This window comes from Rhipicephalus sanguineus, chromosome 4 (genome assembly GCF_013339695.2).
Source record: "Rhipicephalus sanguineus isolate Rsan-2018 chromosome 4, BIME_Rsan_1.4, whole genome shotgun sequence".
Taxonomy (NCBI): domain Eukaryota; kingdom Metazoa; phylum Arthropoda; class Arachnida; order Ixodida; family Ixodidae; genus Rhipicephalus; species Rhipicephalus sanguineus.
In genome coordinates, this window is record NC_051179.1 from 6,791,601 (window position 1) to 6,935,779 (window position 144,179).

A 144,179-nucleotide genomic window follows, 5' to 3' on the forward strand; every position below is an offset into this window, starting at 1 on the left:
TTCCCAAATGTAAGCCCCGGAACCATCACACCCTTCCACAGCCCTCGAAGCACCTCGTACCTATTGTATCCCCATAAAACTCTGTGCTTCATAATTGCAGCATTCCTCTTTCCCTTTGCTACCGATGCTTTCTCTTGTACCACCATATATCTATCCCCCTCATTTACCCATACTCCGAGGTACTTGTACTCGCTTACCCTCGGTATTTTTTGGCCCTGTATTAAGACCGTATGGTCTCCGTGATCATTGAATACCATCAATCCACATTTTGTTGCACTAAATCCTAGTCCTAGAGCCTCACACTCCCTTCCGCATATATCTGCCAGTCGCTGTATATCATCTTGACTGTCCGCAAATAAGACAATATCATCAGCATAAAATAGAGCTGGAAGCTTCTGCTCAACCATCGCTCCGACCTGTTTGTGTGACAAATTAAATCCAATGTTGCTACCTTCTAGCGCTTTTTCCATCCTCGCCATGTACAGCATGAATAACAGCGGGGACAAAGGACATCCCTGTCTCAGCCCCTTGCTAATTTCAACGCTGTCCTTGCTACTTATTCCTTCCCATTCCGCAGCTGTGTTCGTTCTTGATCACTCCGCGTCGGAATGCCACAGTTCGACTTTGATCGAGCTGTCACTGGCGATAAAAGCCGTCGTTGCGTGATTTTCTAGTAGGCTGTGGCTAGGGTTACGTCCAGACGTAACTGTAGTCACCGCTATCTTTACGTCCGGATTAAAGTCCCTAAAGAAAAATCTAGGGACTTTAGTCCAGATGTAGTTTTCTACAAACGTGAGTACATTATTTTCCTGTTGCTCAGTGAAGGCCCTCTGCGCCCTTCGGGCGCGGAAAACTAATCGTGGCTTCGCCCTCGCTTCGCGAGTGCGGCCATTTCGCTGACGCTCAATGGCCGGTTGGCAGGGTCTCCGTCACGCGCTGTTTAGCCCGCGCGCCTGCCTGCCTTCGGGGCAGGCGCCCGTCCGTGCCAGCGTCCGTGGTGTGCCCGTGTCACTGGGGCGCACGTAACCCACGAGCCGCTTCGCGCTTCTCAGTCTGGTAACAGACTAATGCAACACCAAACAATACCCTGCCGGAAAAAAAAAAGAAAAAAAAAACGGGACAGCAGCAATGTTCGAACCAACGTCCTCGCAGTTTCGAGCACGACACGTTAACCGCTGCGCCACTAGGGCCAATCGGTTCGGTAGGTTTAACCCCGTACAAAAATGCATGTAGAAGGTCTATAGACTGTCTAAAAATGGATTCAGACAGTCTATTGACTGTCTAAACCCATTTTTGTAAGGGACGGGCTGCATTTGTATTAACGCCAGACACTGCCTTGACAGAAAAGGCTGGGGACGAGGCCGAGGAATCGTCGGATCGTTCCCTAGCTACAGTAGTACCTGTCTAGGGGCAGGGAGTAGCTCCCTACGTTCACGTCATATCCGGTTTCGAGCCAAACCGGTGAGAGCCAGACTCCGGCGATGCGCTTTCAATGCGCTGGCGGAGCCGTTTACAACCGCGCTCTCGCGTTTGCTTACCTTTTCACGTCGAAGGTCTGCGGTGTTTGTTTTTGTAGCGTTAGCTACACTTGCCTAGCCGGAGCCGATTTCGCGTGGATCCTCATGAGCCGTGCTGCGCATGCGCGAGGATCAGTGATGTCAGACAGCTGGCTCACCAGAGCCGGCATCTCACGCGCTCTCCGCCACCGCCGCGCGCGACTCGCCGCTGCTGGTCTGCGCGTTCGGGAGGAGTGGCGTCGTAGCCGCGGCAGACACACTGGCGCCGGCGCGCGCGCAGCTATTCGCCTTCGCTGTGCAGTCGCCGTCTGACACTGCGCTGGAGCCGCTTGATAGCGCCTCTGACTGGCGTTTGCAGGTGAGTAACGCCATGGAGAAGGGGAGCGCAAATGCTGCTCAACGGCGCAGAAGAGCCGAGAAGCTTATCTCATCGGATCCCGAAGTAGTTGCCTGGCAATTAGTGGTTCAGCGTACGAAGAATGAACAGAAGAAGGCTAATAATCCTAGACAATCTAGAAAGCTAAGAATCATCAGCTGAACCTTTCCTTACGCTACGCATATCCTGGCATAGCCGAGCTAAGCCACTGGAAATTTTTATTACAAAACGTGACATCGAATACAAATAAGTAAGGGATACCTTAGCGCTAGTTAAAGTTGCAGAAGAGCACGAAGTCTGGCGTCACACAACTTTCGCAGTGATGACCACCAGTGGCATAGCCAGGGGGTGGCTGACGGGGCTACAGCGCCCCCCCCCCCGAAATTTTTTCGTACTGTCGTGTATCGCCGACCAAAACAGCCACCTGCGCCTGAAGTCACCCTGGATTTTTCTAGAATTGCTTTCGACGGTCTAAAAGACATTTTGGTACGAACAATGCTGATTTGACTGGCTGTCCTCGCTGCGCCGATGGCGGCGCTGTAACTGGCTGCGCAGCGTATGACTGTCAGAAATGCCCTGCAGACAGACGCGTAGTGCCATGGATTGCCACGTTCACGAGAGTTGCTTGTTGGGCAAGTTGGTACATACTTAGTTAACTACAAAAGAAGCCACAAAACGTCGAAAAACGGAAAAAGCAGAGCGGCAGAAAACAGAGACAGAGCGCAGAGACGTGGCTTTTTTTCGAAATCCTCTTCCAATGGCCCTCCGAAGGAGGGAGGGAACCAAAAAATTGGCCGCGTATCTGCGTGCTTCGCTGCAAACGTCGTCTAAAGACGCTAGAAGAGGCGCTGCGTGAGATATGGACGCCATCTGGCAATACGTCGGGAAACACGAGTGCTGTGTTGCGGGCTGGTAGTCCCGGCGCAGCGGCAGGCGAAGACCGGCGGTGACCAACGCGACCGGTGGGGACGCCGGCCAGCCCGAACACGCTGTTTGGCGCGATGCGCCGAAGGAGAATAAACGTCCGCACTCAACGAGTACTCTCCACAAACTCTCTTACTTACACGTCGCCTGGGTAAACAGGAATGCCAGAGCGGCGCCCCCTGTCATTCGTACAGTGCAATACTGAACCGAAACCGAAACACAACATGAGCTTGTGCAGAGGGCACGGAGGAAGACAAGTTTCAGCGCCCCTTAAGAAACTAGGGTTGTAACACTGTAGGGCGAGTAGGGCCAGAAGGACCGTCACGACGAAAACCTGCCTCCTCAGTCGTATTCGCCTGGAACGTTGGTGTGGCTTCGCGTTCCCTCCTCCGCTCCTGGCCTTTCCACAAAGCTACTGCCTAAGTACGAAGGCCCCCACCGCGTCCTACGTCAAGCATCCCCAGTTAACTATATGATTGAGCCTGTTCAATCATCTACGGACCGCCGTCGTCGCGGCCGCGAGACTGTTCACGTCGATCGACTGAAGCCGCATTATGACCCACCAGTTGTACCTGTTCCTTAGGTCGCCAGGATGGCTCCTTTTCCGCGGGGGAGTGATTTGTAACATGGTAGGGCGCAGACAAGAACGCCTGCGAGAGAAGACGACGAAGACGGTTGTTGTTGGCGCTCGCGCTTGCTCGGCTTGGACCGCTGATCGCTTCAGCTGTGGCAATCTTTTAATAAACGCGTTACTGTCTCAACGTTAAACGCATACCATCAAGGTCTTTAAAATTGCGTATCTATGTATTTTCTGTTAAAGGAACACACCGCCTAATACTTACCTAGTGATGTTGCGCCTCAGATATGCGTAATGTTTGCTTTTTGATCAACAATGTACACAAGTATGAACCTAGTCAGCCGTTCACGATGCCTGGCCCTTGGGCAAGTGGTTCAACTTTGGCCGGGTGGCTGAATCGAGGGACGTGCCGACAAACAGAAAGACAGACAGAAGGACAGACAGAAAGACAGACCAAAATTTCTGCGTTTAAGTTCCCCAAGAAAGACTATCGTCTTTAAAAAGGCAACGACATCACCTGGAGGAACACCATTCTTGACGCACTTGGAAAGGTAGCGTGCCTTGAGGATGTGGTAAACGATGCCATCCACGCACACATTCGAACGGACCGTGGAAGAAAACTTATTTGGGAAAGAGCCCAAGGTACTAGAAAACACGTTCAGGAGAGTTGCTTGTTCGGCAAGTTGGTACATGCTTAACTACAAAAGAAGCCACAAAACGTCGAAATACGGAAAAGCAGAGCGGCAGAAAACAGAGAGCGCAGAGACGTGGTCACGTCTCTGCGCTCTGGCGCTCTGCTTTTTCCGTTTTTCGACGTTTTGTGGCTTCTTTTGTAGTTAACTAAGCATGGATTGCCAGTTTGCGACGCAGCGACACAACGGGCTCTCCTCTCCCACGCTGAGCTGTGCTACCGCGAAGGAGTAACCATTGTAGACAAGCCGGAACCTCCGGTGTTTTGCGTACTTTTGCAGTTCTTAAAGCATCTGATGACATCAGCTTTATGGGGCGTTCATTCTTAACTCGATAAAGCTATCAAGGTGCCTTTCCTACGTTGAAGAATTGCAGGAAAAGGCCCATTCCCAGATTCCGAATGGGCTTAGTTTTTTCATTCCAAGAAATTAAAAGGAATGGAATTGCGGCAAGTTCTAATTCCCCGGAATGGAATTGTAGTGGAATGGTGGCGCCCATTCCGCAACACTGCTTCCCACCCACTGCAAAGTGCCCAGCCGCAATTCTTTATCATCATCAGCCACAGCACAAAGTGCACATAATGCCTTACAGATGTCTAGCGGGTACCACGATTCTCCGAAGAAAGACAAAAATGGCAGAGTGGGAACTTCGCTGCTTCAGAAAAATTGCGATGATTTATGGCGTATTAGTTGCCCCAAGAGACTCTACAATGGGCTCTACAAATCCGCTCTTCCAGCTTTCGCTGTGACTGTGCTGCGTGTTCCGCGCAGGCCTGGCGATCTTTTAGGGGCGAAGCTCCTTAGGGTGTGGGTCTGTCCCTCCTCTGTAGTATGTAGTAGTAGTAGGTAGCCACCTCTAGTTCTTGGAGTGTTCACTAGATGGCGCAGTCGTAGCCACCTCTAGTTCTCAGAAAGATCCCTAGATAGCGCGGAGGCGCTCGCTGCGTTGCAGATGCGTGCTCTAGCCCCCCCCCCCTCCTCTCTCGCCTCTCGAAGCCGACACTCCGCGCTCGCTCGTATATATAGGCACCCCGTATATATAGGCACTGGATTTTGACCTCCAAGGTAGTGCCTTGGAGGAGGGTTGAACTTTACTAAAGAGTTGCCTCAGAATAATGGAATGCAATTTCTATACATTTCCTTGACGTTTCTGAAGAACCACGTGTGCTGGCAGTATGTTCCTAGATCTTCAAAACCACTGTTAAATGTTTCGTCGAAGCACTGGAAGGTTTAAAAAACGGCATCGCCATGTCTTGCCTTAAGTCTGCCCTCACCAAGTCGTGTAAGCACAAAATGAGTGATAGCTTTAACGCACAGCTTACGCGTCTTTTAGATGTAGGTTATCCCCGTGATGCAGTGGCCACTGTCGCTGAGCGTTTAAAGAAGTCCATTAAGTCCGAGCATGGTTGCAGAAAGCGATAGGAAGAAACGTGTCGTAGCTTGTGGGAATTCAGGCGTCCGCGCCAGTGGCTCGACGCCATCTTTCCTTGGAGAATTCTCGTGTCCCTCTCCTCTCGACCGGACGGGTGGCAGCTAGTCATAAATCGCCGTCACTTTGCTGCCACCCCGCCCTCGAAGGTTAAACACGGTGGCCGATTGGCCCAATTTTGGCGGGATTTGGACCTGGCTCGCGCTCGCCTCGGCGGGCGCGCGACCAGGTTCGGGGGAGACCACTTGGGGACCTCGAAGGGTGCGTACGCGTTTTGGCCGCTCCGGTCGGCGGCGATCCTTTGTTCTTTGTTCTTCGCCGCCGGCCGGCGGTTACATCGTTTTGCCGGGGCTCCGGCCTCAGCGGGCGCGCGCTACCCTCCGCGGTCTCGGAAGTCCCGAGGCAGCGCCTCGCGATCGTGCACCGTGTGTTTCTTTCAAGTGTCCGTATGTCTGTTCCGTTTCTTAGGAGTGCGAGATCGCGGGAGCGCTGGCCGAAGGGTAGGTCGGCTCTCCAAACCGGGTTCTTTGTTTGTTCGTTTTGTGGGTGTGCCACTCGCGGCCACATTTGGTAACAATTGTATTAGCTAATTGGTATCCTGTGTAATTATGTTACGTACGATTGGCTGTGTCGAATTATTGTTCTCTTGTATTAAAATCCCCCGTAATAAATCACTAATTTGGAGAGTGTCGCCTAGGGTCTCCCTCGCTGCGCGCGATGGCTCGCCGTCCCTTCGCGGTGATGGGCCGAGTTCTCGCGCGCAGCAGTTCGAACAGTACACGGCGCGGGACGAACGAGGACGCGGCAGCCTGCATGAAGCTCCCAGTGCTCGAACCCGCGGTGGTGTTTGGCGCGTACGGCGCCGGGAGCGACGACGACACCACATTCTGGCGTAGCTATACCGTACATTCATTGCGTATCTCACAGGCTAAAGAAAGTAGGAAGTAGATACGGCGTTAATGTTGTTTTCACTGCTGCCAATAAGCTAGGTAAGATATGTGCCGCTGTGCAGAGGAAGAATGAGCAAGTAAAAGACAAGAAGCGGACCGATATTTGTTTCGTAAAACACATAAACAAATTCACTGATTGCCGTACAAGTGTGGTGTATAAGGTTCCTTTCAGCTGCGGCCGCTTCTACGTAGGACAGACGGGCCGCTGCATTGACCAGAGATTCATCATCATCAGCCTGTCTACGCCCACTGCAGGGCAAAGGCCTCTCCCATGTTCCGCCAATCAACCCGGTCTTGTGCTTTCTGTTGCCACGTTATACCTACAAACTTTTTAATCTCATCTACCCACCTAATTTTCTGTCTTCCCCTCACGCGTTTGCCCTCTCCTGGAATCCAGTCAGTTACCCTTAATGACCACCGGTTATCCTGCCGACGTGCTACGTACCCGGCCCATATCCATTTCTTCTTCTTAATTTCAACTACGATATCCTTGACCCCCGTTTGTTCCCTGACCCACTCTGCCCTCTTCCTGTCTCTTAAGGTTACACCTGTCATTTTCCTCTCCATCGCTCGCTGCGTCGTCCTCAATTTACGTTGAACCCTCTTTGTAAGTCTCCAGGTTTCTGCTCCGTAGGTAAGTACCGGTAAGATGCAGCTGTTATATACCTCAGCTGCATCTTACCGGAACTTACCTACGGAGCAGAAACCTGGAGACCAGAGATTATTAGAACATAAAAGATCACTAATGGTGCATCCAGACGACGGGCCAAACCGCTCTTTTCGCCCGCGGCTTCGCCGTCACGTGACCCTCCGCTTCCGGTTGGGAGAGGCCGCGGGCGGCCCGGGGAGGGAGGACGCGAGAAATGCCGAAAACATTTTCACGGGCCGCCCGTACCGGCCCTCGACGGCGGCCCGCGCGCTCGCGGGAGTGGTGTGTCAACAAAACCGGGTTTTTATCATCTTTTTTTGGCAGCTGGGCACGCCGGCGGCTATTCGAACATGTGTTTCTGTTTAAAAACAAGCACGCGGGATCATTCGCGTCGTTTTTGCGGCCCAGTACGCGTTCTACCGTGCTTGTGTAAAGATGGCTACGTGGAGCGACGTGCTACGTAATACTTTCTCCCATTGGTGGAGCAGTTCCCGACAATTGTGAACGAATATATCTGCAGATCCTCGTCGTCCTCAACCGATAGCGCGAGAGCCATAGCTGCCAGGGATTTCTTTCGCGCAACCTCCATGTTCAAACTGAGAACTTCCGTAGCGGTACGTTCTTTCCTCAGCTTTCGTGTTGTCACCTGGTATCAATTAGGTCTTTCGCGCGTCTCGCGCGGTTCTTCTCAGTGCATTTCTTTCCGTCACGGCATTTTTTTCTTGTTCGCATGCGAAGCGCTCCCGACTTTCGCCTGTGGGCAGTGCCTTTTCCAATTTTCCGGCGCTTCCTATCCTCTTTTGTCTAGCTCCGTAGCCTTCGCTGCTCTCCCCTCCCCCTATTGTGACCTCTGTCAGCGACTAACCACACGCCAACCCTTTGACTGACGCCACCAACCTCTTGGGAAGCCACACACCGTGCTCTGCCCGCTTTTACACGCGTTTGTTGATGTTGTTCGTTTCCTTAGTTTGTCAATTTTTTTTGTACCATCACTCCTGGCTTTATTTGTTTGTTTCTTTCGAAAAATAGGCTTTCTGTTTCTGCCAGCTCTCTATGTACTGCGCGAATAGACAGACGGCTGAGCGGAGCCTGGGGTCTTGAGGCGTGTGAGAGGCACGCGCACCGCGTCTGAAAGTCACTGTCGCAGCGTCGCCCACCAAGCTGCGGCGAGAGTACGGCGAGAGGCTTGAACTAGCCTGGCCCACGCATCTCCCTCTCGCTTTGGTCCTCGCGTGTGTACGGCGCAAGCGGCCGGGCCCCTCGCGGCCCCGGCGTCACGTGACTCAGCCGCCCGCGGCGGGCGGCAGTTTGGCCCGTCGTCTGGATGCACCATAACCGGAGGCTCACCTTCTAATCTGTCGTTACACTGTCGAGATTGTAAGTGCATGCCAAAATTCAATGAATGCACAGTTCTGCATAGGAATGAAGAAACGCGTCTGATGATTGAGGCATGGCATATCGAGAATAGTGGTAGCGCATGCGTGAGCCAACCGTCGATTAACTTGCATAAAGATGAAATCAAATGCCTTAACAGTTATCTTTCGCGTAGGCCCCCACGCGTGCGCGATTGATAGGTTCGCCTATTGCATGGGCATGCGTAGATAAGTTTTCGTGCCTTCTTTCTTTTCCGCCGTTGTGCATCGATTCAGTTGTTAGTCGGCGTTTGTGGTGTCCCGACTTCTTTCTTGTGTCCGTGTTTGCGCGCCCTGTCTTTTTCGAAGGAAAACCAATACAGCTACAAAAGGCGACACTAAGAATAAAAACCCACCATCTGCAGCTGCGATTCGAAGCCGGGCCTTTTGCGTGGGAAGCGGGCATTCTACTCCTGCACCATTTCGGCGGAGCCGCGCGCATCTCTTAAACGACGACATATTGCAGACTACCGATCGCAGCGCTCCAAGCGGATTCACTCTGTTTGGGCTTCACTTTTCGAAGCTCGTTCCGGGCACTCCCCTGTAGAGCACTGCACGGGCTCGGGCCTACCCGAAAACCCGGGCCCGGCCCGGCCCGTGGGCCGGGCCGGGCCGGGTAACGTAGCTTTCACGGCGGGCCCGGGCCGGGCTCGGGCCTGAAGCTCCGGGCTTAGGGCCGGGCCCGGGTTTGAGGTGGCGGGCTCGGGTCGGGCCGGGCTTGGACTTTGTTCGGTTCTCAAATGGACTCTGTAGTGAAGCACTGAATCGTTTTAGACTGATAAAGTGTACTCTAAGAAGTCGTATATGTCTAATTTTGCCGTCATATCTTTATCAGACGAGAAAATGAAGGTCAAAATTTCATTCTTTTTTATTTTCGCGCCGAAACTCCGAGCGCGACGTCACGGATTTCAAACTGTATTTGTCGTATTTGGGGGATATTGGCGTACAAAATTTCCTGACACTGGGTATGTTAAGTCAATGGCCCCCTCAGAGGTCAATGTACTTCATTTCTAGTGATTAGGAACTACGTAGGCCTCATTAGACGCCGTCAGAATCTAAGATGTCACGGCGTCTGCTGCGCGAATTTTGGGGGGGCGTCGCCACACGCATTTATTTTTTTGCGCGTTTTCTCGCTTACCAAGAGTCTTGTCCCGGCGAGCGTGGTGGTTTAGAAACTGCACAATAGTAATTTACTGATAACAGAAAAATTGTTTTTCTTTCTAGTGCCCCTTGTTCTACATACGTTGCGCATACATATATGTTTCACATTTTCTCTCGAAAAAAAAAAGAAACGCTTTTTTTTTTATGTGGGGCAAGCTATTTCGAGAAATTTTATTAGGAAAAAGTGCTGAACTTGTTTTGCCCCTTGCATATGGGGCTACTTGATTTATCTTAAACGGGTGAGCTAAAAGTAGGTATACCAGGTGCTTATATAGTTAACATGCCGTTATTCTGTGTTTTATTTGCATTTGTTATCATTTTATATCCAAAATGCTAATGGGGGGAGGGGCTAGGTCGTATCAAATGTCAGTTAACGTTGCCATTTAAAAGAAGAGCTTTCCGATATATCACATATGAGTCGTTTCTGAAGGGCATTTGGAGGCAGGATTCCAACAACATATCGATACCTATCTTCAACATGACTAAAATCTGGACGCCGATTTTGAAATCTAGAGTTTTGTTTCACGGTTAGGTATCAACACATGGTAGCCAAAGCGGATGCCTCACGACAGCAAATCTTTAGACCTGTCATGCCTGTGCAACTTAATGGGGTACTGACACCATTTTTCGAAGGCGAGTTTACTCTGCCATACAAATCTACTGTATGCAGAGACGGCTCTGAGCAAGTGTGAAGCTCAGCAAATGCTGGTAAGATGTTTTATTTTAATATTAAAGTCAATTTTTCCATGGCGCACCTACTCACATCGACAATAGCTCGACGTCAGGCTACAGTACAAATTCTGGTAACTTCACGCAGCAGTCTGGCTAGTTGTGATGACGTTAGGTACCAAATTTCCAAGATGGCCGCTTGTGCGTCATCAAAACTTCCAAAATTGCCGCTTGTGCGTCACCAACGGAGCCACGGTGCGGAGCGGCACTGGAAACGTCACCATATATTGTGCGAACACGTGACGAGAAGCTCATACCGTATTGTCACGTCAGGGTACAGTAGGAACCGAAATTAGCTTTTAAAAACATACTGTAATTAATTTTTCAGGGCGCACTCGCGCTTAGCACTACCTTGTCTAGGCTCTTGAGGGCTTGACCTTCCATTTGACGCAAAAAAAAAAACTACTGAAAATATTCGTGTCAATACCCCTTTAAGAACATACTTATCAAGAAAATGAAAAAAAAAAACGCCAGGCCTGCGCGGAAAGCGCAGCACAGTCACAGCGAAAGCTGGAAGAGCGGCATTTCTAGAGCCCGTTATAAACTCTCCTGTGGCTACTATTACAGGTACATTAGCAACGTACCCACTACGCAACAAAGCGTAATTTTTGGGAAGTTGGGAAGCACCCAGCACGACATTATTCGTTGTTCTGCGGAGAAGCGAGGTACCATATGTAAGCTATTATGTGCAGTTTGTTGATGCGGCGGTTGATGACGATGAATAATTATGGTTGCGCCCTTTGTAATGGGTTGGAAGCTTTAAACGACCCACTAGCTACGTAATGCATATTCTGTGACGCCCGGTCGTTATTTAACTGTCCCATCATGCTTTATAACACACTTTAACCAGAGAAACGTAGAACGAGAAAGAGAGAAAATTGACTTTATTGAGACCCTGAGGAAATGGATCATGGGAGCCTTATGGGCTTCCTTGGCAACCAACAGAAGTGCACTTGCGAGGAACCCACTACGCTATAAATCATTGTAATTTTTGAGAAGTAGGGCAGTAGGCACTGTGCCATTTTTCGTCATTCTACAGACAGCCGTGGTACCTGCTAAACGCATGTAAGGCATTATGCGCACTTTGTTGATGCTGTGCGTGATGACGATGAAGAATTATGGAAGAGCTCTTTGTAATGGGTTGGAAGCATTCAACAACCTACTCGTTGCGCAATTCGCATTGTGTGACGCCTGGTTACAGAATTCGCGTTGTGCGACGCTTGGTGCTTATTCTACTCTTTTACCACGCTATATTGCATATGCTAATGTGGTTCCTTCCCGACATTTTTGCAAAGCAGTCTCAAGCACCGGCATGGCTCAGAGGTTGAATACTGGGCTCCCACGCAGCGGGCCCAGGTTCGAACCTCGTTCCATCCTGGAATTTTTTTCTTATTTATTTTTTTTCTTATTTCGAGCGATACTGGTTACGGACACCGTATCGGTTCCTTCCCGACATTTTTGCAAAGCAGTCTCAAGCACCGGCATGGCTCAGAGGTTGAATACTGGGCTTCCACGCAGCGGGCCCAGGTTCGAACCTCGTTCCATCCTGGAATTTTTTTCTTATTTATTTTTTTTCTTATTTCGAGCGATACTGGTTACGGACACCGGCGGCGGCGGCGGCGGCGGACAACTACGGCACCAAAAACGGCCGGTGAAATGATCTCATAACAGCTTTCGCTGTAAAAATGGGACGAAGACAGTCATGTGCGGGCCGCGGGCCGCGTGTTTGGGTCCCCTGCGCTATACAGGTACAGTGTGCAGAGCTACATGATACTGCCGCAACACCGTTGGAATGTGCAGGAATAGCATAGGTTCAAAGAGCATAAGGCGTCAGGCAAAATATATTCGCTTGACGAAATATCAGGCTTGAAGTAAGGCAATTACGAATTCCGTGCCGGGTGATGTCCCTTTACATCGAAACATATGCATTCAATGAGAAAGCGTCGAGAAGCTTATTCAAGCCTTTATTACCAAACTGTAACGAACACCGAAAATAGATCGAAATCGCGTCGTCCACCTCTTTCCAATCCTACTCGCGTATTCCAGTGATCACCTTCTACCAGTACAACATCGTTAGGAAGGCACAGAGCATTATGACATGGCAAAAAAGAGCGCGGTGCAAGCCGTGCATAACATACACTGCTGAAGACTGCCAGGAGAAGCCCTCAAAGAGGAACTTTATAGGTGGTACTGAATAATGCCACGACGTTCGGGAACGCTAGAAATGAAGGGATCAGCTGCACAGCTACGTTCATTCTGCAGAGGTCCCCAAAGACGTCCTAAATTTGCAAGAAGGTCCACAAAGACGTCCTAAATTCGCAGGGCAGATGTGCGCCCCTTTGGCAAGCGCATGCAGTGCGAGAAATTTTAGCTTGGCAGGATATGTGATGCAACGGTGGATGGCGTGCTTAAAGCCGGAATTTCTAGAAAATTTGATTTTTTGCACAATAACACGTGAAGAAATAAACTTTAAAATAAGCCACAAAAGACTTATGGACTGTATATAGTAGCAGTGGTGTGATATATGAAAAGAATTCTACCACAAATACCTTTACTTTCGTCCTTTCGGCTGCCTATACGTATTTCTGAAAGTACACATGGGGCACGCGGTTCGTTATAATTTTTATCTAGGTTAGTGTATTTACAACAAAGTAATAAACCTGGCTTTCTTCCTGTATCTTGCTGTGGCAAGGTGCTACAATCCTGAAGACAGGCGTTACATACGCAGAAGCCGGGTGCACGATTGCATTTATCGTTGGAGCATGTTTTAAGTTTCATGAAAGAGCGCAATGAAAACAAATTGAAGAGGGCGTTCTGTTCTCTGTCTCCTCTGTTTTTATTCACTGCCTATCGAAACTGAACTCATGCTACAAATCACTTTCCTCGCTGCAATATCTGCTACAAAACGTTCTTGATGATCCCTATTGCATTTGCAAAACTGATCCCTATTGATAATCCCTATTGCATTGCAAAAAAAAAAAAAAAGAAAACTGTTATAGTATACCATTGCCGAGCAAACATTCATTGTACCCTGTATGTCCACTCAACTGTTTCCAACGTGAGCCCCTTATTACCGTAGATTAAAGTATATTTGTTATCGAAACATTCGCCATCAAAGCGTAGATATTTGCTAAACACTTTGCTGTAGATTCTATGTTCTGGCAACACCACCTATATTATTGGATCGGGCCTCGGTCGGGCCTGATCTGCCGTCGGGCCGGGCCGGGCCGGGTAGACGAAATTTTTTCTCGGGTTCGGGCCGGGCCCGGGCCGCGCATTGAATCACCGGGCCGGGCTCGGCCGGGTAAACTTGAGCGAGTTCCGGGCCGGGCCCGGGCCGATAATCACGGCCCGTGCAGTGCTCTACTCCCCTGTTCTAGTACACTCTAACCGTCTCTATCCGTGTGCGGTGCGTGATTTGTTTTGCCGTATTGTTTCATGTATCAGCAACTTTAGCGTTGAGACAGATCAGTCGGCGCGCTTCTGGGACGTTTCGTCCTCCGTTAGAACCATGCTGCTAGGACCGCCGACATGCATACCGCCATTTCGTTAGTTTGCTTCGTCAATTGAGGTCGTCGACCTCAGTTTGGGGCAACCACGGTTAGTGTTATAACTGCAGTTAGGTTTTCGGTCTAACTGGATGTAACCGCGGTTTGCTGCAACTGAGGTTCGTCGTAACTGAGGTTGGCGTGCCCGTCTAAGAACGGTATAATGTCAAGGTCGTGTTCACAGGGCCAAACAGACTATCCAGTCTGTGCAAAGTCAGCTACCGGAAAGCCAAGGAAGCTGGGTGTACGACAGAGAACAGACGTAGCTTTGTTGAGTGCACCACCAATGTGGTGTATGCGCTACCGCTAATGTGCGTGAAAACGTATACAGTCTCAACGGGAAAAAAAAAAAAAAATCACGCCATATCAACGAAGTGAATGACGATTCAGGAGCTGGCTCGGAGATAATCGGGTTTTGCCTACGTTATTATCATCATCAAGGCTCTCAAAGAACAAGAGGAAGAAGACCTCTTTCGCGCGAGCGTGCGCATGCTACAGTTGGCTATGCTATATGTGGTTTTGCCTGCGTTAATATCATCATCAAGGCGCTCAAAGAACATCAGGAAGAAGACTTCTCTGTCGCGCGAGCTGCGCCTGTAGCGGTCGCCTCTGGAACTAAGGTTACGCTTACGGCGCGGGACTTTGCCCCAGCTTTAGAACCTGGCGAGCCAGCTCCTAAAATATTAGCACAAGTGAACGGTGACCGAAGCCGCAAGATTGCGACACGCGGCGCTGTTATTCACGAGCACGCTGATAGCGAGATTGCCAAGCACATTCCACTTTCCAAAGCAGGGGTGGCAGGCGGACAGCAGCCCATCGTGCTGTTGGCCCATCCGAAACCTCATATCTTAAAGAAACGCTTGTTCATTGCTTAAAGGGACACTAAAGAGAAAGAATGAATTGATTTAGATTGATAAAGTGTGCACGGATAACTCTTGTGTAGTTTATTTCACCACCATAGGTTTATTATTAGGGAGAAAACCAAGTTCAAAGTTTCATTTTTAAATTTCGCGCCGAACTTTGTAATTCGTGACGTAAAACATTTCAAAGAGCATTTAACGTATTTTGGCCCCACTGGCCCGTCGAAATTTCCACAAACTCGTTATGTCAAGTCTCTGGCCCCCTCAGAGGACAATGTACTTTGATTTAACCAGTTAGGAACTACGTATAGGCCCAAGCAGGCACCGTCAAAAATATGTGACGTCACGGCAAATGGTGCGGGAATTCCAAGGTGGCGTCGCCACCTGCATTTTCTTTTTGCGCGTTTTCTCGCTTATTAAGCGTCTTCTCGCAGCAAGTGTGGTGTTTTTGGTATCGTGGAAGACTACTTTACTAATGCGAGAAAAATCGTTTTGCTCTTTGGTGTCCCTTTAAGATGTGGCTACGCACACGATATCACTTTTGTTTTTTTTTTCTCGCTGAAGTTGCGAGCAACCATATCTTTATCGCAGTTGCCCAGAAAAAGCCGCTGGTTGGAGTGCTTTCCGCCGGCCACCCCTGCTTTGGAAAATGGAATGTGCTTGGCACTCTCGATATCGGCGCGCTCGGGAGAAACTCAGCGCCGCGTGTCGCAGTCTTGCAGCTCCGGCAACCAGTCACTTGTGCTAATCTTGTTCCGTTGATACTGTACATCGGCCAGACAGGTCAATATATGAACGACAGGTTGCGGGAGCACGCCAGCAATGCGCGCAACGGCGGTGCGGGCCATCTTAGCCTCCACTGCAGAAACTGTGGGTGCAAGACCCAGTACTCGCAATGTTACGTCGTAGCAAGAAGCGCCAAGAAAATGACACGTGAGATAAAACAAGCGGCGAATATCGCTAAATGGGGGACGCGTACGTAAGTGCACCATCGGTTGACCTAACAAAAAAGAAATCAATGATCTTAATCACAGTCCATGAATGGCATGCGGAAAGGGCAGTAAATATCTTCTCTTAGTTTTTTAGCCGGCTTTCACTTTGCAGTGTTCATCGTTTCCTATGTAAAATGTGACAACTGTGATCGCGCGGGCCTTTCATCATTTCCATATATATGAGTGTGACCATAGGCGTACGCACAGGGGGGGGGGGGGGGGGGGGCGCGAAATCTGCCCCATACGTTGACTTAGTAGATGGAGGGGGCGCTGCAATGAACCTTCGCCCCCCCCCCCCCCCCTGATGGGGAACCCTGCGCACGCTTGAGTGTGACGCTTTGAAAATAAATCTCTTAAAAGATAGCGCCTGTATTCGTCGGTGTTACTTGTTTTTGTCTCGTACATGCGCTAGAAACAGCAATGGAACACCAACATGCACAAACCTACGTGATTCCACTAACCATCAAGCTAACATGGCAAAGATTTTGGACGCGCTTTTGGATTTCGGGTTTCCCTGTCGGCGGTCCATGCCGTACTGGTTGTCTGTAGCTGGCGATCCACTCATGCGTATCGCCATCCGTGCACAGATCGGCGCGGATGCACTTCAACCACGTTGCTCATCGAAACTATCGCCCTATAGGCTTCCCAAGCAACGCTTAGCGGCGCTGCTGCTCTTGACAGGCAGCGCCATCTCTGGCAGAAAAAGAGAAACTGGGGCGTGATCAGCGAGCGCTTTCCCTTCTCGCCACCGCGTTGCCGCTCGCTTCCGTGCACGTGCAGAGCTCTCGCGGTGCACTTGCGGTGCTTGCGGCGTCTCACAATGTACCGCGTGCAGTGCGGCTTCAAAAGGATCTTCAAGCTTGACTGGCACTTCCGCAAAGCGAACTTGATAAAATGAGGAAAGCTTGTCAATCACGTTAACGGTGAAGAGCAGACGATCGACGACAACCACGCCCGACTCAAAGCGAAATGCATTTCCCAAGTCGCGATTACACCGTGTAGGACGTATACCTCGAGGTAAGTCTCATTCTGTCACGTTAAAGATGAATAATGGTCCACATGCACTCCGAAATGAAGCCGTACACGCTATCGATGTTCTGCGGCGTGGACTACGAATCATATGATTGTTGTTTTGATATGGCATGCTTACAGTAGCAGCCGTGTACTTTCGTGAACAAACGTTTGCGGCGTGCGAAAAAAAGATTATACGGCCATGGCACTGCTTCCTGAGAAGGTTAGAGTCAAGTCCTCCGTGCCGCTGGAGAATCACCCGCCGATTAATACGCGAGGCAGCTAGCTGAGCTTCAACCACTGTGAAGCAAGATGAACTGCTCGCCTCGTTTTTTCGGCTCTCGCGTCATGCTTGCAGTCTCTTTTTATGATACCGACTTGACAGGCGTATAAAACCTGTTGCGTGAACGCGGCTAGAAAATCGCACAAAGTCAGAAGGTGGTTACTTCAAGGTTGCAATTGCAAAGCATGTATTAAGTGCCAGTTATATTTAGCGGCTTAAATATATATCACCCCAATAAAGTGACAAAAACAAAGCAAACCTGCAGAACGATGTCAAAGCTTGCTGAAAATGCACAGACGTCCGTTCCGGCGTGATAAAGCAGCCTTCCCGACGCGTGAAATGCAGGCGCCGAACTTCTGACAATGTGCGGAGTTCAGTTGAATTCAACCAACCGCGCAACGCTAACGGTATAACGCGAATGTGAACGTTCAACAACGACGGGTAGGTCTCACGAGCACGGGGAATCAAAACACAAAGTTGCTTCACCTACAACCGTAACTGGACTTTAACAATGCGAGAAGACAGCGAGTAATCATTACTGTAGTCGCTGCGTGCACGCGCCCCGTTACTTACCGATTCAGGTAGTCGGAACGAACGAAAGCGATGAACTCAGACAGCCAAAATAGAAGGCGAGACAGCGCTGTCAGCTATCCACGCTTGCCGCCTTTATTTCTCGTGCGACACGCCCGGGAACCGATACAGTTTAACACGTGAATCGTGTGCCTTGTCTGCACTGTTGTGGCTGGCCACTAAACCGCAATACTTCGGACCACGCTTGCGCTTCCGCGGGGTCGCTTCTGCCATCGTGGAAATGCGCAGCTTCGCACAGCAAGCCTCTCGGTTCAACGTGCCGAGCTGACGGCCCCACAGTTACCCGCACCGAGAGAAGAACGCGAGCGCACGCGCGCTACCGCTACCGTGAAAGGGGCTGAGTCGGCCGCGCGACGGTTCAGAGTTTTCCGACAGAGCCGCAGCGCGGCTGGCGCGGCGCTGTCGTCGCGCCGCAAACTTGAGCTTGGGTTCCCTATAGAGACCTCCCGCTCACGTTTGCGCGCCGACGCCAGCGCTTGCCATTCCCCTGCCGGAAAAAGTGTACAACTGTAGAGCGCTACGACCCTTCCGCTCCCTTTGGCTCCCACGCATTTGCGAAGCGCGCGCTGCACGTGAAACCCCCCTCGTTCCGCGATGTCACCCCGACAGAAAGGGGGGAACTACTGCTATACTACTGCTGCGTCGTCAATTGTCACAATGGCCATGCAAACACGAAGGGGTCGGCTCCAACAGTGAAATTCTACCGATTCCCAAACACATGGCACGAAAAAAGCAGACGACAGGCATGGATGCGAAGCTCACGCTTGAGTGGGCACGACCACGACAACTACGAAAATAGAAAAAAAAATCATTAGCTGTTGTTGCACGCCCATTAGTTTTTTTTTTTGGCAGATACAGTGAACTAGTTACTGAGTGTGCAGGTACAGCCCGTACAACACGTTGCACATTCGACAGGGACCAAGATAAATGTCTTGACAGCAATTGGCTCTTCCCCCGCAGATTGCACACACAAAAAAGTTTTTCTGAAAGCTGGGGGCTCGTCATTTCCCTTTTAGTAATGCTATGTCACGTTGATGGTACGCACGCTGTTCGTGAACTTGGAGTACAGGCTATGAGAACGGCGATAATGCAAGGAAAGACACGCGAGATAGATGTCAATTTTTGTTGCGGGAAAGAAAGAAGCCCAAAAGAGACCATTTGTTTTTGGAGTGTTGCGTACCGCACGATAACTCGAATGGTTGCTAGTAAATTAAGGTATCCCAACTAATAATAGCAGTCACAGCGCCAGGGCCGCTTAACCTAAAGCACGAGAAGCTGCCTTACCCATGCATCCAGTAACAAACATAGGGAGTTCGTAGTACACGCAGCAAACCAAATAAAACAGGTATATAATTATGAACGTACAGAACATTGTGCTAACTCCCCGTCGTAAACAGCGTCGTCCTTCACTTGCGAAATGCACTTCGCTCTGACGAGGGCGGCATCGTCTGCTATCACTTGCTCCGCATCTGCTACATGGCTGAGCAGCTATTGCTGCCACGCGGACAGAAGCGTGTACATCCTAACCGCGCGCGACGCGAAATTCTCAAAAACACGTGCAGAACGCGTGCAGCGTGCGAGCAAAGCAACGCGTTTTCAAGGCAGCTTGAAGGGGACAGCGCAGGGGTCTACACTCGAGTAACCAGTTTTCTCCCCACATTGACTGACAGCGCCCAGCACCGCAGCGCCACTCGCACGCGCCCTCGGCGCGCGGATCTGTGGCGTGGCGGGGAGCTAGCGTGCGTTCGAAAACGCGCGCGTGGTCAGTCACGTGACCTCAAGAGAAGAACCACGAGTGCCGCTCGCTCCTTCCGGCCGAACACGCGGTGGAGAGAGAGATAGTGGTGAAAATGCGCCGGTTCGAGGCTACGCTAAGTGAGGAGGACGCAAATGGGAAGAGGGTAAAGCAAAGCAAAACTATGTGTCGTACAGCAAGGAGTGGGAAAGGGGGAGGGCGGGTATACTATAGTTTAGCGCAGGCAAGTTGAGAAAGGAGGCGAGTTGGAAGTTACAGACACGCAGCTGGTCAAGCGGAGAGGAGGAGCAGCAGTGCCAGTGGTAGGGCGTGGGAGAAGGCAATGCGCAGTCATGCCAAGCGCAAGTGGCGCGGAAAATGTAGAAAGAGAAAGCCGGGTACACCAGCTCCGCCGTTTCCTCAGCCCAAATTTCTTGGGCTACTTTCCGGTTCCCTCGATTCGAGCCAATACCCTGCGACGATGCAGCCGCTCGCATTCAAATATGCAGTGTCAAATTATGGCGACCACAGCATGCTTTCATCTCCCAAAATTGAATTTGGCATTTGCTTTATACAAAAGAAAATACTTTTCGATATGTGGCCAGGACTCTGGGAAAAACTGTTGCATGGGGCCTCCTTTACATACCACATATTGCTGAACTGGAACAGGTCAGTCTAAAGCACTCTGAACCTGACATTGGAAATTGGATGTCCAACTACTTGGGTATGGACTGCTACTCGGTAATATTAACTGCTTAAACATCGTCATCAGGCGAGAAACGATTCAGAAGGTGACTACTATTTATGCTTCAATCCCAGCAACTCTGATTTTCAGCATACTCCTGCAGTACTCGTTTTTATTGTTGCCACAAGGCTGGTAGTTGCAATTCTTTTTAAGAAAAGTCACGCAAGACTTGTGTCATATCTGCAACAGTGCAAGAACCTTGGTCAACCTGCTCGAAGTGATTGCTGAAGTCAACTAGTTATGCTTTCATCTAAGCAATTTTTATCTTGAAGGGTTCTTGCTTACAATTCCACCAAAATGATATTGCATTTAGTCATTTAAATAAGAACTTCAGAGTTGTTTTCACACACGCATGGCCATTTTTGGCTAGATTTTTTTTCTTTAAATTTCATGGCTACTTTCTGTCTTTTTGACCTACCAACCTTGTTTGGTAGTCTGTCAGAGCCAGTTTTATTCAGACATTTGTGTGAACGTGACTTTGACGATGTGCACTGTAATCTTGCTTAGAGTCCATGCATTTGTAATTCATGCGAGCTTGAATCAACTGATAAAATCAAACTTCAGAAGTGAATGTAATTGTTTGTGTCAATGAAAGTATTGGTGCATTTTCGCACCTCCTATTCTGGGGAGTGAAGCTGCCTTAATCTGGCCTTGGCAAATAGTATGGGCGAGCTTGGCAAGTCCGAGTCTGAATGAGACTAGGCAAAACATTTTGTCAGCAAGTCTTGGGAAGTCATCTGTTTTGCCCATTCAAGCATCAGCTTAACCACCACAGTTCCTTTCCACATGCTCTTTGTGTGCTGCACAGTCAAATGACAAGAAGCAGGTGCAAAGAGTGTCCAAGAACTCTCAGGTGCCAAAGTGCTTGCAGATGAAGGCAGTGCCAAAATAAGGTCCTGTAAGCTTTGACAACTGGTTATGAAATTCTATTTGGTGGCTGCCTTTCATTCTGAATTTCAAACATACATTCATAATATTTTTGTTATGACCAATGGGAAGCCCAGACAAAGGCTTTTTACTTCAGCAGTTCAAGAATTGCTGCTGTGAAATGCTTGAGGCACCATTCCAAGAATATAGCCGCAAGCCGTGAGAGGTGCCAATTTTATTTGGCATAAGAGCCAACAGCTTTAGTCGATAATACTAAGATGGCAAAACACAATGGAGACATCATACTGAAGTTAAGCTCTAAGACTGTTTGCTAGCAACTTTTGGCTTCAGGTACCATTTGAATTTCGATAAGAACATAAAACAGGTCCCTCAATATTTCAAGTTTTTCGAGAGAAATACATGTATATAAAAATAAAAGATGTGCACAATTATGTTACAACAGATCTCTCTAGTTTATGAAATGCATCAGAAAAGAAATGTTGGCTACGCTGCATTTATCCAGAGTGGCGGTGCAATTTGTTCGATCAATATGAGCACTTCTCGACACCTCTGCGTCATAGAACATCATTTTCCGAAATGGCTTCTTGGAAAAGCCTGAACGAGTTTGCAACTTTCGATTGCTATATCCACTTGCAAAAACAGCTGAAAAGTCTGCCTGATTCCCATTGTTTCAATAATAATGGAGAGGCTGCAAGGACAATAAAATACTGTACAAAAATAAATATCAGGTGCAACAAAATAAAGTGGTGTCGTCATGTCAATTCCTATTCAACTCCTGCACTAGCTCATCAAAGCTGTAGACAAACCACGAAGCTGCCTTCTTGACTTTCTCACGAACTTGGTTTCCACCGTATCCGACAAATGCATCCTGTAAACAAAGCAGGAGAGAAGGCATCAGAAGAAGGGCGTACACACATTCACACAGACAGTTGTAAGCCACACTCACATTAACAGACAGTTCTAAAATCCACAAAATGGGCCATTCAGGTTCCCATAGTGAAAGCGTAATGATAGCTACGCACACAAGCAGGCACATCAACTACACAGTGAGGCATAACTTTCATGAATTTATTTTTTGTTTGTACCAAGGTCACACTAAAATAAAGATTGTCATATGAAGTCCCATTTTTTACTTTCGAGGAATTAGGTCGCACATTTCAAAGCTCATTTTTCCTGTCAGGCTGTGAAATAGGCTGCCAAAAGATGTTGTAAATACTGACATCAAAAGAGACTGTCAGAAGTGCCAAATCTAAGTTGCAGTTATTCGCAGAAAAAAAATGTTTTTATGGCTCTCCTGTAAAATGCTGCAAAAATACAGACCCCTACATTTTTATTACGATGTTTATATCTTATGCAGTAAGCTGCTCCAAACAAGGAAGATTGAAGAGATGTAAAATTGTTAACAGGGAATGTGGCTGGAAGCAATGTTTGGACTAGAAGACTAAGCTTTTTAATTACGCTGTTTATATCTTATGCAATAAGCTGCTCCAAACAAAGAAGATTGAAGAGATGTAAAGTAAAATCGTTAACAGGGAATGTGGCTGGAAGCAATGTTTGGACTAGAAGACCAAGCTTTTTCATTACGATGTTTATATCTTATGCAATAAGCTGCTCCAAACGAAGATTGAAGAGATGTAAAATCGTTAACAGGAAATGTGGCTGGAAGCAATGTTTGCACTAGAGGACCAAACTGCTTTTTCATTACGATGCTTATATCTTATGCAATAAGCTGCTCTAAACAAAGAAGATTAGTAGTAGTAGTAGTAGTAGTAGTAGTATAAAACTTTATTGTGTACAGAAACCAGACAGGCTAGAACCCCAGTGCCCCACAGGGAATATGGGGGTGAAAAGCGTAGCCTGTATGGCAGGGTGGTGCCCCTATTCCAAGGCCCCACTGGCACAAGCCATCCGTTCAGCTCTTTGGATCAGTCGTAGCTGATCTTTCAGGGCCGGGCTTGACAGCAGCGCCTCCCATTTGTCCCATGTGCCATTTGTGTCGTGTTCTTCTCCATGCTCCACACACTCCATGATGTGAAAAAGTGTTGGTGTTGCTCCACACCACGGACATATGTCTCTATACGCTGTGGGGTAGATCAGGTGGAGAGTGTGCAGATTTATGTAAGTGTTCGTCTGTAATCTTCGTAGCACGGTCGCCTCCGCAGCGCTGAGTTTGCCATGTGGGGGTGGATAGATTTGTCTATTTTCTCTATAGTACCTAAGAATCTTTGCGTACCAAGGGTCTAGGGGGGTAGGTTCCTCTATTGCAGAGTATGGGGTGGCTTCGTGATGTGTAAAGCCTCGAGCCACCTCATCTGCATGCAGGTTCCCAGTCACGCCCTCGTGCCCCTGTGCCCAGGTGACAGTCTGGACGTATTTCACATTGGGGTCCCATCCAGTCCCAACCAATATTCGGAGGGCCTGTTCTCCAATTTTGCCCTTTAGATAGTTTCTGCAAGCCTTTTGTGAGTCACTAATGATGGTTAATGGAGCATTTCGCGTCCATCCCTCTTTTATTGCAAGGGCTATGGCGACCTCTTCCGCTTCGGTTGTCGAGGGTCGATCTATTGATGCACAGACTGTAATTCTCCCTCTACGGTCTGCGGCTACAGACACAGCCTTCCTTGCATAGGTCTGATAAGGTGCAGCGTCAGTGAATCTCGCTGTGTTCATATGTTTTGTCATTTTGCCAATGTTGTTCACCCTGGCCTTTCTTTTCCCAGCATGCAGAGTAGGATCCATGTTCTTTGGTATTGGCGATACCGTGTACCATTCTCTAAGTTCGTTTGGTACCTCTCTAGTTTCTTGATGCTTTTGTATTAATGCATCGCACCCTAGTTTTGTTAAGACTGCTCTGCCAGTTGGAGTCTGGAGAAGGTGATTTTCTTATGCTTGTAGCTGTGCCTCAATTAATTCGTCAATTGTGTTATGAAGACCAAGCGCCAATAGCTTGTCGTTTGAAGTATTCCGCGGTAATCTTAGGGCGGTCTTGTAGGCCATTCCTATTTGGTTTGCTTTTTCTTTCTCTTCCCTGTTCATATTATGATACAGAAGTGAGTATGTAATACAATTGATGACGAGACTTTTGACCAGATGGAGGGTATCTTGTTCTCTCATGCCCTAACGGCTGTATGTTATGCGCGAGATCATGTGTGAGATCTGCTGTATGGCTGTTTTGAGTTTATGTAGTGTGTGCAGACATCTCTGATTAGCTTGCAGCCACATACCTAGTATTCTGATGGTATCTTTCTCCGGAATGATATTCCCTTCTAGCCTTTGCGTTTTTGTCTTTGTGAAGCGAATAAGTTCAGACTTTTCCGCTTAGCACTGAAGTACCCGTATCCTTGTGTACTCTTCTATGGTTCTAGCTGCCTGTTGTAATCTATCTTCTTTCTCCGCTAGGCTGCCTGTAGTTGTCCATACTGTGATATCGTCTGCATATATTGCATGTTGTAGGCCGGCAATGTCCGAGTTCTCTTGCAAGGCCTATCATGGCAACGTTGAAAAGTGTGGGTGAGATGACCTCCCCTTGGGGTGTTCCTTTGTTTGGAGGACGAATGGTGTCTGATTCATAATACCCTAGTTTGATTATTGCAATCCTGTGAATAAGGAAACTTTTGACGTATTGGAATATTCGCTCTCCACAGTTAGCTTCCTTCAGACCTTGAAGTATTGCTTCGTGACTGATGTTATCAAAGGCACCCTTTATGTCAACGGCCATAATGATGTTTTCCCCAACCTTAGAGATGTCCATTAGTACTTGTTCTTTTAAGAGTAGTAGGATATCTTGCGTTGAGAGGTGTGGACAAAAGCCAAACACGGTGTTGGGCATTAGTTTGTTGTTCTCGAGATGACTTAGGAGCCTGGTGTTGACCAGTTTTTCAAAGATTTTTCCTAAGCAGGACGTGAGCGAGATTGGTCTCATGTGCTCGATGCCTAGTTTTTTTCCTGGTTTGGGCCCCATGATCACAATCGCATGTTTCCATTGTCGTGGAACAGTTGCTGCAAGCCAATGTTTGTGTATTTTGTGAGAGCTTCAACGGCTTCGTCATTTAGGTTCCTGATCATACCATAGGCGATTTTATCTGCACTCGCCGCCGTGTTCTTTTTTTGTACTAAATATGGCTGCACTGATTTCTGCGTCTGTAAAAGGCTTGTCTAGATCTGGTTGCGGTGATCCTTTATACCTTCCTTCGTATGAAAGTGTCGTTCCGTTTCCCCCAAAGTATTTTTCATGCATGGCTTGAATGAGATCCTCTTTTGTACCAGGGTATGAGTGTATTAATCTGTCTATGGCTTTACTGTTTTCACTTTTCGTCTTCGTTGGGTCTATCATGGCTTTAAGTAGGTTCCATGTTTTGGCCGTACTCAGTGTTCCGTTGAGTGAATCGCAGAAATTGGCCCAATTGGTTCCAGCTAGTTGATTGGCGCATTCCTCTGCACGCTGGGTGATATCTCTGATTTTCGCCTTTAATTTAGTGTTGTGTTTCTGTCTTCTCCACCTTTTTGTAAGGCTTCTCCTTGCTTCCCAGAGATGTAGTAGGTGCGAGTCAACCTCATGGGCGTTGCTTGTTCACATTTCCTTGGTGTACCTTTCTTTTTGACGTCTCATTTCGTCGCACCATTCACTTAAGTTTGCTATGTCTGAGGCGGTTAACTTTTCTCACAGCAATTTTCTAAATGCATGCCAATCCGTTGTTTTGGCTGCGCCAATCTTTTTAAGTATCCGGTTCGTGTGTATGGTGCTGCATATTATATAATGGTCACTGCCTAGATTTTCTAGAGTGTTGTGCCATTCCACACCTTGACAGTTTTTGCACATCGTTAGATACGGACTCGTATCACTGGATTTACTGTTTCCTAGTCTTGTTGGTATTGCTGGATCCGTTAGGAGTGCCATGCTAGTAATTTCTATTTGATTGGCTATGTTCTTTCCTTTGGCATCCTGCGTTAGGTATCCCCAGCTTGGGTCTTTTGCATTGAAGTCACCCATCACTATGAGTGAGTTATGTTTCGCTAGTTTCACTGCATCCCCGAAGAGTTTGTCAAAGGTTATCTTCCTCTGTCTAGGTGGGCTATAAATGTTTAAGATGAAGGCACTTTTCTGTTTATTGCCTCTATATACACCAGAGCACGCCTGTCTCGCACCCAGGCTGCTGGCGAGCGGAGTGGTTACTCTCGCACCCAGACGCCGGGCTGCCAAGGCGCGCATGGTTTGCACGAAGTAAACCGGGCAAGCTGCAGTTCTGAGGCTTTAAAGTGCGAAAAACTACCCGTTCACGCCGCTTCCGCGTATAAGAGCTCGTCTGGGCACTACTGTGTAGTCTTTGGATGCCAAACAAGCAGCGCAACAGGAGGATATTAGCGCTGTCTGCGATGACCACGATGCGCCACGCGAATAGTGCCGGTGCGGTGTTTTGAGCTTCGCCGTGAGTGGATAACTGTGATTCAAGCAGAAAAACTACGAGCCGAGTGAAAATGCGCGAGTAAGTACACTAACCGTGTATTCTGCAGTGTGATACCCACCTATTTCATTTTGCGAACCTAATTTGCGTGACGCGCAGCTGGGTTGAAGGCAGGCGTGAGCTTTGTGTGGGGGTGCACTTCATACCTTTGAGCATTTCCTTTGACGAAAATGTAGTGCTAGGTAGTGCTTTCAAGCACAAGCCATCAGCATGCTTTGCCACTTTCAACGTAGTATTAAGCTTTCGTGCTTTTGATGGCATCCACGCCTTCAAGATTTCGTCTTCAAAAGGTAGTAAATGGTACAGTGTTCCTCAACAGCTGGCCAGAATTTCGTGCTTTCATTTCAGTGTTTGATGTCCCCAAATTTATTTGGACACGAGGCATCCAGCTGCACATAATACATATATTGGCACGTAAGTAAAAAGTACTCGCGCCAGTGTCCTTTACGTCGCAGGCGTAGCGCTAGCTCAAGCAGCTAAATTTTTAGCTTATTTACACAGCACACATTTAATAAAAGACAGCTGGATTCCGCCCATTTCAATATCGGCTTAACTAAGAGTAGCACAGTTTAGCTTGTAAAGCATCATCGTTACAAGATTAAAATAGCGAAGATAGCTTCCAAAAGGGATCGATGAACGATACTGCACGCGACACTGTCCGATAGCACGCTTTCGTGAGCAAGACGCGTTATTGTAAGAGCGCTCGTGAAACAAAAATTACGTTCCGCGAAACCACCCGTAAAGCGTACTCTAATTATTACGTGATGTATGTTGAAATGATGAGTTTTCAGAAAAGTGTGTGCACAACTTGTAATATGGGGCAACGAAACATCGTTTCACTCTTTCGCAAGCCGCACTGCAATTACTATTCACGCGTACTACAGCGAGGACGTTTTTTTACAAATGTAACAGCATACGCACCTGACGAGGTTGCTTCCGCAGCCTGCTCAGCACGTACTGTATATATGCATTGTGGACTTTCATGAGCAAGGTGTTCTTGATATTCCAATAAAAGCAGCGAAAATGTCCAGTCTAGAAAAGACGCGAAACATGCTCTCCGACGGGCTGAGTTTCGGGAGTTGCGTGTTTGCACTGTGTAGCGTCTGCTGGCATGGCAGCCCGGGCATGTTGTTTCGTGGCGTGTGCGATAGATGGCGCGACGCGCGATGCAAATATGGCACTGTGCGTGGAATTCGCTGTGTTCTGGTCTATAAGATCTCTGTAATGATATGTGGGATTTCGATTCCTTCTGTTGGTTTATGATGTATTGCCGTTATGGATTTGTGGACCAATGTCGCTACTCTCCATTCACTGTTAATATTCCCATCTTCACCATGAGTCTCGTAACCCTGTATGCTTGGCTTGACTCCGACCTCTTGGACACTTACAGCTGGTGGCCTCAGTTGCATGGCCACCAGCTGTGCAAGCTGTCCCTTCTGTCGGAAACCCCGGCAGTTCCACTGCCATATATCGCACTCTTCTGTAGCTTTGGTTAGTCGGTTAGGCATTGTCGGTTGCTTCTTGAGTCATGGTCAGTAGGCCTGGCCTGTTGTATGCCTTATTTGCTTTTTCCCTTGTGTGGCAACCATTGGTATGCTTTCTTAACGCTTTCATGAGTTTGATCTGTTGCGCTTGCATTTTCTTTTCCAGAGCTTCTAGTTTTCTGTCTACCTGCCCCATGACTTGTTCGACGATGGAGGGAACTATTTCTTTTATGGCTTCTTTCAAAATCGCTATCGTGACTACAGTATCGCCGCTCGAAGTTGATGCGTTCTGTTGCTGTTGCTGCTGCTGTCCTGCCAAGGAGGTTTGAGTGTGTTTCTCTTGTGGTTGTTGCTGCTGCTGCTTTTGTTGGCTTTTAAGTTGCCTATCTTCCCTTTCTAGGTCCCCCATCCTTACGTGCATTAACTCTAATTCTCGCTCGAGTCGTGAGAGCTGTGTGTGCGTAGATTGTGCTTCGTGTGGAGGAGGTTGGGAGGGTGCTGCTGCCCAGCTTACCCTGTATTTCTGCTGCTGCTGTCGTTGTCGTTGTTGTTGTTGTTGCTGCTGCTGCGATGTCTTCTTGTATTTCTTGTTTTTTATCTTGTTGCTTTGTACTTGCCAATGCTGGGCTGCGACAGGGTCATGTCCTCGCTGGCCTTCCTTGGAGCTGGAGCGGTACCGGGAGTTTGATCTGGAGCCCGATCTAGAGCGGGAACTGGATCGGGATCCAGAGCGTGATCCCACGTTGGACCCCTCTGATAGATCCATGTCCTCTCGTTCAGTACTGAACCATCAGTGCTTAACACTTTCGTGACCGCACCTATTCCCATCGATAGTATGTTATTGATGACTTCAAGGTCAAGTTTTGGCACTCTCTGAGCGGTTCTGGACAGCTAACGCAATACAAAGGGTAAAATAACATGTTTTTTATCAGTTTTGTTTGAGTTTCTTTTTTCCATCGCGGGGAGATTTTTAAAGCTCATTCACAATTGGGTAGGTGAGCGCTCGCTGTTTCAGACTTCGCGTTGACGTCGCTCGCGGGTGCTCCACAGAAACGGCGAATTTCAACGGATTCCGATTAATCCGAGCGGGAACCTCTGGATGATAGTAGCAGCACAGACACTGAAGAAGACTTCGATTCGCCAAGCTTCAGTACGAACAGCGAAAGTGCGTCAAACCTCCCCGGAACATCAGCAGCTATCCGCCGGTAAGTTTAGTCTTCTCCTCGGGTCGCTTTATCGCCGCCGCGCGTCGATGTCAATGTATCCGATGCGTACTAAATATAAGAGCTCTTATCTGCAAGGTGTTAACATCATTTGGGCGGGAGCATTTGGCGCCGGCTGCAGAAAGAGCGCAGTTCTCTCCGCGAAGACGGCGCGAAGTGGAGTTTGACCCAATGCTCCGGTGTGCTGCGCCGGCGGTGTCTTCGTGTTGTTTTTCACCGCAGAAGTCATCAGAGAGATATGCAACCACACAGATAAGTATGCGTGGATGCATACTTTCAAAAAGCCAACATACAATGAGAGGGGTGGATCCATGGAGGGAGGTTAATGAAGAGAAGATGAGCAAGTTCGTCGCACTCCATGTGTACATGGTAATCGTTGATGTCCCGTGCTTGCATTGGTGTTGGTGTCGACGACACATATTTCCAGGCCTTCGTCCACCATGAGTGATGCCACTGAAAAGGTTGAAGGCTTCTTGAGTGTCTCTGATCTGAAGACGACGACCTTCTCCACGTCCATCCCACGACGACCATCCCACGAGAAGCTTCACCACGTGTCTTCTTTATTGCAACACATGAACAATTCTTCTATGCTATTTTTTAACCCCGTCGGAACCTTTCCAGTGAATGAGAAAATGGTGAAATCTGAAGGTCGGTATGGTATTCGGCAGTATATGAGGGAGAAAGAGGTACACTGTTCATTTCAAAGAATACCCCCACAGGAAAATTGAAAATACAAGAACTGCAAACTATGCTAGGAAAGTGGAACAGAAAAAAAAATTTTTTTTCCGAAACATGTGTAGCCAGCCTTTGTTTCACCACGTCGAGAAACTGCATCGCGCGGTGGCATGATAGGCACTAGTGCCTATATTCTTGTATTTATGTAAATAATCTTTGTACTTACAGAGCTTATATTTCCACTATTATTCTATGAGGGCTTTGCGTTCAAAACGTATATTTCGATTTTTTTTTTAATGTTTACCCTTTGCAGAGTATCATTGATGTTTTTATGAATCTTTTCTTTATTTTGATGCATTTTTGTTTCTTTGATAATTTTTTTATTATATTCGAAATAAATCCTTTGTTTGGAATTAATACTGTTGGAAAGACCAATTCTTCCTCTATCATTTGATACTCTACACTTTAGCATCGATTATTTTCTGTGGCAGGAAAAAAAATATTTCCTGGACTAACCAAAAACAATTGATCTTTCCGCGGTCACGAAAGTATTCCTCGACTGCTGTTGCTGTTGTTTGCCCCATTGGGGGACCCGCTTAAGCCTGTTGGTGCATTCCTTTGCTGCCGTTGGATGAGCCCCGCCGCACAGTGCACACTCGGGAACACACTCGTGGTCTCTTGGTGGGTCTTGGAAGTCTGCAGTCACTGCACACATTCACTATGGGTGTTGGGCAGACGTCTGTCCTGTGTCCCTGGCTTTTACACAACTTGCAGTATCGTCTTGTGGGTTGGTACAGTAGACATGGCATCTCACCACCGTAGTAATAATAATATAATATCTGGGGTTTAACGTCCCAAAACCACGATATGATTATGAGAGACGCCGTAGTGGAGGGCTCCGGAAATTTCGACCACCTGGGGTTCTTTAACGTGCACCTAAATCTAAGCACACGGGCCTCAAACATTTTCGCCTCCATCGAAAATGCAGCCGCCGCGGCCGGGATTCGATCCCGCGACCTTTGGGTCAGCAGTCGAGTGCCATAACCACTAGACCATCGTGGCGGGGCTCACCACCGTAGTAATACACAAAACGCGGCACAATAGGCCCATTGAAGGTTATCACTGCCATCTCAGATTTTCCCAGCATGTGTGCCTGGACGATTGTGACGCCCTGTGTGCGTACTCTCAGGTTGTTGAGAAGTTCTTCTTCCGGGGTTTCACGTTTAAGTCCGTGTACAACTCCCTTGAGGAACCCTTCGGGTGTAGAGATGTAGGTATTCACAGGATGTCTGGTGTTGTTAAGGCCGAGCGCCTTGAATACCAGAATTCTCTCGGCAACTTGCTCGTGCGGAGTACTTGCAATGATAATGTTGGATCCGTGCAGCAGGAATTTGTCACCTCTGCACGTTTCCGGGTCTCCACTTGCACATTTAATCGCTCGTGCCACTTCATATGTTTTTAAGTCTCTCACCATGAGCCCTGGTTTTGGCCGTATAATAATTTTCATGTCATTCTTAGGTAGAGGCGTCGCACGTGAGCGTCGGCAGCCTCTCATGGCACCCGATGCGTCGCGTCTGCTCCCATGTGACAGCCCAGGTGTTCCGTAACTGCCACCGGCGTTCTTCTCGCTGTCTCTGCGGGGTTCATCACCCACCAACACTATGTTATTCATTTTTTTTTTGTTAGGCCTAGTGATCCAGCTTGTTGAAAATCACCAACCTGCCTGGGATCTTCCAGGGTATGCGCTTGCTTCCTTAGTCGTTTACGTTCCCGTAACGATAGAGCAAGCTGCGACTGACCATTTTTCGCCTCGTCGTCGTCACCCTTTGATGCTTCATAGCCTTCGCTCTCGTCGCTGCTGGCTGACTCCACTTGTATCGCCTCGTCAGACGATGGGGAATCCTTGGCGAAGCCTCCCGTAGAGCCAAGTTCCATTTTCGAACCTTGATCGTCCGTGTCCATGGTTCCCTTTGTCGTTTCCTGGTCATTATCCGTTGGATTACTGGCTGCTGCCTGTTAGTCCTAGCCTGGCAGCCGGGCATGCCTGGTCTTCAGTCGCTTCAGAATGGAAGAAATCAGTGTCGTTGAACCGACAGCTCGATGTCAGAACGATCCCGGCATACTTCCGGACGCACTCTACAATTGTGGCAAAGAACCCACGAATTAACAGGGAATGTGGCTGGAAGCAATGTTTGGACTAGAAGACCAAGCTGCTTTTTCATTCGATGTTTATATGTTATGCAATAAGCTGCTTCAAACAAATAAGATTCAAGAGATGTAAAATTGTTAACAGGGAATGCGGCTGGAAGCAATGTTTGGATTAGAAGACCAAGCTGCTTTTTCATTACGATGTTTATATCTTATGCAATCAGCTGCTCCAAACAAGGAAGATTGAAGAGATGTAAAATCGTTAACAGGAAATGTGGCTGGAAGCAATGTTTGGACTAGAGGACCAAGCTGCTTTTTCATTACGATGCTTATATCTTATGCAATCAGCTGCTCCAAACAAGGAAGATTGAAGAGATGTAAAATCGTTAACAGGAAATGTGGCTGGAAGCAATGTTTGGACTAGAGGACCAAGCTGCTTTTTCATTACGATGTTTATATCTTATGCAATCAGCTGCTCCAAACAAGGAAGATTGAAGAGATGTAACATCGTTAACAGGAAATGTGGCTGGAAGCAATGTTTGGACTAGAGGACCAAGCTGCTTTTTCATTACGATGTTTATATCTTATGCAATCAGCTGCTCCAAACAAGGAAGATTGAAGAGATGTAACATCGTTAACAGGAAATGTGGCTGGAAGCAATGTTTGGACTAGAGGACCAAGCTGCTTTTTCATTACGATGTTTATATCTTATGCAATCAGCTGCTCCAAACAAGGAAGATTGAAGAGATGTAAAATCGTTAACAGGAAATGTGGCTGGAAGCAATGTTTGGACTAGAGGACCAAGCTGCTTTTTCATTACGATGTTTATATCTTATGCAATCAGCTGCTCCAAACAAGGAAGATTGAAGAGATGTAAAATCGTTAACGGGAAATGTGGCTGGAAGCAATGTTTGGACTAGAGGACCAAGCTGCTTTTTCACTACGATGTTTATATCTTATGCAATCAGCTGCTCCAAACAAGGAAGATTGAAGAGATGTAAAATCGTTAACAGGAAATGTGGCTGGAAGCAATGTTTGGACTAGAGGACCAAGCTGCTTTTTCATTACGATGTTTATATCTTATGCAATCAGCTGCTCTAAACAAGGAAGATTGAAGAGATGTAAAATCGTTAACAGGGAATGTGTTTGGACTCGAGGACCAAGTTTGCCTTCTTTGGCAGATTTGATGTACCCTTGCTTCTCGAAGCGACTTATGTGTGTAAAGGTGGCAAAACGAGGCTTGGAGTTGCACAGCAAGAGAGACACGGCTCCTAGGTTGTTTTGCTCTCCTTCCCAAGAACCATCACCAACAACTAAAATTGACTACAATATTATGGGTGCAGGCTGGAATATTTGCCGTCACAAAAAATACATTAAAATCGTTAACAGGGAATGTGTTTGGACTCGAGGACCAAGTTTGCCTTCTTTGGCAGATTTGATGTACCCTTGCTTCTCGAAGCGACTTATGTGTGTAAAGGTGGCAAAACGAGGCTTGGAGTTGCACAGCAAGAGAGACACGGCTCCTAGGTTGTTTTGCTCTCCTTCCCAAGAACCATCACCAACAACTAAAATTGACTACAATATTATGGGTGCAGGCTGGAATATTTGCCGTCACAAAAAATACATTGGCTAGGAAACTACGGAAAGCAATGGCACAGCACTTTCATGTGGCAGGTCACAATTTCAACGAGCTTGATGTACTACAGTCAAGGGTCCACCATCCCAGAGACTGAAAATATAGTTAGTTGTACGTTCAAAACTTCAATCCGCTGCAGTCAATAAACGTTTGAAAGAGTGCGGCTGAATCTCTTCAATTTAATAGGCATACTACAATGACCAATCACAATGAAGCTTCTTAAAGGGACACTAAAGGCAAATAATTTGTCAGAGTGAAAGGTAAATGTGTGAGAACGTCTAAAACGTCAACAGTATCAACAGCAGTGCTCTAGCAATCGAGAAATTAAGGTAAATGTAGGACACGATGTGCGCCATGAGTGGGACATTTTGGAAATGATCCCGATGACGTCAAAGAGTATGAAGTACAATTAACCACAACTAATCAAACTAGTTGCAATAAAAAAAGAACCTTCCGTGCATCACAAGACGTAATAAAATGCTGCTTGTTCATTTCCGTTTGATTCATGGAAAAAAGAACCTCTTGGCGCTAGCATGGGGAACAGCGCAAGTGGTTCAAAAGTTGCATTTTCGCCGAGCTGCACGTCTCAGTGGTAGTTTCGGTGTCGCTTTCTGCTGCGGGTATTTGGCTCTCACTATTTTCACCCTGTCGATACTCTACTTCTGCTGCTGCGGGCCAAGCTGAGCTCCGTTACAGTGAACTATGCAGTTTTGGAGTGGCCCGTGGCTGCATCTTGGCAAGGTTGATGGCCGCTGTTGCACAAGAAACCGTAGCGTCGGCGGCCAGGCAGTAAAGGCGGGCAACGTTGGGCACAGCAGCTGCTACGTCAGAAGGTCTGTTCAGTCGGGTGATTTGAAGTGCGCTAATGCAGTGTGGACCACTAAAACGTAATTTTCTTTCAAAATAAGCATTTCCTTGGCACGAAACAAGCACTACAAGGTTTCTGCAACGCTACTGCAACAATCAACGTCGACTTAATATTTGCCTTTAGTGTCCCTTTAAAGTGTTGCGGCCCAATAAATGACAGTCAAGCTGGTCTTTTCATATATTTTAAGACTGACTTAGCTAACTGGCTTCCAATTCTTGTAGTTTGCTTATTTGTTTTTTCACTCGAAGGGAGCAACAGAGCATATATAGCATCGGAATGAAAGTTTCTATACGTTCATCAGTTATTTGAAATGGTTGCAAAGCACTGGATCCACAGAAGCATTTTCGATATATATGTTTCAGGAGGAGGTTCCTGGCTATTCGGATAAACATAGGAATAAAAAACATAACATTTATACTGAGGAAGCGTGATTCGAATGTGCACAGGGCAGGCAAAAAAAATGAATAAAGATGGCAAAGGAAGTGAGAGAGATACGAACGTGATCCCCACGCTAAAAAGAAGCTCCACCAGCTTCGGGATGAAAAGAAAGCATCGCGTCTTATCTTGCAGGGGTGCGTCTAAAGTTGTTAACTGCACGAGCATGTGTTAAAGGGGCCGTCTCGCCTTCAAAAAAAAAAGGTGTCAGTACCCCTTTGGGTACTGACACATTTTTTCGAAGGAGAGCTTACTCTGCCATATAAATCTCCCATATGAGAACTCTGAGCAAGTGTGAAGCTCAGCAAATGCTCATAAAATATTTTATTTTGATATTAAAATGAATTTTTACATGGCACACCTACAGACATCGACACTAGCTTGACGTCAGGCTACAGTACCAATTCTCGTGACTTCATGCAGTAGTCTGTTGTGATGACGTTAGGTACCAAAACTTCCAAGATGGCCGCTTGTGCGTCACCAACAGAGCCACGGTACGGAGCGGCCGTGGAAACGTCATTATATATTGTGCGAGCACGTGACGAGAAACACATACAGTGTTGCGACGTCAGGGTACAGTAGGAACCTAAACTAGTTTTTAAAAACATACTGTAATTACTTTTTCAGGGTGTACTCGTGATTAGCACTACCTTTTCTAGGCTCTTGAGGGCTTGACCTTTCATTTGATGAAAAAAAAACGAGAACTGAAAATTTTCGTGTCAGTACCCCATAAGAGCAAAGGGTAAGCCCTATAAATCCCACGCATTTGTGTCCATTTTGAGGAACCGTTTTTTCAATGACTAAAAGGGGTATGCACATAATTCATATAGTATCATTTTTTACCAAATTTTCCGTTCTTTCAACTGAAGCAGATTTATTTAAATCTCACTAATATTATAATTTTGGTGAATTTTTTTACCTTTAGGACCTAAATTTTGAGTTAATTTAGGGTAAGCCCAATACATCCCATGCATTTTTGACCATTTTGAGGTACTGTTTTCTCAGTGACTAAAAGGGGCATGCACATAATTCATATCATTTTCTTTCCAAATTTTCCGTTCTTTCAAATGAAGCAGATTTATTTAAATCTCACTAGTATTAGAAGTTGTGAATTTTTCACCACTAGGACCTAAATTCTGAGTTAACTTGCATCTTTGAAAATTTGTAACACAAAAACTAAAGTGTATAACTTTCTGCTTCAGTAGTTGTATGCATTTATGTAGAATACAAGAAAAAATAAGGCCATGCTATGACACACCAATTTTGGTATACATCCGATTAACGATTTAACTGAAGCAGATTTATTTAGATCTCACTAATATTAGAATTTTGGTAAATTTTTTACCATTAGGACCTAAATTTTGAGTTAACTTGCATCTTTGAAAATTTGTAACACAAAAACTAAAGTGTATAACTTTCTGCTTCAGTAGTTGTATGCATTTATGTAGAATACAAGAAAAAATAATCAAGTGGTTATCTCGGAACACTACATAGGAAATAATGGTACCTAAGTGATAAAAAATGTGGTTTTGAGATAATCGAGTTTAAAGTTAGAAAACAGCTGAAAAGCGAACATACTTTGCCACAAACACTGTTCAACTATTTCATTGAGTAGCTACACGCTTGGTAATGATTGCCAAAGTCAGTTTTTCACTTTCTAGCCTGTCTTGCGCTTGCCTTGCTTCTTTTGTGAGCTGTCCTGCAGCTCTATCCGTAATGTATCCTCAATTGTGGTTAACTTTTTCCAGCAAAGCGACGGTATTTTGGCCGAGCTTCAATCCTAATTATTTCAGTATTTTAGCTTGTGCAATACTGCCATCATTAAACAAAAGAACATTCAATGTCGCAATCCTTAAGACTCTGAAGCCTAAACAAAGACAGCAAAGACTCTGCGACGCACGTCCCATTAGTTCAACACTTGCAGTGCGCAGTTTGCACGCGCAATTCAGTCTAACTGCATCACAAACAAATTTCATGTATACATTAGATCATACCCGTTGTCACCTTGCACGCGATTCGCCTCAAGTATGCTGAAAAGGCAGAGATGTTCAACGATGAAGGGCTTGCTGGTTCAGCGTTCAGCACCTCGGTACGTCACCAGCATTTATTCGCGTTTACAAGAGAGCTGTATTGGTTGGCATAATATTTACACTTGCTAAAGACCTTCTTTACCCTCAGCATCTCAACTTATCGACAGCCACGACAGACACAAGGCGTAATGAAGCTAGCAGCTGAAAAATGTTCGAACAGACGCGCTCCGAAGCACAAGAATCAATAAAAAGGCGCACAGCGTCTTCGGACTGCCTTAGAAGTTACCTGACAATTGCTTATACACAGCTCACTCCAGACAAGCATTTTGGCTTTCGTACACAAAGTTTTTTTTTAGAAAAAAATGGGCCGTAAGCATGAAGTGCATATGAGGGGCTTGTCCTGGGTTTGTTTCCGGAAAAACTGGTTTTCAGCCACAAAAAATACTTTTTAAGAAAAGCACAAAGGTTCACACTTCCCAAATTGCAAAGAAAAAAAAAGTGTTTTTTTTTTTTTCGAAGTTTGCCTTACCCTGTGCCCTTAACTGCACGAGCAGCCACTGGAGGTCAAGCCTGCATGGCTCTGCTTAGAAGCCATGCAGGTAACGGCGGCAATCATCACAGAAAACATGCAATGTCAAGGATGCTGCTCTCCAGCGCACAGTATTGAGAACAGATTCAAGACAGACAAAACACCAGAAATGCAGGAGTACATGGAACATTTCTCCCAACACTTAAGACTTTTTTTCATAAAAGAAAAACAGATGTTCATGCCAAAGGTGCACTCATTGTTCGAAGGACTATTGGCTCTATCAAATGCACCTCCTGTATGAGCCTGAAGAATGTCGTACAGTGTGCATATATAAATATTTAAGTAACAAACACCCTATTGTGTTCATGCAACCCGCTGGGTATGAAATAACGACGAATGTGCATCTGCCACACAATTTTTGTACTGCATTTACAAGCTGCTCCAGCTAAAATGAGTGTTCTGCATACCGGTACATGCAATCAGAACACGCCATAAAAACTTTGTCAAGAAGCGCGACAAACTTCTGTTGCAATGGAGGAAGAGGCAAAGCGCTCCTGAACATGTGTTTATATTGGTGGGAGGAGAAAAAGCAAGCCTCATTTAAGGCAGCGAAACAGTGGCAACATGCAACAGCATTCAGTGCACGATTTGAATAACCCTGATGACAGATGGTGGCGCATAGCACTAATTATGTCATGTGGCATCAACTACTTCAAGCACCTACCGCAGGAGGGCAAGCTGCCAGGTCGGTTGCCCCATCGCCGACCATGACGACTCGTTGATAGCCATATTTCTGCTTGAGGAAGGATACCACTCGAGCTTTGCCATCTTGGTGAGATGTGGGCTGCTTCTCATCATAGCCTGCATACTCGCCTGCAATGATGAGATGAGTCAGATGCATCTATACTGGATCGCCAATGTTTAAGAAACTTTCGATTTTAACTCGTGTAACCTGCTCCATCGGTGCACGAAAAGAAAGCATGAAATAGATTCTCTCCTCAAAACAGCTTTACGTGGATCTGCAACAGTGTGCAAAATTGGGCTAGTTGGTTTAACTTCATTGTTAAACAGCGCAAAAAGACACGAGAAGGACCACACAGGACGGGCGCTGGACTAGCAACTGTTGGGTTTATTGTGCAGAAAGGAATAAATACACGTAGTCTGACTGCACGCACATCATCGCATTACAGATAATTGTCACTTCTTTCAAGCAGGCTAAATTCGCAATCATTAAGACAGATAGATGGGGTGGAAATGCAAACATCATGGTTGTATTTGTCTTCTCATTGTCGTTCTTGTGGTTGTAAACCATTGTTTAATCGCACGCATGTCATCTTCAGGCACGTTGACCAAAGGTCACGTGTAATCATAGAAGCTTTTCACATTAATGTGACACTAAAGGCTAATATTAAGTCGACGGTGAGTGTTGAAATAACAGCCCAGAAACCTCGTAGTGCTACTTTTGTGCCAAGGAAGTGCTTATTTTGAAATAAAATCACGTTTTTGTGGTCCTCATCGCATTAGCGCACTTCAAATCACCCGCCTGAAAGCGGTGTTTCTCACGTCACTGCTGCCGTGCCCAACGTTGCCCGCCTTTACTGCGCGGCGGCGTGCGTCATGCGGGCATCCGGCAACATCACATGCATGCAGCATTTTGTCGAACTTTCCCTCGGAGCGACTTTCACGAGCGCGCAAAACACGCCGCAGTACGCGATACCAAAACTACCACTGAGATGCGACCATGGGAGCGAAGCAGGGTGTCGGGCAAAGCGCAGTTCGGCGAAAACGGAACCTTTGAACCACGTGCGCCGTTCCCCATGGCAACGCCAAAGCGGTTCTTTTTTCCATGAATGAAACAGAAACGAACAAGCAGCATTTTATTACGTCTCTTGGTGCACTGAAGGTTCTTTTTTTATTGCAGCTAGTTTGATTACGAGTGATTAATTGTAGTCGAACTCTCTCACATCATCGGGATCATTTCCAAAATGTGCCGCTCGTGGCACTCATTGTGTGATATAATTAGCTTAATTTCTCGGTAAGTAGCGCACTGCTGTTGATAATATTGCCGTTTTAGACGTCATACATTGAGCTTTCACTCTGACATAAATTGTTATTTGCCTTCAGTGTCCCTTTAAGTACAACCATGATGTTTGCATTTCCACCCAATCTATCTGTCTTCATGATTGCGAATTTAGCCTGCTTGAAAGAAGTGACAATTATCTATAATGCGATGATTCACGAGCAGTCGGACTACCGTGTATGTATTCCTTTCTGCACAATAAATCCAACAGTTGCTAGTCCAGTGCCTGTCCTCTGTGGTCCTCCTTCTCGTGTCTTCGTCTTTTTGTGCTGTTTAACAATGCAATCATGTGGATCTATTTGGCCCTGAAAACTTTCAGTAGCTCTTAGAAGCACCGCCTTGTTTATAGCATCACAACATTGCACACTGTGCACTCATGTACAACTATGCATACCATTAAAGTAGAACTTTAGCTGATTTGCAAAAATATTCTTGCGAGGAATGCCAATCTCGTCTGCAACTCCCTCGATGATGGACCGGAAACCTCCAGAAACCAGATACACAGCAACTCCACGAGATTGTAATTGAGCCACCAGCTCCCTGCAAGAATAGGTTTATTCCCATTACATTATCAATGCTTAACTGCTAATGCACATTATCCACGAAAATTACTGTTGTTCACGGCTCTAAAAGAAACTTTGGCACAAGTGAATGGGTTTCTAACAATGTATGCTTTAATGTGTAAATGTGCTTAGCAGTAAAAAAGTAAGTACTCTAAAATGAATACCTCCAAGACAACTAAAGGCGATCCAGAAGACACATAAACAAGTTTTTTTTTTTTTAAACAGCCAAATTTACCTTAAGCTAAATTGATGGAAACTCAATATTTTGTCAGTGTATTTAGGATATCAATGTGCCTGCATTACAGTCAAAATGTGAGTAACCTACTTTAGCCAATATTCAGGAGTAAATAGTGGATCTCACGTAGCCACATCATGGCAGTTTTCTCTAGCTGTGGTTCCAGCATCACCACGCATCCATGCACACACAGTGTAAGGCCCAATATGAGAGCTAAAACAATAGCTGACAAAAGAAAAAATGACCAAAATCAAGGCAACAGTCAACTTTTACTTGCTGCCAGCTGAGTGAGGTGCTTCTTGAGATTATGAGAAAAATGGTGCTATTTCCTGCATGCCTGGCAGGTAGTAGCAGGCTTCACCACACATAACATATGCTAGGCTGCTGATAAAAACAAGTTTGCTTGTGGACGCAATACTCCTTGTTTGACAATTTCTCATCACCGCCAAGGTGTGGCAATGCACAAGATGACCATTGCGACTACGCATGTGGTCCTATGTATTTTTTGTGAACCTCACACACAAGGCAACGAGACTGATTTATCACTAAAGATTAAAAAAAAAACATGGAAAAGATTTAGTGATCTAAATGCGGTATACAGTCAGTGTCACTGAGCCACACTGTGTTTGTAAATTAGAGATCTAAAAACCTTTGAGATATTCAGTCACAGTAGTAAAACACATGGCTGACTGGTGCAGCTTTCCCAGCTTGACTGGCTAGAAGAAATGTCCCTTTCCTATTCTGAACGATCGGTGCCCACCCACATCACTTGTGGTCATAGGTCGGCAAACTCACTCATGAGTCGACTCACTCAGACTCAGATCGGGCCGTGAGTCTGAGCGAGTTCAGGTGAGTAATATTTGGGCGAGTTTGAGTACGAGCGAGTGCGGCTGAGGAAAATTTTAGTAAGTCCGAGTCCGAGTGAGCCCTAAGCACAAGATATATTTCTTGAGAGAGTCTGAGTGAGCTCCACCTTCTATTGCCGACCTATTTTCCTATATACTCATCTTCAGGATTACTATCGGTCTTATATCGACTTACGTTTATGCTCAAGTCTATTCACACATTAGTCAACGCACGGGCGTTCATGCGCCACCTCAATATTTATTGATCGAAGGCGTGAATAGGGGGGGGGGGCATGACCTTGCCTTGCAAACTCTTTCACGGGAAGTTCTTGGTGAAATATTTTATGTAAGTCGTGTATTTCATAAAAGGTGTCCTTACTGAATTGAAACTACTGATAACTCATATTTGAAGGTAAAAGAACAAAAGCCGTATCACAGAGCACCGATTATGTGAGATATTAGCGTTAAACAGCACCATGTTCGGAAAAGCTCATTTTACGCTAACGGACTCATGAGTCGACTCACTGAGACTCGCGTCAAGCTGCGAGTCTGAGTCTGAGTGAGTCCGGTTGAGAAAAGTTCAGCGAGCCCGAGTCCGAGTGAGTCCGGCTGAGGAAAATTTCGGTCCGAGTCCAAGTGAGCCCTCAGAGCTAAATATATTTCCCGAGTGAGTCTGAGTGAGCTCCAATTTTTTTGCCGACGTATGCTTGTGGTGCTCAGCTAAAAAGCCAGCCACATTGTTGTTTCAACTGTACCCTTTTGTTAAAGGGACTCACAGCCAATTGTTAAGGCACCTGTTCTATTTAGTGCAGCGTATAGCTTACCACTCAGAGTTGTGTAATTATGGAATGGCAACAAGAACAACACCATGAAACATCAGAGTTTTCTGACCAGTAGTGCCAATGAGCTCATACACGCAACATGTGCTACAAACATGTTGCATTCATCGAGGTGCATCACGCACTGTGACTTCAGATTCCCCTGGTTGCTGCATCAACTCCTTTTAGCAGAGTAAAGTGCCTAATAATATGCAGACTCATTTTAAGCATGCACGAAAACAACAGCAGACTACGTACGGCAATCTGAATGACTCCCTCGTGCTGTACAAAGCCTCGTGCACCAAGACGTGCTGGTCACAATTTTAAATATGCAAGTCCTATCATATTCTCTCACTATAATCGATGGTCTCTCGATTTCTACTGGGTCCACAACTCAGCTCCAGCAGTTGAATCCTCGATTTGGACAACCAGATTACAAAAGCCATTCCACATGACTGGTCTAAGGCAATTCAGTAATATACCTAGAGCTTGAACATTGCAATACACGTATCTTTTGACTTCACACAGCATTCCCAGTAAATGCGTTTATGTATGAATATAATACCTAGACACTGAGGGCTCACTGGCAGTTCATACGTGTATTTGAGCCTTTGGTGATAAAAACAGTGACAACATTATCAATTATGTGGTGATAAATTGTGTGACTTAAGCCTGCAAGTCTAGGTGCACTGCTCAGGAAGGCAATGTTTTGAGAAAAAGAGAGAACATTCTGTGCGAGTTAGCCAAGGTCCTGCAAGGTGCTGACCAGAAGCAAGGAAAAGCTTGAAATGAGAAAAGGTAAAAGAAATGGATGACATGCTCTACCCTTAAGCATAATGGAGCCCTCTGTGACAAATGTGCCTCTAAAGGGGCCACGGCATCCAATTTTCGATCCTAATCTGTGTTGCGAGAGTTAATCCTTGTGCGGTTACAAATAAGCTGGCAAAATTTTGGCGCATTTGGTCGAGCACTTAATTTATTATTGAATATTTTTATAATCACGCGAGCGGTATGAGAGTCGGGCAACACTGGCACACTTGCTAGCCGTGACGTAACAAGTAGCTTGCTTTGCGAGCGTCTGCATTTTGGCGAACGATAATGTTCCGTGGTCAGCTGCACGTTAAGTCGAGATATCTTAACTTTCTTCAGTTTGATGCTGAAATTGAACAATTGGCAGCGGCTGAAACTTTGGTAGAAGACGATGGCTCGACTTGACGCAGCGCATGACACCACAGATGCCATGGCAAAATGGCAGTCGCCGGAGGTGAGCGGTGTTTATAGCCGGTGACTTATTCGGCTTGTTTTGCATGGAAATTTTTTTTACAGTCTACTTTTCATGTGTGTATCGGCATAATAGACCCTCTACTTCTATTTTTCGCTCAAAACCACAAATTGTTGGCTGCTCGTGTCATGGCCCCTTTAAGTGAACAAAGACCGTGTTGCCAAGAGCTCTCCTATTCATGATAAAGTTCAATCTGCTTACATTTGACCACAGAAGACCTCAATTCTTGGATGGTGAACACCATATTTCATGCAGAATTCTTTGGAGTAATGTTCACAATGAAGATGCTCAAAAGCAAATTTGGGCCATAGCATTAAAGAATGGAACTTGCAAAGCCTTGTTCGTTTACAAAAGAATTTTCTCTCATCCTGGCAACACTTTCATTGCACACATGTACACGTGAAAGCTACAAGTCTTACAGTGGTTTTTCCACTCACATAGATCTGAATTTTCCTGATAGGAGTGCTGTTCAGAGCAATTCAATTGAGGGTTGAGGAGATGGATGTATTTATAGTGGCAAGGAAACAATACTAAATACGACAGCAGCTGGGCAGCAATAGAAAATTTCAACAGGAGGGATGTTAATGCAACTCACATATTACCTCTCGGATAAAGCAAGTGCAGGATCGTTTGCAGCAATTTTTTTAGTGTGTATCGACGATATAAATCTGCCCAAGTATTTCAGATTTTTAGGCTCATTGAAGTCTTTTTTTTTTAACCCAGGAAAGGAAAATTTATTGAAAAATACGGTATTAGAGTTTGACCCTGGAAACATGGCAAATGGCATAAAGCCATAATTATTTCTTAATTAACATTCTTCCGACAGCTTCTGGTGGATGAAATAATCTTTTTTTTGCTATATCGTTAAGACTACCCAGGAGAGAAAAAAAAGTAAAAAATGGCCATTGTTTGCATTGCTTTCTGTGTTATCAAATGCTGAAACATCCAATCATTTGAAACAATTCACTATGGTAGTTGGGTGGTAGATGATAGGAACGTAGTTGTAGCATCAGGACAGCATCATTTAGTTTTATAAAAAGGTTGTCCTTTCTTTTTTCACCCGAAAACTGGGAAAAGCTTAAAGGTGCATCACAAGTAGAAAGCATTCACATGCTGTTTCACGTTGTCATAAACTCAGAAACAAAAAGAAATGCTTGGCATTTAAAACAACAGATTGCTCCACCCAAGGTTGCAACTCAATGAGAGAGGACTTACTCAATGCCAACCGAGAGCCGCGGTGGGTTCTGCTCGATGTATTCTTGAAGCATGCGTGCCGTTGGCTGGATGAGTTCTAGCCGCCGTTCCAGAGCCTCCCTGAATGTCATGCCCCCACGCATAGCCTTGTTTGTTCTGCGCACAAAGATTTACGTTGCTGGTGCGAAGCAGTCATCGCTGCTATGTTTCCTGCTGCCAATTGAATGAATTGAGTCTTCGCTAGACTCGCAAATTCAAGGTATTGGGGATGGTTGTATTGGCAGCAAACCAGCCCCCTGAAGTGGTTGTTTAACTGGCAATTTTGTTCTCGCAACGCTACATAACTGAGCAGGATGAAAGTCCATATTTTTCAGTAGCGTATGGGTCCGGCAAGAGCTATTGCCGCCGTAAAGTTCCGCAGTACTCACAGTTCGGCCACCTCCTTGTCCCTGCCTGCAAAGCGGGCCAGTTCGTCGATGGCCTCGTCCATGCAGACCGTCGAGTCGACGTCGAAGCAGACACAGTCGGCCGCTCGCCACATGGCACGCGTTTGGCTCTCGGTTAAGTTACTCTCGGTCACCGATCCAGGCATGGTGCTCGACGTGCTGCTCAGCTTGACTGGACGAGGTGCGAGGAGAGGAAACAGCTGATGCGGCGTGGGAGGGAAGCGACGAGCAGCAGACGACGAGCCGATCAGCTGGTGGTGCTTGGTGCGCTGCGTTTGCACAACGGTTTCGGTAATTGCACTGCTCACTCGGACGGCCTGGAATCTCGAGAAGAGGTTGAGCATGAGCACAGGGTAGCGTAAAATAGACCCGCAGCGGCCAATCAGGGCCCGCCGTGCGCGGGGAGGCGGCAGGCCAGCCACTCTGCGCGCTCGCTTCCCCCTGGCGGCGGCGACCGGCGTTCATCAGGTGATATTTCTTTTTTTTCCTCTTTCCTGCCATACTGTGCAGCTGGAAACTTTCCACTACCCCCGTCGTCTTTGCTGCGTTTGACCTCGTCACTGGTTCCCGCGGTCATTTGCTTTCTTAAACAGGCGAGGTAGGTTCGGTGCGTTGGCTAGCGGGCGCCCTTGGTAACGCGTAGGTTCAAGGGTACGTCGTTTGTTTATCCTCCGCTTGTTGCGGGAAGAAGGCAAACAGGTGTTTGTTACGTAGCAGCTCGTAATCGTTCGTCATCCGTCTTTCGTTGCCGACGTCTCCTTGGCGCAGCCTCAAGGATGGCTGAACAACAGCCGTCGCCTCTCTCAAAAAAACGCGCCTCGTCCATCGACGACGGGCTCATTATTCACCGTGGAAAGGGTTTCGTTCCTCAACTAGACGGCTTCCGGTTGGCACGTGCTGCGCACGTGAACACCACCGTTCGATCCCTCTTGCATTACGCGCGCCGACTGTCAGAATTTCTCGTGTGCACCAGATGTGCGGCGTTCAAATAAAGCGGCATCGCAGATGAATGCAGCCTGCGAAAGGATTGTTTTTGCTGCCGGTATGCAAAAACTTTCCGACCATCTTCGGGCGCCTTTTTTTCGTGGTCGGATTATTTGACAAGGTACGATTTCTCGAGGTCTGTGAGATGGCGTTATCCTCGCCCTGCCCAGTCCCTCAGCTTTTGGGGCAGGTGGGAAGGACTTCCTGTGTTCATCGATTATTCGAAATACCGATCATCTTTCGGATAACGAGCACCGACGGGAAAACCCCAAAGGAACGTGTCGTTGGCAAAGCGATGTGTCGTTTTGCTTGTTTAAGCAGTGAATCACCGAGGTGCGTGCAGCCCTAGATTTTACGGGACTGTTGGCGTTATATGCTAAACACCGCGCCAAGCTGTTTTTGCTCGAGTGCCGCCGAAGCGATCAATCTTGAATATTGCGCACCCTCTTAAAAAGTAGCGTTAATTTCAATGCCCCAATCAACAAGTACGTGATGAAGCAGTAATTGCGGATCTTTACCTTCTTATGATTGTTCCGTACCCTTCTTTGTCAGCATTTCAATGTATTACTTTTCAGTTGTCTTCATCAAAGACTATTTTATGTATCTTTAGTTTTTAAATGCGAAGCATTTCTTAGCGAACTTTTAGCGTATCTATCTCTAGCCGCCTACGACTTCGTGCTATCGTGTCCGTTTCGTTAACGCGGCGTATAACAAATTTGATATGGCATGGCATCACTGTATGGCGAACATAAACGACAGGTCGTAACATGAAAATCATGACATGCGTGTCATGAACGGCATGATTTACATGACACGGTATTGGTGCTCTTGCGGCCGTTTCGTCTACCAAAACTGGTACGGCATGAAAAGAGTGTATGACGAACACAAGTGACAGGTCATATATGTCATGTACGGCATGACTTATATGACATGGTCTTGGGGCGCTCGCGTCCGTTTGATTAAGTGGTTATATACCAAAATTGGTAAGGCGAGACATTTCTGTATGACGAACATAAATTACAGGTGTTAACACAGAGATGATGACATTCATGTCATGATTTACATGTCAAGCTCATGATCATGTGCTCGCGGCCGTTTCGCTAGCTTGACCAAAACTGGTGTGGCGTGACCACTGCTGCTACTCTGTGGGTCCCGTCAAGTTGTCTGCGACAGCTTTTCGGCGGGGGACTTGTGTGTGGGAAATGAAGTGGATTCTGATGGTGCTTTTGTTGGGCGGGCTCTTGCTGGCCATACATGGGAAACACTGGCGTAGCCAGAAGGTGGTGAAACCCAGAGCTGGGCAAAGATACTTTGAAATTGTATCGCGATACGATACAAGATACTCAGGCAAGAGGTGTTTGAGATACAAGATACTACAGCACTTATTGTACCTGATTCGATACTTTCCAACTGTATCTTAAGATGCTTCTATAAATTCGCAAATTACGTATTGTAGACCTACTTTGAGCAGCAAACTCCTATGCACAAAAATGTTCGCTTGAAAATTTCTTAACTGCGAGCAACCTTGTCTCGCTTAAATGAAATGGCTGTTAGTATATCTAAAGCTTTGTATTTCTTGATCAAACGACGAAACACAGGACTGGCGCTTTACTTGCAACTAGACATGTGCGCCGGACCCAAAATCACCGGCGGCGGCGCGGGCATCATCGGACCGGCGGCGGCGAGGGAGGGGGGGGCGAAGCAGTGAATGTGATAAGTGCAAGCCGTAATGTAAAATGAACGAGGGCTAGCTGCTAACTCTTTTTTCTCCGTTCTCACTTAACTCTACAAAACGCTGGTGTATGGCAATACGGCCGCTCCGGGAGAGAAGCAATAGCGCGCGTGCCAGTGCCCTCGACGGCGCCCTTATAGTAAAAGTTCACAGATGCTGCTCGAGTTACGCAGTCCCTCTCCCCAGATATCCCTTCCTGCTCCTTCGCCCAGCAAATGACGGGCGGGGCGTTTCCTTCTGCTTAGGAGCAGTCGACGGCAGGCCTCGCACGCGGGTTGATGTTATTCCGTGTGACGGAGATGGCCAGCTTGTTTCATCTCTGCTTTAGCCATGTTCCTTGCCAACGCTCTCGAGCTTTTTTTACTCGCGGGTAGAACATACTATGCGCGGAGCGATGTTATCGATTTAGAGTTTATACGGAACATGACGGCGACGGTGAAAACCTGTCCTGAGTGTTCATACAATTGCTAACACAATAAAAAATGTACAAAAAACCGTCGAAGCGGGCTCGCCTTTTTCCTGGAAAGCTGCATCGTCTCCGCTGTAAAGAGTGCGTTGGTTAGAAGAATCATATATTCCGGCGCCTTTTCCATTGGTTTCGTTCTCGCCTTCAATACCCTTCTTACAGGGGACATCTCCTCGCCACTTATTTCTTCATAAAGCACGCGTACAATGTCAGCACTAAGCGCATATCCAGCTTTCAGGGACACTTTATGATCAGCGCTCCAAGCGGCCACTGCTGGAAGCTCCCCGTTTTCAATGGGACAGGGTCATTTTTCGGCGACAAAAAATCGTAGAGGCGCAACTTCCAAAAGTTCCCAAGAAGGCACGTTCTAAAAGTTGTACTGTACCTCACAAATGCAGCACTTTTGCCATCGGGGCGTTACATTTTGTTCCCACGACGAGTAAAGTTTAAACAATGGGATCCTATGGAAGCCACCGAAATTTCGCCTTGTTTTTCAAGACAAACGGGTCGTCTGAACAAAATAGACGGAAACCTGCAAAGTTCCCAGAGATTTAAGTAGTATGCGTGAAGACACAGCTTTCATTTGAGCCTGCGATCATGGTTTGGCGTGAATAAAAAAAATCACAGCATATCCACGGGTGAATGATGAAGAGCTTGGGCGAAGCTCCTGAAGCAATCATGGTTACACCGTGAAATCTTCAGTGGTTTCGCCCAGCAGTAATCAAAGCGATAGCCCAGTACATCATCAAAGACGTGACCAACACTATATATATATATATATATATATATATATATATATATATATATATATATATATATATATATATATATATATATATATATATGCTATCTAGTGGCGATTCACACAAGCGCACTATTGCACACACTTCTGTTGGACAAACGCCATCTAGGAAATGAGACGAGAAATGGTGATGACGACACAGATTGTGTACAGCGCCATCTAGAATATCATCACTCAACTGCAGTTTGTATGTACTATGAGACAGCGCCATCTATTATACTGTTCGGGAGATACTGCCGGTTACGCCGAACGCGTGACAAGGTTAGACTAAGAGGAGCTTCGCCCCTAAAACACGTTTCATTTGAGGTTTTCTACAACGCGGTCATGTCTTTGGCTTGCATCTTTCATCGTAGTATCTTGATAAGACCAATTTTATCATCGCTGCCTCGGCTGGCGTTGTGGCGGAATCGGTAAAGCAGTACCATCATGTGTCGCGCGTGGACGACGCGTCGAAGGTTCGAATCCGGGAAATAATTTTTTGTAGCGTTAGCTACACTTGCCTAGCCGGAGCCGATTTCGCGTGGATCCTCATGAGCCGTGCTGCGCATGCGCGAGGATCAGTGATGTCATACAGCTGGCTCGCCGGAGCCGGCATCTCACGCGCTCTCCGCCACCGCCGCGCGCGACTCGCCGCTGCTGGTCTGCGCGTTCGGGAGGAGTGGCGTCGTAGCCGCGGCAGACACACTGGCGCCGGCGCGCACGCAGCCATTCGCCTTCGCTGTGCAGTCGCCGGCTGACACTGCGCTGGAGCCGCTTGATAGCGCCTCTGACTGGCGTTTGCAGGTTGGTAACGCCATGGAGAAGGAGAGCGCAAATGCTGCTCAACGGCGCAGAAGAGCCGGGAAGCTTACCTCATCGGATCCCGAAGTAGCTGCCTGGCAATTAGCGGTTCAGCGTACGAAGAATGAACAGAAGAAGGCTGATAATCCTAGACAATCTGGAAAGCTAATAATCAGCTGAACCTTTGCTAACGCTGGGTATATCGTGGCATAGCCGAGCTAAGCCACTACAATTTTTTTTTTCTTTTTTTTCTTTCTTTTTTTTTTATACAGTATTGCTCCTGTTTGCGTGGGGGTACAGTGGGTTACGGTGCTAGGCTGGTGACCCGAAGGACACGGGTTTTATCCCGGTCACGGCTCTAGCATTTTCGAAGGAGGTCAAAATGCCAGAAGCCCTTGTATTATCCGGAGCCTTCCACCACGGCGTGCCTCATAATGAAGCCGTTGTTTTGTACTGAATCAGAGGCTGGGTCCGAGCTAGTTGGTATAGCGATATAATGAAAACAGTAAGCACACGGTAAGACTGGAACAAGAAGACCGAACAAGAAGAACAAGCGCTCTGTGTGTGTCGTCATCTTGTTCCAGTCTTACCGTGCGCTTACCGTTTTCATTATGCCGTTGCTTTGGCACGATTTGATTGTTGGTACATTCGACTGGTCGTTTTCGAGCGCTCTGGAGACGCGCGTCACGTTCAGCTGGTCGAAATCGAACGCTCTGACTACGTTCGGCTGGTTCTTTCAGAGCACCACGCTGCATCTCTGAGAGCTCTCACTGTACTCGGAGTCCGACCGAGATCTGATCACGTGACTCTCGCGTCTCGTGTGTTTGCTACAGAAGAGACGGTGACGCGTATCCTATTCCGGCCTCCCATTGCTCTGGCGAGTGGCTGCAGGTACCGCTCGGACTCAGTCATATATGAGCACAAATTAGGATAGCTTTAATGGCCAAGTTAGGCGTCTTTTTATCCTCACGATGCAGTAGCCACTGTGCGGAACGTTTAAAGAAGTCCGTTATGTTACGTCCGAGCGTGGTTGCCGAAAGCGATAGGAAGAAATCTGTCGTAGGTATTCCGTACATTCATTGCGTATCTGATAGGCTAACGAAAGTAGGAAGCAGATACGGCGTTAACGTTGTTTTAGGGGCGAAGCTCCTTATAGCGGCACCCGTTCGTCCCTCGTAGCGTAGTATGTAACCAGTCTTACGCTTTGACCTGCAAGGTGGTGCCGGTGGGAGATTTTTCCTGCGCGTTGTTGAACAATAAAAAATTCGCAGCGTTAGCTAAAAGCCGACTTCTTCTGTCTCTAATTCCCATTAGCAGCCATTCTTTACCTCCAAGGTAGTGCCTGGTGAGATTTCTCCTGTGCGTGATTAAACAATAAAAATTTTGTTCAAAACGCCGTTGATTGATGAAATAAACCAACAAAAGACGCCAGATGTTTTGTAAAAGCAAAACGAAAGAACGCCAGATGTTTCTAAAGCAAAACGAAAAGACGCCAGCTGCTTAACGAAAGACGCCAGATGTTTTCTAAGCAATGGTTTTCTAAACAATGAAAATTCACAGCGTACATGTAAAATTAAAGTGCGCTGCAAGTCGTCATAACTCATCGAACCTTTAGTATAAACGCGCCCGATCTCACGTCGGTGATGATGTACTGGGCAGAATTCACGGAAGATTCACGGTTTACCGATGAACCTCCGCAGCTTCGCCCACTCATCATCATTCACTCCGTGGATATGCTGTGATTTTACGGCAGCCAATAAACTAAGTAAGATATAATCGCCGCTATGCAGAGAAAGAATGAGCGAGTGAAAGACAAGGAATTACCGATATTAGAGGCGAAGCTCCTTGGGGCCGAGTCTTGTCGTTGTCCGCGTCCGACACGGTCCACGATACCGAAACCGACAAAAAAACAGAAGCATTTGTGAACCGCAACCGAAAAAAAAAAGAAACATCTGTGAAAGAAAAATACTTGATCGGGCGCTGGAGTGAAAAAGAAAAAACATCTGTGAAAAAAAAAAAATCGGCAGATCCCACGTACCATGGGAGTCGAAGTTATGCGAAGCGCGGGATGGTGACTGGCGTAATTTTTCATACTGAGCGAAACGTTAAGGAATGACGCTAGAGAAATATGAAGTGGTAACGCACACTCATATGCTGATGAGTCGCATATGCATTATATAACCAGTTGTTTACAGTTGCGCAGCGATGCCAACAGCAACATGGGTGTTACCATCACCACACGCGATAAGCTGATATGTAGTGCTTATATTCTTCAACACTGGATAGCGCGAATCCGAACAGCACAAAGACGAAACGCAAATGCACAGGACAGGCGTTACTCGCAACAAAGCTCCGTTTCAGAAATATTATTCTAGATATACACACAGCCAAGTGGCACACGCAGAAGCACTGCGCGTACGCTCCAATCACATGCAGTTGCAGTTCGGTTACCGTTATGTTTATATTTATCTGTTATGACGCGAACGCACGCACGTTTCACCAACCCGTGTGTATGTGTAGAAGGGGTTCTTGACAGTTCTTCAACAAGGTCATCATCACCGTGATCAGTGAGCACCAACAGCTCGACCGGATCCGTTCGTGATCGCAGCTACGAGAGGTCTAAGTGTAGTGAAGTACGAGGTATAGTAGAGCTGGTGGAAATCCTGGATGCCTCTTACGATGAAATGGTCTATGACGCCTCCTGTCCTGCACGTGGCAGCGAGGTCTTTTGATGCCCTGTCCATATTCAAGCCGTGTTTCGCGCAGTATACAGACCACTCGCTGTTCCGTCTTGATAGATCAATGTTTAAGTCATCGATAATGATGAGCGGCCTGGTTTTCTCGGCAGATTTATTGTAGGAAGCATTGACCCCGGTTTTTGCGCAATCGACGTGGTCCACGTTGCGGACCACGTGAACGAGTGCATGGTAGTTGAGCGTCTTCCAGGGGTGTTCTGTTTCCAGCTTCCTCACTTTCCTTGAGTCCGCCCCGGTGGTGTAGCGGTTACGGTGCTCGGCTGCTGACCCGAAGGTCGCGGGTTCGATCCCGGCCGCGGCGGTCGCATGCAAAATGCTAGATGCCCGTGTACTGTGCGATCTCGGTGCACGTTAAAGAATACCAGACAGTCAAAATTAAAGCCCCTGCAATTATTATTATTATCACTTCCCTTGCGTGTCAATGTGTGTGTTCGCGTTTACTGTGTTGGTTGAAAATTTGTATCACCTGTGGCACATACCCGCATAACATAAACTCTGGTATGCGGGTATGTGCCACAGGTGACTGAGAGAAAGGGTTTCATGACGTACGCGACAGGTATTTTGCGTTACTGATGTCATGACCAGCGAATCGCGTTCACCATACACTGATCCCCTGCTATGCCAATTTTGGTACATTAGAAGTTACAGAGACGACCAGGAGAGCGCCCAGACGTAGGCGGCTAGATAGATAGATAGATAGATAGATTGATAGATAGATACGTAGATAGAAACGCCCAAAGTGCCTGAGGTTCGCTAAGAAATGCTTCGCATTTAATACCCGATAAGGTGCTGCAGTGAAAATGCGTTTCTACACATACTCTTTCTGCCATGGACCGTGAACGCGCGCTCGCCCGCGAAAGGCAACGTGGACGCATACAGCGAGCTACCACAGGGGGATGTGCATAGACCTTGACTTTGCCAACTTCAGGCTAGATCCGATTGCAGAACCATTGCCTCTGCATTTCACGGACCACAAAGCAGTAATGAAGGGAAAATGGAATCCACGACTCAACACGACATAAGATTTATGACCAATAAACATTTTATGTAACTGTACACACGCGTTGTCACTCATTTACACGCGCGAGTGGGCGATGTTACAGGAGATTCAGGGTTACCGAGCGGTCCCCAGTGCTTCGCCCACTCATCATCAGTCACTTCGCGGATATGCGTGGATTTGTTTTTTTGTTCAGTAGATCTGGTCACCTATAGTAACTTATCTATCAAGTTAAACCGCACTCCATCATGTCGTCTTAGTATTAATAAATTAGATTCTTTCTTGAACAATTCTAGCTTATCAGCAATTCACTTTAATGCGCGTAGCCTAAAAAGAAATCATGATGAAATCAACGCACTTCTACATTCTTTCAAAAATTCCTTTTCCCTCGTCTGCGTGTCGGAAACATGGCTTTCACCTGAAGATAAAAACTTGTTCGGCTTACACGGATATTGGTCAGAATATTGCAATCGCAAATCGAGTAGACACGGTGGCGCAGCCATCTTTATTTTGCCTACTTTACATTATAAGCGCAGATCTGATCTTCATATTGCTGTCGATAAGTGCGAATCCGTTTGGATAGAACTAGATAAGCCGTCATCAGCTGACAATACTAATAAACTTATTGTTGGCACTATCTATCGTTCACCTTCATCGTCGGGAGTTCATCGTCACCTTCATCGTCGGGAGAATAGTTTTGTTCAAGTTTCAACGTTGTCCTTGAAACTTTATCTCTTGAACGTAAGAATGTAGTTATTTTGGGTGATATGAACATTGATTTACTCCATGATGCTACCAATCGCACTGAGTCCGCAAACTGATTTCAAGGTTTCGGGAATGAATCATTAATCACTCTTCCTACTAGATGTATACCTGGGCGCAGTAGCACACTCATTGATCATGTTCTTTCTAACTTCCTTTCACCTGAAAACTGCGGTGTCCTTAAGGCGAACATTACTGATCATTATCCTGTTTTCTTTTCATATGGAAGTTTCATGCATAATCGTGATTTAAGATTTACAAAACAATTCTAAACAAAGAGGAGTTTGTGAACCACATAAGCAATGTCAACTGGTCTTCCATTGAAATGTGCACGGACGCTAACATAGCTTTTGATTATCTTTCTTCTCGCATTTGTAAGTGTCTTCATGATAGTATTTCAGTGGTCAGATGCAAAAGAATCTATTCAGCTCCTCATAACCCGTGGATAACAAACAGTCTTCTGACAAGCATGCGCAAAAGAGAAAACCTTTATAATAAAGTCAAACGCTGTCCTTATAACATTAAATTAAAATCTCGTTACGTTTTGTATTGTAATACTCTTAACAGACTGTTAAAAATTGCAAAAAGAAATTATTACGAAGACAAAATAACGTGTGCTGGCAACAACTCTAAAGAACAATGGAAAATTATTAATTCCTTTTTAAACAAGAACACGTCTGAATTAACTATTACTGAAATTAAAACTGCAGACCGCGTCTTAGATCAGCCAATCGACATTGCGAATGAATTCAATTCATTTTTTTGCAATCAAGGTTCTACTCCACCTCTAACCCTGAATCACTCTCGAGTCCGCTCTTCACAATCATTTTACCTTTTCCCAACAGATCCGAGCGAGATAATTGGCATTATTAGAAAACTCAGAGTCATTACTGCCGGGCTTGACGGAATTCACTCGTCCAATGTTAAATTAATTGCTAACCATATTGCCGTCCCACTATCCCGCGTTATCAATCTAATTTTCAAGACCGGGTCATTCCCATTATAATTAAAAAAGGCCAAAATCATTCCAGTGTTCAAGAAAGGTGACAGAACATGCATTTCAAATTATCGCCCAATAGCCATTTTATCAGCTTTTAGTAAAATAATAGAGAAGTGTATCGAGAAACGCATCACTAATTACTTATCTAAATTCTCTATTTTAACATCTCATCAGTTCGGTTTCCGACCAGCCTTTTCTACGAATCTTGCTTTGCTAACTTTTACTGATAAGATTAAAAGAGCCATTGATTCTGGTGAATTTGCTGGAGCATTATTCATTGACTTAACCAAAGCTTTTGACTCCCTTAATCACAGCATCCTGGAAACCAAACTTAAGTCTATCGGTATTCTTGGACCTGCATTAACACTAATTAAAAGCTACCTATGTGATCGACAACAGGCTGTTCATGTTCACTCTACATTATCAAACTTTTTGACTACCAATCAAGGCGTTCCTCAAGGATCCATTCTTAGCCTTCTTTTATTTTTAATTTACATGAATGACCTTCCTCAAACAGTTACTAACTCTGAACCTTTTCTTTACGCTGATGACACTACCATACTAGCCTCTGACAAATCCATTCACTCTTTGATGCAAAAATTACAGGAAGACCTAAATAGCATTCTAACCTGGTGCCATTGTAACTCCCTCAGTATTAATCCTACAAAAACTAAGTTCATGATATTCCACTGAAATAACGAAATTCTTCCATCCCAAGTCACCATCAAACTAAATGACATGCTTATTGCTCCTGACAATGAATGCTCTTTCTTGGGAGTAATTCTTGACAACAACCTAAAATATTCTAACCATGTCACCCACTTAAGAAAAAAACTAGCTTTCGGTATTAGAGTTTTAATCAAAGCACGTGACTTTTTCAACACTTCGACTTTAATAAAATTATATTACGCTTTCATTCGCAGTCATATTAATTATTGTATCACTACATGGGGTAACACATATTTAATCCATTTATCTCCCATTCAACACATTCAGAACCAACCCATTCAACACATTCAGAACCAAGCCATTAGAATAATAACTCACAGCTCATATCGCAGTAGTGCATCATCATTACTTCACAACTTTGACATACTTCCTATTTCTAGTTTATTTAAATACCATCTCACCATTACCCTATTCAAGTCATTTATCCATCTTGTACCATCATGTGTTTTTTGTCCTGATGTTCTTAGTAACTGTAACCCAACTAGATTTTCTTCAAATGGAAATTTTTTACTACTGTCTATCCGTACTAATTATGGTCGTCACACTGCTTATTTCCTTGCTTTATCCATATGGAACTCATTACCATCCCACATTAAACAATGTTCTACGATCGGCTTATTTAAAAAACAATTGTATTTTATTTGCTTAACTACTAGATGTGTATTTTTTCCTTCAATAATAATGTTTCTCGTACCATTTTTGTTTATGTATAACTGATTTATTATTGTTGTATCAAACCTCACATTTTCCTTGTTACATTGCCGTTTCTGCAAATTAGGCAATTTTTATTTTTCAATCTTGGACAGGGGGTCCCCCTGCAGCCTAGTGCTTTCGGACCTCCTTCTGTATATTTATCCTGTACGATTTTCTGTTTCTGTACCAATATCTGAAATAAACTTGAAACTTATCTGAAACTTGTCTGAAACACGCGGACAAATTCACTGACTGCCGTACAGGTGTGGTGTATAGACCATTTCACGGATGGGCTCGGTGCCGGCATATTGGGCTGTTAGCCTTGCCCTGTGGTATCTTTATCAAATAAACGAACTGTGCTGCGGCTGACGTACACACATGATAATGGTTGGGTTGGTGCGTTCGACGTTTCTTGCCGCACCGTTCGACGTTTCTTGCTGATGACCATATTTCCGACGACCTACGAATGTGATCGCCACTATATCGGTGTACGGCGCGTATTGCTAGTACTTCGACTTCTCATTACCTGGTTACAAATTCGCCCAAGAAAGAATTTTCATATATACCACCTTGTGTTTTGCGTACTTCACCATCACGACTAGGTGACAATACTTCGGCAGTTCTTTGTAATGAGGATCATAAGATTGAACATATCTGTCGGGTGGAACATTTCTTCTTTAGTGTGGATTATCAATTCTTTAGATGGGCTCCGACTGCATGAACTTGTTGTACCAGAGATGCTTTCAGGTGCCTCCAACTAACAAATAATTAAGGATGGTTTGATTACTTTGCCAAAGCATGTTAGCGCGTATGCTGCGGTCAGCGCGTGACCAAATTTTCTACCTGCAGTAATGGGCATAACGCAAGCGAACAGATAGGAAAGGACAAGAAGTGTGCATGCTACTCGCCCCTATCGATAGCCAGGTCCCACCGACATGTTTCTCACGAAGCAGCTCTCATCATTGAACGTCGCCGCACGTTTTCATAGAAGACACGTGATAATAATAACAGTAAAATGCACCTTAAAAGGTATTTGGCGTATTATAATCTACATTATTATGAGATGATATGTATTGGTGGACATTTATAAAGGACTCAGTGAAGCGACAAATGCTAAACCTATTTTACGGGGTCTTTAACGCGGTGCAAACATGGGCGACAAGCTATCCCCACAACTGTAAACCTCAGCGGCGAAGGAACGCAAAGGCGCCGACGAACCATGCATTCAGACGGAACAAAGCTCTCGCAAAACAAAACATGCATTGGCCTTCGGCGACGAATCTGCCCAGAAACTCGGTTTAGCGAGAGCAGATGTAAATAGCGAAAAAAGTTCGGGTAGGAAAAGGGAAGACAAATCCAGGAAATGAACTCCGGTTAATTGTCCGCCACGTTGGTATAGTGGTTACGGTGCTCCGTTGCTGACCCGACAATTACGGTTTTGATTATGGCCGCGGCGGTCGCATTTTGCTGGAGGTGAAATCATAGAGACCCGTGCAGGCACGTAGCCAGGAATATTTTAGGGAGGAGGGAGGGCCCACCACGGCCGGTCTGGAGGCGCGCGCTCGCTCCTTCCTTTACGGCCTGCGCACGGGGGGCTGTTGCTACCTATGGCCGCAATTTCGTGGGGGCGCTCCGAGCCAACTGCTCCTGGAGTTACTGTATATGCTACCTTTAGGTAGCAGAGTTGCGCATAGGTCCGGCTAGCAACCACAGTTATGCGGTGAAGTAGCACTTCGTTTTTGCAGGCGACATGCCTACCGTGACGCCGATTAACCTGTATGGCTTGTCGAAGGCCGGCGATAAACATTGGCTGTCGATTGCTAGTGTTAATTCAGTTCGCTGCAGCGGCGGTGTCGAGAAATAAAAAAATTAGCCCAAGCGGCAGCTTCTCCGCAATGCATGGTTGCTAGCGGCGTTGGAAGACAGATGCGCAACTCTGCTACCTAAAGGTAGCATATACAGTAACTCTAACTGCTCCCTAACTCACTCCCGGCCGTTGCGGAGGCTAGCGCGCGCTGGGAGTGCTCGGCTGCCGAGTTATCGTGGCGCTTTCTGAAGTTACTCTATATGGTATTCATGGTACCAATGCAATAGAAACATCGTAGCAAGTATATATGATGACTCTGGTAAATTCCGCTTTACAGAAGTGGTGGCGCAGGCCGCTCATAAACCCGCTTCTGTTGCTCGGCAAAGCATCGACGCGGTTATAACACAGCCTTGTGTTCTTTTTAGGTTTCTGTAACTTCGAGAATAAGTGAGAGGATGAACATTGCATTTGGTTGAGGAAACGGTTTAATAATGGTTTAGGAAATGTTTATTTCAAATGTATGTGCCGGCCGTCGCTGTACTTGAAAATAACAAAATTGCACATTTTTTGTTGGAGGCATCTTAATTCGGGCTTTAATATTGAAACAAATACTGCAAAAAAGTGAAAGTCACTGCATAATGGGGACGGCCACGCTGCAGACGAAGAGGAAACATAAAAAAAACTTTCAGAGAATCCTTTCAATGGGAAACAGAATGTTTTCCTTGGTACTACAACGATATGCGCACGGAGAACTGAAAAAAAATCACTGCTGGTAAAACACTGTAGTGACGATCACAGTTTAAGGAGTCAAGTTTGTCACAGCCTGATATGCTTCCGCGAGGGCTTGTGAATAAAACCAGAAGGCCTGTCATTCTGATATGTTAACTTTTTTGTGTAGTTAACAAGAAGAATCCGGAGAAACTTCTCAGAAATAACATGAGCCAGCACTCTCGCGTGACTCTTGTCCACACCTTCCGGACAGTCCAGAAGTGTAGAATCTTCAAGGTATGGCTCAACAGTCAATTGCAGAGTCTCGAGGATTTTTGTTTGAGGAAGATATTTGACTGCTTTCTCGAAGAACGTCACAATTGTGTCCAGCATTGATAGTAACTCCGGCTTTGAGTAGTGTAGATCATAGGCTTCTTGCTGACAGAGAAGATGATACAAAGGACTGCTCGTTTTGTTTGTCGTCACTAGCATGGCGCATGTTTCGCAACCGACATCAGTGATGAGTTTGGCAATGTAACCACCTACATACACCAAGCCTGAATAGGCAACAGAGTTCGGTGGTTTGCGAGGAGGTTCTCGCAGAGCTTCAAGTTCCTCAATAACATCTTCCGGAATAGACACCGCCGCTTCTTCAATGTTTTCGTCGCGAATGCCCATGTCTTTTGAAGGTAGCGCCTTTTCCTTGACAATGTGGGTCAAAGCAGCTGTGACGGCTCTTGCGTCTGGCGCGTCATTGCCCTCGCACATTGATTTTCCAAACAATGCCTCTGTAGGATCACTGTTAAATTTCTTCGTGAGCACATAGTTTACTCCTTTTCTCAGAAGAAATCGGACTGTCTCCACTGTGGACTTCGTGGTGAAAAGCAGGACAGTGTACGTCTCGTCTGTAAAGTTTCCAACGCCAGCGGCGACAGAAGAATCCTGGATGCGCTTAATGTAGCCTGAAAATTCATTTTCCAGCCACAGCAATTTAAGCACACGGGCGTCAGGCATTTTCGCCTCCATCGAATATAAGGTGGTCGGGTCTTAAAAAATATTGTTGTTGCTAGTAGCGCTGCGTGTGCGTCTTCTATTGCCGAGTGCCGAGAAAGGCAGACTGTCCCCACACGCACCTGTACTTCCTTCACCGCTTGGTACAACCGAAAGAAGTAATTAGCACGAGAAATTGGCCGGGCACAGCTGGTTTACAACACGAAGCGCATGCGGCGAAACGCGCTTTGGGCGGTTGGCTCGCGACGCCCTCACGCGGAGCGCGCCGTCGTGACTGTATAGAAAAAGTTCCATTGTACTCCCGGCGGCTGCTCAGGCCGTAAGGGAAGGAGCGAGCGCGCGCCTCTAGACCGGCCGTGGGCCCACTTGCTGAAAGCCTTGAAAAACACCCATTTGCTCTCACAACCATTAGAATTCCAGGAGGGGGGGGGCAACCCCCCTCCTTTCCCACTGCCTACTTTTCTGGGCCCCTTGTGTTGAGCTGTGGGACGGCACGTTAACGAACACCAGGCGGTCGAAATTTGCGTCGCCCTCCTCTACGGCGTGCATGTAATCGTATCGTGGTTTTAGCACGCAAAACCCCAGGTAATAGTATTTTAGTTTATTAAAGAACTCACAAAATTTAGGTAGTGTTTTTTTGTTTCCTTGCGCACTTCGTTGGACGGAGCCGGTGAGCAGCAGATCCGTACACTCCAAAAAAACAGTGTCGGTGCGACTCCTGTCGGGGATTCCTGACTTTCCACGCATGTGACTCTCTTTAAAGTGGCACGGTGACTCTCTTGTGGGTCACGCGACTCTCCAAAGAGTGTATGATGATCTCCAGAGAGAGTTGACGTGGCCCTTTAAAAGAGGGCTATATACGTGGCAAGCCAAAACGGTCAAAAGAGACATCTTATTAGAGTGTAGCGGTAGTACACGCGCGTGATCATTTGTGATATGAGCCGATTTGTGCGTGCCGCGAGCCAACACCTTATAAATTCATTACTTTCCACTTGGAGTCATATATTACGCAACAGCGTGTTAGGTGACGGAAGCGAATCTCGGATGCGGCGTGAGCATTTCGATGGACGCAACATGCTAGAAGCCCGTGAGCTTAGATTTAATGCAAGATAAAGAACATCACGGTGTCGAACTATCGGCGGCCCTCCACTACAGCGTCACTCACAATCACATCGTGTTCTTGGGGCGTAAAACCAGAACAATTATTGTAAGAAGTATCACCACCTTCTCTGCAGCCAGAGAAACCTAACTGGAAGTAAACAGCTTAAAAACACGGGGAAGGCAAGTGACCAGACGCTGCAAACTAAGAAACTTAGGGGTTCCATATTGCGAAATGCTGTCATTAGACTGTTAAATGTACGCCAACCCCTCGATATCTGCCATCGGCCGAGCTTTTCGACCCAGCAACATGGTTGCGCCGCTTGCGCGGAGTCGCGCAAAACTGGGGCAGAGCAGAGCTCGTCGGCCCTCGGCTGGTCCTGGCTTGACTGGCACACATGAAATCGCAAGCCCGTACAAGAAGAGTTCACGTGATCACATTGTAATTCACGAGTATTGGTTACGTGTCACTCGGGTTCCATTGGGAATCGCTTGAAGATCACAGCACCAATTGACACGCCCACACATAAAGTGTTCACGTGATCACACTGTAATTCACGAGTATTGACTATGTATGCAGCGATGGCGATGCAGCGATGGCGTAGTGGTAGAGCATCAGCTTCGCATGCAAGAGGTCCGTGGTTCGAATCCCGGTGCCGGACAATTCCCAACCGGATTAAAAAAAAAAATCCGCGTGATGATGGAATTGTGTAAAAAGGCCTGGGGTGCAGCCTCACTGGCGACCACAGCCAGCAATGCACTCCCTCACCAGAGCAGGATTGGCCACCCTGGTGTAGTACTTGGCCACTACCTCCCACATGAATACACCAATTAACCCTCGGCCCTCAGTCCCCAGCGGCTGCGAAGCAACTGACCAAGGCGGCGGTCAGACCTGCGACGCAGCAGAGGGTGCTAAGAATCTCTGGGTACGGACAGGCCGCCATTGGAATCTGAATTTGGCTACGTATAACGCTAGAACTTTATCTAGTGAGGCGAGTCTAGCTGTACTATTCGAGGAATTGGAGGGTGTTAAATGGGATGTAATAGGGCTCAGTGAGGTTAGGAGGCCACAGGAGGCTTATACAGTGCTGAAGAACGGACACGTCCTATGCTATCGTGGCTTAGCTGACAGAAGAGAACTAGGAGTGGGGTTCCTTATTCATAAAGATATAGCTGGCAATATAGAGGAATACTATAGCATTAATGAGAGGGTGATATGTATCGTAATTAAGTTTAATAAGAGGTACAAGATGAAGGTGGTACAGGCCTACGCGCCTACGTCCAGCCATGATGATCAAATGGTTGAACGCTTCTACGAAGACGTAGAATCAGCAATGAGTAAGGTAAAGACACAGTATACTGTACTGATGGGCGACTTTAATGCAAAGGTAGGCAAGAAGCAGGCTGGAGATCATGCAGTTGGGGAATATGGCATCGGCTCTAGAAACGCCAGAGGGGAGTTACTAGTAGAGTTTGCAGAACGCAATAATTTACGCATCTTGAATACCTTCTACAGAAAACGGGCTACTCGTAAGTGGACGTGGAGGAGTCCTAATGGCGAAACTAAAAATGAAATAGACTTCATAATGTGCGGCCACCCGGGCATTGTACAGGATGTGGAAGTAGTTAACAAGATCCGATGCAGTGACCATAGAATGGTAAGATCTAGACTTCAACTTGACGTGAGGAAGGAACGGCAGAAACTGATACGCAGGAAGCCGATTAATGAACTAGCTCTGAGAGGGAAAGTTGAGGAATTCAGAGTTTCGCTTCAGAATAGGTACGCGGCTTTAACCGAGGAAACCGACCTTAGCGTTGACGCAATGAATGATAATCTGACTAGTATCATCAAGGAGTGTGCAGTGGAAGTCGGGGGTACAGTTGTTAGACAGGACACTGGTAAGCTATCCCAAGAGACGAAAAACCTCATTAAGAAACGTCAAGCTATGAAAGCCTCAAATGCAACAGACAAAATAGAGCTGGCGGAGCTTTCGAAGTTAATCAATAGGCGTAAAGTAGCCGACATAAGAAAGTATAATATGGAGAAAATTGAGCATGCTCTAAAGAACGGAAGAAGCCTCAAAGCTATGAAGACAAAACTGTGCATAGGCAAAAATCAGATGTATGCATTAAGGGATAAGGAAGGCAAGGTCACAAACAATATGGATAGAATAGTTGAGGTAGCGGAAGAGTTCTACAGAGATCTGTACAGCAGCCGAGCCATTCAGGATGATAACGTAAGAAGGAGTAATAGCGCAGAGGAATCTGACATCCCACCAGTATTGACAGGAGAAGTAAAGAAAGCCCTAAAGGGAATGCAAAGAGGCAAAGCAGCTGGTGAGGATCAGGTAACATCAGACCTGTTGAAAGACGGTGGAGAGATTATGTTAGAGAAACTGGCCACCCTGTATACGAAGTGCCTCTCGACGGGGAGGATACCAGAATCTTGGAAGAATGCCAACATCATCTTGATCCATAAGAAAGGGGACGTGAAAGACCTGAAAAATTACAGGCCCATAAGCTTACTGTCGGTTGTCTACAAGCTATTTACAAAAGTAATTGCTAACAGAATTAATACGACATTGGAGTTCAATCAACCAAGGGACCAGGCAGGATTTCGTACAGGATTCTCAACAATAGACCATATTCATACTATCAATCAGGTGATAGAGAAATGCGCGGAATACAACCAACCCCTATACATAGCCTTCATAGATTACGAGAAGGCATTTGATTCGGTGGAGACATCAGCAGTCATGCAGGCACTGCGGAATCAAGGCATCGACGAAGCCTATATAAACATAATGGAAGAAATCTACAGCGGATCCACAGCCACTATAGTCCTCCATAAAGAAAGCGACAGAATCCCAATAAAGAAGGGCGTACGGCAGGGAGACACGATCTCTCCAATGTTATTCACCGCGTGTTTACAGGAGGTTTTCAGGGCCCTAGATTGGGAAGAGCTAGGGATAAGAGTCAATGGAGAGTATCTCAGTAACCTACGATTCGCTGATGACATTGCATTGATGAGTAACGCGGGAGACGAATTGCAGCTCATGATTACTGAACTGGATACGGAAAGTAGAAGAGTAGGTCTGAAAATTAATATGCATAAAACTAAAGTAATGTGGAACAATCTTGGTAGAGAACAGCGCTTTGCGATAGGTGGCGAGACACTGGAAGTTGTAAAGGAGTACGTCTACTTAGGACAGGTAGTAACCGCGGAGCCGAACCATGAGAGTGAAATAACTAGAAGAATAAGGATGGGTTGGGGCTCATTCGGCAAGCATTATCAAATCATGAATGGTAATCTACCACTATCCCTCAAGAGGAAGGTATATGACAGCTGCATCTTACCGGCACTTACCTACGGAGCAGAAACCTGGAGACTTACAAACAGGGTTCAACTTAAATTGAGGACGACGCAGCGAGCGATGGAAAGGAAAATGATAGGTGTAACCTTAAGAGACAGGAAGAGAGCAGAGTGGGTCAGGGAACAAACGGGGGTTAATGACATCATAGTTGAAATCAAGAAGAAGAAATGGATATGGGCCGGGCACGTAGCACGTCGGCAGGATAACCGGTGGTCATTAAGGGTAACTGACTGGATTCTAAGAGATGGCAAACGCGTGAGGGGGAGACAGAAAATTAGGTGGGTAGATGAGATTAAGAAGTTTGCAGGTATTACGTGGCAGCAGAAAGCACAGGACCGGGTTGATTGGCGGAACATGGGAGAGGCCTTTGCCCTGCAGTGGGCGTAGACAGGCTGATGATGATGATGATGATGACTACGTATCGGGCGGGGGGGATCGCTTGGCAATCACAGCAACAAGTACCAAATGACCTCAATGAGCTTAATTGGCCTCACTTGAATATTCCAGGATTGCTCACATATAGCTTGCATCTGTGGCGGCAGCCAAGTCAAGCCAAGCCGCCAGGCAGCGCCACCCTCCGCTGCTCTCCGGAAGCTCTAGAGAACCCGAATAAAAACCAGTTCATGTTTGGGATCCCCGCCGCGCGGTTGTGTCTGCTTCTCCCGCGCGTACACGCGTCCCAACAGTGGTGACCCGGACGAGGCTTACCGCCTTCTTCAAGCGATCGACGCCATGGAGACTCCCACTGACGCACCGGCCATCTCCGCCGTCGACATCAGGCTCCCGCCGTTTTGGACAGCGGACCCGCAGCTATGGTTCCTGCAGGTGGAGTCCCAATTCACCGCTCGTCGTATTACCGCTGAGCTAACAAAGTACCACCACGTGGTCGCTAGCATCCCACCGGCAATATCGAGCGAAATACGCGATCTGCTGGTCGCTCCACCTGCAGAGAACGCGTACACAACGCTCAAACAGCTGCTCATCAGCCGCCTCACGCCGTCGGAGCCTCAGCGACTGCAGCAGCTACTGCACGACACCGAGCTCGGGGACCGGACGCCCAGCCAATTGTTGCGCCACATGAGGCAGCTGTTGCATACGGCCGGCGCAACCACCACCGAGGCCGACAGCAGACTGCTTCGCGAGCTGTTCCTACAGCGACTTCCGGTCAACTTGCGCATGGTCCTCGCCTCGGCTGCCGACAAACGCCTGTCTCAACTCGCCGAGCTCGCGGACTCGGTGCTTGCGGTCGCTCCGCCGTCCGTCGCGGCGCTACAGCCAGACATCGCCGGCCGCGCGACTACGACCGCACTGCATGACATCCGGGAGCAGATATCCCGCCTCGCCAATACCGTCGCAGCGATGCAGGCCCGCAGCACTCCCGAGGAGCGCCATCGCCCAGCAGCGCAACAGAGAACCTGCTGGTATCACAGGATGCATGGCAACGCTGCTCGCAAATGCATTCCTCCTTGCGACTATGCGGGAAACGGGAGCGGCCGGCACTGAGGACGACCAGTGTCCCAGAGGCCCCCGAACGTCGTCCATCAGTGTTTTTCCTCACCGACCGCGACAGTGCCCTTCGATTCCTCGTGGACACCGGCGCTGAGGTGAGCGTGTTGCCGGTTGGGTCCACCGATTGCCGTGTCCCCAGTGGGTCCCCCCTTCAGGCGGTCAACAACACAACCATCGCCACCTACGGACATCGCTCGCTGCCACTCGATTTAGGCTTGAACAGAACGTTCCGGTGGATATTCATCGTGGCAGCAGTGAAGTTCGCCATCTTGGGTGCGGACTTTCTTCGGCATTTCGGCCTTCTCGTCGACGTGCGCAACCGCCGCCTTCACGATCCCGTGTCGCAGGCAACTGTGCAACAGGGGCGGCGCCAGGATTTTTTTACTGGGGGGGCACCCACGACAAGTGGGTTCCTTCAGGGGGGCAGGGAGGCTGGGAACATATGCATTGTATTTTGACTATGCTTGCTCTTGGGGGGGCAAAGGGGGGGGGCAGGCGGAAATATTCCCCCCCAAACCCCCCACTGGCGCCGCCCCTGCTGTGCAAGGCAATCCCTCGCAACACCCTCCGCTGAGCCCCACTCTGCTCGGGCCGTCCGGTGCAGAACGTTTCACTCGCATTCTGCAGGAGTTTCCCGAGTTGACGAGGCAGCCGCCAGCCAGCGCCGCGGCGAAGCACGAGGTACGCCACTACATCGCCACCAGCGGCCCACCCGTGCACGCGCGGCCTCGCCGTTTGCCTCCAGAGAAGTTGAAAGTCGCACGACAAGAATTTGAACACATGATGGAGCTAGGGATCATCAGACCCTCGTCGAGCGCCTGGGCATCTCCACTCCATATGGTGCCAAAGTCAACGCCGGGAGACTGGCGACCATGCGGGGACTACAGGGCGCTGAACCAGGTAACGACTCCGGACAGGTTTACCTGCTGACCTGTGTCGACAGGTTCACCCGCTGGGCGAAGGCCATCCCTATCGCGGACATCACTGCCGAGACGGTTGCGAGTGCTTTCCTGTACCACTGGGTAGCCCGTTTCGGGGTGCCCTCCACGATAACAACAGACCGCGGCCGACAGTTCGAATCAGCCCTTTTCACTGCCATCAGTCAGCTCATGGGCACCTCACGCATACGCACGACGGCGTACCATCCCATGAGCAATGGCACGGTGGAGCGCTTTCACCGCCAGCTGAAGGCTGCGCTCACGGCAACCGAGGAACACAACTGGGTGGAGGCCCTCCCACTCGTTCTTTTGGGTATAAGGTCCGCCTTGAAAGAGGACATTGGCTGCAGCGCCGCTGAGCTGGTCTACGGCACGACACTCAGGCTGCCGGGAGAGTTCTTTGCGCGCGGCTCAGAGGAGGCATCCATAGCTTGCAGCGACTATGCACTTCGCCTACGCAACGTCATGAGCAAACTGCGCGCGGTATCTCCACGGCCCCCAGGGTCGCGTGTGGTGCACGTCGACCCACAGCTCACATCGTGCCCATATGTGTTTGTCCGACACGACGCGGTTCGGCGACCTCTTCAGCCACCCTATGATGGGCCGTTTCAAGTCCTCCGCCATGGACAAACAATTCACAATCAAGAGAAGCGGCCGTGAGGAGGTGGTGTCGTTGGACCGAATCAAGCCAGCACATATGGACCGCGACGACGCCGTGTTGCCTCCACCAAGGTAATCACCGCCAGAACCCCCAGCTTCAATGCCAGCCCAAGTCAACGAGGTGCCCTCCCGGCTGACGCACAGCGGGCGGCTATCAAGAGCACCCACTCGCCTGGACCTTTAAGGGGGGAGTGCTGTGGCGGCAGCCAAGTCAAGCCAAGCTAAGTTTTATCTAGGGACCTTAACCGCACTCGCGCTCGCGCGCCGCCTACGTGACAATTTTGCGTGTTCACGTGGCCAGCTGTGGCTACCCGTCCTCCGGAAGTAGCTGCCTAGCTCGGTTCTCTTTGAAACCGAAACTGCGACTGGGCGCTCTAAAAACGTCTCTAAATAAATAACCGTCGCGCACTCGCGCAAACGAGGTTTGCAGCCGTGATAAGTAGATCATAAGCTATCTATTGCAACAACAAAAAACAAGGTGCAAAATTTTTGTGTCAATGCTCCTTTAAAAATCGTCGCCCCCGCTCCTGCGAACGCCGTTGCTCTTCGCTCTACAGGGCGTGGTCGTTTTTGTGCGCTTATCCCGAGGAAAGAATGGGGCGGCCGTGGGTTGGAGCGGGGGGTTGTATATCTTGTGCTTTCCCCGCGATGTCCGCACTGAAGTCACAGAGCGTACGAAGGTCACTTCGCTCGCTGCAGCGGCCGCGTTTGCGAATTGAGCGCGCTGTTCAAATAGAAATAAGTACCAACTCCGTGTACTTAGATTTAGGTGCACGTTAAAGAACCCCAGGAGGTCGAAATTTCCGGAGCCCTCCACTACGGCGTCTCTCATAATCATATCGTGATTTTGGGACGTTAAACCCCAGATATTATTATTAAATAAGTAACAACTGTGACAGTTCGCGCTCGTCCTGCGTGTACCTGTTCGTTCGTTTCGTGCGTCCTGTTTTATGTTTGAGCAGTGCGCTTCAATGTCGAGCTGTGGCGCATGATAGTTCGCGCTCGCCCTGTGTGCGTTCTTTTCGTGCTTCCTTTGGGCTCGAGCGACGCGCTGGCAATTTCGAGCTGCTTTCCGTTGTTCGCGTTACATTCCAATTTATTGCTATCGCATTCATTGCTTCGCCGTTGGGGCGAAACTGTGACTTTTTTGACGTAGTCGTGCGTAAGTAGTCATTACGCGGTGGATCCCTTACGCGTCATTTGTTGCGTCGTGTTATGAGCAGGTGCTGTGAGCATGATCCAGAAAATTTGGAACAATCATTTTAACAGCTAAAGATCTATACGGACGGAAGGAAACATTTCGTGGTAGTTTAATGTTATAATCGCCCACATTTTTTCAAAGAAAATTTGAGCTCACACAGCGTACGTAGGCGTGCTTACTTGGAGGGCAGGAGCATAGGTCGGCAATCTCACTCATGAGTCGACTCACTCAGACTCATTCAGACTCAGATCGAGCCGTGAGTCTGAGTCTGAGTGAGTACGGGTGAGTATTATTTCGGTAAGCTTGAGTCCGAGTGAGTCCGGTTGAGTAAAATCTTAGTGAGTCTGAGTACGAGTGAGTCCGGTTGAGGAAACTTTTGGTGAGTCTGAGTCCTAGTGAGCCCTAGGCGCAAAATATTATTCTTGAGTGAGTCTGAGTGAGCTCCACACTTTTTGCCGACCTATGGTTCTATCTACACAACTACAGCATTACTATCGGCCTTATGTCGGCTCACGTTTACACTCCCGTCGGCTTACACATACTTCAAAGCACTAGCGTTCATACGCCAGCTCAGTATTTATCAATAGAGGCCGGATTTTAAGGCATTGTAGCGAAGCGTTGGAAGCCTGTAATGGGTCGCCCTCTCGAGCGCTTACTAGTGGGTCGTCCTCTTCCGCTCTTCTCGGACAGCACGCTCCTCGCGCTCAGAGTCGGCCCCCGCCTTGACTGTCGCAGTCGTGTATCGTCACCGAGTGCCCGCTAATAAACGTCTTTATAATTTGGTGGAGGTGCTGGGCTTTCACAACAACTTCGGCCCTCATTCGATGCCCCTGGCTCTTCGATCCCGTACCCTGCCGTCTACGATGCCTCAAGACGCCTCCCAGCAAACGGCCCCGCCTATACCGACCTCATGCCCAGGTGTGCCTCGTATCCGCGACCCTCCGGTCTTCACTGGCGCAGATGGCACCGACGTGGAGGACTGGCTCGCGATTTACGAGCGCGTGAGTGTCCCCAATAAATGGGACGAGGCAGGAAAACTGACTAACCTGGTTTTCTACGTCGCGGGTGTGGCGGGCTTGTGGTACAACAACCACGCATCAGATTTTACAACGTGGTCCGACTTCAAGACCGCCATTATCAATGTGTTTGGCCGCCCTGCCGTTCGTAAGCTGCAGGCCGAACAGCGCTTACGTGAACGCGCTCAGCAGGCCGGTGAATCATTCACCAGTTACATTGAAGACGTCCTCGATTTCTGTAAGAAAGCCGACGCCACCATGTCCGAATCTGACAAGATCCGGCACATCATGAAAGGCATCGACGACGACGCCTTCACCATGCTGCTCGCCAAGAATCCCAGCACAGTGGCTGAGGTCATAACGCTCTGCCAAAGCTATGAGGAGCTGCGCCGGCACCGATCGATGACCCGTCGCTCTCCATCACGCGACGCCGAGCTCGCTGGCTTGTCGACCATATCCGACCACTCCGCGTTGCTCGCAGAGATGAAGACATTCGCGCGCGAGGAAATCGCGCGCCAATTTTCTATGCTGGACTTTGCTCGCCCGCAGTACGTTCAACAGCCGTCGACCACACTTCTGCCTCCGCTCCGTCGAGCAATTGAGCAAGAAATCGCAGAGGTCATGCCCGAGTACCACCAGCACCATACGGCTCCTGCACCCTTGAGTTACGCCCAAGTGGTTGCAAGAACGCCCCCAGCAATCCCTACGTCTGCCCCACACATTTACGCCGAAGCCTCCGCTCGACCTCATTCTTTCGAAGCGGATGTACCGGTAACCTGCGCCGACGTCACGCACAGGCCACGACTGCAGCCCACCGTCCAGTCCTATCAGTTGCCGCCCCGTCAATCCCGTCCTGCACCATGGGCGGGCCCTGCCCCAGCGAACCGATGGCGCACACCTGACAACCGCCCCATATGCTTCGCATGGGGTTACGCCGGCCACGTGGCGCGCTATTGCAATCGCGTGCAGCCGCCTAGAGTCGCGTCGCCTGCCACCAGCCCGGCCAACCGCCCATATTACGACCCACCTACGCCTCTGTCGCCGACGTCTCGCCCCGCTCCATCTACCCGCCGTTCACCGTCACCACGACGCCGCTCGCTGTCACCGATGCGGCCACGTCTTGTCCCACGAGACCAGGAAAACTAGTCGTCGCAGTCCACGAGGCAAGGGCTGCGATGCTGTCGAACTGCGAAAGCCCCCAGCGAAGCCCATCGAACGTGATAGACGTGTTTGTGGACGGTGTTCGTGCATCTGCCCTTATCGACACTGGAGCCGCCGTATCCGTTATGGACGCAAAGCTTAGCCGAATACTGCGAAAAGTGACGACGCCACTTTCCGGGCTCTCCCTCCGTACAGCGCCCAAAGCATTCACCCTACAGCGGTATGCACAGCCCGCGTCATGATTAAGGACGCTATGTACGCCGTCGAATTGATCATAATTCCTGCATGCTCTCACGACGTCATCCTCGGATGGGATTTTCTCTCCCGCCACGACGCCGTAATTCATTGCGCACCCGCCGAAATAGAGCTCTCACCATTCTCTAATTTGACGCCGGCAGACAGTCCATCGGCTGCGAGCAAGGTACTCGTCAAAGACGACATAAAAGTACCTGCAAACTCGTCAACGGCGGTGTCAGTCTACTGCGCCAGCCTATCCGACACCGTTGCACTCCTCTCGCCATATGACCGTGTTTGCACGAGGAAAGGCTTCCTGGTGCCTTTCGCGACCGTTCAAGTCACCCAGGGCAGCACCTCTATTTTTGTAATCAACCCCTCCCCGTACAGTGTTACGTTGGTGCGAGGGGAATGTCTGGGCAGCGTAGAACCCCTCGAAGACGCACAAGTTATGGACGAGCCCGATGATTCGCACGGCCGAAGTTCGAGTACGCTCAGTGCTGTTTCGACATCTGGTTCATCACACGCTGACGTATTTGGTTCCTCCATAGCTGACAACCTTACGCAGGTCCAGCGTTCCCAGCTTCTGGGCCTGTTGGAAGAATTTCGCCCTTCTTTCGATGTCGCTCAAACTTCTCTCGGCCGCACATCGGCCGTTACGCATGGCATCGACACTGGTGACCACCTGCCACTGCGGCAACGTCCATATCGCGTATCTCCCGCCGAACGCCGTGTAATCACAGAGCAAGTCGACGACATGCTTCGACGTGATGTCATTCGACCCTCTAACAGCCCCTGGGCGTCTCCTGTCGTTCTTGTTGCGAAGAAGGACGGTTCTGTGCGGTTCTGTGTGGACTACAGACGACTCAACAAGATCACTCGTAAGGACGTGTATCCACTGCCGCGAATAGACGACGCGATTGACAGCCTGCAAGGCGCCGAATTCTTTTCATCTCTCGATTTGCGCTCAGGGTACTGGCAAGTACCCATGGCTGATGACGCTCGACCGAAGACCGCCTTTGTCACGCCCGACGGCCTGTACGAATTCAACGTCATGCCATTTGGGCTGTGTAATGCGCCCGCCACCTTTGAGCGCATGATGGATGTTCTGCGCAACCTGAAATGGCACACGTGCTTGTGCTACCTCGACGACGTCGTCGTGTTTGCTCCGGACTTCTCCACGCATCTTCAACGCCTACGGCATGTTTTGACGCGTTTGAGCGACGCCTGTCTGCAACTGAATCTAAAAAAGTGCCGATTTGCAGCGCGGCAGCTGACAATCCTCGGCTACGTCGTGTCCAAGGACGGAATTCTTCCTGATCCAGCCAAGCTTCGGGCCGTGACCGAGTTCCCCAAACCTACGTCCGTTAAAGAACTGCGCAGTTTCGTAGGACTGTGTTCCTACTTTCGGCGCTTCATTCGAAATTTCGCGACTATAATATCGCCACTGACAAAGCTCCTCGGAAGTAACGGGCCCCTCCATTCGTGGTCGTCAGAGTGCGACGACGCTTTCGCAAAGCTCCGTCGTTTGTTGACGTCGCCTCCCATACTACGCCACTACGACCCTGCGGCCCCTACAGAGGTACACACAGACGCTAGCGGTGTTGGCCTTGGCGCTGTCCTTGCGCAGCGCAAACCAGGGTTCCCTGAATATGTCGTGGCATATGCAAGTCGTACGCTTACTAAAGCCGAGACTAATTACACCGTCACCGAAAAGGAATGCCTGGCGATCATCTGGGCCCTTACGAAATTCCGACCTTATTTGTATGGTCGCCCATTTGATGTCCTCACCGACCATCATGCACTATGCTGGTTGTCGTCATTGAAGGATACCTCAGGCCGCCTCGCCCGCTGGGCACTTCGCCTGCAGGACTACGATATCCGCGTGCTGTACCGCAACGGACGCCAGCATGCTGACGCCGACGCACTCTCGCGCTCTCCCTTGCCTGACGACAATACTTCCAGCTCAGTGTCTCACAATGCCGTTTCGTCTATCGACATTCACACCATCGCCACTGAACAGCGCAAGGATCACTGGATTGCCTCACTCAGTCAGCCTTGCTGACTGATCCATCGGCGACACCATCCACTCGCGCGTTGCGTCGTCAAGTGCACCATTTCGCCGTTCGCGACGACCTCCTCCACCGACGCAATTACGGCGACGGCCGCCAGTGGCTACTCGTAATACCTCGCAGTCTGCGTTCTGACATATGCGAGTCGTTCCACTCTGATCCGCAGTGTGCACACTCTGGGGTATCGAAAACCTACCACCGCATTCGCCAACGGTACTTTTGGCGAGGGATGTACCGCTACGTGCAGAAGTTCGTTCGCTCCTGCATCGATTGTCAGCGCCGCAAAACTTCAACGCACCTGTCGCCAGCAGGTCTGCAACCTCTACCTTGCCCTGACCGGCCGTTTGGGCGCGTTGGCATCGATTTGTATGGACCACTTCCTCTAACGTCGGCTGGTAACCGCTGGGCCATCGTCGCTATTGACCACCTTACGCGATACGCCGAAACTGCCGCCCTCCCAGCGGCTACAGCGTGCGATGTTGCCTCCTTCCTGCTGCACCGATTCATGCTGCGCCACGGTCCACCCCAGGAGCTGCTCAGCGATCGAGGTCGTGTCTTCTTGTCCGAAGTCGTCGAAGCCATTCTCAAAGAGTGCAACGTTGTTCACCGGAAAACTACTGCTTACCACCCGCAGACGAATGGCCTCACCGAACGCTTTAACCGCACGCTCGGCGACATGCTCTCGATGTACGTCGCCGCCGATCACACAAATTTGGATGCCATTCTGCCTTTCGTCACCTACGCCTATAATACCGCCCCGCAGAGCATTACAGGTTTCTCGCCCTTTTTCTTATTGTACGGCAGGCACCCGTCGCACACAATCGACACAATCCTTCCATACAAGCCGGACCCGTCTGAGTGTGCGCCTATTTCTGCCACAGCAAGACTTGCTGAGGAGTGTCGGGAGCTTGCCAAGACATTTACTACGCATGACCAAGAGCGGCAGAAGAGCATTCGCGGTGACACCACCACTTCTGCGCCCACGTTCCTCCCTGGAGCACTCGTATGGCTCTCGGTCCCTACCACTGCACCTGGCCTCTCTTCAAAACTACTGCCGAAATAAGACGGCCCCTACCGTGTCGTCGAACGCACGTCCCCGGTCAACTACGTGATCGAACCCCTTGAACCATCTTCGGACATGCGCCGTCGAGGACGCGACATTGTCAACGTGGAGCTCCTGAAACCCTACCATGGCCCGCTCATAGTGACAAGCAGTTAGGTCGCCAGGCGGCTCCCTTTTCGTAGCCGGGTTGGAAGCCTGTAATGGGTCGCCCTCTCGAGCGCTTACTAGTGGGTCGTCCTCTTCCGCTCTTCTCGGACAGCACGCTCCTCGCGCTCAGAGTCGGCCCCCGCCTTGACTGTCGCAGTCGTGTATCGTCGCCGAGTGCCCGCTAATAAACGTCTTTATAGCATTAAAAAAGCTCGTTTTAGGCGCCAAAAATAGGCAGGCAAAACAACGTCTTAGGCTTCCAAAATCGTAAATATAGGCACAATAAATGTTCGCATAAATGCAAGTAATTTCAAACGAAAACGTGCGCGACCGCTATCTAGAGCAAGAAAACAAAAATGTTATTGCTTAAGATGGCACAAAGGCGGGAAGAGTTGAACATAGCTGTACAATTGTGCTTTGTGCCGCACGGTTCGCAAAACATGGTCTCTCCGGTGTTCTGCCCACACCCTCTAGGGTGTTGGTTCTGCACGGCGAGTCAAGTGTCCACTGTCGAATCAACACACTCCTGAGAGTCTTTTCGGCATGACTGAGAAGGGCAGAGCAGGAGCAGTAGCCAGATCGCTAAAAGGCCAGAAGGGAGGGATTCCTCGTATTGGCCGGGTCGAATCGCGCGCAGAGCGAGTTTCTCCCCTTTCAGTGAACCACTGGCGTAGAGACGCGGGGGAGGGGGGGGCTTCGGGGAGTTCAACCCCCTCCCCTAAGCTTTTCAGTTTTGCATACACGCACACATACAAACGCACGCACGCACGAACATGCATAAAGTATGACTGAACCCCCCCTCCCCTCCACCGAAAAGTATTTGTGGCTACGCTACTGCAGTGAGCACCTTACAAAGTAAATTACAAACAAAACAAAAGCCCATGCACAGCACATTCGTCTTTCTTTTTTTGCTCTTCAGTCTTCTTTGCGCTGACGACTCTCCGCGGTCTTGCATTCGCCAACCGCTCGCGGCATGCCAGTGCTGCGGCGAATGCTCGCCGGCGTTTTCCACTTCATTGCTGCTAGCGGTTGTTTTCCGGAAGTTGGCTGAACTAGATGACTAGGTTGAACCCAAAACAGTTCCGAAAAGTCAATGTTGCCCGGTTACATGAGTAACGGTCTCAAACTGCGCTTGAAAGCGAAACTTGAGGCTAGGCAGTGTTCCTAAAAGCACCAGTTTTGAAAATAGGCATTTATAGGCATTTGTAAGCATTTAGGCACAAACGCCGAAAACAGGCATTTATAGGCACTCTAAAAACACCATAAAAACCCTTCTTACCCTCTAATTCATGGTCATATATCAATGTGGCGCGATAGGAACGCAAGGAACATAATAGGCATTTGCCTAAAATCCGGTCTTTATTTATCAATAAGAGCGTGAGTTACGGAGAGGCGGGGGGGGGGGGGGGGAAGCAGATTGACCTCCCCCCCGCAAACTCTTTCACAGGAAGTTCTTGACAAAAATATCTCGTGTGAGGCACCTTTTTGAATAATAATGTCCTTACTGGATTGCAACCACTGATAACTCATATTTGAAGGTACGAGATCAAAAGGCGCCAAGTAGAGCACCATTTATGCAAAACATTGGTGTTAAAGAGCATTGACACCATGGTCGAAAAAGCCCATTATACGCTAACGGACTCATGAGTCGACGTCTGAGTCAGTCCGAGTGAGTAATATTTTGGTGAGTTTGAGTCACGCGAGCCGGGCTTCACGTGACACAGCCAAGCGCCATATTTTTTTTTCTTTTCGTGCGGTTGCGCGCTATCCGGGTTGTGCTCGCCGCCCAAAGGAGGGCGCTGCACTCTGAAATAGTAGAAAACCGGAAATGAAAGAAAGCCTGCAGCAAAGAAAATTCCCCCGCCTCACGACTCTCTCACGCGCGCCGAAGCAAAATGCCAAGGGAACGAAACTGGCATGCGAAACCTCTATATGGCCTGTGCCTACTCAAACCAACGCGTTAAGGTGAGGTCCCAGCATGAATTCGCGGAACTGTTTAAGCCGGGTGTCTGCTGAATGCGAAAATTATCATCATGTCTTCTAGAGCGCCGTAGGCGTTCCAGAGGTAAGCTAACACGAGACGGAACGCTAGGACGATCGCCAATGGTTCCATAGACGTTAGTCGCGCCTTGCACTTCAAATATTCTGAGCCAACACGCCCAGTCTGCCATTCTTACAACGTTGCATAGACGTTCCAGAGTGCGGTACTCATTCCAAAAGTAAGCCAGCCAGAGACTGAGCGAGGACGTTCGCTAACGGTTCCATAGACGTTCTAGAGCACGGTAGGCGTTCTAAAGGTAATCTAGCCAGAGACGGAACGCTAGGATGCTCGCCAACGGTTCCATAGACGTTCCAGACCTCGGTAGGCGTTCCAAAGGTAAGCTAGCCAGCGACGGAACGCTAGGACGCTCGCCAACGGTTCCATAGACGTTCAAGAGTGCGGTAGGCTTTCCGGAGGTAAGCTAGCCAGAGACGGAACGCTAGGACGCTCGCCAACGGTTCCATAGACATTCCACACCGCGGTAGGCCTACCAGAGGTAAGCGAACCAGAGACGGAACGCTAGGACACTCGCCAGCGGTACCATAGACGTTCCAGAGTGCGGTAGGTTTTCCGGTAGTAAGCTAGCCAGAGGCGGAACGCTTGGACGCTCGCCAACAGTTCCATAGACGTTCCAGACCGCGGTAGGCGTTCCAAATGTAAGCCAGCGAGATACGGAGCGCAGGACGCTCGCCAACGCGAGCCATTGTTGAAGCTTCGTTTAACTTGTGGCACGGATTTTAACACGAAAGTGTATTGTGCCTGAGTCCACCAAGACTTTCATGACGTATTTCCGTCACGAGAATACGTCAGCAAAATGACGCCATCAAATGGAAAAGAAAAGAAAGAACTACAAGGAAAAAAATCCGTTGACAGGAGTCGAACCCACGACCTCTCGGTCCGCGAGGATGGCTGGCGTTTAGCCCACTGAGCTACCGCCAAAAACATAACGAAGACTACGTGGACGCGCCTTTTATATTTCGCACTTTCCTCTCGCAGTGCTCTTGCATAGACGGATGGATGCTATGAGCGTTCCCTTTATAACGCGGCCGTGACATGTGTGCCACCAGGCTCGAAAAAAAAAACTTCGTTGCCTCGGCAGTTAGCTCCATCAACGCACCGTTGCTGCGACCGTCCCATTCAGCGGGGGTCCAATAGGAGAAGTGTAATTTAGTCAACGCTTTAACACACCGCGAGGTGGCGGCTTTAGCCCAAGCCTTGCTCATAGCATCCATCTATATCGAAAAATAGCTCTCCGACACTCGCCTGCACCACGTTCCCCGCTCGCCCTGTGAGAATTAACGGCCAGGCTAGAGGGAAGAGCGCTAGACACATGGTGCGATTCGGCATCCGATCCGACGTGCGACGCCGCATGCGGTATACGGCAATTCAGGACACATGGGGCATTGCATGGGGGCGAACGAGCAATCAGCGCGCAGGCTCCGCCCACACACGGCACCCCGGCTTGCACGCTCGGACAATGACTCCTTGACTAGATGCCCGCCGCGTCGCTCGGTTTCCCATTGCGGCGGCGGTTCCCTTAGTTCACCACAAAATCCGTGAGGCAGCGCTCGTAGCCTGACCGACTTCCGGCGGCAGCGGAAATACGCTTGCACCTTCGAGACTGTAACAGGCGTGATGGCAATCTCGGAGGCAGCAGCACGTGACCTTTATTAGTAAGTAAGTAAAAGTAAGTTAGTAAGTAAGGTGTTCCTATTCTTTTTTAACACAGGACAGGCGTTTTAAGTGCCGTAGGAAGAAAAACCCGTTGCATCCGTTGCAGGCGTGCGCTATAGGGGACGCTCGTGGCCTGACCGCGGAGAAAAAAAAGAGGGAGAGGGTACGGAACCGCGTTACCGGACCACGCGGCGGGCATCTAGTCAAGGAGGCATTGGCTCGGAAGACATCGCATCCTCTTCGTTGACTGCAAAACAAACAACCTTACGCAGCCACGCTTCGTTCTGTAAGCACATTGCCAATAAAGCTACGCCTTCGCAAGCGACAAACATCTCAACACCCCGCATTCACTCGCGACTCCGAGTAGGCCTGTCACGACACCGAGCGTAGGCCTAGCAAGGCGGACGCTGTCGCTAGCGCCGTTCGCGATCAAACGCGAGCTGATCGTCGAGCACTTATTTTTATCAGCACGATTAAAACTTTTACGCTGATGACACGCGTTTACATGCGCAATTGGTTTTCTCGTAGGCCTCGATTTGACCAGCAACGGTGCAAGCGAAGCGGGCCGGTTCGCCGAGACGGCCGGTACGGCTGTTACCTGCTAAGTGGCCTTCCATCACGGCTCGATATCTCGCTTGTGGTTCGGAAACGGGCGCCGCCTTGCACAAATGACACATTTCAAACGTCATGGGTTATTTGATGTCAGAAAGAAAGTTTATCCAACGTTTTTCATGATCGGAGCCGTCCGAACGTAGTGCCAGTAGTGCAACAAACGCGCAAACAAACAAACAAGCAGCAAACGCGCCACCAGAGGAGTGACGTCAGGCGTCTCCCGCGCTACCATTGGCTGCGGCCGTCAGACCGACGCGGCAGCCGCGCGGCTACATTCAGCAAGTTGGATGCCCGTGCGGCGTGCGAATCGTCTCCGCACGCTGATGGAACCTGTTGGGCGTCTGTCGGATGCGGCTGTTGGCACGAACAGCCGTACGACGAATCGCATCCAAATTCGCACCATGTGTCCAGCGCTTCCCGTTCGTCCCTCGTAGTCGTAGTCGTAGTAGTCGTAGTGCGTAACCAGTCTTACGCTTTGACCTCCAAGGTGGTGCCGGTGGGAGATTTTTCCTGTGCGTTGTTGAACAATAAAAAATTCGCAGCGTGCGCGTTAACTAAAAGCCGAATTCTTCTGTCTCTCATTCCCCATTAGCAGCCATTGGCATGTTCCAGTAGGAAACGTTAGTAGAAGTAGAAGTGTAAGTTTTAGCTAAAAGCCGACTTCTTCTGTCTCTCATTCCCATTAGCAGCCATTGTTTACCTCCAAGGTAGTGCCTGGTGAGATTTCTCCTGTGCGTGATTAAACAATAAAAATTTTGTTCAAAACGCCGTTGATTGATCAAATAAACCAACGAAAGACGCCAGATGTTTTGTAAAAGCAAAACGAAAGAACGCCAGATGTTTCTAAAGCAAAACGAAAAGACGCCAGCTGCTTAACGAAAGACGCCAGATGTTTTCTAAAGCAATGGTTTTCTAAACAATGAAAATTCACAGCGTACATGTAAAATTAAAGTGAGCTGCAAGTCGTCATAACTCATCGAACCTTTAGTATAAACGCGCCCGATCTCACGTCGGTGATGATGTACTGGGCAGAATTCACGGAAGATTCACGGTTTACCGATGAACCTCCGCAGCTTCGCCCACTCATCATCATTCACTCCGTGGATACGCTGTGATTTTTTCTTCGCGTTTCACGGCGCTTTGAAGGAGTGCATATCGAGTATACTCGGCGACAACTTATCTTGACAGTGGAGCGAAGGCTACGGAGGCGGGGCTTCCGCACATTCGTGTTGCTCCGCAAGTAGTACGGCAGCTTGCAGCTGATTTCGGTTTTGCTCGCTCGCATCGTTAACGCGTTTAGAAAATTATATACACGAAAAATGTGAATGGGAGAAACATTTCGATTGTTCAGTGTACATTTTAGTGTCATGTTATGAGTATATTTTTCTTGGAGAACTAAACAGCGCGTTTGCGGCCGCACATTGACCCACAATTCATGGATGCCATGTTTACTTTGGAAAACGGGCGTTCTGAAAAGGGGGTGCTGTCTAAGAAAAGGAAAGAAAAGGAAGGCAGTTCTTGCAAAGTGAACAATACCTGTATTTTACCTACGGCTTCCCGCAACTGTTTGGGCCTCATAATAAATAACGCAGCATTTATTTCAGCAAGGCAAATGAGAAAATTATCAGTAAACTTAAGTACTATTTTTTGGCGCGGTAGCAGGCATGCCTTACGGTCCTGTACCTTCCACAGTACTGGGGCTCTTCGATTTTCCACTTCTGGCTACCCGCGGGCTGCCAGAGCCAGCCAGAGCGCGCTCGTTTTTCTCGGGTTGCTCCGACCCCCCCGCGGTGAATTTCCGGTTGGCGTTCGTTTTTCTCGGGTTGGACGGTTCTGGCGACCCGCGGGGAGCCCGAGGGTCGCCAGAACCTTCCAGGACAATTTAGTCGTGGAAGCTCTCTGGAAGGTTTCGGGCTAGCAGACGCCGAAAAGAGACGATACGCGCTCGCCGCCATCTTTGTGAGGACTCGACGGATTGCAATGCGGGCGCTTGCGGACTACACCTTTGCTTGTCCTTACGCTCGGGCCGCTCGGCGCCGTTCCGCCGTGCGAGATGGCGCGATTACGAGTGGCGGCGAGCACTTGGAGCTAATGTTTATTGCTTTTCTTATGTGTCCCGTGAAGTTTCCTTCCGTGAACAACGCGGCGAACTGTCGCGTTCTAACCATTCTAACTGCGTCGTGAAGATGTCCCAAAAGTTATGTACACGTACGTACGAACGCATGGAGACCCCTTTCGAGTTTATTTTTTCGTAGTAGTATTCGATTGTGGTGTCGTGTGTGCTTTATGTGCATTTAGCTGAGACGATTGTGATCGAACTACCTATTTCGCTCCGTCGTATGTTTGCGTGCGTGAAACCCGTCAGAACTTATTTCAGCTAGGTCTTCGATGTTGATAAAATGCACTGATCGAATAAAAGCGATCGCGACATTGTTTTTGTGTGATCCTCGTTGGTCGCGAACGGCGTGCGAGCGTCCTTCGATCTACGGGCCAGAATACGAGGTATGGTATTATGTTATGCTACGACGCGTCGATGTGAAAAAACGAAGATGAATTCAGAAATGTATACATCCTTTTGTTGCTTATTTCATCGTCGGCTTTGTCTTTTTCCACCTCTTAGTAATAATTCCATGCAGTATGTACGCGGTCATCACCAGGTAGTAGCTCAAATAAAAGCTGAGCTAGTACATAAGATTTTTGAAGTGCCACTTAGGACTGGAAAAGAGGCTCAGGCAACATCTGCCAAAACGAGTCGAAGACGCGTCACACAGAAGTTTATCTTAGATATAACGCGCACTCGTGGTACCCATACCGCCGCGTGTCTCAAGTTATGACAAAACGCAGCTGGTCAACGCGTGTGTGCGACGTAGTATGCGATAGATCCTCGAGCTCTTTTGGGGACACGATCACTTTCGCGAGATTTTCGCGTCGTGTTGTGCAGCGACTGTTACACGTACTAAGCAGACGTGATCGAGCTGGTTAAGCCGTTAGCGGCGCGGTAGCTCACCAGGGGCTTTACCTTGCATCGCTTTCGTGGCGCCGTGCGCCAGCTGGCTGTTTTAATTGTTCGCGGACGGGGCGAGTTGCGCACGATTTTGCGAACGTACGTGATCGTATCCCAAATCCGTATGCTCGAGAATATCACTTCAGCTCTTCAGCAAACCTAGCCACATATTTTCAAGCGGGCAATGCAGAAAAACCAACGCGCACGCGGCGCAAAGTTTCGTTTGCTGCCACGGCGGTAGCGTTTGTTTACGTTTACGCTGGCTGTCCCAACGTTCGATTTTGTAATCTTGGGGCAGCTTCGGGTTGTCTCGGGCTTCCCACACATGTGACCAAGACGCTGCTTCCTGTCCCGACCGGAACTTGCTGGCTGACCCTCTGGCTATCTCTGGCTGCCAGAGAACTGCCAGAAGTCCGAAAATCGAAGAGCCCCACTGTCAAGAAACGTTGGCAACGTTGCTTGTTGGGCGAGTTGGAACGAGTCAGTCATAATGTAGTTCAGCGCAAAAAAACAGGCAACAGGCGAGCGAGAGGACAAGAACACAGCGCATTCTTCCAACTAAAGTTTATTGGATTGGGACGCATGTATATATACAGACAGGGAAAGAAAGAAAAGAAAAAACCAGGAAGTAAAAACCAAAAGGTGAAATCAAGAAAAGTGCCGATAAGTCACACACGTGTGCCAACACCGCCCCCCTTCCCATGTCTCGCCTAAAACAAAAGCTCTTTGTCAGAAAGGTGCAAGGAAGACATGCTTATACGCATGCGTCCCCAGACCGTTTGATTTCCTCAGCCTCGATGATTTCCCTCACCCTTTGGTCCCGGCTGCGTGCAAGGACCGCAGCATCGGGGCACCTCGGCGTCCACGTGCGGGATTGCGAGTGTAGGCCTCTCTTTGAAAACACTCACAGGCTAAAGAAAGTATAGGAACTGGATACGGCGTTAATGTTGTTTTCACGGCTGCCAATAAGCTAGGTAAGATTTGTGCCGCTGTGCAGAGGAAGAATGAGCGAGTAAAAGACAAGAAGCGGACCGATATTTGTTTCGTAAACACACCAACAAATTCACTGATTGCCTACGAGTGTGGTGTATATATATAAGGTCCCTTTCAGCTGCGGCCGCTTCTACGTAGGGCAGACGGGCCGATGCATCAACCAGAGATTGTTGGAACATAAGAGATCGCTAACAGGAGGCTCACCTTCTAATCTATCGATACATTGTCGAGATTGTAAGTGCACGCCAAAATTCGATGAATGCGCAGTGTTGTACCGGCATAGAAATGAAGAAACGCCCCTGATGATTGAAGCATGGCATATCGAGAATAGTGGTAGCGCATGCGTGAGCCAACCGTCGATTAACTTGCATAAAGATGAAATCAAATGCCTTAACAGTTATCTTCCACGTAGACCGCCACGCGTGCCGGATTGATAGGTTCGCCTGTTGCATGGGCATGCGCATATAAGTTTTCGTGCCTTCTTTCTTTTCAGCCGTTGTGCGTCTCTTCAGTTGTTAGTCGGCGTTTGTGGTGTCCTGACTTCTTTCTTGTGTCCGTGTTTGCACGCCCTGTCTTTTTAAAATGAATACTTACCAACTGGCTCAGCTCTCTGTTATTCTAAGCTTCATTTCTAGTACTCTGAGCTTTTTTCCGTGTTCCCCTACTTATCTGAACAATCCTGCCTCTTTGGCTTCTTTAATTGCTATTTGCTTGGTCCGTGCTAGAACTTTTTCATGGTTTTCTAAGAATAGAGTTTGCCCAGTTGAAGTTCAACGTTTGTGCGGCTTTCTGCAACCATCTACCGGACATGCCAGGAGGATATGTGCCATATTGACCGCGGAATCATGGCGTCAAGTGAGATTTTACCAGGAATGCCTCAAAGTCCGTTGCTCGACTTCGCGTGACGATCGCCGCCAGAAGCAGATGTACGCCGACTGGATGAGGGTAGCTAACCAGCATGCGGAATTCATATGGAGGGTAAAACTTCGAGAACTTCTACCATGTAAGAGGAAGGTTATTTCTACTGTTTCACCGCAAAATAACTTGCTAGTCCTTTTAGGCGCTGCCTTAGATGATAGTCACTGCAAAACCCTAGCGTTAGGTCCTAAATACTGTTTTAAGCCGAACCTGTAACCAATAGACGTTTTAAGTTTGCCGCGTACAATCACTAGACTTGTTCCTGAAGAAGAGCGTTTCCACTGCATTTCAGACTGCGTTGCTAGCATCAAGGGTTCTAATATCATATTAGAACCCTTGATGCTAGCAACGCAGTCTGAAACACAATTAACTAAAGGCCGGATAGGATCAGAACACTTGAGATGCGGCATCTCAAGTGTTCTGATCTTATCCGGCCTTTAGTTAATTACTGTGTCGAGAAGAAACTCAGGCCAGTAATTTCAAATAAGGAAGGGCATTTTGTAATTATGCCGGACAGCTTGTTCTCAGAAAAAGCATTAACCGCCATAGAAAAGAATTTTAGGACGGTAAAACTTAAGCCATCGGTAGTTAGGCAACGTGCTGTCGACCTTTTGTTAAGACATAATCTTGAGAGAATAGCTTGTAATGTCAAGAAGGCTAAATCACTTACTTTAGAATTGTTTTTTTTTTTTCAGCCATAACACATAAGAACGAGATTCTGTTTTGAGCAATCGTTTCAGAGCAAGGCACCTGGCAAGTCGCTGTATCTAGTTATTTGCAGAACTGCTTAAGCGCTTTGAGTTTTTCAGACCCTTTTCGTATGCGTAATACTCAGGCGCTAGTTCAGTTCCTCTCAGAGAACCCCGGCTGTTGTAAGGTTTTTAGTATGGACATTGAAGACCTGTATTTATTCTTTGTCGCATGAGGACTTGTTAAAATGTGTTAATGAATGTACTAACGAACAAGGGCACCAGACGGTTTTCACCGATAAATGTGGTGTTTCTACCGGGGCATTTCTAGAAATCCTTTCCATGTATTTAAAGTCGACGCTGGTAGGTTGGAAGGAAGGCGTTTATGTGCAGAAATCAGGGATATGCATTGGTTCTAAAGTTGCTCCGGTTCTTAGTGATTTATACCTTAGCAAGATTGACAGTCTTTTGGAAGGCGCCTTAGGTAATTCGGTTATTAAGGTTTTTCGTTATGTGGACGATTACTTGATTTTTTGTAGTGGTGAGGACTTTGAAAAGGTGGTAACTTCCGTGAGCGAAAAATTTGAATTAAATGGAGGAGGGCTGAGCTTTACTATAGAGGTGCCTCAGAATAATGTAATACAATTTTTAGACATTTCCTTAACGTTCCAGAAGAACCACGTGTGCTGGCAGTATTCTCCTAGGTCTTCGAAACCGCTGTTAAATTTTTCGTCGAAGCACTCGAAGGTTGTAAAAAAACGGCATCGCCATGTCCTGCCTTAAGTCAGCCCTCACCAAGTCGTGTGAGCACAAAATGAGTGATAGCTTTAACGCACAGGTTACACGTCTTTTAAATGTATGGTATCCTCGTGCTGCAGTGGCCACGGTCGCTGAACGTTTAAAGAAGTCTATTGTGCTAAGTCCGAGCATGGTTGCAGAAAGCGATAGGAAGAAACGTGTCGTAGGTATACCGTACATTCATCGCGTATCTCACAGGCTAAAGAAAGTAGGAACTATAGATACGGCGTTAATGTTGTTTTCACGGCTGCCAATAAGCTAGGTAAGATTTGTGCCGCTGTGCAGAGGAAGAATGAGCGAGCAAAAGACAAGAAGCGGACCGATATTTGTTTCGTAAAACACACCAACAATTTCACTGATTGCCGTACGAGTGTGGTGTATCAGGTCCCTTTCAGCTGCGGCCGCTTCTACGTAGGACAGACGGGCCGATGCATCAACCAGAGATTGTTGGAACATAAGAGATCGCTAACAGGAGGCTCACCTTCTAATCTATCGTTACATTGTCGAGATTGTAAGTGCACGCCAAAATTCGATGAATGCGCAGTGTTGTACCGGCATAGAAATGAAGAAACGCGCCTGATGATTGAAGCATGGCATATCGAGAATAGTGGTAGCGCATGCGTGAGCCAACCGTCGATTAACTTGCATAAAGGTGAAATCAAATGCCTTAACAGTTATCTTCCACGTAGACCGCCACGCGTGCCGGATTGATAGGTTCGCCTGTTGCATGGGCATGCGCAGATAAGTTTTCGTGCCTTCTTTCTTTTCAGCCGTTGTACGTCTCTTCAGTTGTTATTCGGCGTTTGTGGTGTCCTGACTTCTTTCTTGTGTCCGTGTTTGCACGCCCTGTCTTTTTAGAATGAATACTTACCAACTAGCTCAGCTCTCTGTTAATCAAAGCAGCATGGCGAAAATGTTGCTGCATGTAGCAGTTAAGTTACTCAAAGGTTGCCGTAATGTTGTTGAAACAGTGAAGCAGCATTGCAAGGATGTTGCATCAATGTTGCTATATGTTGCACATCAGTTATTCGAAGGTTGCTTAAATGTTGCAGGAACTTCCAAGCAGCGTTACAAAAACGTTGGATCAACATTGATGCACGTTGCAGTCAGGTTACTTAAAAGCTGCCTAAATGTTGTACAAACTTTCAAGCAGCGTTGCAAAAATGTTTCATCAACGTTGTGGCGATATTGCCTTTGAATGTTGCGGGAATGCGACCAAAAGCGGACATTAGCCACGGCGACGAATACAAGCACAATGACGGCCGCAGTGTCGTCTGCAAGCCCAGGCAACCACGGATATCCGCTCAGTATCCATGAAAGAGCCCAACGTCCAGTGCCAGTGTGGGACATTCATTGGATGAACATTAGAGATACCATAGTGGATATCCATTTTTGGAGTGATGACATACAGACAAGTTATAATCGATTATGGATCTTCAAAGGATATTCATGTATGACTTTGTGAAGAAGTCCACAAATGAACGTGTATTCACTACATAAGCTGAAACGGCAGCTTTCTTACACATGGCGATGCGCATAGTCACAAGTCATAACCAGAAAATTATTTACAGTGGAACCCCGATTATACGACTTTGAAGGGTCCACGCAAAACCGTCGTATAATCCGGGCGTCGTATAATCGAAAAGCTAAGAATATAGGCAGTGGCAATCAGCCTTGGCCAGAAAAGGGGAACAGACCACCTGAATAAGCCCACGACACGACCCTGTGCTTTTCCAAGGAAGGTAAATTAAATTATTTTTGAAAATGACAGCGACCGGCAGCATTATTTAGTTGAAAGAGGTATGAGCGAATCGTCATCCTCAACTTCAAAAAACTGAATCCAGTGCGCATCTTTCTCCCTATAAATCGAGTTCGAAAGTTGCCTGTGTGTGAAAACGAAACCGAAACCGCGTTGGCCACAGCCTCCCGTCAGGGGAGTCAGACGCAGTGTCATCGTGTCATCGCCATCACATAATGGCGACAGAGCACGAGTTTGCGTAGAACATGGCGTAGAATGCTTTCGTGCTCAACTGAGCTGTGTGCATCGTATTTGTGCCCCTGTGAAGTGCAGCTAGTGATGTCCCGCTGTTATTATGAACGTTGATGTCAAGCGAAAGTTATTTTGCATGGTGAAAATAGCTGCGTGGCGTCCTTTTGCGTGCTAAAGACCTGTGACTGCGAGTGCCGCAAACAAGGGCAGGAGACCAGCTGTATGTCGACCAGGAAAAGCTTCCACGGACCGAAAACGTGAAAATATCTGGATCTCAATGACCGTTCAGCTGAAGCTACTCAGTGTGGAGAGAGCTTGTCTAGGTAACGACCCTGGATACGCACGCACCCGAGGCGTATCCAGAAGCTATCTTAAAAGCCAGGAAAACTGGGCTGCAGAAGCGCATGAACTGTCAGGAGAATAAATTTACTGTCTCACTCTTTACTTTTGTAATTGTCAACGTAGGGGAACGAGAGTTCTTATTGTGTACTCTCAAATACTTGGTCAGCGTTCAGATACGAGTAAAGAAGGTGATTTTTTTTTCTCGGACGGAATCAAAGTCGGTCGTAAGATGCGGGGTCGGTGTAAAATTGCGTCGTATAACGAAGGTTTTTAATACGTTATTTCTATGGGGATTTTGTCGAGACCAAACCGATTCGTCGTGAAATGCGGGTCCTCGCAAATCCTGGGGACGCATAATCGAGAATCCACTACTAGGTTTAGAACCCAGAAATATCATTGAGGTACCACGTACAATAAAATATTTTCATGTATACCCCTTACTAATCGAAATATATTATTGACTTGTTCGCTTGATTGTTCTATTATACTGTTACGTGAATGACGACTCGGTAGACTGTAGTCCGTAGACTATTCACACCATATATTTACAGTAGCGGTTGCAGTGCTGACCGGTTCAGCTCAGAGCCCGAGCGGAGAGAGATCTTCCTTCTCTTCGTCCGGCTCATACGCGCATGGTTCGAGGGGCTGGCAATATGCATGTAGCAATATGACCTAATTGCCAGTAAGCAGTTTAGTTGTGTAACTGCACATATGGCAGCCCAAATAACTGAAATAAGAACTAGTATATGCATCTTCTGCTGGCCTTCTACTTCATTTAAAAACCGTGCACAACATTTCTGAAGACCTATGAAAATGTGACTGCCTTGCGTTTACATGCAATGCCTGTGCATTGTTTTGTATTGTATTTGCATTGTTTTGTTTTGTATTTTATTTATCTTTAAATATATATATAATTTACTTGCCTGGAGTGCACTTGGGTATCAATTGCATTCCTTGGTGAGTCGCTCTGGGCCCGCACCCTTATGCTTTCCATCACACTTAGGCATTGTCCAACGCTCACAGGTTGAAGCTGTGCAATTTAAAGCTAAGTTATGAATGCAATTTCATTTCTAGCATGTTCAGTTCGTGTCGTATTGGTGTAAATTCAACTTTAACCCTCATATCAGAGGCAATATTACTTTTGGCAGCTGCATTTGTAGCAACATAACGCACCTAACTCGAGCAATTGTACATACCAGTCGTTATTCTGACGCAGACACTTGGGCTAGTTGGTGATAACTTAACTTGGGCATCTGAACAAATGTAAAGGAATGCTCGAGTAAGGAACAGACACGTAGACGCCCTTCCTGTGTACGTGTCTCTTCCTTATTTGAGTGTTGCTTTGTGCTTGTTGTTTCAATCTGTGAGCACTACATTCAGGCACAGCATACGTATAAGGTCCATAATATGTCCACGACAGGATCCCGTTCTGGATATCCTGTGCATCTGCAAAAATGTTTTTTTCAACATCTGTCGGACCTCCGATTGAGCTCCAGCGGAGATTTACGGATCTCCAGTGGATATCCATTACATCCGAAACGGATATATACTGGATTCCTGAGGGATATCTCTGGTTGCTTGGGAGTGTCGTGATGCAGCCGCCCAGAGAGCCACCGACCTTCCATGGATCGCCAAGCAATGACCCCGAAACCTGGCTCGATACGTTCAAAAGAGCCTCAGCATTCAACAAATGGGACTCCGAGGACAATCTACGCCACGCCTACTTTTACCTTGAAGACGCAGCAAGGACCTGGTTCGAGAATCGGGAGTCCACTCTTCGAACCTGGGACGTCTTTCGCAGCGCTTTCCTGGAGACGTTCCCAAGCGTCGTCCGAAAGGGCCGCAGCCTTGCTGGAGACACGAGTCCAACTTCCAAATGAAAGCGTGGCCACCTTTGTAGAGGAAATGACCTGGCTGTTTCGCCACGCTGACCCTGCCATGCCCGAGGACAAGAAAGTCCCCAAAGGGTAAAGCAAGAGCTCTTCGCTGGGCTGATGCGGAACCCACCCTCGAAAGTCCAAGAATTCGTCTCAGAAGCGACGACGATTGAGAAGACGCTGGAAATGCGCACCCGCCAGTATAATCGCCGATCGATTCAAGAAAGCCCAGCTGTCCATGCCCACGGCTCCGACGACCTGCGCGAAACGATCACAATGATCGTGCGGGAGGAGCTGCGCAAGCTGTTACCTTCGGCGCAGCCTCAAGTGGATGCAATCTCAGACATCGTCCAAGAGGAAATCCAGCAATCGCTGGGCATCCCCGATCCAGCGCAGCCGCAGCTGCAAGCAATGAGCTATGCTGCTGCATTTGCTAATAACAATGGCTCGGGCTTCTTCAATATCGCCCACATCGCCGTTCTTTTTCAACACGAAGCGGTAATACCGTAGTGTAAACTGTATGCTATTACCACCACTGCTAAAGCACTGGCAGCGGTGACGACGGCAGAAGGGCCTTGCCTGAATCCTCGTGCATGTCTACTTCTTGCAGTGGCCCAAGCCTCAGGTATTCTTTTGGTTCTGCATAATCGTCAGTACCGACGGACGGATCAAGATTACCACAGCCACGCCGGAAGACACCACCCCTTGGCGTTATCGACGGAATCCTCTGAAAGCGAACTTTCGACTAGTGGTGCGCTGCGGGAACTTTCACTCTGGCAGCGGTGACGGCGGCAGAAGGACCTTGCCTGAATCCTCGTACATTTCTACTTTTTCAGGTTGGTGAAAACTGCTTTGGTGCTTTTCCGAGTTGCGCTTGTTAGCCTTCTCTTTGCTGCCAATTCAGCTGACAGTGCATTTCTTTGTTTTTTGGTTTTGACTTGTCAAACTCAGTTTTGAAAGTGACTTCTCAATATGGCTTCTAACGGCAATGTCGTATGCTTAGTCTGCAACGAGGGGCTCCCAGTTACCGGTGTCGTGAAGTGCACGGAATGTAATCATGGTTACCACACGGGCTCTGACCTGACAGAGGCAATGTTAATATCAAGGAAAGATTCGCGAGTCGTGAAGTGCCCTACTTGCAGCACAGCAAGACTACGTGGAGGCAGTGCTAAAAAATTAAGCCAAACCGCTCTTGCCAGCATTATCACGAAGGTTGATTCACTGGGCCCCCTCTCGCAGAAGGTTGACAACATTGAATCTTCTATTGCCATGATGTCTTCTAAGTACGACGAAATTCTCACAGTTAGGAAGACCAGGACCTTAAGCAGCTCCACAAACGAGAACAAATTGGCGGGAAAAGCAATACCGCAGATGTTGCTCAGCTTCGTGCAACTGTTTACGAACTGGAAGGGCGAGGAAGATGCTTGAACATTGAAATTCATGGAATACCTAAAACAAACAACTAGGAATTATTAACCAAGGTTAATGAAGATGCCAAGATGATTAGCATACCGGAACTGACCCTTAGTCGTATTGGAGCAGTGCACAGGTTTCCCACGAAGAATGGGAAGGATGCGAGTATTATGATCCGTTTCCTGAGTCAGTCAGAGCGTGATAACTGGCTTTCCAAGAGAAAAATGCTTGCTGACTGAGGAGTTGTCGAATGCAACCAGGAAACTTCTTTTTGCGACGAAACAGATGGGTGCTCAGTTCGTGTGATCAAACAAGTGGAAGACCTTGCGAGTCCAGCATCGCTATTCCTTGTTAGCTGTTCGCGTATTTCTTTTTTTTTTTTTGTAGCGTTAGCTACACTTGCCTAGCCGGAGCCGATTCCGCGTGGATGGTCATGAGCCGTGCTGCGCATGCGCGAGGATCAGTGATGTCACACAGCTGGGTCACCGGAGCTGGCATCTCACGCGCTCTCCGACACCGCCGCGCGCGGCTCGCCGCTGCTGGTCTGCGCGTTCGGGAGGAGTGGCGTCGTAGGCGCGGCCTGGGCGAACGCTCTCCTCGGGCCGTCGAGCGCGCGCTCCGCGTCCGCTCGCCGCTGCCGCGTGGTGGCGCTGTGCAAGTAGACTGTGCAAGTAGCGAAGTGGCGCTGTGCAAGTAGACAAGGAAAGGGTGAGAGGCGACAAACGAGTTTTAATAGGGACGTTCCCGGGACATAGGCTGGGATCAGTGATGAGACAAGCTAGCGCAAAACTCGCAACTAAGGCTAATGGACGTAACCTCGTGATAATCGCGGGAGGTCTAAACGACGTCTTGAATGAAGAATCAACCGAACTAGCGACCACATTGGCGAAAGGGGTCGATGACATGCGCGCCATTTCCCCTCAGGTGCAGATAGTGGTATGCACAATACCGGAAGTACCAGTGAGGAATATCAACTTGCAAAGAGCGGTTGTCGACGGAAACAAAGAGATATGGCGAATTAGTCGAGAGAAGGGCTTCGAGGTAGTGGATATAAACAGGGAGGTGCACAGGTGGGGCGGTTTCCAAAGAGACAGAATTCACTTCGATAAGAGGCTTGGTCATGAGGTGGGCTGGCGACTGGCAGGACGCACAGTAGCTTTTTTGGGGGGCACGCGGGCCCTTCGGTGCCCAGGGTAGCTTGCAATGAGGAAAACAACCAGGGGGACTCTTTGACAGGCAGTATAGCGAAAAACCAGAGAAAAGGTAAAAGAAGGGAGAAGGCGCGTGTTGCAATTAGTTACATAAACATGCAGGGTGGCAGAAAAAAAGGCAAAATGGTTAGAGATTGAGGAACAGTTAAACAAGGAACATATAGGTGTTTATGCGGTTACAGAAACACACCTTAGAGGCTTGGAAGAGCCACCACATATTGACAATTATATTTGGGAAGGATGTAACAGGATCACATCAGAAAGGAGAGGTGGGGGTGTTGGAATGCTAATCCATAGCAGAACAAAATTGGATAGAGTGAAACAAACGTGTTCAGAGCATATGTGGGTTTCGGGCACAGTAGGTGGAAAGAAAACGTGGCTAGGTGTAGCTTACTTGTGGATGGGGAATAACTGCAGAGAAAAGAATCTGAAGATAGTGAAATGCATAAGCACCGATATTAAAGAATTTGGTCATGATGCCGAAATAATCCTTCTAGGGGACATGAACGCTCACATTCATGACCTCGACGGATATTCAGACACCAATGGCAAGTTATTGCTAGATCTCTGCGAGCAACATAGTCTTGAGATAGTTAACGTGGGGCCTAAGTGTGAGGGGCAGATCACGTGGGAAGTCGGAAACCGGCAATCGAGCATTGATTATTGTCTCATGACAGAAGGAATATATGACAAACTTAGAGAGATGAGAATAGACGAGGAAGGCATTAACAGCTTGGGTAGGGATCATAAACGCATAATATTACAAATGGAATATAAAACTGATAATAAGAACATAGAATCAAAGTTTGGCAGCTTGTATCTAAATGACAAACAAATAACAAATATAGCAGCAAGAGTCGAGGAAAAAGTAGACGAAATACCAGGTAAAGACTGGAAGTATAGTGAGCTGCTACATATAATCACAAAAGAAATGGAAAAAGAGAAGAAAACTATTTGTTGGAAAGGAAAGAGAAAGCCAAAAAGTTGGTGGAACAAAGAAATCCGGGAGGCGATCGAGAAGCGACGTGAGGCTTCACGGGAGCACAGACAAGCAAAAAAGCAGAAGCGGCCACAGGACGAAGTCAACCAAATATGGGAAATATATTTAGAGCAAAAATCCATTGTGCAGAAATTAGTCGAGGCAAAAATTAAAGGTAAAAGTGAACGCTGGATGACAGAGATTCGCGAAAAGAAGAAGGCCGCGCCTAGGATATTTTGGAGCCACCTAAAAGCGCTGGGTAGGAAGTCTGTCACAATGCAACAACATATGGTAGATGAAGGAGGAAATCAATTGGAAGGGTATGAAGCGTTAGGTTACATCCGAAAGATAACAGCCGATTCGTTTAAAAAGGTCGCCCAGGGGATTCCCCCGATGAGTAAAAGTACGCAAAGGAGTGCAACCGACGAAGATGTAGTACTAGAGAATTTCAATTGGAAGAAAGCCGAAGGAAAAATTCCTAAGCGCACTACACCGGGCTTAGATGGGGTTCCCGTCAGCCTCATTAACGAACTCGGACATAACACTAAAGAAGCACTGCTGAGAGCCGTAGAAAAGTGCTTACAGGAGAGGGAAATACCAGACAGTTGGCGAAAAAGTAGAATGAACTTAATCTATAAAGGCAGGGGAGAAAAGGATAACATTCGCTCGTATAGACCGCTAACCATTACATCGGTGCTATACAGGTTGGCGATGCAGGCAGTAAAATTAAAAATAGAAGCGTGGGTAGAACAAAATGATATTTTGGGAGAACTTCAGAATAGATTTCGAATCGACAGGCGGTTAGACGATAATCTGTTTGTTCTTACCCAGTGTATAGAAATATCGAAAATAGAAAACAGGCCCTTATACGTAGCTTATCTAGATATTACCGGGGCGTATGACAACGTTAATCAGGAAATTTTGTGGGATATACTGAAAGAAGTGGGCATAGGTGACGTCTGTATACAGCTTTTGAGGGAAATATACCGAGAAAATACAGTTTGTATAGAATGGGAAGGAATAAGTAGCAAGGACAGCCTTGAAATTAGCAAGGGGCTGAGACAGGGATGCCCTTTGTCCCCGCTGTTATTCATGCTGTACATGGTGAGGATGGAAAAAGCGCTAGAAGGTAGCAACATTGGATTTAATTTGTCACACAAACAGGTCGGCACGATGGTTGAGCAGAAGCTTCCAGGTCTATTTTATGCTGATGATATTGTCTTATTTGCGGACAGTCAAGATGATATAGAGCGACTGGCAGATATATGCGGAAGGGAATGTGAGGCTCTAGGACTAGGATTTAGTGCAACAAAATGTGGATTGATGGTATTCAATGATCACGAAGACCATGCGGTCTTTATACAGGGCCAAAAAATACCGAGGGTAAGCGAGTACAAGTACCTCGGAGTATGGGTAAATGAGGGGGATAGATATATGGAGGTACAAGAGAAAGCATCGGTAGCAAAGGGAAAGAGGAATGCTGCAATTATGAAGCACAGAGCTTTATGGGGATACAATAGGTACGAGGTGCTTCGACCCAATGGGCATTGAAGCTCCCTTGGACATCCGAATAAAATCCGAACGTCCACTTCCTAAGCAGTTAGTTATGTCGGATTAAATTTTTAAGTCCGTTTGCTTTTCTCCATCGGACGTCCTCGGGACATAACGTGCAGGACATATCGCCAGTCGCGTACGATTTTAACTTGTTTCAGGCTTTATTTGCGAACTTCTGGTTTTCGGTACTTATGAATCAAGGATATGTGTTTGAGGGCCATCATGCGCAATAGGTTGAATTTTCAACAGAAAATGTAATGTACATAACTCACTACGCCTTTCAAGTACTTAAAATTACAGCAGCCAAGCCTATATATCGCTTTCAAAAACTCCTCGATCATTTCTTACAGTGCAGAAAGCGCGCCACGCCCGAGAAAACCCGCACGCTGCCAGTATAGCCACCACGGGTGTTTATTGGACGCTGCAATCAATGTCGGGGATTAGCATTATGCTTTAAATCATTATTATTGGCGCGGAGCAAGGGAACAAAGGCGGCGAATCCGCCTCCCCTGTGATATATTGTGAGGATCCAAGCTCATGGACCGCTTAATAATTTTGTTCTGGAAATATTAAGGGAAAAAAATCACAGCATATCCACGGAGTGAATGATGAGTGGGCGAAGCTGCGGAGGTTCATCAGTAAACCGTGAATCTTCCGTGAATTCTGCCCAACCGACGTGAGATCGGGCGCGTTTATACTAAAGGTTCGATGAGTTATGACGACTTGCAGCTCACTTTAATTTTACATGTACGCTGTGAATTTTCATTGTTTAGAAAACCATTGCTTTAGAAAAATCTGGCGTCTTTCGTTAAGCAGCTGGCGTCTTTTCGTTTTGCTTTTGAAACATCTGGCGTTCTTTCGTTTTGCTTTTACAAAACATCTGGCGTCTTTCGTTGGTTTATTTCATCAATCAACGGCGTTTTGAACAAAATTTTTATTGTTTAATCACGCACAGGAGAAATCTCACCAGGCACTACCTTGGAGGTAAACAATGGCTGCTAATGGGAATGAGAGACAGAAGTCGGCTTTTAGCTAACACTTACACTTCTACTTCTACTAACGTTTCCTACTGGAACATGCCAATGGCTGCTAATGGGGAATGAGAGACAGAAGAATTCGGCTTTTAGTTAACGCGCACGCTGCGAATTTTTTATTGTTCAACAACGCACAGGAAAAATCTCCCACCGGCACCATCTTGGAGGTCAAAGCGTAAGACTTGTTACGGACTACGACTACTACTACTGCTACTACTACGACGACGACGACTACGAGGGACGAACGGGTGCCGCCTTAAGGAGCTTCGCCCCTAATAAATTTTAAGTAAATGTGTTTTCTTTTATAAAAAATTGGCCGCATACCTGCGTGCTTCGCTGCAAATGTCGTCGAAAGACGATATCTTCTGCAGGCCGTACTACGTGAGTCCTCCTCTTCCTCTATGTTGAATCACCGCATCTGGCTCAGCGTCGAATTTTCAGCACAGCACAAAAAACACTAGCACTTTCAGCGCAGCCTCAGAAACACTACGTTCTTTAGAATTACGTGTCTATATATTTTCTACTAAAGGAACGCACCATCTAATATTTACGTATTGATGTTGCGCCTCAGATATGCGTAATATTTGCTCTTTGATCGAGAATGTTGACAAGTATGAACCCCGCTACCAGTTCAAGATGGCTGGGCATTCAGAAAGTAGTTAAACTTTGGCCGGGTCGCTGAAACGGGTGAGAGACAGACGGACACCAAAGAATCTGCGTTTGTTCCCCACGAAAGGCTATCGTCTTTAATATTTGACGATATGACGTGCAAATTAAGTCACACCGAGGTGGCGACGCCCTTTAAAACAAATTACACATATTTTGAAGCAACAAATCTTACTCGATCGTTGCAAGCGACGAAGCGACTACGGTTGATCTGCGGTTGCCACGGGCATTTTTTTCGCCTCCATGACAATGAAAGCATAAATACAATAAAAAAGAGCTCCTGCGTCTGTTGAACATCCGCATATCCGCCGTGGACATCCGCAGGACACCTGCTGGATTGCCAATTAGTATGCGCCTTACAGTCCTGCGGATGTCCGCTGTACGTCTATCGGCCATTTGCGGATGACCACTGGACGACCAAGACATGCCGAGGTGGATATCCAGTGGACGCCCATCGGAGTTTAAATGCCCAATGGGGAGGGCTGTGGAAGGGTGTGATGGTCCCGGGGCTTACATTTGGGAACTCAGTGGTGTGCATGAAGTCAGAGCTACAATCAGGAATGGATGTAAATCAAAGGACGGTGGGCCGCCTCGCGTTGGGCGCTCACGGGAAGACGACAAATGAGGCTGTAAAGGGTGATATGGGATGGACAGGCTTTGAAGTGCGGGAAGCTCAGAGCAAAATGAGATTCGAAGAGAGGCTGAGGAAAATGAAAACGAGTAGATGGGCAGAGAAGGTTTTCAGGTATTTGTATAGAAAAAGCGTTGACACGCAGTGGAGAAAAAGAACTAGGAGGCTCACCAGTAAATATACGGCTAACAGTGCGGGCGATATGGCAACAAGGAGCATTAAGCGGAAGGTCAGAGAGGCGGAGAGGACTTATTGGATGGCAGCGATGGAAAAGAAGCCGGCTCTGAGTAACTACCGAAAGGGAAAAAACGAAATAAGGAGGGAAAGGTTTTATGATAATTCAAGGGGAAGCGCTTTACTGTTTGAAGCAAGGTCGGGCTGCCTTAGAACGCGTAGTTATAAAGCGAGATTCAGTAACGAAGAACAATGTACATGCTGCGGGGGAACTAAGGAAACGATGGAACATGTACTGATTGAATGTGGCGATATTCACCCAGGTATACGTGTGGGCACGAGTCTACATGAAGCCTTGGGTTTTAGGGACAACAATGGAAAGCTGAACACGTCCGCGATAGAAATAAGTAAGAGACGGTTAGAGTACTGGTGGCAGAAAAGTAGAGATAAAGAACAAAAATAAATAATGGGGGAAAAATAAGGTCATTCTGCCTTAAGAGGCAGAGAGATAGACCGTGAATTTATATTTTTTTGGTATAATAAAATAGATTTAATCAATGTAGATAAGGTATTAGGCCAACATGAAACAAGGAACCTTTTTTTTTTTTCGAGCCTGGTGGCAGACATGTCACCGCCCCGTTTTAAAGGGGACGCTCATAGCATCCATCCATCCATCCATCCGGGAAGCTGGCGCTGAATGGTCGCGCGTATCACGAATCTCACGAATTCGTGTTTGCTTCCGAGTTTAATTGCATTTGTGCTTCTTGCAAGCTTTCACAGGTACAGGGGGATGGAAAGAAACGCGAACATAGTGGCGTACTGTTTTCATCAAGCTCTAACCGTGGTGGCAATAAAAAGATGCTAGATGGTCTTTTATTGTGCCATGGATGACGCTGTCCTTTCATCAATCGTCCAGGCTATAACCCCTTGAATTGAAAATAAATTCGAAACAGCAATGAATGCAGATGCCGCATGTTCGCTTGTCTTTTCACCCCCCCCCCCCCCGTATACGTATTCCGCAGGCAGTGTCAGTCCGTGCTGCCGGTTCGATACTTGCACTCGAGTTTGACAGTATTCGCGTTTTATTTTCTATTTCGCGCTATTACAACCACCCTAATGCCTTAGTATGTCATACTGTTGTGTTCCACTCTGCAAGTGGAACTGAAAGAAATCACGATTGTCTTTTTTTTATTTCCCTTTATTGATAAAAAAAAATCTCACAGGGTCCCTTATACAGTCATCTAAGACGACTGAAAGGCGAAAGCCATCTTCTTCTTTTTCTTCCAATCAATGTATTGAACATTCCCTGCCTCCCTCCGATATATTTGTGCGCCTAACGTGGTTTTCTTACAGCCTCAAGGATCGAAGGCAGTGCAAGCTTTCTGCACATCAGCGGAGGTATGCACTGCCTCCGTGATCGGCCCATTTTGACGAAGCGAAGATGTAATATGATGACGTCACAAAATTTTATGATCTATGACGTCATATGATGACGTCATCGCGTAATTATTTTTTGCATCGCTCGTGCTGACGCCGCCGACGGCCAATTTTCGCGTTTGATGAGGCATCTAGGCTTTCGCCTTAATACACTGTTCGGCTGTCGTTCCATGAAATTCCAGCTGCCGCTGGTGTTCGGTAGAGGTTGCTTGCAGTAATTAGGCGGGATAATTGGTCTCCTAATACATCTTCAAACTACACTAGAATATGCAGCCGTCGTTTACGACCAGAAGATTTCATAGAATATAAGAAGCGGCGGCTTAAGAAGGATGCAGTAGCGTCACTCTTTGCAGACTTCACGTTTGCAGCCCAAGGTAACAATTGAACCAATCAAGGCAAGTATCCCTAAACCTGACCGTGTTGCGTGCTAACAGTCAACCACTGCATGTAGTACCAGTAGCAATGCTGCCTCGCGACCGTGTGCACGCAGCGCTGACATTAGGTCCCGAAGCTGAAGAAGCGGAGCCCATGGACACCGCATGCGCTACCGGCGAAACAAACGACAATCATTATGTACAGTGTCACAACAAATGAGTGCACAAGGCTGAGCAGGCTGCCCCATGCGACAAAAGCGTCCAGGTCGACAGCCATTCGGCCTCTATACTTTGCTCACTAGCGAAAAGGGCAAATGGAAGAAAGATACCTGAGGAGCCAGATAATTAGGCTACAAATCAATCCGTCGACAAATACATAGACGAGCTCAAGCAATGACAACAAGCCGCGCCATTTTTCACGCCTTTCACATTGGCTCAAGCTGAGAGTCGGCACCACGACTTTATGCTTGAACGACAGCGTCTGTTCACACACATCGGTCAGTGTTGCAGGAAGCGCGCGGCATATGTAGCTGTTTTTGTTTGCTTTTCGTACCACCACGATTTAACTGCTTTAAGCTCTGAAGTGGCGGAATCACTTGGCATAGTTCCTCATTTCCTGGCACCAGATGTTGCTTTCTGCCTGTGGCAACAAATGTAATTCTCAAAAGCTTTACCAAGGGAACGGGCGATCACGTATATCCCTGGTAGCAGTCTAGTGACATTTCGTGCTATTTAGCGCACGAACTCCAGGCTTGCGTGTAGTGTGCTACACCAGTAGACGGTAGCACGCATCGGGGAACTTTAAGCACCCATGCTTTCAGTATTAGCTCTTGGCAAATGCTGCCTTAGACAATCGACTTTCAGACAGTCAAAAACCGACTCTCAGTCAAGCGAACGTAACGGTGACAAAACAATTTTCCGAGCATCACTGGCATGCGCTCTCTGGTATCGGGCTAGCAGACGACGCGCGAGCGTCTCGATCAAATAGCCGCGAAAGACACATGCCTTCGAAATGGGCTGGCTGCCCAGAACGACAAGTGCTTCATGATTCCAGTTTACAAGTTTTCATTATACTTTAAACAACGCGAATACAGCCGAAAACTGAACCATATAGCAGCTTCGAATGCAGCCACGGCATTCCTTTCCGCGAGCGAAGACGCGTCGGCGGGTGGATGGATGGATGGATGCTATGAGCGTCCCCTTTAAAACGGGGCGGTGACATGTCTGCCACCAGGCTCGAAGAAAAAAAAAAAGAAAAAGGCTTCCTTGTTTCATGTTGGCCAAATACCTTATCTACATTGATTAAATCTATGTTATTATACCAAAAAATATAAATTCACGGTCCATCTCTCTGCCTCTTAAGGCAGAATGACCTTATTTTTCCCCCATTATTTATTTTTGTTCTTTATCTCTACTTTTCTGCCACCAATACTCTAACCGTCTCTTACTTATTTCTATCGCGGACGTGTTCAGCTTTCCATTGTTGTCCCTAAAACCCAAGGCTTCATGTAGACTCGTGCCCACACGTATACCTGGGTGAATATCGCCACATTCAATCAGTACATGTTCCATCGTTTCCTTAGTTCCCCCGCAGCATGTACATTGTTCTTCTTCGTTACTAAATCTCGCTTTATAACTACGCGTTCTAAGGCAGCCCGACCTTGCTTCAAACAGTAAAGCGCTTCCCCTTGAATTATCATAAAACCCTTCCCTCCTTATTTCGTTTTTTCCTTTTCGGTAGTTACTCAGAGCCGGCTTCTTTTCCATCGCTGTCATCCAATAAGTCCTCTCCGCCTCTCTGACCTTCCGCTTAATGCTCCTTGTTGCCATATCGCCCGCACTGCCAGCCGTATATTTACTGGTGAGCCTCCTAGTTCTTTTTCTCCACTGCGTGTCAACGCTTTTTCTATACAAATACCTGAAAACCTTCTCTGCCCATCTACTCTCCTTCATTTTCCTCAGCCTCTCTTCGAATCTCATTTTGCTCTGCGCTTCCCTCACTTCAAAGCCTGTCCATCCCATATCACCCTTTACCGCCTCATTTGTCGTCTTCCCGTGAGCGCCCAACGCGAGGCGGCCCACCGTCCTTTGATTTACATCCATTTCTGATTGCACCTCTGACTTCATGCACACCACTGAGTTCCCAAATGTAAGCCCCGGAACCATCACACCCTTCCACAGCCCTCGAAGCACCTCGTACCTATTGTATCCCCATAAAGCTCTGTGCTTCATAATTGCAGCATTCCTCTTTCCCTTTGCTACCGATGCTTTCTCTTGTACCTCCATATATCTATACCCCTCATTTACCCATACTCCGAGGTACTTGTACTCGCTTACCCTCGGTATTTTTTGGCCCTGTATTAATACCGTATGGTCTCCGTGATCATTGAATACCATCAATCCACATTTTGTTGCACTAAATCCTAGTCCTAGAGCCTCACACTCCCTTCCGCATATATCTGCCAGTCGCTGTATATCATCTTGACTGTCCGCAAATAAGACAATATCATCAGCATAAAATAGACCTGGAAGCTTCTGCTCAACCATCGCTCCGACCTGTTTGTGTGACAAATTAAATCCAATGTTGCTACCTTCTAGCGCTTTTTCCATCTTCGCCATGTACAGCATGAATAACAGCGGGGACAAAGGACATCCCTGTCTCAGCCCCTTGCTAATTTCAACGCTGTCCTTGCTACTTATTCCTTCCCATTCTATACAAACTGTATTTCCTCGGTATATTTCCCTCAAAAGCTGTACACAGTCGTCACCTATGCCCACTTCCTTCAATATATCCCACAAAATTTCCTGATTAACGTTGTCATACGCCCCGGTGATATCTAGATAAGCTACGTATAAGGGCCTGTTTTCTATTTTAGATATTTCTATACACTGGGTAAGAACAAACAGATTATCGTCTAACCGCCTGTCGATTCGAAATCCATTCTGAAGTTCTCCCAAAATATCATTTTGTTCTACCCACGCTTCTATTTTTAATTTTACTGCCTGCATCGCCAACCTGTATAGCACCGATGTAATTGTTAGCGGTCTATACGAGCGAATGTTATCCTTTTCTCCCTTGCCTTTATAGATTAAGTTCATTCTACTTTTTCTCCAACTGTCTGGTATTTCCCTCTCCTGTAAGCACTTTTCTGTCTACTACGGTGGCGGCGCCCGGCGGCTAAAAGCCGCACTAACGCCGACGGTCGGTTCCCATTGCGCTCCGCTCCTTCGCCCAGACCCAGGCACCGCAGACTAAAGCCCCTTGATAGAGTGACCTAGATTAGGGGGAGTGTCCAAAGCGCCGGCTCCCGCGTGGGCCTTTTGTCGTGAACTCCCGCGGCGCGCCGCTGCTGCGCCGGACCCGTGGGTTTTCCGCGCTCGGGAAGCGCGCGGAAAGCCAGGGGCGTCTGCTACGCGCTGTAGTTTTTTGCGCCGCGGTTCCACACAGGACACTTGAAGTCTACTTAACTTTTATAATGCGGTGCGGAATGGAGCTTATCCATCTTTAAACGCTGTGTTAGTGCTGGGGCTACAATAGAATGCAAAAAATCATGTGTGAAGCGGCATCAGCGTGGTCTAGTTCCGGTCACAAAGTTCGAGAACGTTGGTGCGTGTGTAAAAACGCGCAAAACGGACACGCACAAGGAAAGAACGAAAAAAAAAAACCTTATTCGCATGAGTAATCGGGCAATAGCATCACGCACGAATTAAGATTAAAAAAAAAAAGTAAATTGCACGCGCAGTCAGCTGAAATACTTGCGCGCAGTGACCGCCTCACAGTACGACCTTTTTACTCATAATCACCAGCGGTTTGCTAGCCATATGCACACCGCTTTATTCTACAATTCATTAGCCTCCACTAGCTCTTTATTATGGACGGAGCGCACGGGAATACGCAAGGGAAACAAAAAAAGAAAAAAAAAAGAGAGTAGAGACGGTCATACGACCGCAATGCTGTTGGCTTATTTTTGCTCCTTAGGTAGCGTACAACAAGGCTCACCGTGCGCAAACATTTGAAAGAAAAGCAATGCCAGGTAAACTAACTTTATCCCACAGGTTTTCGCATAAAAGGCGTAATATAGAAAATGCTTTAAAATAACCAGATATCATGAAACAAAGTTACAAATGCCCCCATTCTTGCTGTACAAGATGCCTGAACCGAAAATACGGTAAGAAATTGACAAATAGAAGTGTAATATCTCAATCATCACTTCAAAAAATTGTTCAAATGCAAATATCCCTTATGTACCTAGCCTGAAAAAATGAAACATGCGATAATATACATATACGCATTGGATCGCTGAACGTTAGTATGGAACGTTCGTGCGAGATGCATGCATTGCTTCAAGCCTTCACCATACGAAATGAAAAGTTTCAAACAACTCATTCTCAACTTCAGATGTTTTCACGGTTCTCGGAGGTTGCGTTCGCCCGGTTCAGAGACTTTACAAAAAGATGTGGACGAGTAGTTGCATAAAAAATACATGGTTGATCCCTCCGTCATAGGAATCGGAATAACACGAAAGTAAAGCGTGCCCTTACAGAAGCAACTGATTGTTTACGATGTAAGAGAGTTTGCACAATGTATATTGATGTCTGGCAGCTATAGCACCGTTTAACGTGGATGTGCCCACTTTGATGATTGGTGGTACATCACCATCCCGATGACTAATGTCCCTGCTAAATGATTAAACAAACCCTCATGGTCGCTGTAGCAGTTAACGGTGAAAGCGTAATCAGAAAACTAGGCGTGATAGCCAGAAGAGCGTCGCATATTGGACGCAGAACTTGGTCGCTATCCCGCGGAATGTTAAAATGTTATTGAACACTACGGCCGGAGGGAAACGCAAAGCGCGTCGTGCCGTCCCGGTAGCCCGGCCGCGCGCGTCGCAGAGCTATGAGTGAGGCCGACGCTTTTTACGACGCTTGGCTAAGGTCGACACCTCGCGGTGTGTTAAGGCAGTGACAAAATTGAACTTCGATTGAAAACGCGCCGAATGGGAGGGACGTGTAATGCGTTTCAGGTGCTAATCGCAGAGGCCACAATAAAAGCGAATTACTTTACTCTACCTCTCCCAGAGGGCAACACCACCCCGCCGACCGGGAGAGTGGTAGATATAAAAGGCGCGTTTGTAAAGTGTATAGAGTCTGTGACCGTGGCGCAAGTGGATAGCGTGCATGGCATCTTTTGTTGCGGACCGAGCGGTCATGGGTTCGATGCCCGTTGACGGAACTTTTTTTATTTGTCATCTGATCGTGTATATTTTTTCGACGTCATTTCCGTGACGGAAATACGTCACCGAAGTCTTGGTGGACCCCGGCATAAAACACTTTCGTGTTAAAATACAATTGTTTCCGCGGCAGTTGAGTGCGCGCCAACAGGGCACCCGACCGCAATTTCCCGCTTTTTCCTTCCGGAGTACTTAAATAGCGAGTCTGCTCATCTCTTGAATAAATATAAAGAGATGACCAGACGGGTAAAGCAAGCCTCTTTTGTCTCGCAGACGCGTGCAATCAGCTGCTCTGAACTGAGAATCACGTTTGTTTTCGGGCAATCGCTCGTAACATGAAGTGAGGCATACACGATGTTGCACTGTTATCGTTTCATTTTCTTTGGTTTGTCTTTTTTTAATGCAAAAGCCTTAGATGCCTCAACAAATACGAAAATTGACCGTATCCCGCGTAGCCAACACGAGTGACGCACAAAATCATCACGCGATGCCGTCGACAGAACTTGTGACGTCACTATGACGTCACTCAACGCGACTTCATATGATGGCGCCACCACGTGACATGGTCGCTTTGCATTGCCTCCGTGATCGGGGGGTGATCACGGAGGCATTGTAAAAGCAGGTGAGGTGCAGAAAGCTCGCAATGCCTTCGATCCTGTCGGCAGTCCGAAACTACACTATGTGCAGAAAGCTTTCGTAGAGGGGCGAGGGAGGTTCAATGCATCGACTGACGAAAAAGATGGCTTTCGTTTTCGAGTCACCTCAGGCGAATGCATAAGGGACCATGTTTTTTTTTTTTCATGTAATTTTTTCGCATACATTTTACCTATGCGGTCAGTTCTTCAAAATGTACGGGTAAGTCTTACATGTTGAGATCGATATTGGTGACCACAGCGTTTTTATCACCTGACAGAAACAAATAGTCAGACCACACGTACATCGTCAGAATTATTTCTGGCTACAGAAAGCGGGTTTGCGCGCCACACACCATATTATTATTGTTAGTCGTTACGCAAACGGCAAGCATGTCAGGTTAGTGATGCCATGATCTATCGGTCGTGTTGGGCATACGTACATCGTGTCCCTGCGTGCCAATTTTCGTGTATACCAAGTGAACGAGATGCGAGTTACACTAGTAATTTTTTTTACTTTGGTACCGCGGCCACGCCGACACATTCGGCTTCGCATGAAATGGCTTGAAACAGCAGAGCGCCGGAGGCAGCCTTGTAAAACAAATCGAATGACGCGTTAGCATGCATGAGCTATAGTTACTACGTACAAATAATTGTGTGCTACGTTCTCCTGGTTATCTCCAGTTTATTCTCTCCTGCAGCAAGTTTACGTTCGTCATTCCACACGAAAGTAAGTTAAGCGCCTCTTCTCACGATGAAGTGCGCGCAGGATGGGTTCCTCAAACAGCCACGCAAGTGTGGACCAATGCGGTGACAAACCAGCTGAAAGGATATATACAAAATCCTTGTTTCACAACACACAAATTAACAAACGCGTTCTCTGTGTGATGAGTCGCTGCAGTATTATGTTGCAGTGACGCAGTATTAAATATAGCCCAAATCTCCGCAATTTTAGCTAATAGCTGCCAAAATATCACGCGCGTAGCAGACGCTCGCCGCTTTGACGCGGCTTCCGCCGCGGAGAAAGCCCACGGGTCCGGCACGGCAGCGCCGCGGCGCGGAAGTTCACCGCAAAAGGCCCTCGCTCCTCCCATGTATCCCATGTATTCGCGCGGCACTTTGGACACTCCCCCTATTCTAGGTCACTCTACCCTTGATCTAGGAAAGTAACGACACTCTCCTCCGCGCGCGCGTTTCCTCCTCGATTCTCCTCACCCGCCGCCGGCGCGCGCTGCGCACGGCACCATTTTTCGCCGGCGCTCCCGCGGGCGCGCCGCAGAAATCAATTTAGGCGCGTGATGTCGGGCCTCTGTCGCGCCTCGGTGCTGTAGAAAACTTTGAAAAATGGTGATAACAAGTTCGAGAACGCTAAATGAACGTTAATTAAAATATTAGTTTCTTTCGAAAGCCGTGTAAATGGGGCACGCTAATTTAAAAGGAGCTTTATGCAGGGTTCCATCATGCAGACGTTTTTTCTTCCAAATGATCACATGCTTTACATTTACATCTGATATAGTTTAGCTTGCGTCATGTCCGCCTGTGTCTAGATTTTTTTACTCTTTCCTGTGCGCGCATGTGCAACTCAGGTACTTACAGCGTCGCATCTTGAAATCACTTCGTTGATAATACCTTGTCCATCCATGTGTTATCTGACGTGAAAGTAGACTTGCGCGGTGGTCTCCAAACTGAACAAGACGCTTGCGCAGTGTCAGTACGATCAAGTGGCGCCAACAGCAACACATGTACCGCAATAACAGAATTAAGCGCCGGAGAAAGATTTTTCAGAATAGTATTTTGGTGTTCGTGTCAAAAAAGCTAGCACTCGGTTTACCTGTGAGAGGAGACATTCCGTACGGATGTCAAAACACATCGATGCGATGATTTTGGCTCGTGTTACATGAACAGAAAGAAGCTCTCCAAAAAACCTCAGAATGGTGATTTTAAAGCATTTGATATCAGAGCGAGAATTTTCGGCCTCTGCCTCGAAGCCGATAACGACAGCAAGCGAGCGCGATCAGTAGAACACCCCATGTACGTCGTCTCTGCGAGAATACCAAATTATAATCGTCTGCCAGTTATGCGTGCGTGGCATCCAAATTCAAAAGCAAACTGACGAACTGAAAAAAAAAAATGTTAGCTAGCTGGCGCTGCTCAACTACAATACCGCTATCAGAATGTTATTTTTTTGTGCGTTGTGCTTGTGTGCGTTTCTTTTGTTCTTGCGACTGATCGCATTTGTGTAACAATTTTTATGCGTGAATTCTCCCCCCCCCCCCCAAAAAAAAATACCCTAATTTGGGAACCAGCGCCAGTAAAGTGTCATCTCTATTCGTCCATTCGTTTGTGTTTTGCACCAAAAATTCACTATAAACGGTATCTAAAAATCACGACAAGCGCGATCGAGAAGCTGTATCATCGCGCGTAATTGTTCGCAGCGGAAAGCAGATCCTATAGTTGTGCACTTTAGACTGAATAACGGTTGCCGACGTGCGAGGTGATGGACTCTCAGCTGAATATTCAGCATATTGAGGACAACCCCATTTTTAAGCAACGTGCAAATAGCCTAGGAAAAAAAGACGTTGATGAGCAGGCCGGAACGATATTTAAAATGTAGCATTCGGCGATACTTTGATACGAGCCATAGGACAGGCGCCTTACCTCGCAAAGAACGCTGTTCTTTGTCGGAACAAAGTTTCTTTGGCCGATGTTTCGCAGCCACTGCTTCTTGCGCAAGCCATCACGCTTACCTTGGGGAATCGTAAAAAGTGCATAACCGTTTGCACTCTCGTTGTTGCAGTTATAGGCGCAACAGCACGGCAGAGCGCCCGCACAAAGCACAGAAAACAAAGCGCGCACAACGTTCGCTACGCGGAGCCCCGGCGTAAAATGGCGCGAGCGAAAAAGAAAAATATCAGCAAAACGCAAGATCCACGCGTCTCCAAGGGCAACAGCGAAGGAGACCAATCGTCGGCGCGAAAAAGCGGCGGAGGACGGGAGGACGCGAAATGGGCAAGAAGGGAGAGAGGAGGACGCGCGCGCGGCGGCGAGTACACTGAATGGCGGTACTTTCTTAAGATCAAGGGGCTTTACCGCAGACGCGCCGGTAGCGCCGGCTAGCGCCGGCGTCGCAGCTAAAAAAAAACCATAGTGGCTCCTTTCAAATCTGCCCTCGGGAACGCCAAAAAATCCGCCAGAGGCGCCGTAATAAAAGCAATATTTAAGAGAAATACAGCTATCATTTCCGCATAAAAGTGTTTTTTCTTGCGTAACTGAAAGTAATGTTCGAATGAGGAGTAAATTTGTTGTTTAGTGATTGAAAACATGGACTGCCATGTGACTTCTACCGCGAATTCCTCGATTCAAACGTTTTGGCGCGAGATTTTCGGTCCCGGTGGCACGTACGGCCACGACTTCGTAAGCTGCGGTGCAAACTTTGTAAGCCGTGGTCCAATGCTTATGGTGTTCGCCTGCTGACCCGAAAGTCGTGACTGAATCCCATCTGAGGAGACCGCATTTAGATAAAGGCGAAAATCTGCAGGTCAGGTACACACTGAAGATCTCCAGGTGGTCGAAATTGCCGTAGCCCTCAACTACGGTGTCCCTTATAATGACATCGTTTTTTTGGAACGTAAAACCCTAGAAATTATTAGTTTACTTTGTTAGCTGCAACACTGAAGTGCGAGCAGCATTGTAGAGCGACATGATTTTAAGTGTTATTGAAGCGGTAGGTTGAAGTGGTGTTTACTGGCAAAAATTAGCCCGTATGAGAGTGATTGACGTTCACTGTAAATGGCATTAAATTTGCCGAGCGACAGGCGTATAAGTTTCTGAGGTCTTGCCTAAACAAGGCCGCCGTAGTGGAGGGCTCCCAAAATTTCGACCATAATGGGTTTTTTACCGTGCACTAGCGCATGCACACGTGTCTCGGACGCTTCGCCTCCATCGTAATGCGAAGGCTTAGTAGTGTGGTACACTCTAGGTAGAGTTGGGTCGGTCAACAGGGCAGCTCTTGGCTGAGCCCCACAACAACGCTGTCGTCTTCATTTAATCGGTGTAATTTCGTCGCCCGTGCCAGAGCGACATTAACCCATACCCGTGACCAAATCGAAATGGCAAGCGGGTTCTGCTACACGTAGAAATCTGCAAAAACGTCTCTGGTGGTCGGCAACACCCAGCTGTCCCTCCCCCACTATCAATTAGCACCTGAATGCAGCTTGCTTCAGTTCATTAGGGGTAATTTTGCATGTTTAATGACTGGCACGTATGTATGCCATGTTAGGGAAGATGAAATGTAGCCTAATGTGGGTTATGTCTTGACACGAATGATGGAATAATTAAATATAACCGTGGTTAATAAACTTCACCATGTGTTCTTGAATATTACGAAAGTCTGCGTGCCGTTTTTATTTTTGAGGTTAAGGAGTGTAACGGTGGTGTGTCCATGTACGTACAGCAGACGTTCGGCAAGGTAGAGGTACAGCGGCAGCCGTGAATTGGCATATTTGCCAATGTGACCGCCGTTGAATTCTGGGCATCGCCATGGCAACGCTGGATATCTCTGCCTTGTCGCTCACCGCTGAAGGCCGGCGCGCGGTACGAGCAAGCGGACCGTCGCTTTGACCAGTGACGAAGCGCAAAAAGTGCGCCGCTGCGCATATAGGGTGCCGCAGATAACGCGCAGAATATACGCAGTTATCGTCCGATGGTTGGCAGCTGGTTTGCTGCTCCCCGTTTCTTGCGAATTCTATCGTTAATGTTGTCTAAAATATGCATGAAAGTTTTTTAATTCACCGATGTCATCAACTTGCAATTATGGTGGACAGTCGATGTGCTGCTCTATGGTGCCGCAGGAGCTCTGATACTGGCGAACGCATCAGTTTCCACAGGTTCCCCGACGATGGCAGGTACACATACTTTGAAGCTCAGCGTTTTTCTTTCTGCTTTGTGACCTTGTTAACATACCACACTTCGCTGTTCTCGCTTTTGAGTTGTATGCTAACTCGCGTGGACAAAGCTGCGTGTGTTTCCCGAGTATTTTTGAGTTTCTGTTTGTGTTAACGAATACGGGTCATTTTTTTTCTACTAAGCGGCTCAGCGTTGTGTGACAGGCTTGCTGAAGTGATATTTCCTTTTGCTATCCCACTCCTTCTTGATCTCTTTGTCATGTGGGTAGAATGCGCTGAGAATAGCCTTTCGACATGACCATTCCCTTCTGAAGTTATGAGAGCATAGGTTGCTTATTTATGCATTCCGAAAGTGGCGCGTCTAGTAGGATTTCCCACAGCACCTCTTGCAGATGTTGCACTGGCGTGTCTATCAGCTGTGGTTTTCTCCTTTGTGCACTGGAACGCAGACCAGCACACATGCTTAGTCAAAAGTGTGCAAATGTTATTGCCGCGTGAGCGAAAACACCCTCAAACATTGCAGGCGTAAGGTGAACCTCACGAAATGGGCCATGCTTGTTGGCTGAAATGTCAGCCAAGCAGCAGAGATTCATCAGTGGTCCCCAAAATAAAATTTTTAAAAAATTTGAGCATTTTTAGCGCAGAGTATATTTCCTTTTCTTATGCGTGGATATTTATTTGTTGGCATTTGCATTCTGATGCTTTCGTCCATATCCAAGTTTGTGCAGTTATGTACGTTAGCCTAGATTCTGCACATGTGCAAGGGCTTGTGCTTTCTGTGCGCACATTGTTTTTCGTCACTGATTGTGTGCTGATGCTTTTGTGATCATTGCTGTCTATTTCTGTGTATTTGTATTTATCGTGCACGTTTTAAAATGCTCATGTTTTTTGCCACGCTGTCGACCTCGGCCGCTATGTTGTGATTTCTTTGCGTGAACCTGCTTGGTGTTCTCAGCCTGACCGCAATATGTTGTAATAACAACAAACCCGGGGGTCTTCAGGCGTACTCGTTGAAAGCAAGTACTGAAACTGTAGCAAAAAAAATGCTGATGCTTTACGTCGTCCTACAATACAAGTTGCTTATTGTAAGCGCTAGCTGACGGTGGAAACGGGCAACACACGCCGTCTAATTTTTTTTAACAAGGGACTTTTGCCGCTTGCTCACTGTCAATAAAGATTATTGTTCGTTCTACTCACTCGTGAATTGTTCTTACTGGTGCCAGTTGCCAATGTACGCCTTTCGGTTCCATGTAACCTTCGTACGCACAGGTGCTGCGTTCCGAAGGGCACTTTGGCGTGCTGCTGGGCGTATCGATGCGCTCAAAACAGGCGGGTGAAAGATAACGAGACATCCGTAGCCCTACGCAAGTCCCGGCCTCTTTCGTCCACTTCTGTTTAAAAAGGATAGCTATAGAATAATGAACCAGCCGAGGCACCCGCGTATGCGCATACGCACCCGGTACGGAATAAAAAAGGCAGCCATTTGCTTTTTTTTCTACCTAAACAAAAAACAATAAATTTTGTTTTCCGCTTCCTGTTTACGCAGCGCCATCTCTTGGGTGCCTTCGGTAGTTCCATGCGCTACCGCTGTTTATCTTTCGTACCGTTGTCAAGGCTACAGTTTCCCTTCTCTAAACTTGTTCTTTATTCTATGGCCGGCGCGCGCGCGCACACTCCGCCACCGTCCCGCGCGGCTCGCCGCTGCTGGTCATGCATCGCATTCGAGAGGAGTGACGTCGTAGCCAAAGACACAGTGGCGCCGGCGCGCGCGCAGCTATTCGCCTTCGCTGTGCAGTCGCCGTCTGACACTGCGCTGGGGCCGCTTGATAGCGCCTCTGATTGGCATTTGCAGGTGAGTAACGCCATAGAGAAGGACAGCGCATGCTGCTCGACGGTGCAGAAGAGCCGAGAAGCTTATCTCATCGGATCCCGAAGTAGTTGCCTGGCAATTAGCGATTCAGCGTACGAAGAATGAACAGAAGAAGGCTAATAATCCTAGACAATCTGGAAAGCTAAGAATATTCAGCTGAACCTTTGCTAACGCTCGCTACGTATATACTGGCACAGCCGAGCTAAGCCACTGCAAAATTTTTTCCACAGTCATGGATAATTTTATTCTTTCCATGTCTGATTATGATCTCCTGCTCGCAGAATTCCCATTGTTGCCTCTAACATTTTTGCATTTGAATATGCTGTCAGCGCGTAACAAATACGATGAGTTTTATGTTTTTCTCGATAAGATAAATACTTCATTCACCGTTGTCATGATGACAGGAACATGGTTTGCAAATAAATATGTTTCATCTGGAAGGACACAGCCGTACTTTTTTGAGTAGGGAAACAAAAAGAGGCGGTGGCAAAATTTGCTGATATTTGAAAGAAAGAATTATTTACGGATATATAGAAGACTTTTCTCGGTCTGATGTAGAAATGATTTGTGTGAAGTCGGGATACTTGTCGCTCTGTACAGCGCTCCTGATGGTTGTGCTGAAAAGTTTTTATTGCTGTTGGATGAACTTTTTTCTTTTCTCTTGACCCGTATGACGATATACGTGAGTGCTTGGCGGAGATATCAATATCGATATGCTGCAGAGGACTTCAAAACAAACACGACTGTCAGCGCTCCTTGATTCATACTTCATAAGTAATATGCTCACTGGTCGCATAACTTCAAAGACGGCTACACTTATAGACGTTTTCCTGACTAATTTGCCACAAGACAGTGTGCGTGCAGGTGCATTTGCAGTATGTATGATCAACCGCTTGCCGATTTATTTAATCGTTGACAGACAAAACGGGCTGGGGCATGAAGTGACACCATCCACCTTTGTTCAGGACATAAATGCAGGTAGTTTATGCAGGTTTAGGTATGAAATCAGCAATGCGCATTGGGAAAACGTAGTCTCCTTTTTTTTTCAGCGGAAACAGTGTATAACAGTTTTATGGATATATTTAGCTCGCTGTATAAAAAACATTTTCCCTATAAAAATATTGTGAAACCAAGACGCGCCCGTAAGCCGTGGATGACGACACATTTGCTGAACATGGTCAACGAAGAAAGTAAACTGTTTTTAACACATTTCTGAAAAATCGAATTCTAGATGCACAACAGGCTTTCAAAAAGCCCAGAAATATTCTCAACAAAACACTTCGCATTGCTAAACGCGACTACTTATCTAAAGTCGTCACAACGCACCAACAAGCCCAAATTTCGACAGTACTTATCTAATATGTTGGATGGCATCAATGATAGCAAACATTTATGGCGGCAGCTGTCTTCAGTTATTTTTTCTCGGAATTCAACTGCCGATCTCAAAGAATTAACTATATAGATAACAAAATTCAAAACAGACAGATGTTAGCAAACACGCAAACACTTTTAACGAGTTTTACCCATCTCTTCCTCAGAGTTCTCACGATCACGCTATACATGACTACTTGAAGCCTCCGTCCCAATCGTCAATTTTTTAGCTCCAACAGACAGTAGTGAAGTATTCAATACATTCACAACACTCAACAAAACCAAATGTGAAGATATTGACGGCATAAAAATGCAACCAGTACTCTTCATCCTTAGCAATATCACTCCTCGTATCACCCACATTTATAATCTAGTTTAAGTACTCTTATATTTTCTCAAAAAATGAAGATAGCTAAAGTAACAGTCTTGTTCGAAAGTGGGGACAAAAATAATCTAGGTAATTACAGACCAATATCTATTTTGCCGCTGCTTTCGAAGCCAAAAGAAAAGTTAAGTAACTTCAGACTGGTAACTTTCCTCGATAAGCATTCACTTATTACTCCATCTCAATACGGCTTTAGAACTGCATTGTCAAGAGAAACAGCTTTACTGCAATCCTACACAACAGTGAAATTAAACAGGTAACACTGGGTGTTTTTATTGGCTTTTCGAAAGCGTTCGATCGCATAAACCTTAAAGTTAAATTATTTTGGGATTCGGGGTATTGCAGCTGATTTATTAGGTAGCTAGTTATCCAGAAGGTATCAGTCAGTTTGTATTGACCGAGAATGGTCAGCGGCCCGTGAAATAACATGTGGCGTTCCCAAAGGCAGTATCCTGGGGCCGCTCCTGTTCGTAATTTATAAAAATGATCTTGTAAACATTGAATCCTCAGCAAATTACATCATGTATGCAGACGATACCAGTATCTTTCTAGCTGGAACGGATGCTAACGCCATAGCAGAGCGTGGAAGTCATATACTGCAAAAATTGAATGATTGGTCTGTCAAGAACTCACTATTTATCAACTCTTCGAAAACAAAAGCTGTTTCATTCCACCCAAAATCCGTACCACGTAACCTATAGGTGACGTCCTACACCTAAATTACTCTGTCATTGAAATATCTCCTGTAGCTAAATCAGTGGGAGTAATTTTTAACGAATTTATGCTTTGGGACCCCCACACCCAATACCTGCGCACTAAACTTTCGAAAGCTTTAGGCATCCTAAGGAAAAGTATGCATTCTCTCCCAGTCCATCACAGCCGTTTAGTATACACTGCTTTGTTCGAATCGCACTTGCGCTATTGTCATCTCTTGTGGGGAAATTATTCTAAGAAAGCTCTGTATAAGCTTATTATAATGCAGAAAAATGCTCTACGAGCGATTACCAAGCAGTCTTATGACGCGAACACCCCGAGAACACTTTCAAGCTTGCAGCCAAACACTTCTTCACGCTCCACGAGGCGCACAGAACTTTGGCGTGAACAAACCATGGTTTCCAGTCCCTCAGGGTTTAAATAAATTTCACTTGACGATTGGAAAATTGCGTGTGTTCTCGAGCATTGATTTGCATGCGCTTTTTGTATAATTGCCTCTTATCGTCTGGTGTCATTTTTTTACAGCATTGCTCGTAGTTTCCCTTCTGACGTGTAATCTTCCATCAAATATTACTGTTGTTACCTTTTGTGTGCATATTTTTATTTACTTTTCCTAAAGTGTACGCTATTTTTAACTTTGTTTTGCAACTCGTAGAGCTATGTAGCTTTTTCCCACCAGGTGCTTTTGTACCTTGTGTGGCAAAACAAATTTGGCAGCTGAGGAGCGAATGGACGACAGCCGAGGCCGCAGGTGGACGACATTCATTGTAGCTGCCTTGATGTGAACATCAGCGGCGCTTTGAATGTCCCTTATCTCCAGAACATTTTTTTACATTTTACATAGAGTATACATACATGAAGGAGCATCGGACCTCCCGAAAAAGATTTATTGCTATGAACCTGATCAAAGTGGCGTTTTTAAGCTCCGCATGTATATGAGCGCGCCCCGCACTAAGCGATAGGGAAAATATAATTTATGTTTGGGAGCGCATTGCAGTATTTTGTTATGAATGGCTGGTTGGACTGTGCTCCTTTCCTGCCTCACCTTGCCTAGGAACGCCGACAACCGCTGCACATCATGCACTACGCTATGATGTGCACTGCGTTCCGTCTACATTGCATCGGACTACGAGCTCCCCTTTGGGCGTCAGCGTAGTCGATGTGTTTGGTAAGCCCACGATACGACTAATGAATGTGCAAAAAGACGTCGATCCGCCCGCAACGCTGGGCTCAAAGAAAAAAAAAGAATGCGACTACTCGCTTCTGGCTTCGCATGACATCGACTCCCACAATGCCCGAGATCGGGGATTTTTTTAATTAAGTTTGCCGCCTGTGTATGTACATCTGCATTTGTTGGTGCTGACAAACCTGCGGGGTGGTTATCCAAAAAGCCCATCGTCACGCTCTTGAGAGGGCCGATAACGAGGCAGCGGTCTCCTTTTCGCGATAAGCGTGCCATGACGTCATCCGCGACGTCCTCACTGATTACTTGACGCTGAGTCGTGCTGAGATCAGCCCCCGGACAAAGTGTTATTTTCGCTTTCAAGGAACACGTGCATTCCTAAGATGTGAATGTTGGTCGCGATTTCATGGAAACGTCGGTGAAACGAGTCTGTTTCTTCAGTTCAAAGCGCGGGATGTGTTTGGCATCCTTCGAGTTGCTTCCGCTCAGCCTTGCCGCTGCTTCGCTTGTCGTGTCAAACTTGAATATGAGCCGGTAGGAGCGGAACGCGCAGGAAATCAAGTCGACGGCTAAATGTCTGGAGTGGTGCCGGAACAGTGGGATTCCTGCTAAGATTTCCTTACGACAAAGGGTGAGCAAAAGTATTTGCTTGGCACCATACGTATTTAGGGGGGAGGGGGGGCAAGGGCGGCGCTTCCCCCCCTCCCCCCACTTTCGAGAGCGCTTACTGTCGGCGACACACTGGCAAAACAACAGCTAAGGCGCAGTTTCTTTTCAATATGGGTGTTGCATAATTGCATAACTGAATTTCGTGCCATATCGCAGGCTTCAGCTGCGAAGGCTGACTTTCGCGCCACACCCCGAGGCGTGGTATAAGCTTTCTAGAATTACTTTATACGCTACCTTTTAACGTCGCATTGCGGTAATTCCGCCGTGGGAGCCGCCTATGCGATGCTTTCACACCTTGCGTTTTAGCATTGCGGAGGAGGGGCTCTCTGGCGTCAGGTTATTTTTCATCCCGTTCTACCTGATACATCGCTGGCAGAGCAAGCGCGAGCGACAACCAGAAATATTTATGAAGGTGTCAATCAATTGCCGTCACTGCAATTTACATGATATTATTTTCTTCTAGAACGCCCGCCTATCCTTGACTGCTGGAAGTCAATGAGGGCTGTTGTGGTCGGACTGCGTTCCCCGAAAGGGGGCAAAAAAATTACGGCCATATCCACGAAGTGAATGATGTTAGAGGAGCTTGCTGGGAGATGATCGGGTAACCCGCGAATCCTCCGTACACATTACTCTAACATTATATATAGACGTGACAACGTTGTTATATATACATTAGCCCTTTTCGCTTCGGCCTGCCGGGCTCTCACCGCAGGGTCTTGGCGGCGAGCCCGAGCTGCTGCTGCGTTGAGAGCCCGCCGCGTTGCTGCCTTGGCTAGGTTGTTCATGCTGCAGAGCGGCAACGAAGAGTGTTCACTGAGTGAGCTGCCGGCGAAGAGAAAGGAAGCGCGCCAAACGAGAGGCGCGGCCCTCGGTTCACTGAGTGAGCCTTCGCCGAAGAGAAAGGAAGCGCGCCAAACGAGAGGCGCGGCCCTCTAGCGGTCACCTATCTAACTAGCGCATGCGCCGAGCGTGGTGTGTGCCCCCTTGAGCGCCGGCGCGCCATCTTATGAGCATTCTTGAAATCACCGGAGAGAGCGCAGCTGCGCTTGTGGCGGGACCAATGAGAACTAGTGCACACGCCGCTGACAACGGACAAGGCGCGAGCATAAGGAGCAAGCTCCTAAAAGGAACGACGAGGACAGGAGTGCAGGGGCCGTCTACAGCGGCTGCGCCCGCATGTGAGCCCCGCCGAGCGAACTTTTCCGTGGCGTTCCTGGCACGTGTGGTTGCCAGGTGGCCGCTGCCTGACCGAGTGACCCCTCCTCGGGACTACCGTGGAATGTAGCGCTCGTTGGGGGGAAAAACAGGGCGAGCAAGGTCGACGAGGCCGGCAGGTGGTCAGCAGGACGTCACCCGTGCTGCCCCGACGCCGACTGGGCTATGCCGTACGCGCTCCTTGCCGTCCTGCAACCGGGCACAATCAATGGAGGACGAGACCAGCCTTGATAAAGCGGGGCAGATGGCTTGAAGTCCCTAGATTTTTCCCTGTTCTTTCTTAAGTACCGACAACCATTGAAGCGCCGGCGACGAATCTCATTGGCTAACGCTCGTTTTCGGTAGCCATGTTCTTCCCAACTCTTTTCCAGCACCTGGTGAAACGCGTCCCCCATTCACTAATGACATGTGGTTGACGGGAGGAGAAAGGCGCGTCGCGGTATATAGCATATTGTCCGCTGAAAGATGCGTGGCTAATGTACATACGCACATGGCTTTGTAAATCTTCCAAGTTAGGAAGAAAATGGCGTCGGACGCCAGCTGCGCGTGAGAGAGGGCCGTGAAAGAAGGCAGTTGTCGGCACTTAAGTAAAAAGGAAAAATCTAGGGACTTTAGCTTGAAGCAGTCAGTCATCATTTGGAAGATGTCTCTGTAAACATCCTCACTTGTACATTTTGTGTTCTTTTTGTCAACTCAGGAGTCCTGAATGTCGGGCCCCAGTCCCCAATACTTCGTGGTGGCGTAAAAGTACTCGCACCCGGTCCCCCAGTCGCAACAGGGCGAATAAGTATTCATTGTCTTAGTTGGGCTGGGCTATAAAGCAAAACGCCGCGGGGTATGGGATGCCGCCGGCTCCCTCTAGCTTAACGGAGCTGAAACGGACGGGCGGTGGCAGTGCGGTGAGGCCGTTACAATGACTGCGGCGGCATGCGTCAAGGCGTTAAGAAAACGCATCAGGAAAGAAGAGCTCACAGAGACTGCGCGATGTGCGTGAATAGTTGAAGAATGTGTCTAACCCTAAAAATATTTATTATACGCAGCTCGTTATCGCAGAAGCACACGTTTTTGGGCTAGTCGGTTCATGTTCTTTCAGAAGCCACGGAAGTGGCTATATCGCGCAAAGAAAACACAAGGGGAGGGTTAAGGGGAGCGCAGACATTCGACTGTTTATTCTAAATTTACTGCAGTAGTATATATATATGCAAACGCATGCGCAGAAAGCGAGGCAAACAACGAACAGATAACGTTTTGTGCAATGCAAAACAGAGGTATAGACATGCGCAAAAGGGCAGGCTCACAACAATCGGATACCATCTTAATCACAACCTGCGATGCAAGAACGTGCTCTGTGCCTGCGAATGGAACAATGAAGTGTCACTAATGCATAATAAACCTCGTGCTTTTATGTGAAAAGCTTCCAACAGCTCCCGAGCAGTGGTGTCCCTGCTTCTCCCAAGAATCTGAATTTTAAGCAGATACGGCTCACACTTATGGGAATTGCAGTGAGCCGGCAAATGTGCCCCATCTTTACCTTTTAGTGACAGCTCGTGTTCCCGCGCACGCTCATTCACGCACCTTCCCGTCTGGCCGACATATGTCTTGCCGCAGGAGAGCGGAAATTCGTAAACAACACCGGTGGCACATTTTGTGTATAAGTTTGCGTGCTTCTTGCCACAGCCACTTTTCTTGTTCCCGCCATTTAGAATACGCGGGCAAAGCTGAGATAGCTTCCGTGGCGCGGAAAAAACAATTGGCACGCCGTGCCTGTTTGCAACCTTCTTGAGTTTGTGTGAAATCCGATGGATATACGGGACGACCTCAGGTCTCACCGTTCCTCGCTCTTGCTCAACCCCAGCACTGTAGTGTTCACATTTGAACTTCTGGAGGAGCGACTCGGCGACGGCGTTAATGAGCGTGCGAGGGAAACCAGCCAAGGTCAAGCGATCCAATTGGTTTCGAAAGCCCTTCTGCATGACGTGTGGGCACGACCTGGTTAGTGCAACTCTAGACAGTGTTTGGCTATGGCCCTTTTCACGGTCTTGGAATGCGCTGACTCGAATGGCAGCAATTCTTTTTGAGACCTGGGCGAATAAAGCCAACAGGCGTGGCGCCCCTGCAGGTTGATACTCAAATCCAGAAACTGCAAGGCACCATCGGTCGGCAACTCGTGCGTAAACACCACACCCTTCCCGAGACGGCAAAAGGCCGCTAAAACATTGTTAACGATGGGCTGATATGAAGTGGTGGTTAGTTGCTCTAAAATTATCAAAAAGTCGTCAACATATCTAAATACTTTCAAAACCTCCCCCCCTTTAAAATGTTGGTGCAAGGCACGGTCAATAGAACACAAAAACAAATTACACAACACAAGAGCGACACAGGAGCCAATGCAAATGCCTTGTCTTTGTATATAAAAATCTCCTTTAAAACTGATGAAGGTGACTTTAAGATAAAACTCGAGAAGGGACATAAAAGCTTCTATGGTCATGCCCGCGGCATTCTGAAAGGCACCACACTCTTCTATGCAATTCTTGACACATGCAAACAATTCATCGTGCGGCACAGAATAAAACAAGTCCTCAACATCAATCGAGAATAAGTAGCCTATCGTGGGATTCGAGGAAAGAAAGCGGGTAACACACGATGAATTCTCAGTCCGAAACGGGTATTTAACAGCAACACGGTTTAACTGCTTCATTAAAAAACTACTAACCACATTTTGCCCGATGTCTCGTTCGCTAACAATTGTCCTGAAAGGAACATCCGGTTTGTGCGTCTTGGCAGTGAAGAAAACTGAAAGGGCGTTGTTCTTGCTAGTTCCAACGGACCGGGCAAGTTTAGCAAGATCCAAGTCCTTACACAGAGCCACCGCCTTGCTTTTCACTCTTGTTTCACCTGCTTTTATCTTGACGCCGTCGCCTAGTCGCTCCTCCAGAAGTTCAAATGTGAACACTACAGTGCTGGGGTTGAGCAAGAGCGAGGAACGGTGAGACCTGAGGTCGTCCCGTATATGCACCGGATTTCACACAACCTCAAGAAGGTTGCAAACAGGCACGGCGTGCCAATTGTTTCTTCCGCGCCACGGAAGCTATCTCAGCTTTGCCCGCGTATTCTAAATGGCGGGAGCAACAAAAGTGGCTGTGGCAAGAAGCACGCAAACTTATACACAAAATGTGCCACCGGTGTTGTTTACGAATTTCCGCTCTCCTGCGGCAAGACATACGTCGGCCAGACGGGAAGGTGCGTGAATGAGCGTGCGCGGGAACACGAGCTGTCACTAAAAGGTAAAGATGGGGCACATTTGCCGGCTCACTGCAATTCCCATAAGTGTGAGCCGTATCTGCATAAAATTCAGATTCTTGGGAGAAGCAGGGACACCACTGCTCGGGAGCTGTTGGAAGCTTTTCACATGAAAGCACGAGGTTTATTATGCATTAGTGACACTTCATTGTTCCTTTCGGAGGCAGAGAGCACGTTCTTGCATCGCAGGTTGTGATTAAGATGGTATCCGATTGTTGTGAGCCTGCCCTTTTGCGCATGTCTATACCTCTGTTTTGCATTGCACAAAACGTTATCTGTTCGTTGTTTGCCTCACTTTCTGCGCATGCGTTTGCATATATATATATACTACTGCAGTAAATTTGGAATAAACAGTCGAAAGTTTGCGCTCCCCTTAACCCTCCCCTTGTGTTTTCTTTGCGCGATATAGCCACTTCCGTGGCTTCTGAAAGATCGTTATCGCAGCTACGAAAAGCCGCTGCCAAATTATCGGCATGTAAAAAATTATCTAGTCCGTACACATCATTTTGACATCGTGTGTTTCGCGGTGTTGTGACGTCGCGTGACAGGCAGGCGACCTTAGCGCAGCCCGAAAATTTCTCATCAAGGGCGAAGGACTAACTGCGAGAAAGGTGCAGTATCGGAAAAAGACAACTGCCACATGAGTGGTCATTAGCGACGCGTTGTTTTCGTGCCTTTCATTGCATCGCGGTATGAACAGCTGTGAGCAAGACCTAGATTTCGCCCCATCATAAACGGACAATGAAGCGCAACGTGTGTTTTCCTTCTTTGTCCCTTACACGCAACATTGCCCGTTCAAATGGAAAACAAGCAAGCCCAGTAGGAACGAAACAAAAACTGTCCTTGTGAATTCGCCTAAGATGACTCGAAGGCGAAAGCCATCCGGTATCGCTATTTCGCCGTGCATTCGATATCACGCGAACGGCGCTTGTGTAATTTTTTAAGTCACGCGAACGCTGCAAAGACCAAGCGAACGCGCAGCTCGCGCTTGAGGTGTCACGTCGTATTTTTTTTTTGTATTCTTTCGTAATCACTCCGGATTTTTCGTCTGATAAGGCATGTAAGGCTTTCGCCTTGAAACGGAGGACCGTTTTGTTATGCCAGCCCAAGTTTCGTGAACGCAAGTCCGAGATGCTGCCGCTTGCATAGGCATATTTACTGAAATGGCGAGTGGCAAGGACACGTTCGCTCTGCTCCCATCGTGGCCAAAAGTAAAAGATAAGAGTGATGATTCGTAGACATTCGCAATATTATACGTCTCGTTCATTACGGTTTCCGCAAAAATATAATGACTGAACATTTCTCACTTAGAAGGAGTAAAAAAAAAATTGAAAGTCATACTCGGCTTATTTTTAGGCTCCTTCAGAACATTAGACCTTGTCAGCCACAATGCATTTTTACGAAAGTTAGCTTCTAAAATATGTTTTCCCCGCAAATGTCTAGGTGCTTCTTTCCAACTCACTTTTTTGGTCAAATATAAATTTAATAATGGTTGCCGGGACGTCCCAAAACCATTATCTGATTATGAGGGACCCCATAGTGGAGGGCTCCGCGAGTTTGGGCCGTACGTGCACCTAAATATAAGTACCCGGGCCTCTAGCATTCTGCCTCCATTGAAATGCGGCCGGGATTCGATCCCGCGACCTTCGGGTCAGAATTTCAGCACCGTAACCGCTAGACCACCACTGCAGATCAAACTATAAATTTTGTTTTCCTCGCTTGAGAGACTACCCGGCAATCGAAATGTTAAGCTGGCGCCGTTGAAAAAGTGCGTTAATATGTTCGCGCAATATGTAAAGTCTCATATTTATTTGTAGTTACCTTTCTATAACAAGCGTCCTATTATTCAAGTTACCTTGATGTGCAATGACAATTTGTGTGGAAAATACAAGCCTGTTAATAGGCGAAATGAGCGGGTGAGCGGCTCTCTCCGTAAACACGCCGGCTTTCGCAGCGGAAGCCGTTGGCCCGCTCAGCTCTTACCCTCTATTGATAGCAGTAATAACAGCGACGTGTGAGATACACTCGCTGGACTACATGCAAAGCTGAAGACTGGCAAGTAAAAAACGTCGTTATTAATTGTGGAAAACAATTAAATGCTACACTTTTCGTTGCCCCCACTGCTAAACACAATTAATAGGGAAGACCTTTTGATAAATACATTTACTCAGACGACTACAAAATGTACTGCTTGAAAAGACACCATTATCACAAGCTTATAATTACTAATAACTATGCCCATCTTTCTTGTAATTTTATTAGCTGATGCAGTAAAGGTGTTGATTGCATGCACTACTTACATGTATCACGTGCTTAGGTATGTTTCTCTCGGTGTATGCCATGTAAAAAGCATTGTACTATTTTTATCATACTGCTGTATTTTGACATTGCGGGAGTACAGCGGCGAATTCTTCTCAACTTATTTTACAGCTTTTTACATGGTTGCCCGTAACTCGTTGTTGCAAATAAAATTCTCCCCATATCATTATATACTCACGGACGGAGTTGTCATATATGATATCCGCAGCAGGCGCAGATATCCCTTATAAAAATCACTATTGAAGAACTGTTGACAAATGATTGACGAATGGTTGAATCAATGAATTTTCAACTAAATGTCAAATGTCGTTGAATCTTCTCAATGACTACACAACAAAATTGTCATTGATTCTTTTCAATAACAAGTGCATGTTGAAAGATATATTGATCTTTTGTTGATTTTATGTTGTACGGTGGTTGAGTTTAGGACCGGCCGGTTCACGATGAAGGTGGGCCGTGAAACTTATTCCAGATAATATCACGGGAACTCCTGCCATCTTATTAAGAAACCCAGACACACATGCTCATATAGTAGGCTTAATTGCCTTTTTTGGTAGCCGGCGCACATGACATTTAATTTCCAGCAAGCAACAAATGCTCTTGCACACAAATCATCACTACAGCACTACTTGCATCATGAACGCTCTATGTGTGTCAGCTAATGTAAAGTAAAATTTTCTTTTAAGCATATGCAGAACTTGCTGCTGCAAGTTGTAATAAATTACAAAAAAACAATTTTATTTTTAAATACGGCTCCACATTTTACGCAACCTTGTACAGTAATGCAGAGATGTAGCAATGGTAACTGATATTCAGAAGCGCATCAGGCTTGCGAAGCCCCGAACTCAATGACCAAACCCTAGCCATCCAGAGTGTCCTCAATAGGGCCTTCAAAGTTTGACCTGGCGGTCCCTACATGAGATTATATTACTAGCTACCTTCGGCAACGTGATTTCTCAAGCCTGTCCGTTTTAATTAGCTCTAACCGAATGACCCACTACATAACTCTTCATGCGGCAACAAAGCATTGCTGACTTCTTGCTTTAGTAACCGAAGCAACGCAGGTAAGTGTAACCTCCTAGGGCACAGTAGTGCGCAGAAACTGTACTGCAGCTGAATACACAAAAAGAGCTTAATTAATTAATTACTGGGGTTTTATGCGCCAAAACCCCAAAATGATTATAAGGCACTCCGTTGTGGAGGGCTCATATCCGGAAATTTGAGACACCTGGGGCTTTTAACGTGCACCTAAATCGAAGTAAATGGGTCTTTAGCACTTTCGCCTCCATAAAAAAAGCTCAGTATCTCGTATGGTGAAGGCTTGAAGCAATGCACGCATCTCGCACGAACGTTTCATAGTCACGTTCAGCGATCCCTGTAGATAGAAACTATAAGACCGACGCGAGTGACCACAGCTGGCTCCGAAACATCTAGTAGATATTAAAAAGCTCTCTCTCTCTCTCTCTCTCTCTCTCTCTCTCTCTCTCTCTCTCTCTATATATATATATATATATATATATATATATATATATATATATATATATATATATATATATATATATATATATATATATATATATATATATATATATATTATATTATCGCGAATGGTGCATTTTTTAAGGCTAGGCACATAAGGGATCTCTGCATTTGAACAATTTTCTGAAGTGATTGAGATATTACACTTCTATTTGTCAATTTCTTACCGTATTTTCGTTCAGGCAGCTATTTAGGAGGAGGAAGGAAATGACTGAAAGGCAGGGAAGTTAACCAGACGGGCGTCCGGTTTGCTCCTGCACTGGGGGAAAGGGATGAATGGATTACAGGAAACAAAGAAGAGGGAAGAAGTCACTGTCAGGGTACATATGCGCCTGTCCATTGAATGTGTACAAGCGGTCGCTCAAGCCGGTCGATTTAAAAAAACTTCTGCGATTTCAACACTTCTGCGATTTTAAAAACAGTAGCAATGCTCACGTCGCCTTGCTGGCCTGCGATGCGTACGTAGGGCCATGATCCAGCAGCGCACCCAGGATTTCTGTCAAGGGGGAGGGGGGGTTCAAATTTTGACGAAAGTCATGTGATTGCATATTTCGTGTGTATGTGGAGGGGGGGACCTTGCGTAACATGCTGTTTCCTTGCTTCCGCTGGAAAAATCGTAGAGCAAATAAAATGCCAAATAATAATAACAACAACAATGATGATGATAATTATTATTATTATTATTATTATTATTATTATTATTATTATTATTATTATTATTATTATTATTATTATTATTATTATTATTATTACTTCTTCGGCGTTTTCCAGACACATCCTAACTGTTAACTTGCAAGAGCCTGACAGGGCCATGAATCCATTAAGCGAAGCAGTTCACGTAGAAAAAAAACGGCAAATTTATTAAACCAACGCATAACAATTCTCAACAACCTTGTCTATCACAAAATTAGTTTTGCCGCTCCGTGCAGTGAGAAGGGGGGCGATATGCCGGCCGGTTGGCGGTCGCGCAATGCCGTTAAAAAAAACTCTGCAGGTCAGCATGTTCTAAATTATGAGAGCCGAACATCATATATTATGTTTCCTTTGAGCCTCGTGAAACTATATCTCAAAGTGAATTGTCAGCCTTAACTAGCTGCATTTGCACGAAAGGCATAGTCTGAATAAATACACTGACTCCATGACAACAGTTCATAAAGAGCTCATATTATATCAAGGGAATAAATCAATGCATAGAAACAATGTGACTGGGGTTAAAAAAGTAGAGAAATGACGCCACACAGATTCAGACACCGAGAAACTTTTTATTCGGGTCTACAAGAGGTCTATAAATTTAATTCTCTCAAGGTCGTCTCGTATGTTTGAAATGTGAAAGATTAACCTGACGTCATGAAAAATACTTCCGAAATTCGTTTGGGTAGGGTAGGAAGATCAGTTGGCCGTTGACGCGTATTATCATAGCATCGTTGGCAAAATTAAAGTCGAATCAGGTAAGTGCCTCAGTCGTGTTTGCCAACATTGCGACAGAAGGATTTGCGTCTGTCAAGGCAGCTGCGTCATCACAGGCGTGTTTGGTGCAGTTTTGTGCTCGTTCTCTTGTCTTGCTGCTGATGTTGGCCACCTGAGGAACAAAACTCAGAGAGAAGCAAGCATTCTACACTATTTCAGTCACCAGCATGGGCACAAGAAAAGCGCCTCGCTTCTGATGGTAGAAAGGGGGTTAGGATCAGGGAGAAAGTCTGAAGAAAATTCATACTCAGGGAAAGCACGCAAGTCGCGCTGGCGACAGACACGATAGCGGCGCCGATGGTTACGTCACAGAAGACGGCAAGTTGTAGAGATATGGTCATCCGTTTAAGCCGTGGCAGCGGTGAGTTTTGTAAGCATTTTAGAAAGTTATTAATGACTGGTGGAGTGGACTAACTCTAGAAATGCGCAAGCTATATCAGTTGGAACAACGAAGAGAATGTGCGAGCCAGACAGGTTGACCTATACAGTCCTATACTAACATTAGGAATGCGTTAATAATGAACTGGCGAAGTGAGCGAAGAGCAAGATAATATATAATGTGGACAGAGCCCGAAAGTTGTAATCTGTATACGATTAAGCACAAGTGAAATAGCTAAACCAAGCGAAGAAAAATTTTAAAGAAACAACTACAGGCATACGCATATTGTAGAAGCTAGTTTAAAACCACTCAATTCAGTAGGCAGCGTACATAGGTCTGTTCTCAAGCAGGCGTTTGTAGCAGTGGCGCGTTTGCGGATGAGACACTCTACAGCTTAAAGTCCAGCCGTCGTGGCTTCGTTGCCAATTCGTCCAAAATCTCCTCAGGTGATAGAGGAACTTCTCGGTGAATATTTAGCAAAGCTAGACCATTTAACCTTAGTGCTCCAGTCGTGTTGCGAAGATAGGTTTTAAGACGTCTCAGAATTGAGAAGGACCTCTCACTTGTAGAAGTCGTTACTGGGAGAGTAGCCATATTTTGAAGAAGTTTTCGAATCACAGGAAAGATACCAGGCGGGCAGGACTGCAGGGCTTCCAAAGGACCCATTGGGCGTTTTTCAAGCCGCTGAAGCTTTCTGTACCAGAGATGTAGCTCCCCCACGGCAGACGACACGGAGTCCCCGACATCAGAATGGTAGCTCTCACAGAGAATGCGCATTGCATTCTCGTCGTCCTTGCTCGGTAACAGGCTTAATGAAGAAGGAAGGAGAACTTTAAATTGAGTAAGAATGCTCTTGTGCTTCACGAATCTCTCATCGATTTGTTCTGTGAAAGCTTCGAGAAATGGAAGGAACACACAACGACGGAAATACTCCTCCGGTGTCGACGAAGGCACATTTGAGCGCATCCTTTGCTGACCAACGATCCTTGGCATTTCAATAACCAAGCCAATCTCTTCACAAACTGACGTAATATGTTCAAAAAGTTCATGAAATACCTTGTGAGCTCGGGATCTAAGGTTACGTGCAGTAAACAAAACGTCATCAGCCAATGTGAGAGCGGATGAAAGATCCATGTTTACAGTTTGCAAGTATTTGCTTAACGGCAAGCTTATGGAGAAAACTTTTTCCGCCACAAAGAGACAGACAAGAAACTCGCTTCTCTGCAAAGCGCACAGTAGGACTTGAGCGTTCGACGAAGATTCCCGATCACTCCAGCTGTCGCTAATGTTTTGGAGAGTAGACAGAACGGGATTGATAATATTTACAAACGCATTGAGAGCATCGTGTCTCTGAACCCATCGTGTTGGACAGAGCGACTTCAAGCGCGTCACGCGAGCTGTTGGTACTAACTTTTCAATTTGGTCACCTAGAGCAGCTTGGCGTTTTGGACTCGCATGAAAAAACTCACAAACTTTCGCCACGGTTCCCATGCAGTTTCTAATCTGAGGCACAGAGCACGCACTTGACAGACTTAAATTGAGGCTGTGAGAGGCACAGTGAACATAAATGGCGTTAGCACACTGCTGTCGGACGTGTGCTTGAACGCCGTTGTAAGCACCACTCATTGAGGCTGCACCGTCATACCCAATTGAGCTCTGATATACTCGGTTGCAATGCCTACATCATGTAAGCTTTTTAAAATTGTATCAGCCAGGCCCCTTCCCGTTAGGTCAGTAACAGGAACAAACTGCAGAAATTCCTCCCGAATTTCGATTTTTTCTATATCCACGTAGCGTGCGCAAAGCGAAAGCTGCTCAACGCCGGCTATATCGGTTGTCTCATCAGCCAATACTGCAAAGCATTTAGCAGCATTCACTTTAGAAACTAGCTCTCGCAGAATAATGCTATTACATGCTGAAAAAATATTTTGGGTTCTCCAACTCGTGTAAGTTGCATTAGCGCCGCATTCTTCTAGGTGACTCTTTACAGAATCATCGCCGTTGCATGCGCGCAACCTAAGCAGGGCCTTGAAATTTCCTTCGTTCTCTACAGGCTCACGCGACAAATCTATTCGCCCGCCATCTCTATGACCTCGAAGAGCAACTCCCTGCCTTCCGCACCAGATTACCGTTGTAATAACAGGAGTCAGGTTTTTTCTGTTTTTGGCTATTTGCTCTCTTAGCCCGCGGTCAAGGTCCTGGTCAATAGGGTTCTTCTTGCCTTCTAAAATTTCTAGAAAATTGTCCGCACCAAGGACGCTGTTTCTGTGAAACGACTTTTTCTCATGCTCGTTAAAAGCCTCAATCGCATTTTTCCAGTTGTCGAACTTTGACATCACAAGTTTGCCAGAGGGCAAGCCTCGCGCACCGACCCCAGGTGGAGCGAAAAGGACGCAATACTTACAAAAGGCGCCGTTCTCCTTTTTTGAATAGACGAGCCAGTTCCATCGCTGCAGCCACCGGTACTGAAATTTCAAATTCCTCGTTCCCGTTGGCCTGAATGGAAAGGTTGCGGCAGGTGTCCATGCGCTCGTCAGTAGCTCCTTTTAGGGGCGAAGCTCCTTAAGGCGGCACCCGTTCGTCCCTCGTAGTGGATCGTAGTAGTGAGTAACAAGTCTTACGCTTTGACCTCCAAGGTGGTGCCGGTGGGAGATTTCTCCTGTGCGTTGTTGAACAATAAAAAATTCGCAGCGTGCGCGTTAACTAAAAGCCGAATTCTTCTGTCTCTCATTCCCCATTAGCAGCCATTGGCATGTTCCAGTAGGAAACGTTAGTAGAAGTAGAAGTGTAAGTGTTAGCTAAAAGCCGACTTCTTCTGTCTCTCATTGCCATTAGCAGCCATTGTTTACCTCCAAGGTAGTGCCTGGTGAGATTTCTCCTGTGCGTGATTAAACAATAAAAATTTTGTTCAAAACGCCGTTGATTGATGAAATAAACCAACGAAAGACGCCAGATGTTTTGTAAAAGCAGAACGAAAGAACGCCAGATGTTTTTCTTAAAGTGTAGTAGTAGTAGGGTAGTAGTTGCATGTAGCCACCTCGCCCGATCGTCAACGGGCGAGGTGGACCGGCAACGGCGCGAGGACCCTGCCGTACGAGAGTTAAATCACACTAAAAGACATACTTTGCGGGCGATACACTCTAGTGAGCTTTCAACTTTTCGTCTTAGTGTACATGATAAAGAAATTATTTCTACGAAAAACGCAAGGCACACCTTGAGCAATATGTTTGGTTTTGGGACGCTAAATGGAACCATGAGGCGATGCGAAGCCGGAGCACTTGCACGATCGCGTTCCGTTGGCTTTCGTTGGGCATGCTACCGACCTGGCGTCGTGGAACGCGCGTCCTGTCTTCCCTCTAGCCTTGCCTTTAATTCGCACAGGGCGAGCGGGGAATGCGGTCGCTCTTGGCGCTCTTTCGCTCGGGAGTGGACTTCTTCCTTGCATTTCACCGATCACAAGTGATAATGAAGGGACCACGTAAACCAACAGTACAATAAAAGTTTGATGTTTAATATATACACGATGTTTCACACTCTTTATATTATGTACTGGGCGCATTTCACGGAAGAGTTTCACGGTTTACAGATGATTCCCTCCGTAGCTTCGCCCCACTCATCATCATTCACCCCGTGGATATGCTGTGATTTTTTCTTGACATCGGTAACCTACAAAAGATTTGTGTAATTAATGTACAGGGGCTAACCAGAAATGCTCGCACTGGCAGCGTCAAGGGTTGAATCACTTATTCTGTGTTATCATAGCAAAATATGTTTTTTAAAAAGAGGCTACGAAAAAAAGCCGGCAGGTCCCACGTATTGTGGGAATCGATGTAATGCGAAGCAGCCAGCAAAGAGCTGCATACATCGTCTTGTATGTCATTGAGGAAAATGCGTGTCATGATTTTCATGTTAACTCGTGTTATTTATGTTCGTCACACGGTCACGTCGCAAGATACCAATTTTGGTGTATATCAATCTAGCGAAACGGTCGCCAGCGCCCCATGAGCGTGGCACGTAAGTCATGCTGTACATGACATGCGTGTCATGATTTTTATGATAACTCGTGTTATTTATGTTCGTCACACGGTCACGTCGCAAGATACCAATTTTGGTGTACATCAAGCTAGCGAAACGGCCGCCAGCGCACCATGAGCGTGGCACGTAAGTCATGCTGTACATGACATGCGTGTCATGATTTTCATGATAACTCGTGTTATTTATGTTCGTCACACGGTCACGTCGCAAGATACCAATTCCGGTGCATATCAATCTAGCGAAACGGCCGCCAGCGCCCCATGAGCTGGCACGTAAGTCATGCTGTACATGACATGCGTGTCATGATTTTCATGATAACTCGTGTTATTTATGTTCGTCACACGGTCACGTCGCAAGATACCAATTTCGGTGCATATCAATCTAGCGAAACGGCCGCCAGCGCCCCATGAGCGTGGCACGTAAGTCATGCTGTACATGACATGCGTGTCATGATTTTCATGATAACTCGTGTTATTTATGTTCGTCACACGGTCACGTCGCAAGATCAAGATACCAATTTCGGTGCATATCAATCTAGCGAAACGGCCGCCAGCGCCCCATGAGCGTCGCACGTAAGTCATGCTGTACATGACATGCGTGTCATGATTTTCATGATAACTCGTGTTATTTATGTTCGTCACACGGTCACGTCGCAAGATACCAATTTCGGTGCATATCAATCTAGCGAAACGGCCGCCAGCGCCCCATGAGCGTGGCACTTAAGTCATGCTGTACATGACATGCGTGTCATGATTTTCATGATAACTCGTGTTATTTATGTTCGTCACACGGTCACGTCGGAAGATACCAATATTGGTGTATATCAAGCTAGCGAAACGGCTGCCAGCGCACCATGAGCGTGGCACGTGAGTCATGCTGTACATGACATGCGTGTCATGATTTTCATGATAACTCGTGTTATTTATGTTCGTCACACGGTCACGTCGCAAGATACCAATTTCGGTTCATATCAATCTAGCGAAACGGCCGCCAGCGCCCCATGAGCGTGGCACGTAAGTCATGCTGTACATGACATGCGTGTCATGATTTTCATGTTAACTCGTGTTATTATGTTCGTCACACAGTCACGTCACAAGATACCAATTTTGGAGTATATCAAGCTAGCGAAACGGCCGCCAGCGCACCATGAGCGTAGCATGTAAATCATGCTGTACATGACATTCGTGTCATGATTTTCATGTTATGACTTGTCATTTATGTTCGTCATACAGTCATGTTACGCCATACCAATTTTGGTGCACATTCGATTAACCAAGCGACCAGGAGAGCACGAAGTCGTAGGCGGCTAGATAGATAGATAGATAGATAGATAGATAGATAGATAGATAGATAGATAGATACAGTCAAAGTCGCAGAAGTTCGCTAAGAAATGCTTCGCATTTAAAAGGATTGCTTTTATACACGCAGTTTTTGTCGCTTAGATTAGAAAGTAACAAGCACCACTATTATACGTGTACACATAAACAATAATTATTAGACAGCAATTATGCATATTGAAGGTTCTACTAAAGTTTGTTCATTCCCTTCTAAACTAATAGTCTGAGGGCACCGGGGGGGGGGGGGGGGGGGGGTTCCTCGGAAATAATAAATCGACGCCTTCAGTTTGATCTCGAAAATTTAATAAACTCTGGGGTTTTACGTGCTAAACCACGATGTGATCATGAGGCACACCGTAGAGGAGGGCTCCAGAAATTTCGACCACATATATGTGGCTCTAGTTTGTGTGTTTTTTGAACATTGCGCATGAATTATTTATTTATTTCGTGGGCGCTCCACAACATAAAAAAGCAGCTGCAGTCTTAAACTGCGTAGAAATGTGCAATCCTTCTTCTGTAATTTTTCTTTTCGATGTTCTTTAAGCGCTAGAAACGCACGAAAAGTCAGTTTACAACTAGCCGAGCCTTTAAGTAATGCCCCTTCAGCTACACTCATAAACAGTGAAATCCACGTGAGAATTTATAAGAGCATAAAACGGTACGGGCGTCATGAACATCCTCCGAATTTGCCAAGGTCTACAAGGGCTGCGAGGCAAATCTGACAACCCTCAGACTCCGCAGGAATGGCTACAGCCATGCACATGTGACATAAGCAGAATAGGTCTTATGGCTTTCCCCGTTTCACTCGCCATTCTAGACTCTAGTTAACATATCGTTTAATGATTGATTCGATTTCAGTTTGTACCTGGCGCGTTAGAAAGACGAAAGGAACAAAATACATGGCTGAACCCACGACACATTTCCCTGTATGGGAAGTGAGGGACAGAACGTGCTCACAACTGGGAAAGCATCCCAATTTCATAAACCCATTTTGAACAGAAACCAAGCAGTGGCATCGGATCGAATAAAACAAGTGACATTATGCAAAGAACTAAAATCTAGCAACTAGAGTCAGCCTAATTTTTCAAATAGGCCCTCAGTGTAATTTAAACATATTCCGATAATCAAAAAATTCTGAACCTCACGAATTTATTTTTACGAGTTGGTAATTCGAACAAAAATATAGATTTCGGAATTGATGAGATTATTCTGCGTAAATCCACTAAATAAAGAGAAGTAATTAAGGAATGGAAAATGAGACAGCTGCCCAATCATTAGAGTGCCCCAAACAACTTGTGTACGCAAGCTGCTGCTTTCTCTTGTGCTCGCCTTGGGGGCAGTTGCAGGAGAACAGAAAAAAACGGGCAGAGTACAAAACAGTACATACCATATAGATTGCTTCGATGTCTCATTTTCCAATCTTTAATATTGGAAGCCGGGAGATTGCGCGTAATCAACCACCTGCCAAAGGGAAATTTTGTATTTCCGTTTAGCAGGTTGCTTTGTCATTAGGTACATACTGTAAGTTTTGCCATGTCGCAAATACCGAACTGTCTACATATTTTGCAGGATAAACTCAATACATACGAGTTACGCACGTAAAAGACTAATATTTAGCTGTTAAAGATTGCCGATAGCTATGATTGTTGTCGAGTTGTGCCGCTGTAAGAATGAATTTTCGAGATATCAAAACGGCGGTTGTTGCCATATACAGAAAAACCCACAATAGTAATTAAGTGACCTATAGTAGATAGAACCATCTGCCTCATTGCACTTGAATGAATGCATATCGGGTACTACTGCGCCAGTTTGTACACTCTGTAAATATTGATTATATACAAACATTATGTACAGTGCTCGTCAAATGAAACCCGAACAGCGGCAAGCCCCATTGACAGGCGCGCGCATCCGATTTGACCGCACTGCGCATATGCGCGCCTGTCCATGGTGATAACTGGACGGCGCGCACTATACCACTGCGAAGGCTTGCCGCTGTTCGGGTTTCATTTGACGAGCACTGTACAGTTCAATGCAGCACACGTACAATTCTCACATCATGGGTAAACTGCATTATAGCCACACTTACCGGCTTGCCGGCGTAGATCCCCAGGTCATTTGGGTGCGCAGGTTCGTCGAATGAAGCATCGTCGGTGAGGACTTGCTGACCGATGGACTCATCTGACGACGATATCTGATCAGTCACCGGTTCCTCTACGACTGGAATTTGGCATATGCGGCGTTGTTGCTGCATCTCTTGAATCCGCACACGGACTCTTTTTGGGGAAGTAAGTGAGTAGCGTGTTCGGCTGGCGTTTCAGCGAGGAGGCTTTGGATAAGTAGCTCATTGTCGACGCTGATTCGCGCAGCAGACACAAAAAGAAGTTCCAGCAAGCGAACTAAACGTAGGTATGGGTGCACACCAAACTTTATAGCTTCCGTCGGCTATAAAAAAAGAAATGGTAAAGAGAGAGAGAGATGTTTATTGAAAAAGGGAAACGTGGCGCCCGAAATACCTTTCGCACTTGCCCAAAGTCCTTCTCTTTCCTTGCTAAACGTACCCAAAAACATTGACTCATTGTGCCACGGCTTCTTGCCCCGCCCACACACAGACGCGGTGCAAAAAAGCGCTCTGGGTAGGTGGGATGCTGACAGCGCACACGCTACGGTTTTCCTAACTTAGAAGATACCGCACCGTCCGTGCTTTGACAGACGAAAAATGACACTCGTGCACTGAACCAGCGTACTAAAAGCAAGGCTTGCTCAGAAATGCAGGAACCAATATGAATGTGCTTAAAGTAATTTCGTCGTGTGGCCGTGCTATGCAGCCTCGGTGGGGTCGCAGTAGCTTCGACGAACGAGCCGTGCTTGAGGTCGCCTTCTCGCCGCACTAACGCGCCACGTTCAGAAAAAATGCACGATCACTCCGCTGCAGCCATTAAGGAACAGACGACACGACTCGTCTGCCTGCGCCACAGCAGCTGTACTATAACAGGCACACACAAGGGATGCCTTTGAAGCAGTGGCTCATTGTTTCCCTGGTGTACGAGCGGTGCAAGGCTGGTCTGTGGCAACACCCCCCCCCCCCTCCTCTTCGTCTTGCGTTTCTACAGTGGCTGCAATGTCCGAATCGTGGTGGGTGATTCCAGACGATGAGCCGGCAGTAAACAAGCTCCTAAGAAAATACAAAACATGTGTGTCGTCGGGTCGAAACTTGCTTCAAAATTGAAAACATGTGCCCAAAAGGTCGGCGGATGGATCGGACGCCGCCGCCGGCGCGCACGCCGTCGACGCCTTATCTTTGGAAGTTTGGGTGGGCATTGTGCAGACGTTTGGGAAACGCTCCTTCTTCAAATTTTGAGGAAAGGAGACGCATGAATAGGCCGGGCTTCTTTTCTTGTTCGGCGTGCATGAAAGGGTGCGTCAGGCGGCGGTGGTGCACGTCCACAAGAACACAGGCGTGCGCCGAGTGCCCCTCATCGTACATCGGCGAGACCAAAAACTCCCCCGAATGAATTAGACAACACGTAAACGACGTCCGGAAATTCAACAAAGAGCGCAGCGCCGTCGCCGAACACGCCGAGACGTTTGACCACAAAAGAGACTTCAACAGAACGGCCATCCTTGAAAGCGAAACCAAATGGAGGAGGAGATTACTACTGGAGTCGTGGCACATTCAGCGAACCACTCAAAACATCAACCGTTCCCTCGGAACCCCCCGCCCGGTGTATTCGCATGGGCTATGCTCCGTGGTAATGCGTGGGGTCATTGACCGCACCGAGAGTGCCTTCAAAACGCCGCTGCAAAGTACCCCCTGAGGATGGAACCAAGCCGGTTCCGAAACGTCGGGTTCTTCGGTGTTTACGCAAATTTGGTTGGAGATTAAATAATATTTTTCTCAGTTTACTTACCCAACCAGACAGACTTCTGTCTAATGTTTACCTTCAAGAACACAGGAGTTCGAGGGCTTGACGGGTGTTGAAGTGGGGGAGGTGTATGGCTGTGTGTGCCTGTGTCGGTGAGATGGGGGCAGAGAAAGGGGATACTTGGAGTGCCGGGCTGTGCGAGGCTGTACGCCCACGTCTTTCTTTTTCTTTTTTTTTTTTTTTTTGCACTGCGCAGAGAGGAGCGAAGGCCCAACGTGTACATAAGAGGCAGTTCGCCTTCAGTGAGGTTAGCGTTGTTTGAGGCCCTTTGGATATGCCAGGATTAATTTCCGGTAATCGGTTGCGAGGACTCCAGTTTCAGTAAGATTAACTCAGTGGTATACGTCTTGGGATGTTCGGCTTGGGGGTTGCGATCTCTTGTAAAACTGGGGACGTCGTTTCCGTTTTTCTTTGAGGTTCTCGGTTTCGCTTATGCAGCTGGCGTCGCAGCCATATCAAGCAATTTTTTAGACAATGCCTTGGGTTCTCTCTTTCGGCGGCCAGTCTTTGGAAGCAGGCAGAGAACGCGCATAGCCGAAAGTGACGTATTTCTGTGGTGGTGTTGATTGGGAGGGCCTGTTGCTGGATTTCTCTGCTTCCGTGGCTGTGTTTGTGGAAGTGAATTGCTTTCTGAATAATAGATTTTAAGTAGCCATTTTTGGTGATTGTCCTGAATATCGTGCCTTTTTCCTTTTTTTCTTTCTTTCAATTTGTGTGCAGTGGTATGTTTCTGCCCCTTGCGTTAATGTCTTTACGGCTGACGTATTGTGGATTTTTAAATGGCTAGAAGTGAACTGAACATATCGACTAGTGTAGGTGTGTTTCCATAGTTTTGTTTTCAGGTTACGAGAACTTGCGAAAACGGCAGGGAGTCTGATATTTTAAGTTATAAGGGTACTTGCTTGGGCCAGTTGGTGCGCAGTAATAAAAAAAAAGTGGTGAAAGTGGTGCGCAATAAGTAACAATGATATTTTAAGGGTGAACGAAATTCTAATGCGATGGAATTTAGATGAGAGGGGAAATTCATGACTTAGCATCTCTTGACGATCAAAAAACAGTCGTTGAGAGTATCTGAGAAAGATTTTCGGCTGCGGCTGGAATGAGTTGAGAGCTTGTTCCTCGGTGTGTTCCATAGTTATATTTGCATGATGACAGAGATGGGCACATAATTTCAAATAGTCAAACATTTGTGTGGAAGCTTTTATATTTAGCAAACTTAATGTGATGCGATAAGCACGGAAAAGGAAGGTTCGCACTACATGTACCTGGAACGTCGCAAGTGCTTCAAATGATCTTTTTTTTCGTCGATCGATAGTTACTTTGATTTGGTCCTGCCAAATAGAACAATATTGTGCCTCGTTCGCACATTGAAAGCGGCGCTAATTGCTAAGACCTTTAATATAAAGCGGTGGCACGTGACTATAGAATTTAGGGCTTGATAACATGCATTTACAGCCAGATAAGCTCCCTAAACTCAAGTTGGCCGTCGGATGAGTGCCCTCGTTCTCAGTTTGTGTTTTGCAGAGCTGTGATGCAAAAAGAATGTATGTTGGCAAGGAGATCGCATATCATTGACTATTTAAAAGAAAACAAGGATGCTGCTTGACGGACACAATTCACGTTCACTATAATATCAAGGATTTTAAACGAAGTGCCGAAAATGCCGCTGGCAGCGACACCGGAAATGTGCATCACTAAGCGTGTTTCCTAGCGAGTAAAGCCATTGAATGCACATGACAACGCTAGTGACTGCTCTATAAAATGCGCTTTATGATGTCGAATTTGAAGGAACATGCACATTCAAGGCAAAACGACCATAGCATGTTTATTGCGCAACTATTTGCCGTGCCGCAATTTGATGGCATTTATTAGGTACCCGAGACCTTAAACACGTTAGGACCGTCCCAGTGAACCAGGTATTATTTGAATGCATGCAAGTCAGTGCATCAGATTTCTTCGTGTGAAACGGATTATATGTGATTCTGCGTACACAGCTGCGTGAGCGGCTACATCCAATATATTTTCATGTCACATACATTGTGCACCGAAGTCTGTGGCTAGGCAACGCATTACCATTGTACACCAACAATACTTTGTTTCAAATGTTCCGGGATATCTCCGTGCGCTGTGGCAGTAATCAAAAAGGGGCAAGAAAAGAAAAGGGGTCCGACTGACAGCCCGTGAAAGCATCTTTTTCGTCCAAAGCTGCATCACTAGGATTCAACGCAGAGCCACAAACCATGCGGCTTGCACTCATTCAGTTTGTAAGCAGGTCAGTGAATACAGCGTATTTATGGAGTCAATCAGGAAAAATCGACCTCAAGCCACATTCTGAATAAAATTACAACGTCAGCGGGGCCCTTGAAGGTGTACGTTGGGCCCTCGGCGACGAGGACATTGGGCAATTACGAAGGGGGGGGGGGGTTAGGTCGGCCTCAGGGGGGGGTTACAACCCCCTAACCCCCCCCCCCCCGTCGGTGCGCCACTGCCATGATCCGAGGATCTTCTCTTCAGAAAACGGTCTGTCGTCTTGCTTGTTCAGCGCATTGCGGAGAACGTTTCGTTCATTCACAAAACGTCCACAGAAACACAGTAGATGTTCTATCGTTTCGTTGTGATTGCACGAGTCGCATCTTGAGCTGTCTGCCACTCCTATGCGAAAAGAGTACGCCTTCGTGAAAGCTACTCCTAACCACAGGCGGCACAGTAAAGTTGCATCACTGCGTAAGAGGCGCGATGGAACTTGGAGCTTCCTCGATGGGTCTAGTTCATGCAGGCGATGGTTCTAGACACTGTGGTCACTCAACCAAGTTTGCGTCTTTGTGTCAGCTATTTAACTTGTACAGCAAGAATGGGGGTATCTGTAACATTATTTCATGATATCTGGATATTTGTAAAGCATTTTCTATATTACGCATTTTATGCATAAACTTGTGGAATAAGGTTAGTGTACCTGGCATTGCTTATCTTTCAAATGTTTGCGCACGGTGAGCCTTGTTGTATGCTATAGCATACAACAAGGCTCACCAAGCATTGCGGTCGTATGGCCGTCTCTACTCTTTTTTTTTTCCCTTGCGTCTTCCCGGTGTGCTCTGTCAATAATAAAGTGCTAGTGGAGGCTAAATAATTGTCGAATAAAGCGGTGTAGATATGGCTAGCAAACCACTGGCGACCATGAGTGTGAAGCGGTCACTGCGCGTAAGTATTTCAGCTGACTGCGCGTGTATATATATAATTGACTTTTTTATTACTCTTAATTCTTCCATGCGTGATGCTATTTCCCGATTACTCGTGCGAATAAGTTTCTTTTTCGTTCTTTGCTTGTGCGTGTCCGTTTTGCTCGTTTTTACGCACGCAGCAACGTTCCCGAACTCTGTGACAGGAACTAGGCCACGCTGATGCCGCTTGACAGTCACATGATTTATTTTTGCATTCTGTTGTTGCCCCAGCACTAACACAACACTTAAATATAGTGCCTAGAATATACTGGCTAGTGTGCTGAGCGCGCGCTTTGGCGTGGCCACCGCGCTGATGCCTTCCGATAGTCACCGCATGGCGGCGCTGCGACTCGCTAAGGTCTAAGGTCCCTATATTTATAAAGGTAGCGACAACTACACGCGCGCCCTCTCGAAGGGTCCAAGGAGCAGCGATAGCAGACGACGCGCCGCTCGCTCCCGTGCATATTGCTGGCGCCTGAAACCGAACTCGGTGCTCGCTCGAACCGCTAAATTATTAATATTTGTGGCTTAAGATACTCATCAGTTAACAAACTACAGGGAAAATAACGTTAACGAGCACGGAGCACGTTAAATATTGAAATAAAACGCGTGCGTTTCCGAAGCAGGTTCCAAGCGGGTTCCCCACAGCAGCAGTCATGCAGGGCATTTTTTTTTCTTTGCAAATTTTGACATTCAGCGTAACTTGAAGAACAGGTGGTGTTTGGGTGAGTTAAAAGTGCTTGTTTTCTAGCTCGAATAAAATAGGCAGGTAGTCAGCGTACTGGTACTTTCGGAAACTTCATTGGGCACTTAGCGCTCTTGTATTGCGTAGCGCAAAGTACGCGCTATTATTGGTCTGACTGTGTTTGTCAGTGTTCGGAAGTCTTCCCACGGTTACACGGTATTTTTAACTAAGCTTATTTTCTTTATACTCTAACAGGTTTCTGCAGAAAGGGTGTTCCAATTGCCTACTTGGAGGTGACAAGGGGTGACAGAAAGTCTTTCACTTTTCTTTCCGCATTCCGAATCAGGGGTGACTCGTGGTCTGTAGAATTTCTGCAGATTGGCTGTAAGTTTTTTTGTAAGGGTCCCCATTGACTACTGCGCACAAATCTACGGCATAAAGAATGCCGAAGAAATAATAGCGTTGCTGAGATAATGCTCATGCATATGCACGAACAAAAGCACGCCGGCCAGGCGAAAGGCTGCTTGAAGTTATAACCATTACAAAATCACTTACTTCGCATATCCGGGTGTTTTCTGTGGGCACAAATTTCTTGCGACTGATTTTGTTGGGCCTTCCTTCAGCATATATTTTTGTCACCGCGAGGAACGAAAAAAAAAAAAGCTTTTTTTCTCTCCTCCGCGCGGGGAGGCAACCGAAGGCATAGAGACCCGACATACTAGCACGTCACGCTCCAAACATTCAATTCAAACGCAGAATTCCTGCGTCCACTCAACTTCAGCTACATAAGCGCTTCTAGTTTGCAACAACAGTGCGACAGAGGCACGTGAAGTACTCTCTACGTGCTAAAATCGCCCCATTCCACGCTTGAAAACACAGTGATCCGTACCTATCGCCGGCACAGCGCTGCCGCCGCTGGACCCTTTGGGCGGGGCGCGAAGGCGAAAAGGTCACGTGTCGCCAACCGACCTATCGCAGGGCGCGGCGGCTGGATCAAGACCTTTCGCTACTTTTGAAAAATAGAGGGACTTTACTAAGGTCTGTTTTTAAAATCGACCGGCTTGAGCGACCGCTTGTACACATTCAATGGACAGGCGCATATGTACCCTGACAGTGACTTCTTCCCTCTTCTTTCTTTCCTGTAATCCCTTCATCCCTTTCCCCCAGTGCAGGAGCAAACCGGACGCCCGTCTGGTTAACTTCCCTGCCTGTTCAAGGAGACCTCGGGTGGTCCACCTTCGAGGCACGGGAGGCGGCAAGCAAACTGACCTACCGTGGCCGCTTGCCTTTTCTGCGGAAAGAGCGACTCGCCCGACAGGTCTTTGACTTCCTCTCAGCGACGTGTATGCGCACCAACTGGACAAACCGCATATACCGCCTTGAGAAGAAATATGGCTTCTTCACGGCACCTGTACAGGCGGACACATGGCAGCAATATGCGAAGGATGTGCGCGACCGTCGTGTCCAGCAGAAGGAAGAGAAGCTGTGGCTGCAGGCGATGGGGGGCAAGAGCTCATGGACTAAAGTCCCTAGATTTTCCAGAAAGAACAGGGAAAAATCTAGGGACTTTAGTATGGACAGCACAAGCGGACTATTGGTGCGGTGTTCATATATGACAATAGCCTTGGAAGCAGCCTGCTCTTCGAGGCGCGAGCTGGGGCCCTGCGCACCTTGGAACGCCAGCGGACTATAGATAGTGAGCAGCGGGATGTGTTGTGTAGGGTCTGTGAGTGTGCGGACGAAACTATGGAACACATTGTGGTGCAGTGCAGGGAAATCGAACCCCAATGTGGAGGAGACACTTCGTTGCATTTCGCACTGGGATTCGAGGGTGATGGTGGGGAGATGAACAGAGGAGCGGTGGAGCGCACTAAGCGGCGCTTGGAGAGATGGAGAATCCTATCTCTTCAGAGGGTCGCGAAGTGAACGGACCCCCCCCCCCCCCATATTTTCTTTTATTTTTTCATGGAGTAGGTCGTCCCTCACATCCTCCTTAATCGTTTTTTTTCCTTTCTTTCTTTTTCCCTTAGCTGGGGTTTTTATACTCCTGTATATTTTTATTGCCAAGCCGCCATACACGCGGCGACCCGTTATAACGGGAACGGCACCACATCATCATCATCATCATCATCGTCGTCTAGAGTCACTGGAAAATTTCAGAGTACCGCAAAGGTAGGCTGCACGCGGGCAACATTGAGCGGCGGCGGCCATTTCCCTTCCGGACTGTCCAGCGCGTTGGTAGCGTATGTTGAGAAGTGACCGATCTTTTCGCCTCGATGCCGTGTTACGCTCGGCGTAACTGCAATGTGTGTGTGTGTGTGTGTGTGTGTGTGTGTGTGTGTGTGTGTGTGTGTGTGTGTGTGTGTGTGTGTGTGTGTGTGTGTGTGTGTGTGTGTGTGTGTGTGTGTGTGTGTGTTTCTTCAAAAGGATATCAGAAGAGATTTCGAGTCATCGACAGTCATGAATCGACTGCGCGGTAAGCGGTGTAGCTAATGAAACGTGCGGCGAATGTTGCCATGTGCTCGCGAACTCTCTTCGTGGCTTCATCGGTCTCTTTTCGTTTCACGGTCGGGTGTGTTCGCAAGGTCCGGAGCTGTAGACATAGTTGCATTAGCGTAATGACCGTGCGAGATGCCATTTACTTCGACACTTGGTGAATGTTGACTGTTTGCGCTAGCTTTGCAGTCGGTGTTAAGGTTCACTTCATAGCGCATTCGAGAACATTATCGAACATCGAGAACATTCAGCATTGCGTCCTTCGACTGATCGCTGACACATACCTTACTTGCGCACCATGCTTGCTGTTCAGCTGGGTGTTATCTGTAATAGAAGTGGTGTGTGTACGGTAAGTGGAAGTTGTGCGTGAAGTATTTGTCTCGGTTCGGAACGCCAGCAGCCGAACGCATGGGCAAATCGGCGTGCGGTAGGTAAGGTGCATCTTATTTTGCGAATACGTTGTCATTTCCCAACAGATACGTAGAAAATAGGCCATCAAAAATGATTGACCTCACTACTCACTTCTTTCATTTCCTATTTTTTGTCTCCTTAATATTCCCAACTTTACAGTGCATTTGCAAATATTTGGCTGTGTTCCGACAAAATTTTTTTTTTTTTGGGGGGGGGGGGGGGGGGCGTTGCCAGCGCGTAAACGGCTGAGGTTCGGTTTCTGCACTGCTTTTAATTTCAACTTTTTTTTCCCGTAATGCACTCTTCTTAAAACTTCCTCGGCGCAGTGCTTTATGTTATTTTGATCAGAAATAGCACATTCTGAAAATCTTTAACGCGCATGCTACTGCAACACAGTATGTATATAGATCTAGGGCTCGCATGAAATCGATTCCCTACATGCGTGAGAGGATAAGCCTTTTTTTTTTCTGTGACCATTTCTCACCCACAAAACAGTATTGTAAGGGTACGCTCGGCGCAATGCAGCATTAGCAAAATTCTTTTTTGAAAAAAATAAAATACGCTTACAACAGAGTTCCACGCTTCAGTTTTGCGCAGTGGCAAATGATCATGCGACAATTGCCTTCAAGGTATACAGTAAACGGTTATTGTTTTAATAGGTCTTCGATTTCACTCTCGTGCGTGACACACTTATAACTCGAAATGCATGCACAATCTGTTCAACAGATCGAGATATAAACAGCCGAGCAAATAGAAAGGTATGTAGTATGTAGTTTTCAATATCGCTGAACATAGCGAACCGAAAAGGTGAAGCATCCTGTTGCATGAGAGCTTTTCCAGCAAAGTTTGTGTAGTTCACTGCAGAAAAAGGAGTGTTCTTCGAGTGGGGCGAATTCATTCCGCGGCCAACTATGCAGCCACGTACAACCACGCTCTTTGACGTTAATGTTTCCCACACGGAATGCAAAAATATATGAAATTCCCGGAGTAGCTCACCAGCGACGTTCAGTTACTGGTGAGCTACTCTCTGGCGTCTGCATGACGCGTTTAAAAAAGTGACGAAGTACTTCTAGGGACCGTGGTAGGGTGGCTAGAATGGGGAGGTGTGAAAAGCGGCCGCGAAAACCGGTCCCCAAATCGCGCCGATGCCGCAAGGGGCGCTGTACGCAGGGGCGCGGACAGTAACTCTAGGGCGCGGGGTATTGATGGTATTCAATGATCACGAAGACCATGCGGTCTTCATACAGGGCCAAAAAATACCGAGGGTAAGCGAGTACAAGTACCTCGGAGTATGGGTAAATGAGGGGGATAGATATATGGAGGTACAAGAGAAAGCATCGGTAGCAAAGGGAAAGAGGAATGCTGCAATTATGAAGCACAGAGCTTTATGGGGATACAATAGGTACGAGGTGCTTCGAGGGCTGTGGAAGGGTGTGATGGTCCCGGGGCTTACATTTGGGAACTCAGTGGTGTGCATGAAGTCAGAGGTACAATCAGGAATGGATGTAAATCAAAGGGCGGTGGGCCGCCTCGCGTTGGGCGCTCACGGGAAGACGACAAATGAGGTTGTAAAGGGTGATATGGGGTGGACAGGCTTTGAAGTGAGGGAAGCTCAGGGCAAAATTAGATTCGAAGAGAGGCTGGGGAAAATGAAGAAGAGTAGATGGGCAGAGAAGGTTTTCAGGTATTTGTATAGAAAAAGCGTTGACACGCAGTGGAGAAAAAGAACTAGGAGGCTCCCCAGTAAATATACGGCTAGCAGTGCG

General features: G+C 47.2%; 3 protein-coding genes across 3 annotated transcripts; 2 read left to right on the forward strand and 1 right to left on the reverse strand.

Annotated features, from left to right (window-relative positions):
• Window positions 1-21,262: 21,262 nt before the first annotated feature.
• LOC119389331 (phosphoserine phosphatase) lies at window positions 21,263-45,394 on the reverse strand. Its single transcript, XM_037656535.2, has 5 exons — window positions 45,002-45,394; window positions 44,595-44,729; window positions 40,031-40,176; window positions 38,281-38,429; window positions 21,263-21,934 (listed from the first exon to the last, which is right to left on the reverse strand). The coding sequence occupies exons 1-5, from the start codon at window positions 45,361-45,363 to the stop codon at window positions 21,824-21,826; spliced, it is 903 nt and encodes a 300-aa protein (XP_037512463.1). The 5' UTR covers window positions 45,364-45,394; the 3' UTR covers window positions 21,263-21,823.
• A 20,056-nt stretch (window positions 45,395-65,450) lies between these two features.
• On the forward strand, window positions 65,451-66,221 carry LOC119389203 (uncharacterized). Its single transcript, XM_037656407.1, has one exon. It carries the CDS (start codon window positions 65,451-65,453, stop codon window positions 66,219-66,221), a length of 771 nt encoding a protein of 256 aa, XP_037512335.1.
• An 878-nt stretch (window positions 66,222-67,099) lies between these two features.
• On the forward strand, window positions 67,100-67,825 carry LOC119389204 (uncharacterized protein K02A2.6-like). Its single transcript, XM_037656408.1, has one exon. The coding sequence runs from the start codon at window positions 67,100-67,102 to the stop codon at window positions 67,823-67,825; it is 726 nt and encodes a 241-aa protein (XP_037512336.1).
• The last annotated feature ends 76,354 nt before the right edge of the window (window positions 67,826-144,179 follow it).

Excerpts from the sequence above, each read along its gene's own strand:
- LOC119389331 (XM_037656535.2), bottom strand. The coding sequence starts at position 45,363 with ATGCTCAACCTCTTCTCGAGATTCCAGGCCGTCCGAGTGAGCAGTGCA. Across the intron at positions 44,730-45,001 it reads GACAAGGAGGTGGCCGAACT|AACAAACAAGGCTATGCGTG; the intron begins GTGAGTACTGCG and ends CTTTGTGCGCAG. Across the intron at positions 21,935-38,280 it reads TGGCAGCTTGCCCTCCTGCG|GATGCATTTGTCGGATACGG; the intron begins GTAGGTGCTTGA and ends CTTTGTTTACAG.
- LOC119389203 (XM_037656407.1), top strand. The coding sequence starts at position 65,451 with ATGGAGACTCCCACTGACGCACCGGCCATCTCCGCCGTCGACATCAGG.
- LOC119389204 (XM_037656408.1), top strand. The coding sequence starts at position 67,100 with ATGCGGGGACTACAGGGCGCTGAACCAGGTAACGACTCCGGACAGGTT.